The sequence below is a fragment of the Colius striatus genome, chromosome 11 (genome assembly GCF_028858725.1).
Source record: "Colius striatus isolate bColStr4 chromosome 11, bColStr4.1.hap1, whole genome shotgun sequence".
In the NCBI taxonomy this organism is placed as follows: domain Eukaryota; kingdom Metazoa; phylum Chordata; class Aves; order Coliiformes; family Coliidae; genus Colius; species Colius striatus.
Genome location: NC_084769.1, coordinates 24,240,906 through 24,366,210, shown reverse-complemented (window position 1 = coordinate 24,366,210; position 125,305 = coordinate 24,240,906). Strand labels below are relative to the sequence as shown.

General features: G+C 41.3%; 1 protein-coding gene across 4 annotated transcripts; it reads left to right on the top strand.

The window, feature by feature from the left end:
• The first annotated feature begins 10,132 nt into the window (after positions 1–10,132).
• Positions 10,133–116,481, top strand: CHN1 (chimerin 1). 4 transcript variants are annotated; one of them, XM_062004602.1, is made up of 14 exons: positions 10,133–10,183; positions 10,421–10,536; positions 30,644–30,682; positions 35,000–35,055; positions 42,416–42,447; positions 43,287–43,400; positions 59,143–59,431; positions 83,681–83,758; positions 98,122–98,206; positions 109,569–109,742; positions 110,456–110,533; positions 111,683–111,820; positions 112,877–112,982; positions 115,601–116,481. In XM_062004602.1, exons 2-14 carry the CDS (start codon positions 10,437–10,439, stop codon positions 115,770–115,772), a joined length of 1,461 nt encoding a protein of 486 aa, XP_061860586.1. In that variant the 5' UTR covers positions 10,133–10,183; positions 10,421–10,436; the 3' UTR covers positions 115,773–116,481. The 4 variants fall into 4 exon arrangements, with proteins under 4 accessions (XP_061860586.1, XP_061860590.1, XP_061860589.1 ...); XM_062004606.1 differs by lacking the exon at positions 10,133–10,183 and having other exon boundaries at positions 10,307–10,536; XM_062004605.1 differs by lacking the exons at positions 10,133–10,183; positions 10,421–10,536; positions 42,416–42,447 and having other exon boundaries at positions 30,660–30,682.
• The last annotated feature ends 8,824 nt before the right edge of the window (positions 116,482–125,305 follow it).

Here is a 125,305-nt window from a genome sequence, read left to right as displayed (position 1 = left end):
TCAACCTACTGAGCAAAGGGCTGAAGAGTCACAAGCTATGGTTAAATAAAGGGGATTTATAAACTTGCTCATAAAAGCATCTTGTGCTAGTCATGTCTTGCTTATACAAGACAAAGGATAATAAAATATTAACTGAATGAGGTAAGTAATTCCATTTCCTACTGTTTCCTGCTGTCTGTACAAGTAATTCGAAACCTGGGAGTCTAATTTCTCAGGAACAAAATGCCATCTAGTGGCAACTGCTCAATATTTTGAGCTAATGCTTTTTTTATGTTGACATAAAGTTTTCATATATTTTTTTTCCTGATGTTCTATATTAGGTTTTTGAAATAAGAAGTTAGAGAGGTTGGAGGAAGGCAGGGCTTCCCCCAGTCTGCATCTGCACTGGCTGGGAGGCAGTGCTGCCTGCTGCATGGCTGTTGGAGAACAACCCCTTTCCCTCAGCTGCCAGCTGGGCAGGTAATGGAGTTTTCACCTACTAAGGGCTGGATAAACTTTCACACATAGCTGGCAGGCTACACCTTACTGTTCCTTGATGATTAAATACAACAATGTTAATTTGGCCAGTGCTGCACAAAAGGAGCTGAAAACCACCTCTGCTTCACTGACTCTGCTCATCAGTCTCTCTTCTGGTAGGAGGCTTTTCCCTCTAGTTTATCATTCTCCAGGGAGCAAGGGGGAAGCCATTCCCTCTGCTCTTCTGATAAACTACCAGGGAATGGTACAAGCTTCTTCATAGCACAATTTGCCTACTCAACTCCTTAGGGAAGAATACAGAATCATAGAATTGTTTCTCTTGGATCTTTTAAGATCATCATCCAAGCACTAACCTCACACTGCCAAGCCCATCACTAAACTAAACCATATCACTCAGACCTCATCTATGTATCTTGTAAATATCTCCAGGGATGGTGAATCCACCACTTCCCTGGGCAGCCTGTTCCAGTGCCTGACAACTCTCTCAATGAAAAAGCTCTTCCTAATGTCCCATCTAAATCTCCCCTGGTGTAACTAGAGGCCATTTGCTCTTGTCTTATCATTTGTTACTTGGGAGAAGAGACCGACCCCCACCTCCCTAAAACCTCCTTTCAGTTAGTTGGATAGAGTGGCAAGGTCTCCCCTCAGCCTCTTCTCCAGACTAAACCACCTCTGCTCCTCATAAGATTTATGCTCCAGACCCTTCACCAGCTTCACTGCCTTTCTTTGGACACACTCTAGAACCTCAGTGTCTCTTGTAGCGAGAGCCCAAAATATTCAAGGTGTAGCGTCACCAATGTGGAGTACAGAGGCATAATCACTTCCCTGGTTCTGCTAGTCAAAACAAAAATTTGGCCTCTAAAATAGGCTCCTGAAAAAGTAACTGCCATAAACTGGCTTCTGGAGTCAAATAACAGACTTTGCTGGAACAAATAACAAGAACAAACAGCAACCCCTCTGTAACTATATTTACATGTATTCATTGATCTAAACTTGGCATAGGAGACAGCAGACATACCCTGCATATAATCTGCACATAACCAATTTGAGATTGTTTGAGATTCTCCACAGGCAGAAGGAGAGTGTCAGTTGTATGCACAGGAAAGAAAAATCTTGAGAGCAAATGGCCATGCGATCAAACCTTGAATGCCTACACAATGTTTTTAATTTCTTCAAAGAGCTGGACAGAGCACAGGCAATGTTACTTTTAAAGGTTTTTTTGTCTTTATATAAGTAATGATTATATGTTATAAAAAGGAAATTCATGTTAATGCTGCATAACATGATCATCTGGATTAATGCTTTGGATTTTGACACTGTCAGAGAGTAAACTAATTGGATTTCTTTGTCCCATGTTCCCTTTAAAACAGTTTAAGATACATTCTTCTTGAAAATATGTCCATGTGGGAGCAGAAAGGAGAGCAGTTTCCACTTGGTAGGCCAGAAGCTGGTCTGTAAGAACAAGCAGTGAATAGGCAGTTGAAAATTGGCTGCAACCCACATTGAATGATGAGAGCCTCGGTCCCCGTGCCCATGCAGAACTGTACAGTGTGTGCCTAAGAGCTTTGCTTGGTTGCATCTTTTTTAAGTATTTCCTTAACTTATTGGGGCTTAAGGGAAAAAAAAAAGCGCTCTTTGGAAACTGCTCCCCTTATCAGTGACTTGTTGTTGCAGATAAACTGAATTCTGAAGTCACGGTATTTGCACAGACTGAAAGCATTGGTATCACATCTCTGCTCCATGTAGAACACCACTAAGAATGGAATAAATAAGGAACTAATTTCCTGTATATCTGTTTGATTGGGGATCAAGTGAGTTTGCAACTGAATACGTGAGGTTGAATTCGAGATCCAAGGTTGGTGCGGTAATGTGTAAGTCAGATTGCAAGATCAGTTGTGTGATCTCAGATTTTGTTTAAAATAAAACTGTGCATGCACAGCTGAAAAGTCACCAAGTCTTAGTAATTGTCTCTGGCATTACCAATTTAGGCCCTGGATATCTGCTAATTTAGTTTTGTTTTGTTGAGGGGCTTTCCATGTGTCTTGGTTAACAATAAGCAAAATGTGCACAAGCAGGGGATGTAATTATTTTATTATTTAAGAAAGGAGAAATAACAGTTTTTCCCCCTTCCCCCTCCCTTCCTCCCTCATAAAAAAACACAGCAATGTCAGGCACAACAAAGATAAATTTCTCTCCGTGAGGACCAGATAAAAGGGCACAGAAGGGATCAGATAATTTTGTCCTTTCGTAAAGAACATTGTTGTAAATTTACAACAATTTACTAAATTTACTAAAACTACTGGGAGAATGGAAGATCAAATAATGAAGAGCGAAAATCTCAAATCCTAATTAAATCCCACTATTACTTCCAGGATTGGTTTCTCTCCTCTCCAAGAATACTTGATTTAAACAGCTTGTTTGACAGGAAAAGCTATTGATCTTTTCAATAACACTTTAGAGTCATTAGGAAGAACTTTCATCTCCTTCAGCTCTTTGAAGGTGCTTTGGTTAATGTCATCTCTCTCTGATCCTGAAGACCTAATGCTGGTCTTGAAAGATATTTCTAACATTATTCTCTGCTGGTTTTTTGCTTCCTGCTGCCATGACCTGCCTGCTTGCAGTTAGCTGGGGAAAGTGCAGTCAAGCAGACAGGTACCACTAGTGCATGTTCTTGCTTGCTCTGTTTGGAAGGTTTTATATTCTCCTTCAAAAGCCTTTCCTGGTGGAAGAAAACACCTCTTCTAGAGATTTGCTGAACTGCAAATTAATTATTCAGTGCTACTGCTGTCTCTGAACACTGTGAGATTTGGACTTAAGACATCTTCAGGCCATTAAAGTCCATTCTACAGAGGCACTCAATAAAGACACTGCACATGTCTATACTGCAGGAAATGCTCAGAACATTACCAAAGTTCAGTCTATATTCATGTAGTCCATTTACTAAACCACCACATAAAATTTTTTGCCTTACCAGGACCTACATACCCTTGTTCACATGAAGCACATTATTGAGCTTTAAAATACCCTTTTCATTTGCTCTAAAACGTTTACATTCTTTCAGAGAACCCTAAGTATCCTGGAAGATGCAACTCTGTCTGAGAAGTTGCCTGACGTAACTAATACCCTCATTAAAAATATTCTTTTTTTAAAATTCTTGAATGGTTTCCGTGATATGTACGTTGGCTTCTCTAAGAATGTAGAAATCAGTTTGGGTGCTCTGGTATTAGAAAAACAAATAATTGCACTAAACACATGCAACTTAAGAATGTTGTCTTAAAGCAGTTACAGACTAAACAGAACCTTTCATCTTTAATTAGGAATAAAACCTGCACATTCAAGAAAAGCTAGTACAAAAGAAATATCTCTTGTTGAGGTTCTACATAGCACTTTGGAATTGCAGGTTTGGGTTCCTCAAGAGAAGGTTTAACTTCTGTAGCACTTTTTCAAAGCCATCAAGTGTATCTAGAAGTCCCAACTGACTACATGAAGAACCACAGCCAATTCTGCGGATTGGCTTATGCCTTTAAGCAAGGGATTGTCTGCTCAGGGTTAAAGACATTTTCAAAGTCAGGACCAGAAGTATCTTGCTGATTTGGTTTGTGGTCTTGGGGTTTTTTTTTTGGATGGCTAGTGTTTAAAGATGAAATCATACGCATAACAATTTATTCCTCAGACTATTTTGCCAATGGCTTGCCTTCTGTTTTTTAACTTGCAATTACTGATTTTTTTTCAAGTATATACAAGCACTACTTCAACTAATGCCTTAATATGTATTTCTAAGCATGGTGTAAAAAGGAAATATTATGAAAGTTAAATAGAAGCTATAAGCTGCATTTTACAGCCAGTATAAACACACTTGGGTGTTTTATAGCCATCAGTATTATCTCCTCTGACACCTGAGGCTTGTCCCTAGGAGACAGAAAGCAGAAACTTCCTGGAATTTCTTTAATTAGCCTGTTCATTTCACTTAATAAAACAAGCAACAAAAACCATATTATGTTTCATACCTAGGACGCTTAAAAATGTAACTTAAGAGTATGTAGCTCTTTCATCTGAGAAAAAGTGTGAGAAATTTTGAAATTTCCTAGTAGTTTAATAATGTATTAATCACTGATCTTGCATTAGAAGCGTATGCTGATGAGATATACTTACTAGAAAACAAGCAATAAGCAAGCTCATAAAGAGACCAGCTCAAATTAAAACACCCTTTCGCAGTTATAAATAGTTTAGTCACTCACCTATTTTGATGTTTCGCTGAACATCACCTGGAACCTGTTGCGAGATGAAAGCTTGCTGTAGAGATGAAAGCTTGCTGTATAGCATCAGCGTTAACCGCAGTACGCTGAGTGAACACAACCCACAGTAAGTGTGAGAGTGAGCAGCACCTTGTTTGTGTGCCTGCACCTCAGGAAGCTCACACTCTTAATGGAAGGTAAGGCTCAGTTTTGGTTAAATCTAGCAATCTACGTGACAGTGACTATAAGAGAAATTGGGTCTCTCTGGATTTTCACTTTCCATACAGCACACTTCATTTTCTAACCCTTTTGCAGCCTCTGTCCCTACAGATACAGAAAACAGGAAGACCTGCCTTTCCTCAGCACATTTGTAGTGCTGAAAATACCTGTAAATTTGTATTTGAAAGTATTGGAAGAGTTTCTCAATGTTTATTAAATAAATAATAAGGTAAAGGTGAAAGCTTGGAAGAAATAGGAATGAGATAGTTCTGGACATGAAAGACGGGGTAGGATACCTGTCAGAGAACCCTAAGGTAGCTGCCTAATTCAGAGGAAAAGAAGGTGTACTTCAGAAGTACCTAGACCAGATTTTCTGTTCTCCATCCTCCAAGTTGGTGAATTGCAATTCAGCAGTGTTACAGCAAAGATGTTACTGATGTGCACAAAGATGGATGTTCTTGGAAAGTGCTGCTGGTTTTATCTGTGGCATGAGAAAAGCTGGTTATGAAGGTTTTTCTTTTTAATGGAACCTGCATGAATACATGATTAAGATCATGTGATTTTGCCAAGATAGATACGACAGCATCTGCTATATCCTCTCCAAAGTGCCCGTTTATGATGTAATTCCCATCACATTGATGCATGTCTTAGAAACCCGATTAAATGAGAGCCATAATATAAAAGTCTTTAAGAATTATTTTAGAAAGGACTTTGCTCAGGAAACATAAGCAAGTGGGAGCTTTTTTCCTTTGATGCAGTTCCATTCAGAAATGGCACAGTGTCTCATAACATCAATCTAAACACAGCGAAATGTTTCGACATTAAGAAAACAGATTCAGTTTAGTTTATAATTAAGATTGTGCTCTTCAGCTTCCCTTTAGATCTTGTGGCATTCACTTCTAGGGTAACCAGAAAACAATCTAGCTCTAAAGGTTGTTGTTGGCACCTACGTTAAATGTTTTTTCATGACCCAAAGAGCCAAAAGCAGGCATGTTAAGCCCATTTTTTATTTCATTGATGTACATCACCTACTGTGTATTAAACTGCTTTAAGCTGTTATGGGATACAGTGCAATTTCTATTGATCACGACAGGGTGCCAAACGTGCATTTCTAATGTGATATGTGTGACTTAAAACAGAAGGTGTGATGGATATGTTACACACATTGCACTCTCTTTGGCAATGATCATAAAATTTAGCATGCAAATTCTTCCTAGTAACTGTTACTTTGCCAGTCTATGCTCTGTAAATAAAGGGGAAAAAAAATCACTACTGAAATCTACAGCCCATCATAGATCCCAGTAAAACACTGATTACATCTGGTTTGCAAAGGCTGCTCATAGCTGTTGTACTTTATGTAGGGATTCTGTCTCCCTTTGTGTCTGTACAGCGTTGGGTAATATTGTGTTCAAATGACTTTTCCATTAATAATGAACAAGAACGGCGTCCAAAAGATAGGCTCAAATGCCAGTTCTCTCATTGAAGGGAGAAAGGTTATCCAAAATGCTGCTAATATGCAATGACAATTAGCTATCACGTATACAAACATTAATTTTAACTAGCATGCTTGGTAGCCAGTCTTCAAACCTTTTATTGATGACTTCTAAATTAGATAGAACAACTGAATTTATCTTACTGAATGAGTGGTAGAAATCTGCCTTCCCATTTTCCAAGGGGTAAATGGGTAAATGTTCCATCGCAATTAGCATGAACTCTGAATCTACTCAGTGAGGCAGACCTTGGCCACCCCCCTGCCTGCCCCACAACCTCCCAGCAGCTATGCATAAGAAGCTAAATTAAATTCTGCACAGGGCAAGGCTTCTATGGTCCTGTTTTCCCACTATCCAGGAGGTCTGTTGCAGAAGGACACTAACTGTGATAAGATACTACACCTATTCATCAGGTAATGTCTCACCATGTCTTCACTTTTACAGCTACCTGTTAAGACAGGACAGAGATAATTTATGGGGTTGTTTTTCTTCACAAAACATTATATTTACTAGCTGAGAACCTTTCTTTACAGTTCCGTATAAATATTTGAAAATGTCAGTGATTAATTTTAAAATCACATCTATCACGATATGATTAGTGAATTAGTTAAGGTTTGAAGAATAAATGTCTGGTAATTAAAGGCAATTTTGTACTGGACCCTCAGCCAAAGTGATGGATCAAAGAAAGGCTGCTGTGGAAATGAGCTGTTGCTCCCACACTGCTCAGCACCAAAAGCGAGGGAGCAAAAGGAGAAAGGACAAAGTAAAAAAGCCTAAACACTGGAGACCAACCCCAATAATGAAATTCTGCGTGAAAAATGCAGCAGTAGTAACTGACTGCAGTATTTAAAGAGCCTTGAGGCTTGGGAAACGCAGCAAGAAACCTACCGAAGGACAAGCAGCAAGCCAGAAAACAGCATGTTATGCACGTATTTTTCTTCTAGAGACTTTATTCTTGAGATGCACTTTGTAGATACACCTCCAAATATTCCTACCAGGTGGCAAAATACAACAGTGCTCTTTCTACAGAATGCAAACTGACAAGTTTTGAAAAGAAAGGCTTTTCAAGGGCTAAAGATCGAGGTGAATGAGACACCAATCTGCCATTTAAATCAAGGTCATGCCAAATGAGGTCCTCTTTTGTGCTCCCCTCTGCAAAAAAAACCCAAACCCAAACCAAAACAGCAAACCTGTGAAGGAACAGCCCCTTTGTGAAACAGGGCCAGGCTTGGGGCTTTCTGCTACTCGGGAGCAGCCCTGTGTGAGGCAATGGAGGGTTAGTGCTCAGAAAGCTCCAGATCTCTTCTAAAGAAATTCCCAGAGTTGCAGTTAAATCATTGTTATTGCCAGTGCACTAAGATGTGCTGGCCTGATAAGGCACTCTCCAATTTTAAGACAATGTTGTTGTTAAATGGAAATTGTCATGTGGATTTCAGGTCCATTCAAAAAGGAGGGTGTGGGGGAAGGGACCTTCACCTACTGAACTTAGGGCTTTTTTTTTTTTCTGATTTTTCTTTTTCTTTTTTTTTTTTTTGTACCAGCCTTTGTCAAAGCCAAAGTCGCCATTGGGTGAGGTGGTACAGACCGTGTACGGACACTCTCCTTGCTGCCCCCAGCACCTCTTGTGCAGGGACCTGCAAGGGCCGGTCAAGAACTCTGGCTATGCCCCTGCCTGTGAAGTCTGCCCCAAAGCTGCTGCTGTTCTCTGCAGGCTGCTGGAGCCCAGGCCAAAACATCCTCCCAAACCAAGCAAATAATCTGATCGGAAATGATGATAGAGCTCAATTTGTTTTGAAAACTCAGTACAACATGACTCTAGTAGCGAATTGTGACATGAACAACCCACTTCCCTTTAACCATAACTGCATAGCAAAGGCATCATTAGACAATTGAAACGACTAATCTAATTACTCAGACCAGGTCTTAACAACTCGAGTAGTGATAGTGCCTATTAGGGAAAACAGCGTTACTCTCTCCAGACAGGAAAACATTTCTAACAACCGTGGAATTCAGTAGATAGCAATAAATATCGCTGGAAGAGTAAGAGCTGGCTATTTAATTAAAGGAAATTGAAGTAAAAGCTTGGTATTTAAATCCAGGAAATGTGAGAGAAAAAAAAATCTTTATGGAGGAAGATGCAACTTATTTCCAAAACACAAAGCAAAACACTCCGTGGGCACGTAGGCAGAACAGATAAGATTTTTTGGTGTTGCTTTTTTCCAAACATTTTTTCATCTGTTTCTAACCTTCTTTTAGCCCTGCATTTCAAATATTAATTTTCAGTAGTCCAGCTGCTCAATAAACTTTTGCATGCAAGATGTTTTGTGAAATCTCTGCTAGGATTCAATTGGGGAGGAATAACAGGGAGGAAATTATTACTCTGGGATAAAATGGTTTTGTTTTTTTGGTTTTTTTTAAACTTTGCACAGTAAGCAAAATGTATCAACCTATGTTTTGAACTATCTGGCAGGCATAAGAAAGCCCTGTGTTTTTCTAGTTATATTAAACAATAGGTAAAGAAAACATCTCCATACAATCTTTGCCTTTTGTTTTCTACAAAATGATTGAGTAGATTTCAGAGTATGAAAACCAGAGTGCACCCATTTTTCAGATGGACCTTTACGTTTTAGCTGCCTTGTTGAAAGAAAATGTATTTTATGTACTTGCTGACCCTGAGTTGTGTTCACACAACTAGAACCATTAATTGCATCGGCTGTAGATGCAGCCTATAACATGCTCTTCCTCCTTCATCCTGTCCTAGGGCAAAAACCTTGTTTGGAACACATGCCTTCCCCCTGCACACCCACTGGGCTAGCCACCATAGTACCTCAAGCAAAGGTGGGACTGGCTGTGAGATGCTCATAAAAACACCTGCACAATCTGCTTGCCGTGGCTGATGTCTCCAAAGCCTCCTCTGAAGGCTCTGGGTTTGCACAGCTGTGATGGATTAAATTTGAGTAAACAGTGTTGATGGTCCTCTGGCTGGATTTGAATTCTTAGCACACACAACTTGCCTCTGAGAGGTGAAGTAATACTCAAAAGTGAGAAACTACTATATCACTAAACAAGGCAGGTCTGGTTGTCCTACGTACACTGGGGAACACCTGCTGAGTACTAACTAACCTCAGTTCCGAAGATCTGTTTTCAGGTTGAAAGTGCAAACTATATAAACGAGCTAGACCGGACCCTATGCTGTCTTTTTAATTAAATGCTTTTAGCTTCGAAATTTACAGCCCTGGACAGCAAAAAATGACAGCAGAAGGGCTGGATGAAATTTCTTGCACCAAAACATTTGGAGGGCAATTGTTCACAGTTTCGCTCTCTTCCTGCCTGCTGGCGCTCAAGGGAAAATTTTCATCTCGCTTTGGAAAAAGTCACGCTTCTCCCAAGGCCGTGGGTTCTCTTCTCTCGGTACCAGGCAGATGCAGCTCTGCTGAGGCACAGGCCGACCCCGCCGGCCACTCTCTAGGGGGCAGCCCGGTACCCCGAGGCCGTTTTCCACCGAGCATCTCCTCAGCGGTGAGGAGTCGTGCGGGACAGCCCTGGCAGGTTCCCGAGGGATGAGCCGGCGGTAGCTGGTCTCCCCTCCCCGCTCGGGGCAGCCCGTCCAGCCGCCGCCCCTGAGGGGCCGCCGCTTCCCTTTGTGCCCCGGCGGGCGGCGGGCCGGCCGCGTTGCCATGGGAACCGTCCCGCCGGCTGCGGCGGGAGGAAGGCGGGTCGTGTGGCGGCGCAAGATGGCTCCCCGAGGCGGCGGGCCGCAGCGTGAGCGCGGGCGGGGGGGAGCGGGGAGCATCCCGCCGCTGCCGCGCGGCCCCGGCCGTCGCCCTCCTTCCTCCCCCCGCCCTGTCTTCTTCTTTCCTCTCCTCCCCTCCTCTCCTTTCCCTTCCCTCCGCCGCGGGCTGCGGCCGCCCCGCTCCGCCCCGCCCCGCGGCAGCAAGTGGCAGCGGCCGCCGGTGCCGCGGGGCTCCTTGACAGCCCCGCGCCCAACTTGTGTTGCAGGCGCGCCCCGCCGCTGATGCGAGAGCCGCCGCGCCAATGCCAGCCTCGCGCCGCCCGGACAGCCCCCGCCGCCCCCCGGGCCCGCCCCGCCGCCGCGATGGCTCTGACCTTGTTCGGTGAGTACCCGCCGCCTCAGCCCGGCGGGCGCGGGGCTGCCGGCCCCCATTGTCTGCCGCACAGCAGCGCCTGGGCGTGGGCGCCGGCCCAGAGGGGCAGCCGCAGGCCCGGAGGGGCCGCCGGAGGCCGGGGGCCGCCGCGCCTCCTCGCACCCGGCAGTGGCCGCGGAGGGGGACGCGCCCGGGGCAGCTCCTGGCGCCGGCTCGTGGGCTCTGTCTGCGGGCCGGCTGCGGGGCGCGATCGGCAAATAAAAGTTACGGTGCTTCAGCAAGCCCCGCGCTCGCCAGAGCAGTCGCGCGGCGAAGCCGCGGGCTGTCTGACGAGGGACTCTGCTCTCCTGGGAGCGTTGGGGCACGGGGTGCAATTGCCCCTAATTGCGTTCTCGTAATTGCGTTTAGTAACACGGATCCGTGGAAGGACGGTTTCGGGAGCCGTGGCCGTTGCTGTGTTTGGCTTCTCACGGTCTGAGCCCGCGTAGTAGGAACCAGCATATGAAAACTGTAGTTGTAACTGTTGAACATGTGGGTTCCCCTAAGTAGGGTTATTAAACATGCTTATGCTTAATTTTACAGTAGGGAAGAAGGAGGAAAAAAGCTAAAGACTTCTTCTAGCAACATTAGGCAAATGCAACAATGCAGAGGAAAGCACAAATTAAGTGACTGTATGTCGGTAGAGAATTAGCAGGATAATTAGGATACTCTTATAAGAAGCTCCTGCACCAGAAGTGGTTTCTAGTGAATGGGTTTAGGTGATGATATGAAGTCTCCTTGTAGTGTTTAGACTGTGAATTTTACTTCCTGTGTAAACAAATGACTCACTTTCATTCATGTTGCGATTCATGGGCTGGTACAGTTTCTTGAAAGAATAACAATGGTTTCATGGGTTTTATTAAGATTTGACACTTGTTATGTTATTGGGGCATATTAAGCCCTGTGTAAAAACAAGGTTAGCACGTGTTGCAAGACAGTTCTCTATAGATAAAACCTATGTAGTATTTGATTTAGCTATAGTGCTGTCACTCACGTTTATATTTCCTGCCCGAGTTTTACAGGATGCAAAAAGTGGTAAATCATAGTCCCCAGTGGAGTAAACAGACCCTGTCATTATAGGTCTGATGTTGTTATTGACTTCCCATGAGCCTCTGGGTCCGTGGAGGAGTGGGTGCAGGCGTAGGGGCCCTGCATGTTGCCAGATGCAGGGTGAGCATCAAGCCCTTGAACTTGGAAGTGCAAGTGAACAGTGCGTGAATAGCAGGCTGCTTTTGTCAGATGGTGTGCGTATCACACCATATCATTGCAACAACTTCAGCTTGTTGAGAAAAGGTGTAGGTTGTTACACAGGCACTTAATGTGAGTGTTGTAGTTGTCCCTAACCAAACCCCAAATGTTTAGGCTATTGAAAAAACCCAGCTTTTCTGTGATGAGAACTTAATGTGTCATTACAATCCTTGGTTGCAGAAATTAAGAATATTTTTAATTGCAGTATTATTCCTCCTAAGGTACCTTTTTTTTTCTTTAGGCTTACATGACTCTTAATTCACAAGTATTTTATGTACCTAATGAAAATTTATATTAACGGGAAAATATCATTACAAAGTAAATTGAATTAGCTGTTTTTTGTGTGCTTTCCTGTGTGCTGTTAGAGTAAATGACATTGATACATGTGAAAGATAATGAGCAAAGAGAAGATGGAGTGGAGTATCCTGCTGTGTGCAGGCTTTAGGCAATATCTTGCTAAGGGTTAAACCTCAAGGTTTAGCCCTTTTATTAAAATACAAAGGCATAATAAAACAATGCTACAAATAAGGCTAATGTGTGGCAACAAATGCATGTGGTGCCTTTTGTAAATATAAAAGCTTTAGAGTATGTTTTAAGGTATGAATGTGAGAGTGCAGGTGGGAGTTGCATAAATGCAAAAAATGTGCAATATGTTTGCAGATGAGGTTGTGATTAACTTACAGTTGAGTTAGCATGGATTAGTGTGTTGTTGTGTGTCCTCTGAGCTAAGGTAGCTTGTCACACTTTGTCTCTTAGCATACAACAAAGAAGGACCACTACATGCTTGCTTTAAACTTCGACAACAGCATTCAGCCTTTATCTTGAATTTGGGCTGCCTGTGGATAGTTGCATTTTCAGTTACTGCAGCACAGCCGACCCACAGCAACTCATTAAAAAGTATAACTCACCAAAAAATGGTTTTTAATTTGTTTCAATGTAAGCCCTTACCAAAGCCACATCAGCAAACTTGAGGAAAGACAGAATAAATCCGTGTATCTGTCTGGAGGGATTAAATAGCTATAATTGTACTAGTTTAAATTCACACCTATCTTTTACCAGTAAACTGCACTGAGCAAAACAGTTCCTCAGGGCAATGTTTGCTTTGGTTCTGCTTATTCACAGAAACTCTAGGCTCAATTCTGTGCCTTTGTTTTTCTTTTTTCTTCTTTTTTCCTCTTTTGGGCTGTTTCTAATAGGATGTGCTACAAAGTGTGTAAAACTTGAGCTAAATTGCCATGTCAAGTTGGAGATGAAATCCATCAAGTTTGTTAGGTCCTCTTCAATTAATGTGTGGATGGGTGAGCACAGCAAAAATGCCAGAGCTTCCTCCACGTTCTTGATACTATTTTGTGGCTCTTTCTGTGCATAGTCCAAAGACTGTACTAAAAGGGGACAGGACTGGAGAGCAGGATGACATTGTTGTGGGTTATGGATTAAAACGGACACGCGGTTATCGGGTAGTTGAAAGGTCAGGTATGCTGTATTTTTTTTTCTACTTGGCAGAGTGGTTGGGAGTTTCCTGTTTCTGTTGGGAGGCTGCCCTTTACTGCTCTCCTCACAGCAGCAGCTTGTAGCCCCTGGAGCACTAGCTGCAGTTTGTACCTTTGAGGTGACACTTTGAGACTCTTTGGAAAGTTGGTTGGAGAAAAAAGCTTCTGGTATATCAGGAGCATTTTTCTGGTAAAGAAAAAGGCTGTAACCCTTGTGCTCTATGTGTCTCGTGTCTTCTTATTTCTTTTTAGTTACATCTTATTATCAAGATTATGATGCATCATTAAAGCACAAAGGAAGAAAATGTTAAGACTCCTCATTTTCTCAAGTGTAGTTATTTTAAGATTCTTTTCTTCATCTTGTCATATTCTCCTAGCGTTGCCCTTTAAAGGTACACTGTGCTGATTGTTGGCTGTGTGGAAAGTGGCAGGGACCAGCCTATACTGTCACAACGTAGTGGTGCAGCTGTGGAGTCCATGTATGGTGTGGGCAATGAGCGAGAGGAGGTCAGCTGCTCCACAGAGATGGAGAGAAAGAACAGCCCCTGTTGGAAGCAGGGATTGGACAGCAGGGAAGTTGTTGGCTGAAAATATACCTCTGTTACCTATCAGACACATTGGCTAGTTCAGGCAAAGCTGTCATTCCAACAGGGTTCAGAGTTACACAAGGTCACAGTGGCAGAAATGGCCCGTTGTGGCTGTAGATGGTCACCCCCGTGTGACATGGCATTTCGGGATACCAGTAGATGTAGAGTTTCATAGATACATTGAGTTTGTGTTCTAGTGGACAAGCACTTAGAGTGCAGATTAGATCTAACAGAGGAAACCAGGTCCAGTACCAGGACCACATCAGCAGAGCACTAACACAATATATCTGAGAAGTGGGGGGAAAAAAGGAAAAAGCTGCCTGATCCTGTTATTTGTCACAACTAATAGGTATGATGTATTTGATATCCATAGTCAGGAGTTGCGTACCGTGAGCTCACAGGGATTTTTAAAACGTCATTGTTTACAAACCAGTGTAGACTGGATGTCTGGAACCTGAGTAGATTTCTAATCCTGGTGCTGTTTTTCATCCTACAGCAGAGTCACATTTTTTTACAAGAGATTGTAGCGATTGCAGATGGAACCTCTTTTTTTTTTTCTATCCATTTCTGCTGCTGGAGTGGCATATAAGCTGGTGTCCTTCTCTGCAGTTTCAGCACAAAGTCCAGTGATTTCCTGCCCAGCCTTCATGGGCCGGGGCTGAAGACGGTTGCTTGGATTTGCAGGGAAGCAGTTAGAAGTTACCCACCAGTTCTCTGATGAATCCCTGTAAGGGATTCAGAGACAGGAAGAGCAAGAGCAATCAGTTGTGTTGTTGTGGCAAGCCCATCTGTAAATACCCTAAGCTAAGAGATCTCGTGGTGATATGGCTGAGGTGTGTGCTGTGATTCCACTTGGATGACTCAAGTATGGAAGCGATAACAAACAATGTAGAGGAAAAAGGATGGGAAGCATTAAATTATCCCGTTGCTACTGCTGTTTGCCTGTGTCTTTGAATGCCCTGAGATGTGTTTAAAGAAAGTCAGCACTCTGCTTTATCTTTCAAAAATAGCTTTATGTTTTAGTGCTTATGAATTGTCTTTATGTTTTATGAATTCCCTTTCTGTTCATTTGTTCGCTCAAGTCTCTTGTGTGAGCAAAAGAAGACGTTTCAAAATGGCCAGGAGAGATCTTCATGGACATATTAGTCATTAGTTATTCATGCTCTTTCCTTCTGGCTCAGAGCCTGCCAATGGATGAAAACTCACCCTCCTGAGTACTGGTGGTTAAGAAATGAGAAGTGAAGCGATTCTCTCTTAATCTTTGGAGTGCTTACACTCTGAGCGGCTACAGACGAATGGAATTAGAGACAGAGCTGTAGTCAGCATGAGAGATAAGGTTATTTAAGGAGATGACAAACAAGGACAGTTTTTAGAGAAATTTACAGGGAAAATATCAGATAGAAAGAAACAAGCAATACACTGCCAGAGGCAGAAAAGGTAGGGACAAAGAAGCCAATTAAACCTCTATTTCAGGTGTCCATATGTTGTTGAAAGAGTACACAAACATTAATTTGCCTAGTTAACAGAATTCTTTTCCACAGCTGTGAGCTCTGGTGTTGTACTGCACAAAAGTAATTTTCTATGAATCTATTTACTGCTATGGGTATGAAGCAGACCTTTTGAATTAAGTTCTTCCATACTTGAAATGCTAATTAACAAATGACTGCTTTAAGTTCTGTGAATCTGTGATTACTGTTCTTGTGGCAGCCACAAAGGTAGGGTATGCTTATGTTGGCACAAGTACTTATTTTCTAATGTGACAGTCTTGAAGAGAGAAATGAAATCAATTCATTGTTCTCTTTTAAATAAATGTTTTGCCTGCTTAGGGGAGGCTTTTACATTTTAGAGTGCTTGATTAGCTTAGTCACAGCTACAGAGCAAATAAACACTCCTCTAAAAAGAAGTCTCACAACAGGTAATGCCTGTGGATTCCCAGTAGGATAGGAAAGACTCAAAAACTAATCTGCTTATTTCTTGTCTTATGTGCAGAGCCTTCTAAAAACAGGAGGTAAACAGATCACCTACAATTCAAGTTGTTCTCCTTTCTATTTTTATAAGTGGTCCTGAACTATGCTTGAAGCTTGCGGCTAGCTGTGATGATTTGCTGGCAGAGCCCCTTAGCTGGAGTCAGTTTGTGCCAGAAAAGTGTTCTCTGAATCTACCTCTTAACTAAAACAGATAATGGAAGTTTGTTCATGGAACTGGGGCATTTATAGTAGGTCTTTGTCAGTACAAGGAACATCAATGTGGAGTACTTACAGGAATGGTACCCATCACTGATACTTCTAGGCCAAAAAAAAAAAAGCATAAAGAATTTAATTGTTCATCTTATGCTCTTGAAGCAGTTTTAAAAGTGAATATGTACCCCACATTCCACTCTCTATGCTAGTTCTTTTTTACCAGTCATTCAAGGAATTCAAAGTGATCTTTTAAACCTGGTGTCATGGTTTAGCAAGGAGCAGCTTTTGCTTGGTAACAGGGGGAGCGGTATACAGTGAAGACCTGGTAAAGAGTTTTTGGACTCTCCCCCAGCTCCTGGTTTCAGACCCACCTCTGGCCTCGCTGGGCCAATCTGGCACCTCTGCGATCACTATTTCAGGATGGGAATTTGAAGTGCTGGTACAAGGTGGGGGCGGCCACACGGACTCCACAGTCAGAGAAGGAGGAGCAGCAGACCAGAGACCCCTCTGCAAGTCGTGGTCACAACGCAGGCTGTACCACCGCAACCCATGCAGGGCAATGGCAGGACTGAGAGCCACCAGCAGCTCTGTGTGAGTGCACTTGGACTGTGTGAGGAGGTGGCCATGGCACAGGCCGTGCTGGAGAGCCTGCACACCGCAGAGCAGACCCACACAAGAGGCAGAGAGGAGCTGCAGCCTTTGGGCTTTTGGGATAAATGCAGGTCAGAGCAGCCCGTGCAGGGCTGCCTTGTGTGTGAGGTACCCCACGGAGCAGCAGGGAGGACTGGTGCGGAGCCTATCTGCCCTGAGGAGAGACAAAGGGCAGAAGCTATCAGGAATAGACTGACTGAAACCCCGACTCCCTGCCCCTCCCGGGCCGTTCAGGGTGGGGAGGAGGTTAAATCACCTGGATCAGGACTCTTGAGCCCGGGAAGAGGGAAGGAGTGTGGAGAAGGTGGTCTTTAAGGGCTGGTCGGACTCTTCATCATTATACCACTCTGTGTTGTTTTATTTTGGTTATGTTTTGGGGTTTTATGGTTATGCTTTAGTTGGTATTGCATTAAATTATTTTCTATTTTCTTCCCCAAGCCGAGTAGCCTGGTCTGTTTTGGTCTGGACCATAAGCGGCAATTAAGCTCTCCCTGCCCTTTGGCAATCCTCAGGTCTTTGGTACTTGAGGCTAATCGTGGTCTTTTGTTCCCTGATGGGCCTAAACACCTGGTTACTGCAGATGCTGTTGAAGCATTTACTTCTTGCTTAAAATATTTAGACTTCATTCAGTACTGACTGACACAGGCTAATTTATAAAGGAAATCTAAGCAATTCAACATCTAGTCACAATAGGAACTTCAGATAGTCTAATTAGACAAAAGACATTAGTACAATGTGTGGGGGAGGTGGGTAACAAGATTTAAAAATGAGGGTGATTTGTTAAAAGTGGAAACCATATTAGAGAGAAACTAGATCTTCTGACTCCCATTTGTGTGCCTGGGAGGGAAAGTTTCTGAGTGCTGAGAATCGTAAGATTATTTTCTTCCAGGTACTATGATAAACTTAGCTAATTTATAAAACCTAATGAACCAAATAAGGAGAGCAACCTTGAAAAGGTTTTGCTGGCAGTGCAATCTCAAGAAAAGATTGAAAGGAAAACCTGTATAGAAACTGGGAAAAGAAGATGCATCTATTAACTAGTAAATTGGTATCAATTGATCAAAGTATCAGAGAAGTGGCACTAACACCTATAAAGGAGGATGAAAAAATTTCAGTCATAGCTTCTCAGTTTAATGCTTAGAAGTGTGTTTCATGCAGACTGGTATAATATGTTTTCTAATAATTGTGAATATTGTATAAGAGTCTTAAGAAATCAGAGGTTTGAGAATTGTTGCTGAAGCTGGAAAGGGCAGATCCAGTTTTGTGCACAAATAATGAATTAAGATGAAGTTTAGGAATTTTTTCAAAAGACATCATCCTGTGATATCATCAGCTCAGGCACACCATTGGGCAAAGTTTGCACCCCATTCCTCCTTTAGCATCAGTGACCCCTTGGGAAGCAGAGACACTCTGCATAGCACAGAATCTCATCCAGTGGTGCTCAAGTGAAATACACTCTGGCTTCAACGATCCAGGAAAAGTTTCTGAGCTTTGCTAATGCATGCTTCATGCCAGACAAGCACTGCATTGTAAATCTGGGTTTTCATCTGTTTCTTTTAGACTGCTGATCCTTTCTACCTTGTCTGCTTTGAGGACTTTATTCTCTTACTAACTCTTTCCAAGAGTTCTTAACTGGATTGTTTTGGTTTTTTTAGGATATACTGAAAGTTTTCCATATAATAGAAAGCATGTTTCAGAATCAAGAAAAGAATGTGTTTACATACAGTAACGTTACTATAGTTATTACTTAAATGCTGCTGCAGTCAGTAAACTCAAAGCATAGACCTAATACAAGCCTCTGGGCAGACTATGTTATTTTTTGCCAAATAAAAGCACATTAATCAGGATTCTCCAAGAGTGCAAGGATAGGTAATTGCTCTGTGCAGTCCAACAGTCAACTGTGCATTGCTGAGGAGTCTTTTTACCTTTTCTGTGCTCTGGGCCGGGCATCTGCATCTCAGGCTATTGAGCTGCTCCACCTTCTGGGCAGAGGCCGAACAGTTCTGCAGGAACATGTCTTCAGACAAAAAGAGACGAAAATGGAATGGACCAAAGACCTGGCCCAAGGGTCCTTTTGTAGTTGTTAACAGAACAGGAGATGCTTCCTGATCCCTTGTAAGATAACAAATTGGCTTGGTTGTCATTTCAGTGGCATGAATTCAGCCTGCCTCATATATCTTCATAAATGATGGCAGAAAGTGAAAACCCCTCTAGATTTGCTTTATTTGACTCACTAGACAAGAAGCAGTGTGATTTCAAGTCACTGAAATATTTGGTCTTCTTAGGCATTTAACTATACAGCCAAGACTTTGTAATTGTATGGCATTTGGGCCACAAGCACAGCCTCAAGCTAAACCTCGCTGGTTTAGCTGTATGGTGCAGTGGTGGGTCTGGTTGGGAGGTTGAACACACCCAGGTGGGAAGCCAGGAGTATTCACTATGTGTGTAACAGCCTCTGCTAATGTGAAAGAGTTGACTGACATCTGACACACCCTGCACTTGGAATTTTTGTTCAATCTCAGTCTAAATGAAAAAGGTGATGTTTCTGAAGTGATTTCTTAGCTACTGGAAAATGTGCTTGTCAAATCCTACTTATTCATCTGGGAGTCTGATTGCTATGATATATTTTGATGTGTTTGTCCCCAGATTTATTTTTGTGACCTTATTAACAGTACCATGATAAGAGTCATGGAGAGACTGTCAGGGCTGGCTAGCTTTTGGTTAATGTTTTGCCTGATACCAATAGGATGTGATTCTGTGTTTTTTCACATGATCAAATCTTAGTCCCCTGGGAGAATGCATAATGAAAATTTCATCCTCTGTTTGTGGACCCCTGTTGAAGTTGCAAGTTAGATCTTGCTGCTCACAGCAAGCAGGTAACTGTGCTTTTGGTCTCAGTCATCCCTGTGGGGAAGCCCACCATGACATCCGTCTTTGATGCAGGTAACAGGATCTGGCTCTGCTGACTGCATCACGCAGTTGGGGATGGATATTCCTGGTGCTGATGGGAGGTGGTGATTACCTCTCTGCTGCACTCATCCTCCCCACCTCCATCTCCTTCCTGCGTCCACGGTTGTGAGAGCAGCTGCTTTTAGGTAGCCTTGCCATTTAAGAAGCTGAAATAAAAACTGCAGGTCCTAAGTCAGCTTGACTGTGGGAAATCTGTACTCCAAAAGTAAAGGTAAAATGCTGATACCTAAATACTGGAACTCTGGTGTTGTCCACTGCATGATGATGTGCTACCATGGCTAACAGAGCCATGGCTGCAGCTGTTTAAGTTATAGAGCAAGTACAATAGAGCATCTCAGAGCAAAGTCTTTGAATATTGCTGCAGCACTGAAGAAGAGGGTACAGAATCACTCCTTGTGCAATGTAAATGAGGGGCTGTGAAAAACAAACCCAGTGCTCTACTGCAGTACCGAAACATTCCTTGCTCTCACACTGGCAGAGTACAAGTCAGTCTCCTCAGTGTTGAATTACTATCTGATACATATACGATCCAGAGCAGACTATAAAAGTTACTGATAATTATTTGGTAGAGCCAGTCTTCCATACTTTTTCAACCTGCACTTTGTCTTCCATGTGAATCTAGACACAGTGTTTCAGTGCAATCTTGAATCACTTTTCATTTAAAAAAGATCAACTGAAAAGAAACCCCACAAAACCAAACAGCACGTAGTTATTCCTCACCACTGGCTGAACACATGGGTGTATAGTTCCAATAAAGGAAGCGTGGTTTTGGCAGAGCAATTAATTTTACTGATTTCCTTTTCAGATTTTTCATATAGTATATTTATAAATGAGACTTGGAAAAAGCCACTGGTTTACTAGAAGCAGAGAAATATTTAAAAATAAAATATTTATTTTTCATGGTGAGAAAACATTCAGATACTCTGTGTAGCATATTTCAGTGTCAGAATTCCCATGGTAAAGGAGAGGAAACATTACCGCATTTCAGTTTCCAAACATTTCCAGTGTATGTATAGCAGTGCTTTTGCTTTATTGTGTTTTTGAGGGGACTGCTGGCTTATCTGCCCACTTCCACAGGGTGCCTGAGCAAGATGCAGTCACAGCCCTCTCCCAGCCCTCTTGCCTGCTCCTCCTTGCTGGCAGAGGAGCAAGTTCATCGGCAACTCAGTAGAGTAGCTCTTGTTCCTTAGCTTTTACTGAAACTGTGCTAAGAAGATACCTTCCACCGCTTTTGTCCTAATTTTGTCCTAACTTGCTCTACCGCAGGTTTATAATTTGCCAGAGGTGAAACTGCCCCATAGGATGGGCAACGAGCCCAGGGGCAGGACGGAACATGCTGCTCTCCTGAGACCCTGACTCGGGGGTGCCTGCCAGCAGCCTCTGAGATGAGGTAGTTCCAGACTGCTCTATGAGGGAGAGCTCACAGTGGGTTGCTCAGCTGCTAAGCTGGTTGGTGGTTTTTGTCCACTTAATAGAAGGGTCTGTGAGAAGCAGGAAGAGGTTGTTAAATGCTTTGTGGATAGGGTAGCCCTGCTGTTATTCATGACTCTTCGCAGTAAAAGCTGCCTTTTTTGGAAGGCATCTTTCTTCTCCCATTGCTGTGTGAGAGCAAACATGGGAAGACACAAGTAGGGCTTGTCATGTCTCAGAACTGGATTAGTATCATCCCTTATTTCTCTATGGAAAGCCTGTGTATTACAGTCTGTGACATTTGCTCGCATCATTCTGCTTTCTGGCAGTTCCCATCTAACCATGCAGGCAGGCCAGAATGATTTTTGAGCTATAAACTGAATTTTTGATCTGTCAAATCCTACATCTCTCCCTCTCCCTCTCCCTCTCTCCCCTGTGGTGCCAATTTCCACAACAGTGTTCTTTTAAAAGTCAAAGTGGTGCTAAAGACACCAAAAGAGCCATTAGCCAAAGAGGCAGTGCTGACTGGGAGATTATTGGGTTGTCAAGACTTGGGAATTGAGATACTGACCTTTGATCTGTAGGACAATCTCATCTATGTGGGCCTCTGCTTCTCTCACCAGCAATGGTTCCTGTTTTCTGTTTAGTTCTGTTTAGATCTCTCATTCTGTAGGACCAAATCCACAATAAAGTGAGAAGTAATAAACCCAAGTTTCTAGCGTTTGAAGACCATTTTGTCTGTCTTGTCTTCTAATTAGTGGAAAAAAAGGAGAAAGAACTTCAAAACAGAGACCAGAAAACCATCTGAATTAATTTTCCAGAGGGAGCAAAATGCATCTGGAGATAACCTGGAAAAGAACTTTGAGGTTATCTCTGACCACAGTGAGCTTTCTGGCCAGCTCTCCCATTCCTGCTGGGCAGAACCTTTATGTTTAGCTCATCTTTCAGCAGCCAGCTCCCAAATCCTCTGCTCTGCTTTCATCCTCCCAAAGGTAGAGCAAGCTGAGGACAAACAGGAACCCTGTGCAGAAAACCTCTCAGTGCTTGCAGAGCTGCTAAACCACCTTCAAGATGATTATTTGACTGTTTCTCAAGTCCCAGAACATGCTGAGTAGTGCAGGAGTGGATCCAGAGCACAGCTGCTCCACAGACTAGACCTCACACCTGTTCTCTCTCCTTTCTCTAGTTCCTGCCTAGTGCAGCAGATGAACTTGATGAGGAAGAAGAGAGTTATGGAAAAGATGGATTTTAGTGATAGTAACAGGGAAAAGCTGGTGGGTCAATATCTTTTCCTGTAGTTCTTTGTCTGCAGATACAATAGTGAGCCATGGAATTGGCAAAAAGGAATGTGAAGTTTTCAGCTTTTCTACCTGGAGCATCCTAGTTTGTGCTGTTGGAGGCCTCTTGGATATATGAGATCAGGAAGAGGCAGGAATGATACTTGCAGCTTTCAGATTGGGGGGAAAAAGTTCACTGCAACTGGAGAATTACTTTTGGACAAAAAACTTAATTCCAGTTCTAGAAATGGCATCCCACCACATTGTGTCCATTTTCCTTTCTCTGACCCTGCCAACAATATTTTTTAGGAGTTTTCTTCATTACACTGTAAAAAATGATGATGCTTCCAGGCAAGTGTACTTTACTTGGTAGTCTGTCCTCCTCACTCCAGCCTTGCTTGTTGATACATTGCATCTGTTTTGGAAATAAGGAGGAAAATACAAGCCATGTTTTTGCATGAGCAATGGCATGTATTGTTAATGACTGTTGTAGAAAATGAAAAATCTGTTTGTAATAAGAGTCATAATAGGTTTGTTATAACTCTGATGGGTCAAGTTTGGGGAAGAGGAGGCAACAGCATCTATTAGATCATCTGACATAGTTAAAGACTGAGAGATGTGCTTGGGAACATGTGAGTCTATCTTGAGGCCAGTTATAAAAGCAGTCAGAAATCAGATCTGCTCTTAATTTTCTCCAGATGACTCAGATTTTTGCCTGGGCTGCTAATGCGTGGTTTGGTTTGGTTTTGTTTTTCCTGCAGGAGGCTAATGAATGCACAGCAGCTATCTTTGTCTAAAAAGCAAAGTTCTGAGGACAAGTTCTCCAGCAGTTTTTTACCAATGGATAGGGAGACGGAGCCAGTACTGTGCTCTTTTGTGGTTCAGCTTTTGGTAAAACCCCAGCACCTTCTTTAAAAGTGGATTTTAGAGTAGGAAAGTGAATGTATGAGTGACAAAAATCCAAAGCAGTGATAAAACATGCCTCCCCATTGAGAAAGAAGGTTCTCATGCAATGGATGGAAGTTTGAAAAGTGCCTGAAAGCTCGTCCTTTATTTAAGGTCTCCTCTGTTCAACCTTGACCAGACAGACTTTGTATTCAAAGGAAGGAATTAATTTATGGCTAGAAGACATTTTTATACCACACCATATTGTTCTTTTTCAATACTAGGTCAATTGCTCAGAATATTTGTATAATCAAGCTCCACTCAATATTCCCTTTGAATATGTTAGGGAAATCATGACAAAATTGTGTTTTTGTGAATGCCTTGAAGCTGTGGCTATAGAAGTTGCAACTGGCTAGACATTATGGTGGAACTGATGTCCTCTTGTTGGTACTATTAATGTTTGGAAGAAGGAAAAGTGACAGGCAATGAGCTTGATTGCCATGCAAGCAGACAATTTTACAACCAGAAACAAAGCAGGATTTGTGGAACAAAAGATAGGAAAGGAAATGTAGAAGGATAAATCTTTTCTTTATACATTGTATGTTCTTATATGTTATCCCTTGCTGTGGTTGGAATGATAGCAGTGTAAAAGTGATAGTCTCCACAAGTATTTTCCTGATTTCCAAGTAAACTTTCTGAATAATCAAAACAGTGTCTCCAGTGAAAACCAGCCTGGGTTTACACTGAGGAAGTTCAATTACAGTGTTCAGGCTTGTGTTACCTGAGGTTACTGAATTGCTGCAGTACTCTACTGTCCTGATATCGAAGATGTTTGGCAAGTTCTCTGTCAAATCCCAAATCTACGATTCATCCAATAAAGGCATCTTTCTGCCAGTTTTGAACTTGCTAAATGGGTTTGCAAAAGAGCTTTCAAATAACCCTTGGGGAAGATAAGAATCTGGGTAACTCATTGATACAGCACTTTGGGGCTGCAGCCAGTCACAGTGGGTTTTACTACAACTGGTTGCCAAAAAAAAAAGGAGTAATTGACTTTGAGACAGAATACATTAAAGAGGCATGTTTGATTTTGACAACATTTTCTGTTGGAAGTTGTTCAGTGTGTATACCAGACTTTTCAAGGTACCTATGGCTCTGCAGAGCTGTCATAAGTCATTCAGTGATGTAAATTGTGGGGTTACAAACAGCTGGCACCTGACTGTTGTACCTACAGCTGACCCGCAGAGCCACAGCAGGCCGCTGTTCCCATCGTTTCTGGCTTTATCTCAGGAAGTGAAGATGGTGTTCCCAGAAATGCTGGAAATTGGCCGCAGCCTGTTGTCTGGAGGCTGAGATGCCTCAGCAACGTTAAATTTTGTCGTGGTTAAATGCCCACAAGGTGGCACTTGTTATCTTTTTACCTCTGTGAGGTCTGATTTTTTTTACTTGTAGCAACACTAAGCAATAATTTTAGATGTTTTGAAACTTTTCTTAAACATGGAAAAAGTATTTCCCACTCTTCCACTAAACTACAGTCAGAGAGCGAGGACAACAGCTGTGTTTTGTTTGTTATCATTACACATGGGAAAATTCCAGCTTAAACTTAAAAACTTATTTTAATTTATTTTTATAATAAAGGATTTTTAACGTTTTTATTTGTCATCACTCTTGTAGTCATCTGTTACTATTTATCTGATAAAGAGGAGGGAACAATAAGTACTTGCTTCCCGGCAAATGGAAATGAAAAATCTATAAAGAGGTAATTTGCAACGTGGTCTGATTCCTTAGAAAATGAGTTCATTTAACAGCAGCAATGCCTGTGATAGGTAAAATATTAATCATTAAAATTTCCCCATCATTCATAAAGGGGCAGGAATGGTAGACACGATAATGAAAGGCATTGAACTCTACCTAGCTGGTTTTGGTGGACCTCTCATTCAACCCCATCAGAAGCATTGCCACAGAATTTATTGTTGTCAGACCAGACATTTGTAGAAGCCAGAATGGTAGTGTGACTTTTTTTCCCTCTCCCCCTCAAGACAGATGCAATTATTCTGAGCATGCACTTTTTGATGCCCCTTCACTTTTGCTGGGAGTGCTTTCTTGGATCCTGGTTGGTCACATCAGAGAAATGGCAGCAGCCTTTGTAGCTTTCTGGGGCATCATTGACACTTATCTTTCTCTTAGTCTTTTTTACTCTAGTAATAATTAGAAACGTACTCCAAACTTATTTGTTTAGAGTGGTATATGTAAAAACGTGAGCATGAAAGAGCAGAGAACAATGAGTTTTGGCCTTTCTCCACACCCTCATCCTGCTGGCCCGTTGCTGGGAGCAGCCCACCATCGCCCTCACCTCCTGCTGCTGCCTGAGGTTGTGTAGGGACTTCTGCAACAGGCTTCCAGCTCTGCTGGGTGCTGCCGCAGACAGCCATCAACTTCTCCTATTTACCCTGAAACCAGAGTATTGTAGCCCATCTGTTTTACTACCAGTGCCTAGGGCAGTGGCTCTATTCATCCTTTAATTACCTTAATGCTATTTGAGTTTTATTTTGGTTGCCATGCATAAAAGCCCTCACTGCTAGGGCTTGCTTAGCTGGTGCTTAAAACATTTTGTGATGCCTTGAGTTTAGTTTCTGAAATGCTGTTGGCACTTGTACTCTTAAAAACAGAGCTGAAATGGCGTTTTCTGTTCAACTGTGCTGATTTTGTGGCCTGAGAGTCTCACCAGCAAATAAATTATGGCTGTTTTCCTGTAAGTCAAGCAATTTAAAAAAATTAAAAATTGCGTGTGTGTGTGCATCCTTTGGGCATATAGAAGGTGCTAATGAGGAGGATTTTGAAGCTGAGGAGGAATTTTTCTAGAAGTTATTTTTCAGGCACAAAGAGAAGTCTGTTGTATGGGTCAGCAAATGGCCACATCCACTCATCTCTAGGAGCTAAATGTTGACACAGGCATCTGCCAAGCAAAGCAAGATTAGCATCTTAAAACATGTGCTAATGCTTACTGGTTAGTTCCTAGGCCTTAGCTTACAGAAGAGTGTTTTATACTTTCCTACATCTTTTCATGTTTATGACTTAGACCATTCATTGGTCCTAGAAACCAGATTTTCTTCTCCATCGTGTTGATGTTTGTTTGGTGTGGCTAAGAACTGGCGTCTTCCACAAGGTTCACCACCTTGAGGCCTCACCTATCTGAAACAGGGATATTGCCAAATAAAAGCAAAGTTTGAGGCAACAGCTGCTCTGTCAGCAAACAGCTGATGATTTTCTCCTGGAGAGCATTAAACTAATCTCAAACCTGATGTTACAGATCACCATGCTACAGGGATTGATATACAGTTAAAGAAAAATAAAACTGAATTCTCTACAGGAAATTGTTACAGTGGGTCCTAAATTTCTTTATGGGGTTACCATGCATAGTTAAGCTGCTGCTGCTCTCCCCTAGAGCTGGGTGATCTTCAGTGGGGAGAGAAAAAGAACCGTTTCAAGAAGAGGTAAACATTTTTATTCTTTCTATAAAAGGAATACACAGAGACAAGCAGTCTAAACAGTTGGAGGCGATAGTAACTGTTTTCATATCTGCAGTTAAAATGTACACTCAAAGTACTACAGTTGTCTAGATTTATATAAGGAATAAAATGGAAGTAAGAAAGAAGGAAAATAATGGAGATGCTATATTTTAATGTCACAATTATTCACATTTGTGTTTATGGAAAAATCTGAGATGCTATCCTGATGTTTGTGCCTGTACATGAACTTATCCTAAATGGCTGCATGATTGTCTACTGACAGAAGCCCTCTTCCATACAAGTTTGTATTTTTGACAATTTTTCTCTGCTTTTTACTTCCCAGATGCAGATCTTTTGGTGCCCATTTTGCAGTTTCCTTTTTCTTTCGTTAATTGATGTGCTTAAAGGATGGTTCTCTGGGCCCAGAAGGCAATGCTCCTGCCCCACTTTGACATTTCTGCCTGTAAAAGGGCTGTTGTCAGAGGCTAACTGTGCTGGTCTTCTCTGTAATTCTCTTTGTTCAGGTAAAATTCAAGGGAGTTTTGAGTAGAAATGAGATGTCTTGAGAATGAGATGCAGAGGAGAAGGTAGTGGGCTGGGTAGGTGGCTCCTAGCATGACACAGGTGGGGAAACACCAGTTGTTACGGGTCTGTGATGAGATACTTGCTTTGAAGATGAGTTTGGTTTTGCTATTTGTTCAAGAGTAAAACTCATTCAACAGGTTAAAGGCCTGTAAATGTATTTACATGTGTCCTGCAGCATTGTTTCCCCCCACCCCTTTACCTTACATATCACTTTGGGTCTCAATGAGCTTTAGTTTAAGATAGTATTTAAGATATTAAATAACTTTTATTGTTTGGGATGGTAGGATAGTCTAAAACATTTTCACTTTTAAAAGTGAGGAAGGCTGTTCAGCATCAGCATCTGTCAGTTTGAAACCAGTCTGAGTTTGCAACTGCAATTTATATACATAGATAACGTGCATTATACAAAATGTACTTACTGATGAGAATGCCCTCATGCTGGCAAAAGGCTCACCAACACTGGTAGGATTGGTTTGGCATTTATACTCTAGACCTCTGGAGAAGAGCAGCTTTAAGCATCTCACTTAAGGCAGAAAATACAGTTAAGAGAAAACATGATGCACAGCTTGTAGAAAACGATTTTATTTTATCATGGAAACATTTAGCAGCGCTGAGATACTGTGCTGATGGGAGCTATAGAAAATCTGAGAACTGACAGTGTAGAGTTTATTGCCTTAATTAGAGAGTAGTGCAGCTTTAGTGAGAAAATGTATTTTGGGTTCAGCATTTTTTGTGGGTTTTTTATGATGCCTTAAAGTGCTTTTGGGTACTTTGGATGCCTAATTGGAGATGCTGTATATGGAAGCCAGTGCTCTCTGAAAGTCAAGCCCTTTTCCTAATAATGCATTTAAAAATACTGATGATGCATTAAATGAGACCACATTGATTATTCTTCAAAAGTGGTTAGCTAACAGGCTGATCTGATCTTTATGCTCATTCTGTTTTATCTTTGTGTGGTAGAGTGGTTTTAACAACAGAAACATTCTTGCATGGAAACAAACTCTACAGACCCTCTGCTTCACCAGTGTTACTACGCTGTACTTGCTGATACAGTATTTTATATCAGATAACTTTATTTTATTAAAACACAATAGAAATGACCTTTTGTTTTTTTTCATTACCTGATGTGAGATGGCTGGAGGGTATTCTCACACTGTAAAGGCAATAAAGCTCACCGACAGATTTCTAACAAAATCCTTGTGCACAGCTGCATAACATAAATCATTCCTTCCAATTTCTGAATGTTAAATGTTTGTTGTATGAAAGTTACTGTTGTTCTTGCCTGACTTTAACAAGGTTTCGGTTTTTTTATTTGGCACAAATATTGTTCTTTTCAGTTTTATAATCGTGTTGCCCTTAGTTGTAACCCATTCTACAGCTCGAGTGCAAGCAAGTATAGGTTAGACTGCCAAGATATTTGTATTTTCATAACAGTCAGCTCATATTTTATAAACACAGTGTGTTGTCCTTAAATTATTTATTTGTAAATTTAACTGGTGCATATATTGCTGAAAACTAGACCTTAGCAAAAGAAAATGTAGCTAGTGGGGTAAGAGTTGTCCTCTGGGACTAAACCCATTATTTTTACTTAGAAGTTTTGCCCTTTTTCCATGTGACACTGCAGTGCTAAGGGATCGCATTACAATGCTTCTGGAATGAATCGACTTGCACTGCCTTAATTAAAGGTATCAAAGTAGGAGTGAATAACTGGCTGCATCTATTGCTGCTGATTTTCTTTCCCTGCCACAGTATAGTGTGGCTACTGAAGGTCTCTGTGCAGATTCAACGTGCTCTGGCTGATTCCCAGGATGTGGTAGTGCATCTGCAGGACCTTCCAAAGATAAAACACATCATTTTCTGGGGAATGGTAGTTTGACCAAATGCTACCTTAATAATAGAGTCATAGTGAGCTGTATTTATAAAACCCACTGCCACCGAAGTAGTCCATGCAAACTCTTCATGCATAGCATTAAAATTAAAATTAAGGGTAAAAAACCAAGCAAAATCATGGCTCAGGCAAGGCAGAGAATGTTTTGAGGGAGTCTGAGAAGTTTCTGGACAAGTCTGTGCCAGTTAAAGTGGAAAGTATCTTGTTCCACTGAGCTCCAATTTACAGATATTTTGACATGACTGCAGGTGAGAGAGATGGACTATACCAAGTCTATGAAGAAGGCAGATTACTTATCCTAAGGGCAGGCAAAGCAAAATCCTTTCCCAGCTTCAGGCTCAGTTTTGGAGGCCTGAAAGACTGAAGTGGAGACGCCACTCAGGCCAAAATTCAAGCAACAGGTTCCCATATTGCTCGATCTTTATGTAACCTCCTCATAAAACCCAGAAATTAGCAGTTTGTTGGATGCAGAAGGTAGTTTCGGTGAGCAGACAGTTGCAAACAGAACAGAAATGAATAGTGCAGTGAACAGAGGCTTCAAACAGCAAGGCTGGCTGCCTGGCTGTGTGGTTGTCTCAACTTGTGACCCTGTGGTGTAATGAGTACTAAGAAACCCCCACCAGCTCCAAGGCAGATGAGCACAGCATCTTGCAGAAAGCCTCAGTACCTTGTAGCATCAGAACTTAAGCTAGTCAGAGTGGTAAACCAGTGGATTGGAGATGAGTTCAGAACCCTGAACTCAAAATGTCAGATCAGTTGTCAGCAAGTCATAGGCTGACAGAAAACACGGGGGTTTTTAGGTTTTTAAATTTTTCAAAAATTTTATTTGAGAGTTAAAATTTGGGATTATAAATATGCTGATACAATTTAATACATATTAACTGCTTCCAAGTAAAACTTGTACTCGGTATGAAAAAGACCCTTTTTTCCCCCAACTATTTCATAGTACTTGATTTTGTAACTTGATTTTGATTTAAGAGTTTTTAATTGCTGTGCAGAAGAGGAAAAAGCTAATGATAGGAATAAATTGGATTAAAACTTATTCCTCAGAGTGTGAATTGAGATTAAAATGTCTTTCTGATGTAATTTAGAAGGACATTTGCAGATATACATAGTAAAATAATACACATTGCCATGGCCCCCTCCCTATATTTTGGTTTTTGATCTGCATATTTGCCATTTTGCAAATGCATTTCCATAGTTTTGATTCTAATTGTCTAAAGAAAACACCTTTTATCTTTTCAGTCCAACTTTTAACAAGTTGTTCTGTGCTAGTGATAGTAAAAAATAATTTTGGAAACTAGACACAATATTTATTTTAAAATCTACAAAAGCTTCTGCAGGGTTATTTCTATGTTAAAATGTTTCCAACACATTAAGATTTGTTGTTTTTCTTTCAGATACTGATGAGTACAGACCACCTGTTTGGAAATCTTACTGTAAGTATCTTGACAGATTTTTTTGTTTGTTTTTCCAAGTCAGAAGTGAAAAAGTTTCAGTTGGGTACTTTAAAAGATTATCTTTTCTTTTAATTAGAGTGGGAGTTTAAGAAGCATTAGGGCATTCATTACTATTTAAAGATAGGTGCAGTTCTTGTCAAGGACAAGTGGATGCAGATTATTTGGAAGAGCAGATCCTCTGTGTTTTACTAACATCAGTGGTCTTACTCCTGTGTGAGTCTGGCTTGTATGATCTTGGCTGCCTAGACTGCTGCTTACGTAAACTCCATTCGTGCTTTAAAGTTGGTATCCTTGCAAATTTCTAGTGCTCCTGTGCTCTAGTACCTTGCATCACTAGACCTGAGACTTGAGTTGGTTAGAAAATCTCAAATAGTTTTCCCTCAGAATTTGCTGATGTAGTAAAATGAGAGCATTTGTTTGGCCTGGTGTGACAAATCACAAGCAGGGTTTTTTAAGCCCTGACTGGAAGGGCCTGGTTTTCTGCCAGCTTACCACCCCCCCATGGCTCAGCAACTCTTTGATATGTGTCCCCTGGCTCAGAGGAAGCTGGCCTTGCAGGTCCCTTTTGTCAGGTGTCCTGAGATCAGAGTGCCATACCCTTGGGAACATTGTAATTTGATGCTGTTCATTCCTAATTAACACACACCCCCACCCCTAAACCAAAAACATGAAAAACAAACAAAAACTCCCTACATTTGTTAATACACACACAAAAAAATCCCTGTAAAGCAATGACCTCTTCTTTGGCAGTGCTGATGAAGATTCGGGAGGCTTTAGAGAGCACGAGACAAATGGCACTGTAAGCAAAGCATCAGAGCTTCCCACAGTGTCTCACCTCTGTATACTAGTTCTTTGTAGACAGAAAAGCTAAGGTGGGAGACATTTTGAAGGAACCACAGCAAGAAAGAAGAGTCTTCTGTTAAAGGCAGATTTTGAAAGCAGAATGTTTGTGTGTTTAGCACACTTAACAGTTCAGGGATGTCAGACTTACATTTGCATTTTCTTTTGTATGCATTCCCAAGGCTTGATGTCTTCAGGCTGACTAAAGGGATTTGCTCAGGCAACATTTCACATGATGAAAATGTTGCTCTCTAAAGGCTGGGGAGATTTAGTGCTTGAGAAAATGTAGTTATTTCAAAAAGGTTTCCATCCTGCAGTGGGAGAGTCCTTTCAGAGATTTTGGGTCAGTCTTAAAGGCTTGGTGAAAACCATGACTACAAAGAAGTGTAAGTCTAAGGGAGCAAATTAGAGCGTTTTTGTCAACTCAAATATGTATATTAGAATTAAATGATCATTAGAAAAACAACTTTTCTGTCAACTAGAGCAGTCTTTTGTTAATGGCTTACAGAGGTCAGTTGTTTCTATTCTGTCTCTGCCATGGCCAACCTTATGCATTCAAAAATCACAGACCTTGCACAAACTCGCAAATCAGTCTCTTGTTTGAATTTGGTTTACAATTTCGGGCTTATTAAAGTGATCATGAATTACATTGTCAACATCTCCTGTGCAATTTGAGCATTAGATGACTTCTGTAAATGAGAACACATCTCAAAAGAAATTTCAAAGACTATGAGTAAATAGTCAGATACAGTGAAATTTATAGTAAAAATTACAGGTGTTGGCAAAACTATGTACGCCTCAACAGTCTAGGAATGTCAGAGTCTCTGACAACACATTTGTGTTAAAGGAAATAGAAGGGCAATGTCTAAAAACAGGTTGTTAAAGGAAATAGAAGGGCAATGTCTAAAAACAGGTTGAAGACTTAATTTGTCCATCTTGAGTGTTTTCTTTAGCTAGATGACTTTGAATGATTTTTAATAATTGTCAACAGATACAATTGCTGTCATGTAATTGAGATGGCTGAGACCTTGGTCAGTTTGAATCTGGTGGCAAAGCCCATCTGTGTCTTGTGAAACATCGTTTATTATACTAGTAGTGTGTCATATGCCTTCAGGCACTTAAAGAATTTTCACACAGAATGATTGGAACAAGCTTTTTTCTTGCAGCAGAGGGCTAAAAGATAAAACTAAGACACTTGGCTCCTTGGTATTAAACATCATTAGTCATGATCGCAATACGTTTTTGTACTTGTTTCTGAGATCTGTGTATTTTGTTCCCAGTTGTAAGCACTAACTGTGAATCATGTCTCTATACCTTCTGTGAACTCTGAGAGCTCTGACTCTTTCTTAGGTTTATACAATGCTATAATCCATAACAGGAGTGTCCAGCCTCTCTGATACCTAATCTTTGATGGCATCTTGTCAGGTGCCGAATGCTTGGGTACAGGTGTACACCTGTTCTCCTACACCATCGTGGTTTGTCATGGTAAGCCCTCCCCAAGGTTCAGAGCAGTAGAATCATGAGCTTTGCTTATATTTCTGTCTCATGATGGATTAAGAGTGTCTTGTTTGACTTCACTGGCAATAATTACAGGAAGGAAACTGATACTAAACAGTTTGACTTTCATACATGAATTAGAGGAGGAGGAATAGGCGTCTTGTTTTGTAACTTAACTAGTCTGCCTGCTGTGCTTGTGACTGGAAGAGGAGAAAGATACTGCCTTTGGAGAAGAGGAATTTCCTGTCAGAAAATCTTTTCAGCCTAGCTTGAATTAAGGTGAGAAACAGTTCTCAGGTTTTAGCCAATTTCTGCAGAGCACACCGATTGTGAGTCTCCACTTCTGTGAAGTTTGGAGACATTCATATTTGCTTAGTGGTTTTGTAGTTGGGTTTTTTTTTGTTTTGTTTTGGTTTTTTTTTTCTTTTCTTTAAACATGACTCTACAGTTCTCAAAATTAAGTAGCAACAAGGTCCAGTGCCATTGAGTACAGTTTTTTGCAATAGAAGCTAGGGAAGCTATGTGCTGGCAAAAGAAATGATCGTGCTGTGCTTGAAATGAAAATTACTATTTTATAGACTTGTGTGCTGTTCTTGCAAAATCATTTTTGTAATACCAATATGGAATGGTAAAGCTTGATTTTTGGTAATGTCAGGAAAAGCCATTAGGTTTTCTGTTTGGAACAAACAGATTAATATTTTCTGGTTCATCTTACAGTTGCCTTATCATTGGGCATCTTGCCATTTTCACCATTCCCATGTAACTTAGTGCACAAATACAGCATTTGTAGGTGGAAAAGATGTATGATCAAATTATAAGTGTGATGAAGTCAAATCTTATTGGTGAAATCAATGTATGGCCTTATTACCTGAAGAAGGTGACAGCACATGTTAGTAGACTTTCATATTAGTGCTAATATTAGAAACATAATTTCATTTTAAAATATTGCAATTCCAAATGTCTGTTTTATCAGTTCTAGAGTAGTAGTCAAATGAGGCTGTCAACTTAGTGTTGACAGCCTCATTTTGAAGGTAACTTGCCAAACCAAACTCTTTTTGGGATAGAAGTTGAAAATCACTCCTTTTGTATTATATTACAAAGTCTACACTTTATTATCATTAAATTTACAACTGACTCCTAAGATTTTTTCATGGCTTGATGAGGCTTATTTAAAAAAAAAAAAAAGAGTGGGAGGGAAGATACTTGTAAGAGTGTCATAATTTGGGCCTTAATCGTTTTACTTTCTTGCTTAGCTCCTGATGTCTTTAGATCTGCAAATGCAAAGGCCATTTTCCTCTAAGGTCATCGCTGAGCAGTGGCAAAAGCAGAGGGTTTGATTCAGCAAAGTTCTGAATAATTCTTGTAAAGCGTTGACATATTTCAGGTGACTGTGTGCCCAGTGTAATAAGATGGGACTCCATCTACTCACTGAAGACAATCTGACAACAGTCTGATTTGACATATAGTAAAATTTGATTTGCATTTGTCGTGATTCCTTTTCTGATCTACTTGGTGGAAACTTGACTGGTTTCACAGAATCACAGAATCTTAAGGGTTGGAAGGGACCTCGAAAGATCATCTAGTCCAACTCCCCTGCCAGAGCAGGACCTCCTAGAGTAGGTCATACAGGAACTTATCCAGGTGGGTTTTGAGTGTCTCCAGAAAAGGAAAAAAGTCTCACCTAGTTACTCTGTAGCGCTTGGTCGGTTATTTGTAAAAATATTTGTAAATCAATGAAAGTTATTACATTAATGCAATAAATAATCAATAATCTCATTTTGTCCAGCAACATTCTTTTTTTCATGATCACTTGTAAGCAATATTTGGGACCCTGATGTACGTATCCTTGCATTAAATCTTGCAGAAAGTCTTCATTTAAACAACACTGTTCAATGTTAGGAAGCCTAACTTACACAGTGATTCCATATTAATCAAAATTTAACTTCTGTTTTCTCCCAGTGTATCAGTTGCAACAGGAAGCTCCCCATCCTAGAAGGATAACCTGCACTCGTGAGGTGAGTATTATAACACTCCTGTTTTATAGAGGCTGGCGATTCCAAGTCTGTGCTTAATAATGTCCAAGCCAAACAGCGGTTCCTTGATACACTTAATGCTGTGATGAGAGTAAGTAGCCTAGGGGGGTACCTGGAAATACATTCAATCTAAAAACCAAATTAAAAATAATTTTGAGTATGATATATATACTTGAGAATCATTTACTGGGTTTTGATTCCTAGCTACCGGGAAACATGCCTTTTATTTCCCTTTTTGGGTCAGAAATTCACAGAAGCAAGAGCAGAGCTGTACAGGGGAGCTATGCATCCATCTATGCATGTTGCTGCTAGATGTGTGCAGTAAATTAACAAAGCAAAGTTTAAAACCTCTCCTGCTGCTGTTATATGAGTTGTAGTACTTAAGACTCATTAATACTAGCAGCTAAACTACGCAGAGCCACAGATTTTAAGGATCCAAACAGTGAGAACAGGATCTCATTGATTATATAGTCATACAAAAGCACCTGTTCATGCAGTCAATGAGGCAGACCCCAGATTGTAGTGTGCCCTGAGCTGCAGTCCAGCAGTGCAGCACCTATCTGAAGCTCTGATGCTGGAGGGTTAACTGATACCAAACATCCCAGGCCAGCAAGATTTTACTTGTAACTGCATCTTTCTTGCAGCTTCAGTTAGGAACCTGAGAAACATTAATTTATATTTCAGAAATGCTGAAATGTTAGGCTTGACTTGCTGAGCAGTATTGCAAAACACAGCTGTTACTGAATAACCACTGAAAGTTATTACATTGATGCAATAAAACTTAAGCATTTTTATCATGTACCGAAAAAAAGGAAATGAGTCTTTGAAATATGTTAGTTACTTTGATGTAGTGTTAAATACAGAGGGCCATAGCACGGTCAAGAACATTAATAGTTTAGATGACAAGGAGGATTACTTTACAGAATTGGAGGGGCATTTCTACTGTGTTTTTTCAAATGACTGGTAGTGATTATACCAAGTCATCTGCCAATTTTTAAGACAAAAAGTAGGGTTTTAACAGAAAGATGCATTTTGTAGAAGCACTCTCGTATTCCTTTGTTAATTTGCTAGATTTTTGTGTTTATAAAAGTATAGCCAGAGCTGATAGCACTTAAGCAAGACATAGCCGTAGGAAGGAACAACACATGAATTGTAAAAGAAGCATTGTAGCAAAGAGTTTTGGTTTAACTGCTGTTTCCACTATTAATGAGGGTCCAAGCAAGGGTATTTTTGTTAAGGTTGTTGGGCAGATATCTTATTTCCATCAGATAAGGTGGGGGTGGAGATTTGAAGGAGAGAATTATAGAAGTTAAGGTAAGAGCTTTGAAAAAATGGAAGGTTTTCCAATGTTTTATTCCCATTGCAAAATTATTAGGAAGATTCTTTTCTATTTTATGTGCTCTCTATGATAGGGCTTTTCCTTACGTTAATATACAAAATATCTGAAGTAGGAACTTAATCTTGAAATATAGGTTTGTGATTGTACAGAAATTGTACAGAGTGGTCAACCTGGATAAGGTGAAGTGTTTTTACTCCCTACCTCCAGTAGATTGTGTTTATTGTTGTTAAGAGCTGTTGAATAGTTGCCTATTTCCTTTGTCTCTGCAAGTATTTCACCGGTGGAAGAAGTATGTGTTTAGGTGTGTGTAGTATGTATATGCATACTGTAAAATGTATGAGGGGTTTTTGGTAGTCTTCTGATGCTGTTCATTGAGGTCCAGACATAAAGCACCTCACTGCAGTCTTTCTCAGAGCCCTGCTATTGTTTACTGATATAGTGACAGACTCACAAAATTGCCTGACTCTTGTGGCAATGAGCAACAGTGCTTCAGTTTCTCCAATTAGATGCTTTGAGAGACTCAGCTGAGAATGTTTTAATTCTTACAGAATTAGAACCTTCATTTTTCTGTATACCTTTGGGCTTCTTGAAAGGAAAAAATCAATCAAAAAACACAGAAATGTAAGGAGTGGGAAAGTACCAGAACAGTTAAGGAAACCTTACAGCCAATAACATAATTGCAATTCTTTTGCATCTCAACCGCACAATGGATACATAGCCTGTAGTCAGGGATAAACTGTAAACTGATAAAGGGATCTGTCATATTTAATAAGATCTGTTGGCATTTTATTCCACACTACTTTGACTGCAGAGAAGTGCTTTGGGTTTTTTTTGCCCTAGGTAATAAGTAGTCACAAGTAAATTTTATACAAAGTTCTCATTCCTAGTATTTCTTGGAATATTGATAGCCTGTCCAGTCAAATAAGCAGAGATACGCATTTGTATTCAGTATCTGAAAATTAAAAATGTCTTCTGCCTCTGGAGTGCTGGAAATCCTTCAGCTGTTGATCAAATCTAGATTGTCTTCTTTTTAGGGTCAAACAAAAGACTTCCTCTTGCCAGTGAAATATAAAAGCATCTGTATAAAGCTTCTTCAAATACAAACCACAATGATCACTATAATTTTCTCATCCTCATTATCACTGAATTTTAATACTGTTAATTATTAAATTTTCTTAGCTATTGTACAGGTGGCAAATTGAAAAGTTGGACTGTTTCAGGGAGGAAGATTTGCTATGGATGGGTGATGTCCTGCGTAAACTAATTATGTAAGCTCTTCAGAGAGTGTCTGAGCTTACTGCATCCCTACACAGAGGTCCTCCTGGTACAATTCTATAAAGTAGTAGTCTGTTACAGAGTTAATAGGGGACTGGCAAAAATGCCACAAGCAATCAAAACACTTCTGCTAAGTCCTGTCATTGCTGAATAAATGCATGCAGCACTTTATTATCTATAATATCGTATTTCTGTGAATTTATTTCAAAAGAAGATTTTAACATATGATAAACTTTAAATAAGTGTAAAACGTTCTCTGTGTCACAGGGAATAAAAAAGGAGTGTGACATTCTGTATTTTAAATAGCTTCATCCCAGCCCTTGAACTGCAGATTAAACCTGTCTGCGCTATTAACATAGTTGTAGAAGCTTTGAGAAATAAAACCTGCAGGTTTTAGACACTAGTGAGGACTGAAGTAAATAAAATAGAGCTATGAAAGGATCTTTCAGTTGCAGGTATTTAGCTGCAGAACAGAACATATGAAATTACACATTTTCTCATTAAAGAATCCATTTACAAAAAAAAAAGCTCTTCGAAGATTATTTTTACCTAATAAAGGTAAAATTGAAATGCATAATCAGTGTACATTCTCTACCTCTGCATTAATTTGTTATAATGCAAGTGTTTTTCATTATATCTGTTGAACAATTTATGCAGCTGAGACAGATTTGCAGTGAAAATATATTCAGCAAGCAGTAACGTATTTAACCTTTCTCTCTGGTCTCAGCCTCTCCTGCTAGTGTTGAGCTTTGTGATCTGTTCTTTCTCAGCTGGATTTCTATTAGCAGCCATGCATGAGTCAATGGGGAGCAGGATCTTTTCCTAAGTGGTTGAATTATTCAGCTGTGTAAACAAATTCATAAATATTAGGAAGAGAATTTTGGTCCAGAGAACATCAAAGAGGTCAGGGGGAGGGAATACCATGTAATTTGGTAAGGTATTAGCACGTAAATGGCTCTTCTTGCCTTATTGTATTCCACTTGTTGACATAAGCAAGAGTGATGATTAGGGGAAAAAGCACTTATTAAAGAATAATTGGAAATCACACTGTAAAAATACCCAGCCTTTTATTTAAGATGCAAAGGCACATATTGTGCAAGTGCTGATACTGAGAGATGTATTCAACAGAATGACCTATTTAACATGAAATGCTTCTAAAATACAGAGAATTCAAGTTTCTGCTCTGTTACGCCAGCTTCATATCAGAGCAACATACAGATCAGTGGAGTTACAGAGGTAAAAAGAGCATTGCATTCATTTGGGATTTCTTACTGTGAAGGTGCAGCAGAGCCAAGGCTTTTAACACTGTATGATGTCCATTTGTAAAGCTGATGATTCTGTAACATTCTAAGGATGTTTGACTTCTGCATGAGGTTTACACCCAAATTGTAATGTTGTTCGTCCAATTAATATTGTATTACCTCCCTGGAATTTGTATTTGTTGTACATACAGTCTTTTATATACCTGTGTGACTATGCATACATGTGCAGGCAGATTTAGGGCATCACTCACTGCTGTATGAAGGCACTCCATGATAAATTTTAACTATTTGAGGAAAAGAAAAATCAAGCAGACAAATGATGGACAGCATTAAAATCACTGTCCTTTTCCATCCTATTACAAGACTTCATCCTAAATCAGTGCTAGTTGTTAACAAGCCTGTTAAACACCATCTCAATGTAGTTTTGTGAAAATGGCCTCAAGAAACTTGGGCATACACTGGACATATACAATGCACATCCTTGTTAGAAAAGTTTTCAAAAGATGGCTTTATCTGTATGGTATTCACCCAGAATGACTTTCTAACTTTCATCCTAACTAAGCTCTTTTCCAAAAGCTTGCCAGCTCTGCTCCAGTTAGCTGTTTGTAAACATGGTTTCTCTGGCTTCATCACCTCAGTTTGCAAAATCAAACAGTGGATATCTCACTGACCTTTGTGTTTCTTGCAGGTATCATAGTGAGACCTGCACCTTTCCTGTGGCCTCTGTGTCAGTGCTGTACAAATAAGCACGTTAAAACCGAATATCTTGATTTATTTTTTCTTAAAAGCCATTTTTTAAAACTGCGCCAAACACAGGCCAAACAGCAATAGTATTTTTTCCCCCATAAATAAAAAGTTCTGAGAAGTTAGAAGAATTAGCATTCAGCTGTTCTTCACTGCATATAGAGAAAATGAAGTAGCTAAGGCTATCTTTACTCATGCTCAACAACACTTTGGTCCAAAAATAGTGCCAGATCAGAAGGAAACTCTGCAGAGCACAATTACACTATTTTTGGCTAAAAACTTTAGTTAAAGTGACCAGTTTCTTGCTACTGCTTTGATTTTATTTTAAAATGTATTTGGCTTCTTAGGTGCATTGTACTTCCAGTCCAGATGGGTATTTTGGTTTTATCTCTGTAACTTGAGTCAGACTGAGTGTGAAAGATACGCTAATGAAGCTTCTTGAACTGAACTGCTTTGGCTTTCAGTGCTTATATGAAAGTGGAGTGCCTGCAATTGCAGTTTGTAGAAATGTAGTCTGTCATGAATTTTGTAAAGTCCAGACAGGCACAAAAGACAAGAAAGCTGCATGTCACTTCTCTCTGTTGCAGCTAAGGATACCCAAAGTTAAGAAAAAGTGTTGTGCTGCTTTTTGTGCCGAAGTTGGTATGAGTGAAGTTGGTGTACTGATACTTGTAAGAAGTGCTATAGAAAGCTAGAGAACAGTGTTTACTGTCTTACATAGTACATTTGGCTTACGGGAAATCTGGGTGTCTTAGTAAGTTCCCATGGACTCTGTGTATGTAGCCCAGCTAACCCCAAGTGAAGTAGAAGGACACAGCTGGGTTCTGATGGAGCTGCCTTAGAATCTAAATATGTGCATTGGATCTCAATGTCAAGAAATCCTAATACTATCATAAATTGTAAAAGTTACTAAAAGAACCAAACCACCAAAAAAACCCCAGGTGGTAAAACTCAGTGAACTGGGGTTCCAGTTGCACTGAGTCTTAACACAAGTAAACAGTGTTACACATTAACATTTATAATGAAGCTTTTGTGAGCTGCTAAAATTGATCAGTAGAGAGTCAGTGTTTAAAAGAAGTGGTTAATTTCCTCTTTAACTTACCATCTACCATGATGTACTGCAAACCCAGCTGCAATTGCCTGCAAATCCAGCAGAGCTTTTCCATGGTGCTTTGCTCTAGTCATTTGCCAGTTCACATTTTCAAGTGTTTGCACACAGAGTCTAATATATAATTTGTCTTAGGATTTGAAAGTACTCTGAAGATGCCTTGTCACATTACTAATCCATTTCTGAAATGGAATGCTTTTGCCTATATGAATTTTCCAGTAATGTCATATAAATTCACTGTGTTCACTGAGATAAATACAAAATCTCAATAGACTACAAAATCTTAGTCGTGACAAGATTCCTTTTTTAACAACTGCCTGAGACTAGAGTCTTGAAGGTTTTAGTTAGGAGTTGTTGCAGGTTTCTATAATAACAACAATAAAATGCTTTCACTTTTTCTCCTTTCATTTTACTATCTTCCTATCTTCTTGAACAAATAGCCTACATTTAACAAAAAATAAGTAAGACTCTTTTTTTTCTGTCTGGAAATGATTCAGTCTCTTCAGGTCCTCGGAAAACAGTTCTCACACTGGTATACATTTTTGCAGTGTGATGGAATTATTTTTTCAAAAGTGGTGAACCATGACAATAGCTTTTTATTTGCTGGGAATATGGAAGAGTTGTTATTAGACTGTACACCAGGATGTGGGGTTTTTTTGTTTTAGACACTTGAAATCTTTATGCTTCAGTGAGAAGTGCTAATTTTAATGAGCTTTTTTCTGAAAAGATGAAAAAAAGAAACTAAAGTGTCATTTTACTGCACTTTATTGTGTTTTGTTATAGATGGATCCTTTTATACCCTTGTAGTTTAGGTTGTATAATTATTCAATTTTACTCACCAAAGAATTTCCTCCTTTAAATTTATCAAGGAGAGATAATCCGTTAGGTTAGATTATTGAACTGATTTCTGGGAGGTCTGCAGTTCCTCATTTGTCTGTAAACTTCCTGGACAATTGCAGATAAGTCAGCAGGCAAATTGTGTTCTGACACCCTTGCGTGTTTTGTGCATTTACACCGTATGGTCTCTAGAGCGCAGACAGACTGATGTTAAACAGCATAACACATGCATACCTGTTATTGAGTTCTTTTAGATGATACAGCAGATCACACAGCATAGTGAAGTTAAGAAGTGCAAGACTTAAGCACTTGATCACTTAATCTATCACTTGCCCTCACTCTGAGGGGATACAGTAACAGTTTAATTTTTTGCAGCATTGACACTAACAGCTCTATGATGGAAGGTAACTTGTTAAGGTAACTTTTAAGAATTTTATGGATGCTTCTCTGTATTAGTGGACTCATGAAATGATTCTTTTGTTTCCCCTTCTTGACAGCTTGTACAAACAATACTTAATGGCATCAGTTTGTATTATCAGAGCCCTGAGGATGATATGATCCAAGCGATTCATTGTCTCCCACTCCATTTTAAGCCACTCAGAAGTGCAATGTTTCACAAAGGTCTGCCTTCGGTTTCCCTATATTCCACCCAGAGGGAAAATCCTGAGATTGTTTATATTTTCACATATCCATATCATACCATATCATGGATAATATGCTTAGTGTTGTATGGGTTCACTTTTTATGAAACTTCACAATTTCTGTTGTTTCTTCTAGGTAGAGAACAGACCCAAGTACTATGGAAGAGAGTAAGTAACATACAGGTCAAAGTGGTTTATCGGGAAACATTGGCTGATAAAAGTCACAGAAAAGGTTGCCAGTGTTTTCCCTGGGCCCTCTGTATCTTCTTTGTCTTTTACAGCAGTATGTCTTGGTCATCATCAGATTATTATTGTAGCACCATCACCTAAAATTAAAGATGTGTTTTCTGGTGGATATGGATATCATTGAGTGCTACCTTAAGTGAGAAAACAGGTTTCTGTGCTTTCAGGGTGTTGTCTTTGTCTACCTCTGCTTCCAGTTGGCTTTTTCAAAATATGCTTGTGTGCAGGAAAAAAAATATTTGAATCACAAATGCAATATAAGTGTGCAGTATATATGTGTCTTCTATTTGAGATCACCAAGGCAAAGATAGTTAGATTTAGTGTGGGGAGACAAAGCAGATCTTGTGTGTATTTTGCTAAAAGATGTGTAGTGTTGCTAGGTTATTACATCAGTAATTACTGAGATTATATGCAGTCCCCAAGGTTTTAGCAAGTTGCCATGATATCTCTGAATGCTGCAAAATGTTGGATTGCATGCCACTGAACAAAACATGTGATACCAAAAGGAGAAAATGGATTTATTTTTACATATTAAACCGATACGTTAAAAAACAATGTACTTTTTTCTTACACAGAGGCCTTTCTAAACCATTTAAAGTGACTTAAATGCAGGCAGAAAGGGAGATTAATTTAAACTGTAGATTCCTGCAAATTGGTCTCTTTTATTTCTGTTTTGATTACCGTGGTTGGTGGGTTTTGAAGGAAGTGGAAAAGGTGATTTAAAAGTTAAAAGGCATGTGTTTCAAGAAGTCTTTGTCCCTTAGATTCCATGGGATGATCTCAAGGGAGGAAGCTGACCAATTGCTAAGTGTTGCAGAGGGAAGCTATCTCATTCGTGAAAGCCAACGGCAACCTGGAACCTACACTTTAGCATTAAGGTTAGTAATTAATATTTCATTTTAAAATTTATAGAATATTCAAAAGATTATACTGTGTTGTGGATCACAGTGCTTAAACTTCCTTGTGATTGCTTTAATTTTTATTTAAAATCATGGTGCTTTTTTACCCTAGTTACAGATTGGCTATCCTTAACTATCCATAACCCTTTCTGATGTGCTAGCATTCCTTATTGTTTGCACCATCAGGATAATGGTAATTGTGTCTTTGCCGGTGGTGCTTCATTTTACCCTTCTCCCACTATGTTACAGATATGACACCCTGTAGACATTGGGAGACCAGGTGGTCAAGAAATAAAAGGCATCTTATGAGTTCACCTGACTAGGCTACTGTGTGGTTTACTAACTAGCTAGATGTTGCTGAAGAGCAATTAGTTCTCTCTAGTCCCTATGTGGCATGGCAAATAAATCAGGTGTTTTTTATCTGAACACCTGTTAACAACAATGTTTGCAGAAATGTTTCCTCACTCTGCAGAATTCTGGCAAGTGGATCAGTTATAAGTAAAAAACTGAAAAAAAAACCTTAGAGTTGTAAGTTTTAAGTAGTTTAATTATGTTTAAGGTAGTAGAGGTTATTTTGGCGTGGGCTGTACACCTAAGTACTCAGATGGGATTACTGGCAGTGTTTTAAATCTAAACGTGACAAAAAAACATTGAAGAAGAAGATGCAGTTACTGGAAGTTTTTTATGGATAAAATAAGATTATAATTAAAAAAAGAATATTTTACAATAATAGGTTGTGATTAATTAGTTTTTCAGGGGAAAAAAAAGATGTATTTTACTGTGATATTTCTTTCTATAGTAGTAAGATTCCAAGTAGAAACATTGACATTTATATGGGTTTGGATTAACTGAGTAAATAAATCAGTGTTGCTTATTAGGGTCTAATACTCCATTTCATTGATCTCTGTTCTTGCAATTTAAAAAAAAACAGTTGTAACAAGACTTGGCTTAAAGACAAAACTCCTGCCCCTTGCTTCTGATGGTGCAGACATCACAGGACCTATAGACTGTGAAAGATAAAGCTGCTGAGTATCCTGCACAATGTATTGCTATAACTTGCTTTTAAAATGCTCCTCCAGTCCAGTAGGCCAAAAGATGGGTTTTTTTCTAGATTTGATGGTATCTCCTTCAAACTGGAAAAAACTCTGAAAGCAGTAAAACCTATTTTTATACTCAGTATAAAAGAGAACAGATAGCTGTTGGTGATCAGTTTGGGGAACAGTTTCAAATGATAGCAAAGCTGTTATCATTGATTTATTTTAAGGAAATTCAGCATTTGGCTAAACACCTCTGGATCCGAAACTGCAGCGTGTGGCAGCCATTTCGTTATGTTGTAGTGCTAGCTGAGTGACTTGTACTTTAAGGGCTGTAGTCCAGGTGGCTACTTTCCATCCCACAGCAAGTAATGTTGGCCTTTAAAGTACACAAATAAGGGTCTCTGCTTTCATACCTTAGGTGAAAGTGTTCTGTGAACTGCCGCACAGTGTCTTCCACACATGGGAATTCTGCCACCAGGATTTCTTTTTCTCTGTAATAGGAAGGGTAGCAGGAGTCTGCATTTCCATTGACTAGAGGCAGAGTTTTGCTCAGTTTGGATTATTCTCCTCCCTGGAATTATAGATGCGGAATATACCCATGATTGTGTTGCTGACATTGTAGCATCTCTTAAAGGCTAGGGAATTTCCGTAGCCTGTCCATTCTAACTGTGGGAAGTTTGCTGTGATTACTGTGATAACGTTATGTAATTGTACCTGTAATTTTTGAAACCATTATTTATGTTTGTGTCACCACACTGCCAGACAGCAAAGGTAGCTCTGTCGGCATCTTAGATAATCCCAGCAAGAACTTCAGAATGTTGACTCCATGGCCAGAAATGGAGCTTGTCAGTAGGATGGTATGTACGTGCAAAATATTTCCCAGTTCAGTGGAAGACTTTGATTGACTTCAGGGTCTCTGATTTCACCCTTTCTTTTCTAGCTGTGTGAGTCAATGTCATCTTTTCACATTTGGCCTAAATGCCACTCTGTTTTTCAGTAGTCGTGTTAATTTTAGGATAACTTCTGTATGACTTTTGTGAAAGAAGGCTTGGTCAGTTTTATATAAAGATGCAAGCACAGAACAAGTATTACAGCATTTTATGAAATATCATATCATATCCCTGGTGAAGAGATACTCTCATCCTGCAATAAATAACATAGTCACAAAATATAAAACAGAATATCTGTGTTTTCTGATAGTTTTTCACATGTGCTTTGGAAAATGCATAGAAAATGTTGAGTAAAATTTATGTGTTTGAAGGTAACCATCGACTCTTGGCAGAAATACTTGGTTCCATCTATATTTCTGTGTATCTGCTCAACATATTTCTCGCCATATATGTTTGTTGCCCAACTTGTCTGATTTTGACAATCTGTCAGTTCTGATTAGGACAAATTGGAAACTACCTATGAAGTGTGATTGCATCACAAAATCCTAGTTCATCAGGACTTAAAATTCTTGTGGAAATATTGGGTGTGATCAGCTGCTGTTGCCACTGAGACAGGGTTCACATTTCTTGTAGTTTGCGTTTCTTCTGCTGGGGGGCAGGCAGTTCAGTAATAGAGACTGCTCAGCATGCCCAGCTCTGGCAGATGTCTTCTTTCCTGCATTTGTGTCAGCGTGCCTGGGAATCCTGAAACACCCAGTGCATCCAGTCGTGAAGAGCAGTTTAGTGAAACAGGATCATAACCCTTTGTGTGGCAAGGTGTGATGTCTCTGTAACAAAATATTTCCAGTCTTCGTTTCTGCAATGGAAAAAAACCAGCTTTCCATGTTTTGTCCTGAGAACACAAACCAGCCAAACCCCTCAAGTCATTATGGAACGGTTTGAATGTTACATTTGATTCCATCAGCTGTTGTAGCTGATGTCTAAAATCTCAATAGTATGCTCATACAAGCCATTGGTGTTACTTTGAATTTAGTTCCAACTGTAGTTCTGTTTTGTGCAATATTTTGGTTTGGCATTACTAAATTAAGTGAAGGTACCACACCCTCTGCCCTTGGAATTAAAAAAGGGAGATATCCTAATGGTTTTTGTTGATTTATTTTATATCACAGTTTACTTAATTAACTTCAGCATCAAGTATCTGCTGTGTTGGTAAAGTTTCTAAGTGAAATTGAAAGAAAAAATGCTAAAAACGAGCATCTTTGGTTACAGAGCAGGCTAGGTGAGACACTAGGGTAGAACTCAGTATCCTTATTGTGACTGCCCAAACATTGTATTTGTGAATACATCATCATCTATGCCACAAATCTGATAGAGATTAATGAACCCTAGCTCAGCTCTGTAAAGTGAGTATTTATCTCCTTCTGGAATCATTACAGAAGATCACCTCACAGAGGGCTATATTACAGGGAAAAAGCTTTGACATTCTCTCTTCTTCTGTCTCTACCCTCATTGTTCATTCCCTTCTAGACTGTACTAATAGTGAGCATCTCTGGAAAATTGTCTTCACGCTGAAGATTTCCACTTGTTAAACAAACTTCCTAAAAGATAAAGAATAAACTGTTCACAAATAATAACTGCTTTGTAGGCAGACAGAATTCACAGTTACAAAAAACACTTTTTCTGTGAGATGTGAAACAGACAATCACAATAAGCTACAGCCTTCAGTTACAGCCAAAATGCACAGAATGCAAAAGCAGTTGGTGCATGAGGATTCTTTTATGGACCATTACAAACAGCTCTTCTGCATCTCACTTCTTACTAAGTTACTCTAAGGGATGCCTGAAGTCATCATAAAATAGGCAGATCTGGAGAGAGAGAATTATTTGTGAAGAATTTCTTCACAATCACGTGTTTCTGTTACTGTGTTAGGAAATTCTCCGTCTATGAACACACTGGGTCAGATCAAAGAACTAGTTCACAGTCCAGTCCAGTGTCCACTCTTTGATAGCTCCTAATAGCAGATATTGAAAGAAAAGTCTAAGAACAAGATGAACATGTAGTAGTATTTTTCTGATGTGCTTGCCCAGCCTCTGAAAATTTACTGCTCAGGTACTTCTGAGCAGGATTGTTGTCTTTGCTATTTTTTCGGGCTGCTGATAATACAATTTCTGCTTTTCATCTAGTGGCTTTCCGAGCACATTTTTTCACTCTCATAGACTGCTGTCTGCAACTGTAGCATGAGTTCCATGCCTTAACTATGCTTTATGGGAAGCCACATCTGTTTTTTGAAGATTCCATCTCACAATTTTATTGGATGCTCACAGGTTTTGTATTATGAGAAACGATGAACAATTGATCTCCATTTACCTTTTTCCATGTCACTCACATCCCCGTTATTGTTCTTTTTACAGGTTTATAAGTCCTAAGCTATGCATTTGGGTTTTTTAGTGAAGGCGTTCCATATACCTCATCATCCCATTGTCTTTCTCTTATTCTGTGATGATCTTTTGGAGATGAGTGGACCAGCACTGAACATCCTGTTCAAGATTAAGTGGGCCATAGAGTTTTCTTCCTTTATTCTTTAAACCTTTCTAAATGAATTTTTGACCACTGTGGAGCATTAGGCTCTGATGCTTTTGTAGAACTAGCTTTAGTAGATCTAAAGATCTTATTCCTAAGCTGCAATAGCTACGGACACGGGCTAGCACTGATTAAATGACCAAGTATAGGCCACGACAAATAATAGCTTTCACAGGCTTAACTGACGTAGTCAAGTACTGTTGGTGCAATGCTGTGGAATAGTTAGCTGAGTTCAAAGTGAAGATTTTGAATATTTCTTCTTCTTTAATAAGGTAGAAAAAGTAATTCTTACCCAAAAAAGGTTTTCAGTTATAAGGGTTGACAGTGAGTTACTGTAAAATCTGCTTTCCCATGATATAAGAAGCTGCATTTTGATCATCTTTTGATGAGCTATTTTTGTCTAGTTTTGTCCATTATTGTGCAACTAATTTGCATCATGACTTTCTTTTCAAGCCAGACTACCTTTTAAATCTAAATTTGAAAGAAAAGAGCTTTTGTTTTCAGAACACAAACTTATTAGAATTTGTAATAGAGGTAGAAGTATGTCCTTAGGGAAAAAGCAAATGATAACTTAAATGTTGTTTTAAGAGTGTGAGTTTGGCTAAGTATTAAGAACTGTCTTTCAAATAAAATTGATGCTCAGAGCCTAAGACGGCCTGTGAAATTATGTCAGTTCAGACACTAGATAGAATGAGGCATAAACACAAATGAGAGCAGCAAATCAGTACCCTACTATATTTAATACTTGTAGTTAATCCTGGACATGCTTTCACATAGCTTTTTTTTTAAAAAAAAAAAAAAAGAGGTCAGCAGAATTCAGCAATGTTTACTAATTCATTAGTCAAAGAATACCACTGAAAATTTTTTGCAGCCCCAGAGCTTAAAAAAAAATTACTAACAAGAGAAAATTGCTGTAGGTATATGTATATATACGTGTCCATACATATCAGCAAGTCTTTGTCACAATAAAGATACATAAAATACATTGTAATGTTAATTAGATGTTCCAAATGGATGAAAAGAACTGAAAATTCCTAATTAGCTCCTGAAGGTATTAGATCTGCTTTTAAATTTGGCACAAGAGTATCACAGTGCTTAATGCTAGGACCTATAGCAAATGACAGTAACAATAAGACATGGTTTGTAGTGTAGCCTTTTGTGACTGAGAGCTTGTTTAATAATTAGGATGAGGATAAAGAGGAAATGGGTAGAGATTGTACTAGTGGTAGGCGTTGAAGTGTGATGGTACTGCATGTTCTTTTGAGCAGATATCTGCTGTAGCACATTTAGTTGGTTACCATGGTTTCCCTTCTTGCAAATCCTATTGTTGTGATACTGAGAATGAATTGAAATAAGATTCTGCTGCATGTTTTAAAAAAAATGGTAATGATGTTAGCTGTGATTATGAGTCATGTTTTATGGTTGGGGATTAGGGCACATGCAAGATTATGTGTCATCAGGAGAGAATTCTTGAGGCAAAGTAAATGTCAAAAACTACTAGTCCTTAGTTGACCAATTATATGGATCATGCAAGAAACTGACACACATGTTCTTTCTCCCTAAATTATGAAATTATATTAAGAAACTAGCCACTGGTATTTTAAAAGGAGGCATAATTGGTAGAACATAACACTGCAAATGAACCTTTCTAATTTCAGAGGACAATTACGTTGGAAGCAGAACACTGTTCATTTTCAGTGGGCTCTTTTGGGACACACGTGTAGTGCTCTTCCGGAACATGCATTGATTGCCATGGGATTACTTATGTGTGTAAAATTCAACATCTGCAAAAAGCTTCTTGAATGTGGAGGACAAAACTGTACAGCTGCATTCTGCTGGAAAGCCTCATTGTACAGGCTGGAACATGGGAGAGGAATTAGGGAAAGAAGAAGTGTTTGAAACAACTTCCTGTGTGATTATAGCTGAATTAAGTTTTAAAATTATGAACAGATAAAAATGTGGTCATAGTTTCTCCTGAATGCACAGCTTATTCAGTTGTCAGAAAGAGCCCAGAAAAACAGTAGCTGACTGCATCCCTTCGTTTTACTGTGGTAACAGTATTCTGACATCATGCTCGTTGGTAGGAAAAAATGCTAAAGACAGTTTTAAAGACTAGACTTTGCATATCTTTATAGCTGTTTATTTTTTTACCTAATTTGCAAATGCAGTGATTAGCAGTAGCAAGAGCTCAACTCAGTTTCTGGAAACCTTTCTAAAATATTCACCCAATATTCCTGGAAAACTATATATACATATGTGTATACAGACACAGGCACATACACCGACTTTAAAGCTTTGCTGGGTTAAACAGACTTGCTCCAAAATGTGATCAAACCTACCTGTGGGAGAAGTATTTTTCAGCCTGACCCACTTGGTTCAGTTTTCTTTATTCTTCATGGAGTGGCAAAAGTGCTCCTCCACTGTGGCTGACTGAAGCTCTCGGGGAGGGACTCTTCCTTCTCCCCCAGGCTTAGCCTGTCACACTTCCATAGGTGCAGATTCAGGCAAGTTTCAAAAATTGGCCACTGAGGTGTCTGTGGCTTCTTCTAGATGAAAGAAACAGTTCATGCTTAAAGCTATTTTAATAGGCTAAGACAACAGGTATGCCAGCTAATACGCTGGGCACTTTTTTGAGGGGCTTTTATTTTTTCTTACGAAGAGCCAAATATTTCTTTTATAAAGGCTTAAATTCTGCTGAAACTAAAGCTGTCATTCTCTTGGCTGGGTACATCACACGAGCAAGTGCTAGCCCCAGGGGAAAGCATGCTGATAAATTTTGGAGCTTGCTTTTCTGCTTTAAAGCAAAACAGTTGGACCTCTATTTAAATGATTTTTCCATGTAAAAGAAGCTTATTTTCCTGTGTAAAAATTCATATTAAATGATATACTCTGTTACTTTGTCACTAACATGGAAGGTTCAGCTACCAGTAAACAGCACAGGTGTCCTGTTTGTCATCTGCCTTACGTATGTGCACCTGGGCAATGCCAAGGTGGCTTCACTAAAGTATTTAGAATAATAATAAATAGCTACTAACCTTAATGAGTAATTAACTGGCTACCTAGGCCCTCCCACAGACTGGAATGCTTTTTTTCCTTATGGTTCATGTCTTCTTGCTGTGTTCCTGTACTCCTTCCCTCCTCTTCCCATCTGTTGTTGTTGTCAGCTCAGTTTTCTTTTGGCTGGAGTGTCTAATTTATCTTTGGCAATTCAGTTTGCTGCAGTCTTTCTCCTGCTCATGTTAAGTTCAGCATTTCTCAGAGGAATAGTCTCTGCTTTGATGGTGTTGTGAACATTTTTGGTAACTTGTCCAAGAACTGTCTGTGCTCAGTGCATGTAGCTTATGTTCATTTTATGCTGTGTCCTTCACCTCTGACTGTAGTTCCTGCTGTGTCACAAGGATCTACTGTAATCTTTTGCACAGTAGAGGCTTTGGGCTTGTGGTGAGGCACTGTGGTGGAGCTCAGAAGATCTGAGCTCACTTCATGGCTTCACATATGCCTTGACATCAGGCTCTGAAGTTTTCCATCCCTCATTTCTCCATTAGAGGAGGTATTTTCTATCCCATGTTGTCTCACATGCCTTTTCAGTACAAAAGCCTAAGATCTCTTAAAAACAGCCTGGACGAACTCAAAGTTGTACCCCATCTCTCAAACTACTCCAGCCACAGGTCCTGGGCAGGAATCTGTGCTGTAGTATGTCGTTTTTGTGGTGTATAATGTCTACCTGGTTTGAAGCTTCTAACCACTGTTGGAGTTGAAGTAGTAAGGAGTCAAGTTATTATTCAATCAGTTGCTAATGAAGTTGTGTATTTGTGTACATGGCATACAATGTATTCTTCTCTTCTCCCCTGTTTCCTCCCCTGTCAAAAGGATACATACCTTTGTCTGTCTTCTGCAGGTTCTACTGGAATGCCTTTTTGCTCAATTGCTTTTAGAAAATACTAGTTAGAAATGTATCTTCAAGTTAGTCCTTTTGATTTTGCCTTTTCTTTTGTGTGCTTTTGAAATCACGTTTATAATTTTTGTATTTGGAGAAACAACTTTTTTCCTTTGCTTCATCAATAAGCTAAAAAGTTCTTCAGCTGTATATGCTGTGGATCCTTTATAAATATGTCTTCAAAATAACACATGGTAGCCTCACATTGTTGTTTAATCTCATAATTGTTTTCATCAGAACACTTATGAATTATTCAAACATTAAAACAACTGACAGCAATAAATATTATCTGGCCCAGTTTTACTCTATCTTCTCCCTCTTTTATACTTCACGTAGCTGGAATGAGTTAGGTATAGTTCCTCCTGACAGCTACTAGGAAGAGAATCAAACTTTTTTTTTTCTTTTATAACTTGAGATGGGTACATGACTCTGAAAGTTTCAGTAATAAATTAAGATTTGCTCCACCTAGTGCTGCGCTTGAATGAAGGACAAAACTCTATTCAAGAAAAACAGAATATAATGATAAAAAACTATCATTCTTTATTGATGAGCTGATAGTTACACCAAAAATTCCAATAATGTGTACTGTATTTGCATGAACTGTTTCATTTTGCATTATTATGCTTGTTTATTGTTAAGGTATGCAGCTTTGAGAGGAAAAAAATCTAGAGAGCAGGATGAGTATATTGGTGAATCTCACTATTTATGAGAAAGTGGTGAGTGATTACAAGAAGATCAGAGGTAGAATACATTGAGAAAACAACTTAAGTAAGTAACAAATTGTGTAATAGCTTTAAGTAAGTTAAGTAAACCTGCATTGTAAGGTTAGGATTAACGGTGGCTTCAGGCAAATCAGATTTGACAAATTCTCTCTGGAACAGAAATCCTACTGTAGTTATTTTTAATCTAAGGGAGATTTTTTTTTTTTAATATAAACTTTGAGACCTTGAACAACAACCTGTAGAGTGTACATTAAAAAACAAATCCAAAGCAAGAACAACAAAACCAATGTTTTTCGACCCTGCTCTGCAAAACCCCTTTTTTGCACTTGAAAAGCTCTTTTATGATAAGGACTTTTCACTTGATGTCTTCCACTCAGATTTCCTTGATATACTAAATCAAAATATGCATATTGTCCTAGTAAGATAAATCTAAGAGAAAGTTGCTCTTAGTGTGGGAAAACGTGTAGAAGAAATGAAATGTGACAATCATGAGTACTTTTAAACTAAAAGAGGATGGATTCAGACTACATAAAAGGAAGACATTTTTTTATGATTAAACCAATGGAACAAGTTGCCCAGAGGGGTTTTAGATGCCTCATCACTGGATATATTCAAGGTCAAGTTGGACAGAGCTCTGAGCAACCTGATCTAGTTGAAAATGCTCACTGTGGGGGGGTGGACTAGATGACCCTTAAAGATCCCTTCCAACCCAAACTATTCTAAGATTCTATGAATTGTAAGAAAAGCTGCTCTAAGTGAAAGAAAAATGAAGATGTTTGAGCATTATGCCATGGCAGTTCTATCTCCATGGTATGTGTGATTGCAGTGGAGTTTCTGTTACTGATCTGATGATGTTTTTTTCTAGTAAATCTCGAAGTAGAACAATGTCACATATGACCTAAAAAAACCCCTGCAGTTCTGCTTTAAAATAACATGAAAGCTCTTAGTAGCATGAAGTTATACAAATTAACTCTTAGAGGACATTCTTCAAAATTTTTTGTAAAGAAACATATTTTCTTCATATAAAACTGTGAAACTTCCTAGCTTTCCTTCTAGTAATATTTCCAGAAGGTGTTTATTCCAAGCACGTTAGTATGGGTTTCCAAACACTGCGTTAGTTTAAAGAGAAGATTTTTTCAGGTCTTTGCTACCTTCCCATGTGTATATAAACTTCAGATACATCTTAATCATTAACTATAGTTCGTCTTTTCCCAGGAAGCATGGAGGTTTCAACAAGTAGAAAAAGCAGTAAAACATTGCCCAAAACGTTGGTATTGATTCTGATTCAATCATCAAATCAATTCCAGGGACTTACATGAATTTTAAATGGAATAGGGCATGCAAGCACAGTACTAAGAGGTAACATGTCTATACAAGAGCTTCTTTTCAGAACCAAACAGGTTTTTTTTCAGATGACCTATCACAGATCAAGAATGTTAAGAGTGATCTTACTTCATATTTGGTTTTTGATAGGCTGACATTTGTTCAGAGTTTGAGATGGTGAAAATCAGTCATTAAAAGCAAAAGAAGACATTGAGAAAAAATAAGACTTTTCTTATTTTGTTAGATTTAATTGTGGAACACCATCACAGGTATTGAACTGCCCTGGAGCAGTTGTGTCTCTCACTTTCATTGTCCCTGACAGTGCTCATGATCCACAGGACAGTGCCATTGCTTTGGTCCTCACTGCCCGCTGTTTGCAGCATGCTATTTGCACAATATTGTTTCCCTTTTGGGCAAAGAAGTCTGGGGAGTGATGCAGGTAAACAGTCTTCAGTCTCAACTGAGAGAGACTGCTGGGAAGCTGTTGTCAATAACACACCACCTGAGTTTCTTTACTTGATAGAAGTTAGACAAAGTGAGTTGAAGGTTGTGTCTGTGTTGGCCTGGGGTAGACAGTTGTAGTTCCAACTCTAGGATTTGTTTCCTGTTCTGAATGATGTCATGCTTTTTTCAATGTTAAACCAATCAGACAGTGCATGGGTCTGATCAGGATATCGGTATAACTTTATACCTAATTAACATCCATCAAGCAATAGTCAGATAGCCAATGCTGCCCTTCCAGACAACACAGGACAACAATCTGTAGTAACTGTACACTGCCACCTTTCCCACCCATATCAAACAATGAGGATTTTTTGTCTCCATTTATGTAATTAATAACCTTCACTTTCAATCCCTAATGCATTTGATTTCATTTATGCATATTGTGTTCTTGTGAACTACTGCTAAGGTTTTCGAGATGATCTTATTTATCGGGCAGGTCAGGAAGATGGCAAGTTCCACAATTCTGTGGCTATCCTCAGAGTTAAATAATTTTAGCAAATCAAAAATTAATGTCTCTCAGGAGGTTGAGACCTTCAGGGATAACAGTGTGGGAGAGGTTTGGGCTGCATGTAAGACTTGCTTTTCTTTGACAAGGAAATGGGCCAAAAGAGAATCTGCAGAATAATTTGCTTCCATTCACATGAAAGAATTATCATGTTATGATTAAAACATGACTGGGGAGACATTCTCGATTGCAAGATTGCCTAAGTGTTGGTTAAGAGTTTTCAGAAGTTAGAGCTGGAATTCTGGTGCCTAATTTTAAGTGAGACTTCTGTCTTCTAGCTACAAAGCATGTTAAGATGCTTTTTCTCCATGAGAAGATTAAGTCCAAGGTGACCTTCAGGCATATGTACAGAATTTAAGATTTCCCAGCTCTCAGTGTATGAAGTTGCTTGAAACTAATGAGGACACAAGTAGCCTCGAGGGGCATTAACTTTAAGGTCTGGTTGCAGCTAGGCGTTTTAAGTAATGCCTTTGTCTAGATACCTTCTCATCATAAAATAGCCTGTGAATGAGGTGAATAGCTACTGTACAATTCTGTATGTGGACTGTAAAATCCATCTTCTTAGATGGTAAGAAAGTGTGGATGGACTCTCAGCCCTTCACTTCTTCCTTTTGTTTCATCAGTGGATGCTGCATACAGAGTAGGTGGCTGAGTCTGAAGCCTGTCTTTCTCATGCTATGATACCTAATTCATCTGCTCACTCCTTTATTACTAGTCACATTTGCTCTACCATTTAATACGTTTTCCCACGTTGTTATCCACTCTGCCCCACTGGCAACCAAAGGGACTAGACAGAGTGATTGCTTTTCAGACAACTTGGAATAAAAAAAGTCTTTTATCTTTAGCCCTGCTGCTTGCAAACAAATGCACAGTGGACACAATGAGACTATTTGACATATCAGAGTTCTATTTCTTTTTCTTGGAAAACATCTAACGTTCCCCTGTTTAAACCAAAAGGGAACATACATTATCTGTGACCTGCTTTCTATTTCTTAAACAAAAACCAGCTGGTAGTGATGCTTGCCTTTAGGAAAGAGACTTATCAGGAAGTTGAAATATCAAATCTTGGCTCTACTTAGTTGCCACGGTGATGTATAATTAACCAGGCTGCATCAACGTTATAGAAAGCAAACATAAGGAAATATTCTTGCTTATGGAAAAAATTAAGCCATAGTTTTAAGTAAGGCTGAAGAATACATTTTAATTGATGATTTGCAATTGGACATGTATGTTTGCATTCATACTGTAATTCAATTAACAGTATCGTGTGGTCAGAAAGAAATTTAGATGAGTTTGAAAGAAGTAAACAATCTTGAGACACAATGGTAAAGTCTTTGAAAAAGATTGACATTTCATTTATTTGGGGGGGATTTGGGATTTGTTTTTTTCTCCTTGTTGCTAATAGGATTCCATTTGAAAAACAATATGTTTCTCCACAATGTAGCCAGTAGGAAATCAATAGAAAGAAAAAAAAATATTTGGAACAAATGGAAAATTGGATAAAAGCAAACCATTGAATATTCACTTCTTGCAGCTGGTATGCAAGCACCTTTTCTGAGTGGTTATGACACTTGATGCAGAGTAATTTTTTTTGTCTAAATACCTTTCTTTAAGTGGTAGTAGTTACATTAGGATAATGTATTTTAAATGAAGAAAGTTGGAGTTACCTTTGGAACGTTACATATGCCAAAACAAATTAATATGTAGTTCCTGAGATTCATCCAGGAGGAAGTTTCAGTCTGTTTGTGAGGTTTACAAGATAAAAGAGCTTGGACATGGGATGCTATAAAAGAATTAAAACTGTGGAACAGTGTCTATGAGATATTTGTGTGCAGAAATGTGAGTCAGGAGCAGTGGGATAAAGATTATGTACTTTTGGAAATCCAGTTCCTTGTAGTATCTCTCAAAGACTTGCTTTATGTGCAGTGTGGACAGATGTACAACGTAGGGACTGCTCAGTAAAATATAGCTGGGCTAGAACCATATACCTACTGACCCTGATGGGAAGAGGATTAATCCTTTAAGAACTTTTGGTTTTGGCCATCTTGTCTTTCAGGACTTTGGTTTAGACTCTGAAGGATGTAACTTAAATCAAGACACCATGTTTACTTAGTAATAGGCCCTAAGAAGCTTCTCTGTGCCTTATCTTCTCTTGATAAGATTAGTGTAATACTTTCTCTTCTGGAAAGCTTAGAGTAATAAGTGACCTTCAACTTGTTTAGAACCCTGCTATAAGTACTATCAGGGCATATGTTACTGATTAGAGCCACACTTCACCTGCTGCATCTGTTAATAAAAACAATACTAGTGCATACTGTCATTTAAGGTCCATTATTCTTCACCTTCAAACTTACTCAGTTCTCCTTTCAAACTTTAACATCATAGTGCTTGTATGTGCTCCGTGTGCGTTCTTCCCACAGACTTGAGCAGAAGGCAGTGAAGGTTGCTCACTTCTCTGCAAAGTGCTGAGCACTCTTGGCTTGTGTTGACTTCTCTGACAGCAGAGGGTATGCAAGGAGCACATCTCATGGTCAAAGCTTGTTTGCCACATACTATGTTGGGCAGAAAGAACAAGCCAGAAAATGTTCCTCCCCCTTCTGCTGTAACTTAGGACATTATGTTTCTACTTTCTGAATGATTTATAGTAGCTCAGAATTGCATCTTGTGATGAAATTAGCATTGAGTAGAAGTGTATTTCCTTCTGTCATTTTGTAATTTTCTGCTTTTCAGTTTGATTCAGTAAACTTCTAGTGTGTTTGTCATAAATACGTGCACAGAAGTACCAATTACTTTCCAGTAAAATGCCCAGGTAGTTCCTACACATCATAGTCTCTTACTGAGCAGAACACAGATTTCTGAGGGCCCCATCACATGTGAGTGTTATGTAAAAATAGCAGCTTATGAAGTTAGTTGCTGTCAAGAGTATTGGTAGGGGGATGGGAAGGTTTAGTAGTCAGAACACAGGAGAAAAACAACAAAACATCACAGAACACTGGTTTTGGCTGTATTTGCAAGAAGAGTGCAATGTTTCATCTGAGAGACAAGGTCTAAAATCATGCTTTCCCCTGTTTGGCAAGGCCCCATTGAAAAGGAGCCACTTCGGCAAAGCACCAATGTTTACTTTGTTACTTAAGATCTCCTCTGGAGCATTTGATTGTAAAATGAAAGCAATCCATCCTTTCAAAATGTAGTTTTTTATATTTATTTGGCAGATCTAACCTTACAAGGGGGCCTAGTACCCTGAGCAGCTACCCTTGCTGCTCTCTGACCAAGGAATAACACTGGAGTGAGTTGTGAAAGCAGCTTCTTGCCTCCTGTCTTCTCCACAGGAAATGCATTGGTTGTTGCCAAGTGCAAACACTGGTGTGTTTTCACACATTTAGATTGCTTTGGGACAGAAAATCGATGCAGATTCTGAGTACAGTTTTCAAAAATATGCTAATATTCAGGTAAAGTTGGCATTCTTGTGGCTGCTAAGAGCCTGCATTGAAATCTTATTCTACCCGGACTGCAGAATGGCAAGCATCAGATAGCTTTGCCTTATATATTCTGTGTATTACAAAGATTTGCTTGAAGCTCAGGACTTAACAAGCATAACACAGAAGGACTTTTGTACAAAGCTTGAAGAGTTAGTCCTTGGCCTTTGGCCAGGAATAAAGAATGCTTGCCCTTGTGCCATTTTGTCCTGTGCTACTCTGGTTCTGGCAGCAGTTCTGCTTCAGTGTAATTGTTGGCACCAAAGCTCAGCTGAACCCTGAATGGCCTCTTCCTGCAAGCAAGCAGGGGCACAGAGGTCTGAGACAGCATCAAAACTCTGTATTGATCAACTGTAATAGAGGACTCTATTATGAGAACTCTTCATATCAGAGCCAAGCAAATTAACTACAGTGATGCAGTAGTAAACTACTAAAAAAAGTCATAGTGTGAAGTAATTTTCAGTTTTTCCATGGGATAACGAAGGAACTAAAAGAATAAGAGAACAAACAGCTCCTTCTGGGACAGTCACTGTTTTGGCTATCTATCTACAGTTGTTGTTTATCTCTCCTTCCTATCTGTGCTAAACAGTAGTTGAGTTTTTCATTCTCATCTGGACTGACCATACACAGAGCATAGTCACAGCTTTAAGTGATAAAGTGTTTTTTATTGTTTACAAAGGCTTGCTTACTCTTCTTTATTCTGCTTACCGTTCTTTAAAAAAAAACTTTCCCATTTCATTGAGGCAGATTTGGAAGTCAAACCAGAAACTTCAGACTCTACTACGATGGAAAGCACTTTGTTGGGGAGAAACGTTTTGAGTCCATCCATGACCTGGTGACAGATGGATTGATTACTCTTTATATTGAAACGAAGGCAGCTGAATACATTGCCAAGATGACAATAAATCCAATTTATGAACACATAGGATATACAACTTTAAACAGAGAGCCAGCACACAAAAAACGTATGCCAACCCTGAGAGATGAACACGATGGCAAAGAGTCTACAGGAGAGGATGAGGTAGCGGAAAAGAGGGTAAGCAATTGTTAACCCGCACTCCTTTTTCTGTTAGACTTTTTATTTTGTACTTTTAACCCTCTCCCTCTACTATAAAGTGCTAAAGGTATCTGTAGATATCTAGTCTACATACTCTTTTCTAGTAGTGTTGCATTAATAGTTATATTTAAAGTGATTGTAGGATTTTTTTAATGGTAATTTTTGCATCTTGCAAATTTCTATGATTTGGACATTAGTTACTTAACATTGTGAAGTTCTTTTCTTCCGGTATTTTCACAGTTATAGACGTTACTGTTAAGCCACTCCTTTATTTTAAACAGGCAGAAAATATTTCATCTTAAAATTGTTTATGGTGTATAAGACAACTGCCCTTTGGTCAAAAACTGTACTACTTAATATATTCAGCATTCTCAAACAAATGCATTTCGTAATCTATTCAATAGTCTGTGTGCAATAACAGTAAATTGTCCACATTATAAACAAGCCTGTTCATTAAGTTGGTAAAATGTTGAAACATTTCACTTGGCTAAGTTCAGCCTGTCAGAAACTGACAGAGCTATTTTTGGCTTCAGACAGACTTATGAAGAAGGATTGCTCTCTTCAGAGTTGCAGTATCAGCTCAGAGCTAACCATATCCTGGATTAGAAAAGAAAAATGATCAATAAAAAGAAATCTTAGAACTGATGAAAATAGAAATATTAAAGTAGGTTGGGCAGACAAAGCAACTGCCTGAAATGTCATTTGTGTGAGAGACTAAACTTACAAAAAAACCCATAATGTAAATTCTATCATGTCAAACTAAATACGTTTTTTATTGAAAAAGTGACATATGAAAGACTTTATAAAGTGTCTTTTTACATATATGTAGATGTTGACACATATCTGATACGCTCCCCTATTTCACAAACTTCGGTGAAGTTAGGAGTATCTAACAGGCTTATGGTGCTGATAAGAAACATCAGCCATAGTTGGGATTATCTGTTTGTCTTTCCAATCAGAGATATGTCTGCAATTCCAGTTTTTCTTGAGGTAGAGGAAAAGTTTCACTGACAATTTCCAATATACATGAGTATTACAGTGAAACTAAGCTCCATACAGAGTCTACAAAGAGAGGAGGCTCATAGCTGTGGTCCTGCAAATCCTTCTCCTGCAGAGCCTGTCATCCTGCACCAAATTTCCTGAGAGATGAAGCACCCAACTTAGCTTAAAGTACGAATCTTCACTGTTATCAGATCATTTTAACAAAAGAAATACTGGTGAGGATATGGAAGATAGCTGACCACATTAAATACCCGATTTCTTGCCTGTTAGGTACCAGTAATAGAGGAGTGAGTTATTAGTTCCAGTTCCTGACAGCTATTGACTTGCTGCAGTGTGCTGTTTCAGAGGGATTTTTTTGCATGTTATCATAGAGAATTCATTATAATGCAAAGCCTGGGTATAAAATCTTCTTTAAGAGTTCTGGAAGTCAGTGCTTTGGTTTTCTTTGGTAAAATTAACTCTTTCTGCATTTAGCAACTTTCAAGTGACGAACTCTGCTTTGTCACAACATTTTTTAGACTGACGAAAAAGTTTTCATAGTAAAGAGATTTTCTTATTGAAGAGTGCTGGGTTTTCCATAGGTTACATGATGTTACATATCAGACTCACCAACAAGGTGTATATATTGTTTTGAAGCATTTTTCATGAAATAGCTCAAGAACTATTAAATATTTCTCATGGATTGAAATTTTAAGTGAAAAACTTTTGAGAATTTAGTCATATAATCACAGCATCCCACCCTGTTTGTCTGGAAGTTATAAGCAACTTAAGTAGCTTCATGTGCAACGTACTAAACAGTAGCGGTATACTGGCTTGAATCCCGGGTTTTGAGACTTTTCTCTGTATTTATCTTGGAACCACGCTGATGTGAACACAAGGTGCACAGACATCACCATACAGTTAAATGTGGAGATTTCAGTTTAATTTTCAAGTCATTATCGATTCAGGATTTCAACCCGTGGCTATGTGGGGAAGGCACAATGTGATCTTTTACTGTGGAATGGTGCAGAGCTGACATCATCGCTGCCTTTACACCTCTCAAAGTTTTTGCTGAAAGATAACAGAGTCCCTAGTGTCTCCACCCAGAAAATCTCCAAGAAGAGTAAGGCATTTAATCCCATGACCAAAACACAGTCGCAGTAGCAACCTCAGAATTTGGAACAAGATCCAGCTTAGTCCAGCTAATGCATGCGAGCATGGGAAGGGACATAGAGATGTTGATGGCCTTGCTGAATATCTAATGGAGGGTGGTGGCTATGTTGCAATGTAGGAGTGGTGGCGAGAGGAGACCTCGGAGGGCTTTGCCTCTGATCACTGACTGGGGGACTTGGCTACTTGCACACTCAGTAAAGCTGTCACTTTGTCAGCCTGGGAGAGCTGTTTCAGGTTAAATGAGGTGAACATAACTGACTGTCTGGAAGACTGTATAGGCAAGTGACTGAATCACATCTGGTGGTTAATTTTATTAAAAGAAATTGAAATAGTGAAAGATATACTTGTTTGACAAATAATCTGCATTTAAAGCGTGAGTACTGGATGACAGGAAATATTTCTCTGGCTTTTTCTGAAGCCTGCCTACTATAAAAAGTTAATATATTAGCAGCAAGGAGGACAGAAGACTTGATCTCTCTGCTAGTTTATAAGCTTTCTTTGGTAAAAGAATAATAAGGAAATAAGAAAAATATACATATCTTCAGCTAAATTGTTCAGAAGGTAATTTTACCCTTTTTCTGCAGGTTCCTGCTTCTTATTGATATTTACTTGAAATCTTCAATTAATAATAACATAGCATTTACCTTATTATGAATCCTTTAACCTTGATATAAGGAAGCTTTCTTATAGGACATTTATAAATAGGTCAATTAGTTTTCTTTCTCTTTGCTGGGAGGGATGTCAGGATGATTCCCTTTGTCCAATAAAACCAGAATATCACTGAATTGATACTAACAAAGAATGAAAAGGAAATTGTTCAAAATCCAACAAGAAAAAACATTGTCTTATGATCCAAACAGCAAAATCTGCATGCTACAACGTAAGGCCATTAGCCTGGTGGTGAAGATGAATGTTCCTGCAGGGTACAATATTCCTGAATTAATACATCTTTATCAGTTTTATACTGTAGCCACACAGCTTCTCCCTACACTGTGTGCTTCCTTCTCCATAAAGAGAAGTAGTAGTCTAGGTCTTGAACATTGATCATCCTGAGTCAAAACATGTTTCCAGATTTGCAGACACTGAGGCTGTTCAGATCTAAATTTTGTGTCTGTGACTGTTACAGAATCATAGTTGGAGTCCAACCACTAACCTCACACTGCCAAGCCCATCACTAAACTAAACCATATCCCTCAGCACCTCATCTATGCATCTCTTGAATATCTCTAGGGATAGTGACTCTACCACCTCCCTGGGCAGCCTATTTCAATGCTTAATAACCTTCTCAGTGAAAAAAGTCTTCCTAATGTCTAATCTAAATCTTCTTTGGCACAACTTGAGCCCATTTTCTTGTGTCCTATCATTATTATATTATCATTACTATAGAGAAGAAATGGACTCTCATCTCACTACAACTCCCCTTCAGGTAGCTGTAGAGAGTGATCATGTCTTCTCTCAGCCTTCTCTTCTCCAGGCTAAACATCCCCAGCTCCTCATGAGACCTGTTCTCCAGACCCTTCACTAGCTTCTGGACACGATCCAGCACCTCCATGTCCTTCTTGTAGTGAGGGGCCCAAAACTGAACCCAGCACTCCAGATGCAGCCTCACCAGCACCAAATACAGGAGGACAATAACCTCCATGGTCCTGCTGGCCACACTGTTTCTGATACAGGCCAGGGTGCCATTGGCCTTCTTGGCCACCTGAGCATGCTGCTAACTAATGTTCAGCCACCGTCGATTAACACACCCAGATCCTTCTCTGCAAGACAGCTCTCAAGCCACTCTGTCTCAAGCCTGCAGTGTTGCCTGGGGTTATTGTGGCCCAAGCACAGGACCTAGCACTTGGCCTTGTTAAACTTCATGCAATTGGCCGCTGCCCATCTATCCAGACTGTCCAGGTTCCTCTGAAGAGCCTTTCTGTAAACCTGCCCAGCTTGGTGTCATCTGCAAATTTACTGAGGGTATACTCAGTTCCCTCATACAGATCAGCACTGAGCCCTGGGGTACACCACTGGTGACCAGCCACCAACTTGATTTAACACCATTCACTATGACTCTCTGGGCCCAGCCATCCAGCTGGTTTTCCACCCATCACAGAGTAGGTCCATCCAAGCCATGGACAGCCAGTTTCTCTGGGAGGATGCTGTGGGAGACTGTGTCAAAGGCCTTACTGAAGTCCAGGAAGACCACATCCACATCCTTTCCCTCTGACACTAAGTGAGTCATCTTGTCATAGAAGGAAGTCAAATTGGTCAAACAGGACCTGCTCTTCATGAAGCCATGTTGACTGGGCCTGAACCCTTGATTATCCTGTATGTGCCTCAGGATGGCACTCGGGATAATCTCTTTCATAACTTTTCCCAGGCACCGAGGTCAGGCTGACAGACCTGTAGTTCCCAGGATCCTCTTTCTGGCCCTTCATATTTGCCATCCTCCAATCGTCTGCAACTTCTCTGGTGAGCCAGGGCTGCTGATAGATGATAAAGAGTGGCTCAGTGAGCACTCTGCCAGCTCCCTCAGCACCCTCAGGTGGATCCCATCCAGCCCCATTGACTTGTGTGCGTCAAGGTGGAACAGTAGGTCATGCCTATTGGACTAAGGGAGCTTCAGCCTGTCCCTTGTCTCATTCTTCCGACTCAGGTGGATGGGTGCCCAGAGAAGAGCTGATTTTACTGTTGAAGACTGAGGCAAAGAAGGCATTAAGTACCTCCACCTTTTCCTCAACCTTGTTCACTAAGTTTTCCCCTTCATCCATTAAAAGGTGAAGATTCCCTCTAGCTGTCCTTTTGATGCTAATATATTTGTTGAAACTTTTCTTACTGTCTTTTACAGTAATAGCTAGCTAGTTCAAGTTGAGCCTTGACCCTTCTAATTTTCTCTCTACATGATCTCGCAGCAACCTTGTAGTTCTCCTGGGCTGCCTGACCCTTCTTCCAAAAATTCTCTTTTTTCTCCTGAGCTCCAGCATAAGTTCCCTGTTCAGCCAGGATGGTCTTCTGCCCCACTGGCTCATCTTCTTGCACATGGGAACAGCTCGATCCTGCACCTTTAAAATTTCCTTCTTGAAGAATATCTAGTCTTCCTGGACACCTTTGTTCTTCATGACTATCTCCCAAGGGATGCTGGCAACATCCTGAACAATTGAAAGTGCCATCCAGAAATCTAAGGTGGCATTTCTGCTGACTTCCCTCCTTGTTTCTCTGAAGATTGAGAACTTGATCATTTTGTGATTACTATGCCCTAGGCAACCTCCAGCTATCACATCTCCCATGGAACCTTCTTTGTTTGAGAACACTAGGTCCAGCAAGGCATCTTCCCTTGTTGGCTCTCTCATCAGCTGCTTCCACACACTCCAGGAACCTCCTGGACTGTCTCCTTTCCACTGTGTTGTAGTCCTATCAGACATCTGGTATGTTGAAGTCCCACATGAGAATGAGGGCCAACAATCCTGTGAGATTTCCCAGTTGTCTAAATAATATCTACCTCCTCATCCTGGCTGGGTGTCCTATAACAGACTCCTACCATGAGATTCCCCTTGTTGGCCTTCACCCTGATTCTCACCCATAAACATTCAACCCTATCCTCACCATCATTACCCTCAAAACAGTCAAGGTACTCCCTAACACAGAGGGCTACCCCTCAGCCTCTCCTGCTCAGCATGTCCCTTCTGAAGAGTCTGTAGCCATCCAGTGCAGCACTCCAGTGTGTGACTCATCCCAGCACGCTTCCGCAAGAGTGAAAGTGTCACGCTGCCCTTGCTGCACAGTGGCTTCCAACTCTTCCTGTCTGTTGGCCATGCTGGATGCATGGGTATAGATGCACTTCGGATGGGTTACCAGTCCTGCCTTTTGGGAGGAAGATGTCATGTCTTCCATACGACAATTTGCAGATGCTTCTGTGGCCTCTAACACATTATCTCTTGTTTCCTTGCTGCCACAACAATCTCCATCTCCAGCTTCCACCAGACACAGGAACATCAGCAGGTTGATCATCCCTCAGATGCCTGCATGCTGTCCCACAGGCTTATTTCTGTCAAACCTGTTTTTATCCCTTGCCCCCTTTGAATCTAGTTTAAAGCCCTCACAGTGAGCCCTGCTAACTCTTGTCCCTGTTGCCTTTTCCCTCTTTGTGACAGATGTATTGTGTTGTCCCTTTGAAGTAGCCCCAGTGCCCTGTAAACTACCTTGTGCTCAAAAAACTCCAAAATTTGTCAGTTACACCAGGCTTGGAGCCAGATGTTAATCTATTTGGCCTTCCAGGTGTTGCCCAATCCTGTGTGGGTGTGGTGTGTAAACGTCAAACTCTTCAGAAGAAAGGAGAGACACAGAATCTCTGACTGGGGAACAGCTGGTGGGAATGTAGTTTTGCTTTTTGCCGTAAAATTGAGTGCAGGTCATAGGGCAGCCAGAGCACAAACCTCATACTTGAGAATGAAAATCACCTAGCCTTGACTTTGGTGTGGGGCAGTAGCAGTGAACACCACAGATTTACGTTAGATGCCTCCCAGCATGCACTAATAATACTATGTTCCCCACTCTTTTCAGCAGTTAGTTTATAGTAGAAGAATGCAGCGTGTTGGGTAACTTGTCGCATGCGACACATTAAAAATTAGCCTTAGTAAAGGGAAAAGATTTAAACACTGTAGAAGATGAAAATACAAAAATTACACAATCATTAAATGAAGACTGTAGGACAGAAATCACAATAGTCCTAAGTACTGAGTCCTGCAAGAGACCATATTGTGGTGTGATTTAACATGCAAATTTGAATAGGAAAAGCATAAGAGTATAATCCACTGCACAGTATGTGCTTTGCTGATTATGAGAAGGAATTTGACTGCTTACCATCTACAAGTATATTTTAAAAAATAGCATGAAAATTCCTGGTTAGTGATTTATTATTTTCATAATTGATGAAAGAATTAATAAATGGTTAGAGATAACCAGAGGATTGGAGACTGAAAACAGGAGAGTGCTTGTTGTGCTCAGATGCCTGGAATAGGTCTTTTAGCTGTTGTGCTAAAAAGGTAATGCTGGTTCCTCAAACAGTCTGCAGATTGTTCAGAACTCAATTGTGCAGCCATCGTGGTCTGTGTGTTAAGAGAGGGCTAAGATTCATTTGAAAGGGAGCTTCCCATGTGGATTCAGTCTGTATGGTCTAGTGTGGAAGTGGAAATAATACGAAGTATCACAAGATTTACTGTTCCTCACATGGCTTGAATACTGATGGCTCTCTGAACATTCTCCATTCTCAGAGGTAATTACGGCCTTGGAGCAGATGACTTGATTCATTTAAATACTTTATTAAAATGGTAGCTCTCCAAAATCAATAAATACCTATATATATATATAAAAGTCTCTCTTGGAAGCCCTGAAAGCCATGAGGTTTTTTTGTTTTTCATTTTGACATGCTTTTGAGAGATTCATTTAAGAAGTTGTATGAGTGATTTATTCAAGATTTAATGTTTTTTATGAGAAAAATATAATCAGGTATCATAGCATCATAGAGGTATGAGTTATTCAGAATGAAATGCAGAGGTTACTATTAGGGTAGCTTCTGGATCATATTTATTCACATTTACTTTGGTGATAAGTGCTATTTCTTCAAGAAACTTCAGTGTCTGCAAATCAATTAAAGATCCATTTGTAGACTCTACTACGTTCAGTTCAAATCCTACAGACAGAATTGAGAGAAGGTTTGTGGCAGCAGTCACCCAACAAAAGCACTATTTTGTTCTATTTTTAATGACCTTAGTGATGATACTATTTTTTTTCCTCCACAGTGATGAAGGCTGATTGTCTGCCTGCCTGTGCAAGGAGACTTGGGAATATAAATTGTGTCATTTTAGTAGGAAACGTGCTTTTAAGCCTACCTCCAAAGATAAGCTGGATCACAGTTAATTGCAATATCTGGATACTTTCCTAACGGCTTCATAACAGCCTCCATGTACAAAATCAAGGGTCATACTTAGAGATATTTGCAGAGGGACCAGTTTTACTTTCCAATATTGAGCTGACACTGGCATTTTCATGAATAGCGCTACTACTTTTCTACATTTGCTCTCAGTCAAATCTGTTAGTGAGATCAGTTTTAAACCTTCCTTCATTAGAGCTTATTTTCTCTTCAGTGAAAGTATATCAGAAAATGTAGCTGAGGAAGTTACAGTAGGCTGTCATAGAAGCATAAGCCCCTTTAGCAAGTTCTGTGATGGAAGAAGATATGCTTGAACAACAGTTTGATGCCCAGTAATGCCAATGCTGTAACTGACAGGAACTGTGGTCTTAGTAATCAGGGAGGAAAGTGTGCTTTGGAGTGAAGCAATCTTGATGTTGCAAGTTAATTTGAAATATTTGCTTTTACTTGAATTAATTTTATGGGAAAAGATGGGTGTGTAATGTACAAAACTCTGGGTAAGCTGTAGCTATAACAAAGGCAGCGAGGAAGCAATAATGTTTTTGAAAGGATGGTTTACCTTAAAGTACCTTTAAAGACACAGGAAACTGAGCACTGAAGAACCCTATGGGTTAACTTGAGGAGATTGTCAACTCTTTTCTCACAAATGTTCCTTTCCAGTCCTTGTGCGGGTGTCCATGACAATCACTCTAAGTTTAATGTAATTTATAAATAAAACATAACTCTGTGGAAGGCAAAAACTTCTATTTATTTCTTCTGGGTTTAGCCCATTTTTCAGGAGAGACTTCAAAGCACAATTTTGTCAATATAGAGAAAGTTCCTCACAGCATGAAAGATGAGCCTGTATTTTAGGTAGCTGTTTCAGCATATCAACAACATCATACTCTGCAGAGATAGCCCCAGCCTCAGTCCTCCTCATCTTTCCTTTCTATGCATTTATGGCAGTAGGGATCTAGTGCCATATATATTATCATATATGGCATATACAGTTCAAACTAAGACTGCAAATGGTTATGATGCCTTTTTATAAGCATATATGTTTTTTACTGAACTATATGTTTATTAAGATCTGGCAATGGAGACATCAGCACAAAGAAAATTCTTTCCTACTAACTGCAGGGTGCTTTTTCTTCTCATAATCAACGAGAGTAACCTAAGTCCTTATTTATGTTCAGTGTGGCAGCAGAATTGATACACTAAAAAGATTATATAAACTGATCTTGTTTTAAGATTCAGAGCTTCCAAATGAAGCATAAACTTGCTAATTTAATCCCCAGGTCACAGAATATCTAGTTTTTCCTCGTCAGTATCTTGTGCTTATAAAGGATAAATTACCAAGCCAGGCTTGCTTTTTAAGGAGCTCTAACTGGACCTGCAGCTCAGCTCCAGTGCTAAACACAGCCCCATAGCTCTCCTGTTTTAGCCAGGCCAAATTCTTTCTTTTTTCCTCCTTGCCAGCTCTAGTTGGTGCTCAGCTGTGCTCTATTAGTTCCTGCAGCTTACAAATGGCATCCCAGCTGATTGTAGTTAGCCTCGTAGGACCTTGCCTGCCTCTATATGCATGTCTGTGCTTCCAAGGCACATTAATGTGATGCTTGCACAATAATGTGGGGGATTAATGTGAAGTGAAGGTCACATGCTTGTGCTGGTAGTCTGATTGCGTGTTGCTAGTCTAGTATTATAAGGGTCAAAACAAATAAGGCTCCACAAACTGCAGACAATGAGGTGTGGCTTAGGTCAGGCTGCATTTCAAATGCACGGTGTCTCCTGTCTCGACATTACTCCTGTAGAGAATTTCTTGTTTTGCAGATAAGCATAGTTGAGGATCAGCGACCTCCATGAGCCTTTTGTCATGGGTACAAGTCACTTGACTTCTTACTCAGATGACTTTTCATGTTATTTTCTGCTTTTTCATGGAGGTGTAGCTTTTTTTATGATCTGGTGTGTGTGAGATGTGTACACAGAGATCTAGTCTTAAGAAAGTCCAGTGTCTAATTATACTGAGACAAGCAGTTGCTATGTGAAATCGGGGCGGGGAGTGGATCTGGTACCACAGACTCACAGACCAGACCCTCGGCAAAAGTGTGGGGAGTAATTACCCTCAGTGTGTGCCCTATGTCTGATCAAGCCTTTGTAAAGTGAACAGTGTACATAACTGTTAAAAGACTGTAAAGCAGTATGGTTGCTGTGCAAGTAAAGCTGAAGAATACTACTGTCTTAGGCCCATCAGGGAACAAAGACCACGATTAGCCTCGAGTACCAAAGAGGCTGAGAATTGCTCAAGGGCAGGGAGAGCTTAATTGCCGCTTAAGGTTCAGGACAAAACAGACCAGGCCACTCGGTTTGGGGAAGAAAACAGAGAAACAATTTAATGCAACATCAACTAAAACAAACCCCAAAAAACCCAAAACATAACCAAAATGAAACAACACAGAGTAATACATCAATGAAGAGTCCAACCAGCCTTTTTAAGAACACCTTCTTGCCACACCTCCCCTCTTCCCGGGCTCAGAGCCCTGATCCCGGAGTTTTTACCCTGTCCCCCCCGAACGATTTGGGGGGCAGGCAGTGGGGGTTTCAGTTAGTCTGTTCCTGATAGCTTCTGCCGTTTGTCCCTCCTCAGGACGGGTGAACTCCACACCAGTCCTCCCTGCAAGTCCGTGGGGTAACTCACACGCATGGCAGCCCTGCACGGGCTGCTCCGACGCGCACTTATTCCAAAGGCTGCAGCTCCTCTCTGCCTCTCGTGTGGGGCTGCTCTGCGACATGCAGGCTCTCCAGCACGGCCTGGGCCATGGCCGTCTCCCCACACAGTCCCTCGCCTGTCCGGGCTCACTCACATGGAGCTGCTGGTAACTCTCAGTTCTGCCATGGATCTCCATAGGTTGCAGGGGCACAGCTTGCATTCTCGCCACGGCTTGCAGAGGAGTCTGTGGTCTATTGCTTCTCCTTCCTTCCTCCTTCTCTAACTGAAGGGTCCGCGTGGTCGCCTCCATCTTGTATCACTCTTACACCTCCCGCCTCGCATTATGAATTCCCGTCCCCTAAATAGTGATGGCAGAGGCGCCAGATTGGCCCAGCCGGGCCGGAGGTGGGTCTGAACCCAGGAGCGGGGGGAGAGTCCGCAAACTCTTTACCGGGTCTTCACTGCAACCCGCTCCCCCTGTTACTAAGCCAAAAGCTGCTCCTTGATAAACCAGAACAACTACTTGGGTTGTTACTGATAAAATGAAGCCATTAGCAATGGATAAGCTATTATTCTTTTACTCTGTTTCTCAGTATTGTGAGGTAAGTCAGTGTGAAGCCCTCACCAGCAGTTCTTTCCAGGGTTTCTAATACTTTGTGGTTTTAATCTGGTTATATTTTTAATGCCCTTCAAAAAGTACTGTTTAGCCTTAGCTTCTTTTACATGTACTGGCAGAAGTTTCCTTCGTTTGAACTGAGGTAGGCTAACACAAGAAAGATCACAGGGAGGGAGGAAAGAATCTCTCTTAGCTCTTGAAGAGCCAAAGAGGATATATTTCTTTGGATACTCTTCAGGGGGAGAGAGATTTTTCTTGTCCTGCTGGACCTTAGTAGATGGGACAGAGAAATACAGAGGTCCAGCTCAATTCCTGGTGAGCAGGAGAGAGCTGTCATGGCTGTAGGAGCCTGCTGCTTACCTTCCCAGTAGGCATTATGCTTGAGATTTCAAAAAAAGTCTGTCCAGATATACAGTGGCGAAGCCTTATAGCCATGTGTAAGAAAAGTATAGTTTTTTAAAAAAAGTTTCTTCTTATGACTTTTTATACCTTCTCACAACTGAATAATCCATGAGATGGCCACAGAAAGGAGAAGGTGGGTCTCTCGAGCAGATGTGTAGTTGTCATTTATTGCTTATGTAAATCCCTTCCTGGACAGTGAGGGACTACAGTGGGTTGCTAGCTGGCAGCACCCTCGTTTGTTGTTCTCTTTCCTTAGCTGTGTGAGTTTTGAGTCTTTTTTTAAACTCCTCCTTCCATCTGGCATCTCCTAATTATTTTCTATTACTAATCACTTCTACAGGAAACAGACTGGACTGTTGAATTAAGAGCCCTGTAAAAGGATCGTTTTGTTATTTACAAGTTTCTTACCTCACTTAGACTTTATAACATGATACTGTATAGCTGGTGATAATCACCATGGGCTACAATTGTGTCTGATCTCATAAATTAGGCAGAGTCAAGTCTGGTCACTACTTGAATATGAGAGCCCCATGGAAAAGCTGGGACTGCAAGAAGTAGGGTTGGTCACACCTTTGGCTGTAAACTAATATCTGACATGTCTTGTGCAACTCTGTACCCTGCAAAATCTGCCTGCAGAATTTGTGCTAAGAGTCTTTTGACTACCAAGGATTTTCTCCTCTTACCTCTGTTGTTATTCAGATAAACACCTTTTTCTCCTTACTATTTGCAGTGGGGTGGGTGTTTTTTATTTTAGTTGGGAGAGTGGGAAAGCGTTTTACCTTGGTCACTGTTCATATGCCCACAAGTAGAAATGCAAGTCATTTGGCTTCTGAACAAGGTTTGAAAGGATGTGGAGCTGTGTTGGTCTGGTGTGTCACCCACATTTCAGTAAGAGAATCGCCTGACACACAGGTACATCTGCTCCACTAATAATTGCACATTCATAAGTGGCTACCAAACCCTCAAGACCCATGTTTGTTTTGAAAGTGGTACCAGAAAGAGAAGCAGCTAGAGATGCCTAAAAGAAGTGTTGGACTGTGAAAGGAAAAAAAAAGAACCACTATTTATTCTATGGTTAATGCCATAGAACCTGGGGGGTTGGACTAGATGATCTCTAAAGGCCCCTTCCAACCCCCACCATTCTATGATTCTGTGAAGCAGATCTGTCCTCGTCCTTGTTTCTTTCCTTTTCTTTCTTCTTTCACAAGAAAAAATATGTTTTCAGATTAAACTTAGTTTTAGTCTCTAGCTGAATGTTTTTCTTTTCTGAAATGGAACAAAGTAAGGAGAGGAGTTTTGTTACCAAGCTCAATAAACTACTTGCTCTTATTACTTCAAACCTGTCAGACTTGTCATCAGTGAAGACAGCAACTCTTGACAGTTTTGCAAAGTCTTCCTTTGATCATTAACTTTTAGAACATTAAACTTTCCATATTTAACCTTTTTTTCTGCATGGCATCAGCAGTTAGAAACAGTGCTGCTTCTGGCATTCACTGTTCCTATAGCCCTAATGTTTAAGCAAGGTAAGAATCATGACACTGAAAGATCTGATTCTCAGCTGATGAACAGTTATTGCTCTAATCCTCATCATCTTGGTACTGATATTCCTCATGTCCATAAAACTTCCAAGGTAACTACAGGATGATGTGTTTCGAATAATAAAGTTCATATTATAACGCTTAGACCATAGCCTATAGTCTAGACTGTATTGCTTTTTAGTGGGGACTTTTACTGCATTTCATTAGAGCTAAAGCAGTTTGAAACAGTTTGCCAAAGAAACATTAGCACTAGTGTCACAAAGTTCTTTATTAAACCTTAGTCATCTGGGTATGTGATTTAGGAAGTTTTTTGTTAACATTTACAATTTGTGACTTGGGTTAGTAGCACTTAGAGGCATGCAGCTTTTCCCCTTCCTGAGAGAAGAGTGGAGGAATAATACAAGACTATAGTCCAAATTTCCATTTTACATGTCATGGTGAAATATTTTTAAAGTAATGTGATTTACATCATGTATCAAATAATTTATTGGTTGAAGATTTCTGATGATTTCATACTTGAAGCATTTCCCAAAGTTAATTCAATAGTGAATTACATTTGCATTCAGGCTGATGATTAGAGTAGTGACGCGTTTAATACAAATGCACAAAAAATGCAAAAAGTATTGTGTGTTGTTATCTTCCACAGAACTTGAAGTGCTCAGTCTCTTAAGCGACAGCTTCTCAGCCACTCCAGCCTCCAAATCCTTGCTAGCATTTGTCACAGCACTGCAGCCTGGTGCCTAGAAGCTGCCAATCACCCTTGTCACACACTAAAGTTCACAAGGCAGGCTGACTGCTCAGCAACTTGATAATGCTGAGAGCTTAGTGGGCATTTTTTTTTAATGGTCCTTATGGGTTGATTCTCTTGGGCTATTTTAATTGCTGAGAATTCAAACAACCATGAGCAGTGTCACTTAAAATGCTAGTTGATGGTGGCAGTACAAAAAAATTGCTCTGTAAGATGAGATAAAGAACATGACTAAGAAAGAAGGCAGTTATAGTAGATAAACATTTTGTTCATTGCCAAAAATTTAGTTCATTGACAATGAATTTAAGAAATGGAACTATATCCCAAACTTAGTCTTTTGGCTTTGGTGTGCCCTGTATTCAAGACAAGCACTTTTCTTCAAAAAGCCTCTGAAATCCCAAATGTCAGATCTTTGAGCTACTGATTGGGACCTAGGACTAGTGTATTTCAACTGGAAACAGACATCAACTAAACAACACCGTGTAACAAACCACAGACTGGCTGGAGGGGAACCCAAAACAAAATCAGAACTCTTAAAAGCCCCTCTGGGCCAGTGCCTGCTTCTCCCCTAAAAGGTATATCAACTGTGTAGCCCAAATTTCTAATGGGGAGTTGCATTGCCAGCCCATTTTGAATAATTCAAAATAATTCAGTTTTTGAATCAAGCCATTGCTTAAATGTGCTTCAGAGATGCTGGGTTTGACCAGCTGAGACAATGGTTTCTTGAATGTCTGTTTCAAGTGAGAATTTTTAACAGTTACAGATTCCTCTAGGGAAAGAGGATGCTCCCTGCCCATATATGAAAATTTTCATGACATAGCCATTAAAAAGTGTTAATTAGGAAACTAAGAGTGAATAAATATAAAGATGAACCATATGTGGACAAGGAGAAATGAGAAAATTGGAACGTCGGTCAACAGCATGTGAAAGCAGCCTTTTCTAAGAATGTGATGAGGAATTACGAGCTTTTATGGGTGGCAGTAAACTGGTAATTTGTAGATTTGGGAGCAGAGTATAATTCCACTCTCAGTTCCACTCTGGCTTCATTCATTGCAGGTTTCAAATCAGTTCTGATTTAATGAGAGATTTATGCAAGGAAAGTGGGAGCCCACGTGAGAGACTCATTGGAAGGATGATCAGCCTACCTCATTTTCTGAGTCTGCTTAATTACATTGCATAAATATAGACCTTGACCCACAGCACGGGTGCAGCTGTGCCCCTGGACACACATGCACATAGAGAGCCTGGTACTCAGGGTCTGCAAGGAGTGCTGATGGGGCTACACCATTTTGTAATTTCTTCATTGAGGTGGTTTGTAAACAGGTTTTCACCATTATAAATTTTGCAAGAGTGTGGTGTGCCCATGACACAGCTCTGGTGTTTGTTCAGGTTAAACATTCTTTACACCCTGATCCATGCAGTTGAATCAAGGGATAAGAAAGGATTAGGAGACTTTGCACTCTTAGTCTTCTTTATGCTAAGTAAGTATGATTATGGACTGAAAGTATGTTGAAGAAAGAAACTGTGACAGCATATGTATCATAGCAACATAGCTTATTCAGGAAGAAGTGGATGGATTCAAAGTAGAAGATGTGCCAAAGAAGAAGCAAGTGTAGTCTGAAATACAAAGAGTGTTTATAAATCAATGAGCTGCAGTTTTCAGTTATAACATACATTGAATTACTCTGAGTTGAATTACAGCATAGAACAAAAAAGGCTGGTATTGGACACATCAGACTGCTAGACAAGCCTAATGTGAAATTAATGTTATACACCAGGTAAGAAAATATCAGTGAGATACAAAAAGAAGATTCCATACTGCTTGCCTATATTATACAAGTAGCCAAAACCCCTATTCTATGAGGATTAAATGGAAAAAAAAAATAAACCTAATAAATATAATAATAAAAAGACCCTGTGGATTACATGGTTGTCATTATCCCTGCATGTATACATTTTCAGTTGCAAAAAGATATAGAGGTTTATTGTACAAACTGCTTCTATCAACATGATTCTTGAATGGATCTCAAAGGAAGTGATGTAAATTTTATTTCATAAAGTTTGGCCACTGTTCATGTTTTCTTGCTAGGAGACAGGTAAGATTCCTCATCAAAAGGTGAGATTAAGCTTTTTTATATGCCTTGTCTCTTTTTTTCTTCCCCTCCCCTTTTATTTGAGGAAGTCCTTACAACAGTGTGTGGGGTGAGATGAGAAATACACTGTCACCTGTCCCTTGTGGTTTCAGAAGATTATTCTAACAGCCTGTTTTCTCTTACAATACTGAAATGTATATTACTAACAAAGAGCATTTGCCAGAAGAGTACCATTCATGCAGCTGCCAATGTGCATTACATTTCGACTGTTATCACTCCTATAGAGCAGATTGTCTTATGGCATTTGTGAATGACTTTTAAGGTCTTTGTGGAATACAGTCTGCCTTGGCGTGGCACAAGTCAATAGGTTTTTGCCAGAGTGACCCCTCGCAGCTATGAACGTCGATCATGCCTTGGTCACAGCAGCACAGCTCCCTGCAGGCCGGCAAGGAGACACACCACAGCAAAGGGAAGGGCGGAAAAGGCAAGGCTGTTACCTGAAATAGCAAATGCTGACTAGATGGGGAGAGAGATGGAGAAGCTGCTGATGAGCAGCCTCTGTGTGTTGCTGGGTAGTGTGAGGATTGCTCCCTTAGCAGACCTTGCTCTTCAGTAAGTCTCATAGCTGCAAGACAGACCTTTTCAGCTTTGATTTAGCATGTATTGGTTGACTCAAACTATGTGAATAGTCCTCCCAGTCTCTCTGCTCCTGCCTTTCCCAGGGAGAGGAGTACCTGGCACAGGCAGCTGCTTTAACTCACTGTTTAGCGGATCACCTCCATGGCCCAGGCTACTGGCAAGTGGTAAGGAAGATGCTGTGAGGGATGGAAGAGTGGATGGGAAGGACTGAAAGCAAAGCTGTAAAGGACAGGCTTCATCTGAAGGATTTACTGGGGCCAAATGTTGGTGTTTCATGATGCTTCTCTCCTTGCTTGTGAATTGTCTTGTGCACTCTGCCGGGAGAACAGGCAGTGATGCTGCCAGTGCCAAGTCAAAGAGGTGATATCTTTTGTGCTTTACCAGCTCCTGGTCCCCTACTGTACTTACCAACTTTGGTTGGGATTGGCCCCCTTTTAAGGTAGTTTGTTTTCCCAAGGAAAGAAAGGGGTTGTGGTAACGAGCTGCTGCAAACCAAGGAAAGAATTGCTGAGCAGGCTGATAACTCAGATTGAACTTATGGTCACAGGGAATTGCTTTCCTCAGTGCAGTCACAGTTAGGAGTGAAAAGAACTCATTTCTTGGTTTTCTGGGTAGCTTTTATTATGCTGTTTGATTGGCATATCCTGCCTCAGCATCACACAGCTCGGTAGCAGCTCTGCTTTTATTGTACAGTCATATCTTTCCCCTTGCAAGCAGGCTGGTAGTCTCTGATTTTAAGTGAAGAGCTGGAGCATGTGATTGTTTTAACAGAGGCAGCCAAGGCCGTGGGGACATCCAACATCGGTGTCCATAGGGATGTGCCCTGTGGCTTCAGCCAGCTCAGGACTGAACCAGGACAAGGCAGCAGCCCTGAGAGTTGACACAGGACTGTGTTGTCTTGCTCAGAAAATGACCCTGTGAGGAAGCATATTATTATTATTATTATTATTATTATTATTATTATTATTGCATCACAAATGAAGTTATAGCAATTGCTACCCAACTTAGCAACATTATTGACTGCAATATCTATGTCCTTGTCTGTGTGCATTCTCATACAGAAATATGGGCTATGCCACTGGAGAGGGCTTTGCTTTTGTTAATTGCTTTTGTCTTGTCCGTTGTTGAAGGAGAGGGATACTGGGTGCTGCTTTTTGCCATTGTGTGGTTTCAACTTGTCATTTCCAAAGCCCATACTGGTAACTGCCAGGAGAAAATCTGCAACCTGTCATACCACTAGGACTAAAATCACCCGTCTAACCGAGATCTGAATCAGCTGCAGTGACCGGTTACTTATAGGACTAAAGATATGGGAAAACAGCTTTTCTATTGGTTTCCCCTAAGATCTTTCTGCTTTTTTAGTATTATACTCCCTTGTTATGAAAACAAGGGAACTTCAGGGTGTTTCTGGTAAGCACATCAGTGTGAACATAAAGTCTTCCCAAATAATGCTAATACACTCTGCACAGTGCAGTACCGAGTGAACTCACTTTTAATGCAGTAATTTCTAGCAGAAATGCTGGGCAACATTTTTTCCATAATTTAAACTTTAATTTAGATTTTTTTTTTTTAATGGTTGTACTTTAAAGCAAGCCAACACTTTGGCTGAATTTGTTTAATTAAGGTTTTCATTAAACCATTTTTTAAAAAATTCTACAAATGTACATCACCTGCTGTGGAAATGATGGACACTTTTATTTAAAAAATAATCTAAAATATAAATAACCATTTCCTTAGATTTTGCAGTAAGTATTTCAATGGGGGGAGGTGAATTACTTAGGAGCCTGTCCATTTGTAAAATTTTGTTGTAAAAATAAAACTTTTCTCAGAATTTTCATCATTCAACCATGCTTTAACCCCAGCCCTGCTGCGGGCAGCTGCAGACTCAAAGCAGGGTTGTGTGTCGCCTGAGGATCCCAGTATGCTTTGAACATTGTGTGAGCCCCATGCTGTCCACAAGCCAGGTAAATGTGGCTACACTGGAATGTAGCAAGAGAAGCCTGACCCTGGTGGCAGGGACTGCATGATGGTGCTTCCCATCCTGAAAAGTCAGCTTTTGGGCTGAACTTTTAATAGCATTCCTTCCCTCCGCTCATGCTGTCTATGGGCAGAGGCTATGCCTGGCATCAGCAGATCTGCAAGTAGAGAAAATGAAATTGAAACTGCTTATTGCCAATTTTAAATAAAAAGTAAAATTTTTAAATAAAAGAAAAAGAGATAAATTTTAAAAAGTAAAATCCCCTCCTTCTCCCTATGGAACAATTCTGTGGGAAATTATATTTAGCATGGAACAAGCCTTCACTGAGAACTGCATTGAGGAAACTGGGCTCAGTTTCACAATCTGACTGATTAGCTTTTGAAAGTCATGTACTGAGCCTATAAAATATGCTCATAAAGTGTTCAGGCAAGGAAGGATTTACTGAGCATTTACATTTGGCTAAGTTAGCTATATAGTAAAAGAGAACAAAAATACACAGTGGCTAACTGCATAGCAATCCAAATACCTTGTTTCTTGGGATATGTACAACAAGGCATCATCTTTGATTTACCAAAAGAAGTGTGCAGTACAACTGCTGGTTATCATTAAAATACATTCCTTGGAGGGAAGGGATCCTATTATGTATAATGTCTGAAACAATAAAGGCCTATTTAGTCACAATAATGTGAAAATACTGTATGAGAATGAAAAGCTTGCAGTGCATTCCCGAGACTGAGGAAAACACAATACAGTGTTTGAGAGAGGAGCCAAGTGGTCATTAAACTAAACACTACCTTATATTGGATATGCATGTGGGCTTCAGAAAGATCAAGTCTAATTGGAGCTATTGAGGACTTGTGAGTTTAACCTTACTCTTGAGTTTTCTGTTTCGTTGTTTTGTTTGGGGTTTTTTTAACTGATTTTTGTTCATTACTCAACAAATGGAAAATGCATCGATTTGCCTTTTTAGAAAGATAATTTGTCCAATGGTGACTGAATTGAGTGACTGGTTTTAAACTTACAAAATCTATCTTTTGGAGAGTGACTAATTGGAATTTACTGTAAGCTACTTTAAAATCAGTTTTGTGGCGTCTTCATAATAAGACTTACTGATTGTGAGATTAGGATCAGAAAATATGCATACATTATCTGGCTAACACTGAGAGCCCATAGTGCTCAAGAAAACAGCTGTTTCTCCAGTACCCGGAAGGACTGCTCCAGGGGAATTAAGGAAAGTGGAGTCCAGTAGGACCTAGGCTGAGCTACTCTTATACTTGAGGTTTTAGAACAAATGAGAACATTTGAAATAGCAGGTTACAGTCATCATCTGGTTTGGTGGTTTTTTTTAGTCCTCTAAACAGATCTCTTAGTTTAAAGGCTGTCATGTATCTGGGTTTTGTTGTTTAGTGCTTGTTGAAGTCACTAAAGTGTACAGGACCAAGAGGCTGCTCTGGTTGCGTATTCTGCTGGGAGATTGCTTGGCTGTTACTTTCAATTTTTCCATTTTCAATTCACTTCAAACCTGTGAAATCACATCTTTAAGTTACATTTTTAAAAAAGACAGCCCTGCAGTTTCCTTCCTCCTGGAGTCTGCATAGGATATTGCTCCCTACACATGCAATGATTGCAGATGCCTGTCATAATCAATTAAAAAAAATACTTAGAAGGGAGAAGACTTTCCTCCCTAGGTTTCTACTCTTTCTTATCCAGTATGTAGCAGTATCTAATAATTGTCCTGTTAAGGCAAGTTTCAGACTGAGCAAGTTATAAAGATTACTGTTGGAAAATGATAGGTCTATGGAGAGGAGACTTTGCTGGCAAGTGAGAGTGCAGGAGTCACTGATGGAGAGCAGGCACGGAATCAAGAGCTAGTCATGGGTGTAAGATGAGCAGGACTGACCTGCAGACTCGGAGTCTAGGAACAGAGCAGGAGTGCACATTGGGACTCAAATCGTGCAGGATCTGAGTTGAACCCTCAGGTCTGTGACTTCATTTTTTTGCTCTCACGGTTGGTAACTTATCTCTGCAATGACTAGAGCTACCTGAGGAGCAGTGGCTTGCTCTCTCTTACTTTATTATCTCACATAGGTAAGCTAAAGATCTGGACTTGCCCAGTGTCCCGAACTGTGGTCAGTAAGGTGTGTACAACAGAAATGTCACTCTTCGTTTTGGTTTTCAAAAGAAAGAAAGAGGGCTGTGTTGAGAGGAGCAGTAGCATTCAATGCCAGACTCCTAGAGTTAGGCAGTGGCAGAAGAATGAGCTTATGCATTATAGGATTATGCCATCAAAAAGCAGTTGTATGCATTTTAATTACAGTACTACTTTATGCTGGAGAAATACATGTAAGAAATAGATAACAAATATACTTTATGGCTTTAACTTTCAATCTGGGTTTCCGATGTGCACAACTATAATACATACAGCACATGTGAAGGGCTGTAAGCATGAGCTCATTATTCCTGTGTTTGTAAACTGCAGAAAACGCTTTGCACTGAACAGTGGGAAGATGATTTATGTAAAACCAATAACCGGTCTAAGCTAGATTACTGTGACACAATGTTAGAATTAAAATTCATAATCTTATAACTGCTTTCCAGATTATAACACGTTTTCATAATTGGCAGCCATGAGACAGGACCTTTCCCTGTTGGGTAGTTCTGCTTCCCTCTTTATTGGCATTCTGGAGATTTAATTTTGCAGGATCCAGAGATCAGTTTCTACTAATGTGACTCTAAAGTGCAATTGAAAATAAATCAATTCTGCAGAATTAGGAAAAAAGGAAGCTGACAATTAAGCAATAAGTATGTCAAAAAACAAATACACGCTCTACCAGCAATTGAAAGGAAAACTCAGAATGCTTCATCTTGCAGCTTCAGTGGAATTACACAAAATAATAAGAGTTGATTCTGACAGTAAATGTACTCTAGAAAATTGCTGGGTTATTCATTTCTAACATATCCAGTTTTCGAAGGGTCTCTTTCTGAATACAAGGGTTTGGTGATTTATTTTTTCCCTTTAAAAAAATAAGGGGAATTTTGGGTTCTGAGGAGTCATGTAATGAAACTACGTTTCTAGAACTCCACAGTTAGCTTCCTGAGCCAGTTGTCACTCAAAGCTGTTTGAAGGATGACTCCCTGGGACAGGTTTAGGTCCACCTTGTTCCATGAAAACTTCTACCTGATACAGTTTTTGGCAATGAAATGGGGAAGTCACTTTAACTAAGAATAGAGAATGAGCTCAAAAGTCTGTCTGCTTCCTCCTCCTCTGAGTCCATCCTAGTCTCACATTTCACATAGATGCGGTGGTCAGCTTTTGCCATCTCTTACCTCATTTTTCGTCTTCACCTATTGCCATGGAGTGTTACACTTTCAAGGATATGCAGGAAAAGGCAAGAGGAGCATTTATTCACCTGCAGCAGAAGTGAGCTGTTAAAGGTGAGACAGGCGGATTGAGGTAGTCGTTGGAAAAGTATTTCTCTTTAGGATGGATCAACCAGCCTCCTATTTGTATTGAAACTGGGAATTAAGCCTAAGGCCACTAATGCCCGACAGCTTCATCCTGTACCATCTACAGCTAGTGTTTTGATTATTAGCTATTAGCTTGCATTACAGATTAGTGGTTGAGCAAGCACATCTGTTGATCCTTAATCTCTGCAACCTGACCCTATGATGAAACCTGGCATATTTTTAAAACCTGTAGAGAAGATACTGGTGGCCACACAAGGGGCAAGAAGGACTTTGGTGGGCATTACCCTCAGCTGTATTGTCAGGATTGAACTAAATGGTAATACTGTGATCCAGCTGCAAAACACATACCAATTCCGCTCAGAAGCCTGCGACAAACTGTGCTTGTCTTTGGTTGTTACTGAGTCATGAGAGATAAAAATACCTTTGCTGCAGAAGGGAGAGCGACAGTGGTGCTGCAGCCTGTGGTGAGGGAAGGGAGGGCTGTGCTCTGGCTGCATGGGTAGGCTGTGCAAGGGGAAGGGCCCTCCTGCGCCCAGAATGTGGGCATAGTGGTCAGCCCCGCGCTGTGCATTACTGCCATAGTCACATCAAAGGTCCCATTTTGCAGTCTCTGGCAAAGACTGCTCAAAAATGTCTGGAGAGCACTAGAAGAAAGAGGGCAGGAGTTGAGGGGTGTCCCTTGTCAAGGAGGCTGTTGTGGTGTCCCTGCCCAGCGTTCAGCATGCAGATGAAGAGAGCCTGAGTGAGGCTGCCCTGGTGAGCAGCTCTGGGTGGGTATGGCAGGGCCTGTCGTGGTCCTGCATGAGCCTGTCACTTGTCACACTGACTACAGCAACCTGCCAGGCACACTTTAATGATGCTGGTGTGAAATACTGTTTCTTTTGGCTTGTGTGAGAAGTGCCAAGGACCAGATTGTCCTTCGTGTGTTTCATTGTCACTCGCATCTGTCCAAACTTCAGGTTTCGGTCTGATTTGAGACTATGTGTCCTTAACTTTCTGTTAATGTTCAGAAATCCTTAAGGAGAGCATTATTACAGTAACATGAGGTTTAGGTCTTTGGTGGAAGGGGTGGTGTGAGAAACTTTGGATGGCATTTCTGTTAACGTCCCCACTAGGGTATGAGTTTGACGAGCCTCTTTTTCATATAAAAACCACTGAAAAATGCAATGGTAGGGGAGGGGTGATGAACATCGAGGGTCGCGTGGACTGCTCCCAGCCATGAGGGGCGGGGGGAGAGTCGCTTTCTGCCACCTCCCGTGACTGCCCCCGCACCCGCAAAGGGCGAAGAGGTGGCGTTTTCCAGCGGTGCGTGACTGACCCGCCGCCGCCAGCCTTTCCGTCGGAGCTTCTCCCGGAGCTAGGAGGGTGGGGGCAACGCAGCTCGCCGCGCCCGGGCTCCATTGGCTGCGGCGGCCGGGGCCCCGCGCGGCCGCCCCCTCCTCGTGTGGTGTTCCCCCCTCCCCCCGCGCCGTGGGCGGTGCCGCCCGGTACCGCCTCGCCGGGTGCGGAGCCGCCTCGCTCCCCGCAGCGGCAGGGCCGGGCCGGGCAAGAGGGCGCGGATGGAGCGAGAGGCCGCGGGCTGCGCCCCCCGCTGCCCGCCGCGCGTCCCCGGGCCGCCCCCCGCCGGGCCGCCCCCGCCCTGGGCTGCAGCCCCCGCGCCCGCCCCGCAGAGTTAGCCGCGCCGACAGCAAGTGCCCCGCCAGGGCCGCGCCGCCCTGCCCGGCGGTTTAGGTGCCCGGCGCGGTCCTCGCTGGGTTTTTCAAACCGATTCTGATCTCGAAAGGAGGGGTGCCGCTCCTCCTTCCCGTCAGCTACACCATGCCAGCCAAAGAGTCCTGGTCAGGGCACAAAGCGAAGAGGTCTGCGGTCCGCAACTCGAAGCGGGAGAGCCGTCAGCAAGATTTATTGATAGCAGCCTTGGGGATGAAACTGGGTACTCAGAAGTCGTCCGTGACAATCTGGCAACCTCTTAAACTCTTTGCTTATTCACAGTTGACATCACTTGTCAGAAGAGCAACTCTGAAAGAAAATGAGCATATTCCGAAATACGAGAAGATTCATAACTTCAAGGTAAGAAATTGTGCTACTTATTTCTCTTTTTTTAGGGTGCAGGGGCTACAGTTTGTATTTTAAAATGGGTCCAATGTTGCAAGGAAATTATACCTATACTGACTGTGACTTTCCGGGAATGCAAATGCCTCAAGTAAATTTCATTTGCCAGCCAAATCAGTGAGATGTGTTTAGAACATGTCAGCAGAAGAGCAAGGATTTTGTTGTTGTCCACTTGTGTGCATGCATTTCTTTCAATATTTGCCATATCTAGGTTATCTCTTCGATTTAGAATTGGTGTATACCACAGAAGACGCTAAAGGTGAGAAAAACTGGCAAAGTTTTCTTGCCATTCAGATGAATGGAGTTCAGTTTTAGTTAGGATGATAAGATGCTGAAAAATCTTTTAGATCTGTGGTTAGAGGATTAAACTGATCTTATCTCAGTTTGTCTCTGGTAAATAGCTTTGGAGGTAAGACGTGTGTTCTGCTGCATCTGGATTGAGCAGATGGTCTGCATTTCCCCTAGTTTCTGGCTTTTCTCCTGCGTTAATGAATCGAGCGTGTCGATAGCAATGTGGTTTATACTGAGGAGCTGATGGAGATGCTGGCATCAGCAACTACTTTGTATTTTGATAACATTCATGTAGTCTTCTATATAGCTTCTAGTTATTAATTATTTTAAATAAACAGTGCTCTTTGGTGAGACACGTGTCAATACAACGTATGCATGTTTTGTGTCTGTAATAAGTGTCCAGTGAGGATTTAGTAACTTAAACCTTTTAGCGGCCAAATGCATTGCACTGTAGACAGTCTTTATTTGTAAGACTAAGTGAATAGATGTTGTGCTGAAATCCTGCAGATGATTTACAAACTTCATATGTAAGTATCTGAAGCCCAGATTCAGTTTTTAATGTGCCTTCTTTTCCTCCAGTGTAGGTTTTGCTTTTATTTATTTTAGAGGAAGGTGAAATCGTTAATATAACACAGGCATCTGATGATACAGGCATCTGTTAATTGTCCCTTATTTTCAGCTCAGATTTCCATCACACGCATGTGCATGCGCAGATGTACACATGCATGCAGCTATCGCCTGACTGGTTTTATTTAAACCACCTCTAGCTTTTGATCATCACCAAAATTGGGGATTTTGTACGATCAGGATGTTTTGTTTGACCTGAGTTTTTCAATAAAGCACTAATTTAAAATTCATGTACAAAATAATATGTTTTTTAAAAGTGTTTAATATGAATGCTTAGAAGAAAATAATCCTGCTGGCTGACAGTTAAATGTGGAGCATTTTTTCACAGGTTGCTGATGTGTCCTAGAGATCTGAACTGCCTTGCAACTTTCGTTTGTTCCTTAAAGTTTGAAGATAATTCCCACAGATGCCAGCAGATAACAATTTTCTGTGTGCTACAGTGTATGTAGGATAACACAGATTTATTTTTGCGCACATCTGCGTTCCTTAGTTGCTCTCCTTTAACAGCTTAAGTCAAGTGTGTTTTGAAAATAATCCAATAACCTGATTTGCATTTGTTTAGGATTGTTTATTAGTTTTTCTTAAAGACTCTGTTTGTGGAAAGTTGAGAAGCTGTGCATTTTCCAGTGTTTTTTTCAACAACAAACTATGTATCTGATCCAAGGTCATAGCTACAGCACAAACTTTCCCCACTGATTGTTTTCTTTATCACAGTCACACCATAGTTCCTTCATACATACAGCTGCCAGAAAAATACACGTTGAGCGGTCAGAGAAATGGAGTCATCCTACACAGATAACTTTTGCTCTAAAACAGCAGAAGGGAAACAAAACCCTTAGCCCTTAAAGGATGTGCAGCAAGCAACCTACCTGCTGAAGGAATGCTGCTGACATTCACAAGCTCCAGGTGTAGCCACTGTCCCATTAAAAAAAACAAAACTGTCAGTCCTTTGTAATTATAGTGTTATGGATCTGAAGTGAGTGGCCATCATTAGCTCATGTGCTTCCCTCCTTTTTGATTCCTTGCATGTGTCAAATTTTTCTTCTCACATGTAGAGGCATCCTTGTTTAAAATGTCTGCGGAAGTCTCCTAGGTTGCCTGCCAAGCAGCAATTGTGCCACCCATGTGGGAAGGAAGGAAATACCAGGCCTGGAGTCTTGAACTAGGCTTTTGAAACAAAACAAGAAAAAATGACCCAGAAATGAAATAAATGTCTGTAATTCAGCTAACCAACAGTGACTGCTGTCCACAGAGGCTTCACCAGCAAAAAGGAGGATGCATGCGTTATACCTCTGCAGCTAATCTTCTTTTCATTATACAGGCACGAGGCAACAGATAGGGACTTCTCACCCTTTTCCAGCTCCTTTGATAGGTCACATCGCTAGTCACAGAAACGAACAGGTCTCAGAAATCCTTTTATATTGGAAACGCTGTAACATCCCAGCAGAGGGAAGGGAAGTAGAGAATCACCAATATACAGTAACTGTTGCTGTTGACTTGGAGAAGGGAAGAAGATAGCATCAGCTGCTGCTCCAGGGGTGGGCTGGGCTTAGCAAATACTTAAGAGCCTTGGCCACAGGTGAGGATACCTCCATTCTCCCTCCACCCCTGCACATCCTGTCCCTAAGGGGTAGGTGGGTGGGGACGCAGGTGGCATTTGAACCCTCAGCCTTGGTTGCCTCCAGCAAAGCTCAGGTAGAGGAACGCGGTGTCAAAGAAGGAGTATAGTGATGGTCCTCTCAGGAGTGCAGATACCTAGGGCAGGGACAAGCATGAAAGCTGCTTCTAACTCTTAAATCTTCAAAAGGTCCTCTGTATAAATCTGTTAATCTGTGTTTTGCTTCGAGGGTTGTTTTAAAGAAGAATGTAAAGACAGTTCTGCTAGGAGTGCTGACATGACTGAGTTTTTGAAAGCTTTTAGTCTTATTTCATTCTGCTGTTGTGTGAGTTGTCTCCTGCCCAAGATGGGCAGGCTGTTGAGCCGGGGTGACAGGGAGCTCTGTGGGCAGAGCAGGCTGGTAATGATCTCCAGCTCCGTAATATTGTCTGGACTAGGGAGGTCTGGTCTCTGATAAGCACATCTCAAATGCAAATACAGAGTGGCTGAATTCTCTTAAATGAATTTCCATAAGTAAAGAAAGGGATGATTTATAAATGCCAGATCTGTCTGAGTTTTTAATGTCTGTTCCTCAGGATGAGAGCTAGGTATTAAAAATACTTTATTTTTTGAAGCACATTTGGGCTTTTTCTGATTTATAAAAACTTTTAATTTAGCATTTCTGTGTTCTCTGTAAGTCTACTACAAAAGATTCATTTTCTGTTAATTCAAATATATCAGATAAGAAAGTTCTCCATTGTTTGACACCGCGTTTTATTTAGCTCTAATTGAATAATGGGATTTGAAGGTGAGCTAGGACTGTGAGTGTGACTTGATTGAGACTATTTGCCCATTTGATTTCTTTTGTTTTCCCTCCATCTACTCTGCTTTTCTGAAATCCGGCACACCAAATCAGATTTCTTGTAAAATGAATCATCAGACCAAATCAGGACCAGCCACTTCACCATCCTCAAAATTTCAATCCCACTCTCTTTTACTGAAAGGCTTTTCCTGCTCTTCTGTTTCTCACCCTTTATGGGGAATAAATCTCCCCACACTCTCTGGTACACACACATCTATATGGACACATATGTGTGATGAGTGTCAGATTTGCCTTCCACTCAATGTAGATAAACATTGTCTTCCATTTTGAAGCTCAGAGAGATCTGTGGTGAGCTCTCTGAAGTGCTGACAAGGAGGATAGCTGAAGCCAGTGGTGTTATTTTCTTACAAAAAGAAGCCTTATCATAGGTAAAAATTCTGTGACATTTCATAGAAGTGGACAGAGTAGTTTTCTACCTAATCGTTCCCATAAATTTATTCTACAACTGGACCCTACAAATAAGAATGTTTTTTTTCTGTCCCTCATAAATCTCATATTTGCTTATCTTGTCTCCAAATGTAGCAACTGTGAAAGCTTGCAAATTAAAATACAATTTCTTTTCTGGTACCTGATCCATTCAGTAATTTTAAGGGGAGGAAGCAGTTGGTTACCTTCTGGGCAGACAGGCAAGCAAAGGAGGAACTTCAAGCAACAGCAAGAACCTGAAATTTGAGGGGAAAAGGGGCCTGTGGAAAAGTGGTATATGGATTAAAACATTCCAAGTTGGTCATTGAGAGGAGTCAATGACTCAGTCATCTGGGCTTTCCCTGTTTGCATCTCTTCATCTCTCTGTCTCCCCACTACACCCCAAAGATTTTCCTGTTTAAAATAAAGATAGGTCTCATGGGGTACCTTCTGACCTGAAACCTGCCTGACATGGACTATCTTCTACATGTCCTCCCTACCTGATACCATGCTTTGGACTTGGACACTGACCTTGTTTCTTTGCCTGCCGTTTGTGTGGGGTTGGTGAAAACAAACTATGCTTGAAATATGTTAATGGCAAGGAGGGCAGTCACAGAAGAGGAGCATTAGAATCACAGAATGGGAGGGGTTAGAAGGGACTTCTAAAGATCATCTAGTCCAACACCCCTGCTCAAGCAGGTCCACCTAGATAGGTCACACAGGAATGTGTCCAGAAGGGTTTGGAAAGCCTCCAGAGATGGAGAGTCCACAACGTCCCTGGGCAGCCTGTGCCAGGGCTCACTCTTCTTCACAGGAAACATTTTCTTTATGTTGAAGTGAAACTTTTTATGTTCCAACTTTTGTTCCTTACCCTGTCAGTGGAGACAGCAGAAAAAAAGTGTTGCCTCATCCCTCTGATATCCAGTCTTTAAGTACTTGTGTTAATGAGGTCATCCCTTAGCCTTTTTTAGGCTAAACAGCCCCAGGTCCTGCAGCTGTTCTTCATAAGAAAGGTGTTGCAGCTGCCTGATCATTAGCTGGGTGTAATGGGATGATAGCTTGAAAGGAAGAGGAATGGAAAAATTAACAGCAAGAAACCTCCTGCTTTGTGAAACTTGTTAGTCAGTGCAATAACCTTGCTATCACTTTGCAAATTTAGAAGAAGCCTGGACAAAACACCTTAAGGTTTTCACTCCCCTGTACATTTTGTGACTCAAGGGCTCTGGGGAATTTTTAGCTCCTTTGTCTGGTTCTAGATATTCCTTCAGACACCTCTGTCTCCCAAGGACTTGAGGTGGCAGAACACACTGCAAGTGTTCTGTAACTGCTGGTAGTCCAAGGTGTCAAACCACTCTTCTGCCTAGATAAGTGCTGTGGTGCTTCTCTGGAGCAAGAAGGTATCAGTGCCCATCAGAGCTGGGCTGAAATCTCTGTTTCCATGCATCATTTTCACTAGTATATTATCTCATTTCTCTCTTCACAAAATATGTATGTCTCCAGAAGGCTATTTTTTTTGCCATCTTTGCATGCAGTATTTGGTACTGTCATGCTGTTTCTTAGTCACTATCTTAATAATGCCCGAGGCAGCACAGACAATTAATTGTAGTAAATAACAGTTGCAAGGCTGCTTGGTGAATCGCTGATCATTCCCTTTCAGGCCAACACTTCTTCCAGCGAGATGTTTTTTCATGATTGTTCATCAGAGATGCTGATGAGTCTTGTTTGTTGAGATTCCTCGTCTTCCTCCTCTGCTGAAACATCACCCTGGCTTTCTCTTCGAGGGTGACCCTCTTGAAAGGCCAAAGGGAGCTCCAGGGCAGAGATAACGCACTTTCCCAGAACTAGGGAGAGAATATACCCTTAAATGTGCACAGAAAGTGAAGGTTCAGGTGAGGACCAGTTTCTACTGGAGAAGCTTTACCAGTACAGATGGACTTCAGTATCACTTTAATGGTGAGATTGCCAGTTCTAACAAGAGTTATTCTGACAGTGAAATTGGTACCACTTCTTTGAAACAAATATACTCACCAGGCCCTGGCCCAGAGTTTACTGGTGTAATTGCAACTGTGGTAGGTGCTTTGCTAGTGTAAAAAGTCATTGCTTCCATGCCAAATCTTACTGTTCTGACAAAAGCTGCTCAGCAAAGCCAGGCCTAAACTCTGGGAAATGGGGAGATGGAAAGTGCAGAAGAAATGCTGTGAAAAGACCAGAAGCTATAACAAACTCTTACTATATTAAGCAGAACTAGTTTTCTGTGACATCTAACATGAACTCATTTCTATTTCTGATCTTCTGGAAACTGGGGCAGATGCTGATTTGGGGTAAATTGGTCTAGCTCTGCTGAAAAGGGGATGCCAATTTTTTTATTAGGTCTGGAACTGGCACTGAACACATTTTCAAAACATCTTTAAGTGAGTCACTGCACCAAAATGAATATTCAGAAAGAGCTGGGTGCCTCTAGCACAGTCTCAGGGGAGAGTCTCTTCACATTCTCACAGATAAGAAAAACCTCAGGAAATTTTATGTTTCTTTTAGACTCCTAGTACTTGCGGGGAAAAAATGTTCAAAGGCAGAGAGAATATCTGGAGAACAAAACTGCAGGAAAACTTCCACAGAACTTCTGAGAAGACTTCATCAGCTCTTATGTTGTTGCTTCTGAAACTCGTAGTGTATTATAAGTTGGTTCAAGCCAGAAAAGCTTTTAGGCATTGATGGATTTTAGTCTCCTAAGATTTATTTAATGTTACTTTTACTTTTTTTGGAAAACCCAAGGCTTTTCTGGTTTCTTAGTGCTAGTCTCTGAATTCAAGCTGTGCCTCTGTTAAAGAAAAAAAAAAGCCTTCTTTCTAAATCTTTAATTTATTTAAGCTGTAATTCCTTCCCACCACACCAGTAGTTTTATTAGTCACCAGATGTGGATCCTGTGAGCCTTGCATGTGCACAGCCCCAAGAACAGACCAGCTCATTTCTGTGGTGAGGCCACAGGCTAGGAGCTTTGCCTCAAGTAGCACATAGCGAATATTGTGCTCTGTCATCATCAACACCTTTACCTCCAAATTCACCTTAGTGCCATTGCAAAAGCATTCCTTTAGGAATCTCTTACAGTTTTATATTCTATTTGCAGCATTACATATATTATATTTACATCACTGCATATAGCATGTATGGTATGTATATGTATACAATTCTTATTTTAAGGATTTTACTCAGTTTTCACCTCTTGCTTCAAAATCTTTTGCATGGACATAGGTATCAAGTAACTTGGGCCTGGAATAAAATGGACAGTGTTCCAGTTTCCAGATGTCCCTTCCAACCCCTACCATTCTATGCTTCTGTGATTCTATGGTTCTATGTCAACTTAAAGAAAAATCTGCTATTCTATCCTGAAATAAAGACAGCCCTTTTATTGAATTTACGAGCAAAAAAGTTGACAACCTGCTGTGCTCCAGTCTTTTGCTCTACAACCGAACCATGATTTCCTGTTGTTACCATCTCTGCTGACTAGATCAGTGCAAACCAGAAAGTAAACAAGACATGACAGCACTTCTGGCTGCAGGTGGGTGAGGACCTGCAGGAGGGTTTGCCTGCTCCACATCCACGCCAGTGTCTCCACTGGCAACACAATGCTATTTTTACCCCACTGCTGCAGTGTGCAGGTAGCATCTCTCCTCTCAAGAGCTGCAGGACAAAGTCATTGGGGCAGTGCCAGGCCAGCTCCCCAGGGTTAACACCCCAGCTCAGCTGGGCAAAGTCAGCTCCTGTTTTGGAGAGCATGTGTTCCAGTGGTCTCAGTTACTTTCACTTCTGTTACACCTTTGTGTGAAAGCAATTATCTCGCAGATATGGCTCTGCCGTGTGGGTTGTCATGGCAGTCTTTTCACTTCTCAGCTTACTCAGCAACAGCAACATTTGCCTCACAGGATGTGCTGGAATATTGGGAGTGCTTCAGACCCTTGTTTTAGAGGCACTGTAATCAATGTAGTATATGCAAGAATCAAATTGAAGTATTGTCCAAACTGGTAGTTGAGTCAATTGACTTTCTCACTGGTAATCTCTTCTGTACCCTTCACATCCTGGCGATTGCTGCCTGGAGCAGCGGTAGATGGAAACAACATGCCTATTGGGTGCCAGCATGACTACATTCAGCGCCTGATAAAATCAACTGTGACAGGGAAGACAGACCTTAATAATACAGGCTGAGTTTATTGTTTTAATTGAGACTTACAATGTCTCTCATACCCAATTAAAAGCTTGGTGAAGTCTCAACAGGGAGAATTCAGTTGGTAGAATTGCAAATCAGCTAGGACCACTGAGCTGACAGCCTCCATCAGCAGTGTCCTATCATCCTGGGGAATTTGTCTGAAAGAGAGCAGAACTGTACCTTTGGAGCAACATGAGTACCAGTGCTGTTTATTCAGTCCCCAATCGACTTGATCTCTCTGAGCACCAACAAGGCTTCTACCCAGAGTGCAGGACTATGGTAGCCTGAGAGGGTAGGTCAGCAGTGGGTTTTTTCCGTCCCTTTTCTAGTTGATGTGTTTCATCCCAACACAGATGAGAATGCTCCAAAACCTGTTACTCTCACCAGGAGTTCAGTATATAGGGCCATGGAAAAGGTGCTCTGTACTGAGCAGGGTCTTGATGGAGCAAGCATTCAGGGAGACCACGGCAGCAGCCTCTCAACAAAGGAAGGCTCTTTTTTGTGTATACTATCACAAAGACTTTTGTTTTCTGTGTTGAGTGTTGATTTTTCATAACCATGGTTTGTCAGATCCAGCCCTGCTTTCTTCCCAGCAGTGACTTTGCTAAAGCTCTGCCAATCACGTTTGCACAGCACTTTGCTGATATTTCCTCATTCTCTTCCTCCCTCCCTTGACAAGCGATATAATGTAATTCTCCTAGTTATGAATACTAATTTTCTGCAGGCTCATTCTCAGTTTTCAGATAGCAATCACAGCTGAAAAAACCAAAAGTGTAAGAGATAGGTGGAGTTACGAGATACAATGGTAACTGACTGCATCAGTGACCTTTATAGGGCCTTAGAAATCATGGTGAGACGTCTACTTGAGGAGTTCACAGCTTGTGGTATCATCTGTTGTCAGAGCCACTGAATCGTTTATTATTTGGTTCTCCTAAAACTTGGTTTCTTTTTCTAAGAAATAGTTTAATCAAATGCAAAACTAAAATAAATGAAATTCTATAATGCTTACAGTTATTAATCCTGGGAGTTGAGCTATTTTTCCCTATGTATAAGAAAGTGTCTTTCTAGCTTAAGAAACAAATTGTCCTCCTACACAAAATCACAGTAGTTAAATGTTTATTATACCTTGCTGATGTTGCAGGAGAGTTCAAAATAGTAATGCCTAGGTGTGAGCCCAATGTGAGGTTTTCCTCATGCCTCAGACTTGCAGGACAGCCTAATAATAAGATTTTATTACAATTATTAGTTTTTGAAGCGGGGATTTTTTTAAAATGATCTAGATTTTGCTTCTGAATTGAATATTTCCCTTGGAGTGTTACAAATGAAAATTAAAACCAGTTTATCTTGTTCTCCCACTCACCCATTTTCCACATTCTTAAAAAAATCGCTCACAGTTGAAGCCTTACAGAAAAGAGAGAAAAAGGTTTTTGAGACAGGAGTGAGAGTGGAAGGGCCGGGAGTTATAAAACCACAGTTGGCAATCTTGCTCTCTCACATTTTATAAGACAGTAAAGTCTGCATATGGCAGATGCTCTTTTTATAAGGGGAAAGAAACCCCTCGTAATTTAAGTCAGGATCTCTGGGACTCTGCTGGGTGTGTTTTCTGGAAAGCATGTTTTAGTTTTGAAAACAAAAAAGCCATTTGGCAGGTTTTTAGAGTGAGGAATTAAATATAAAAGTCATGATGCTATATTAAACAGTGTCATGTAATAAATGTAGTATTGTTTGCAGGTGCTGGCTCTTGACTTAGCAAGGGGATGCAAACGTGTTTCTTTTCAACATGCTGCCAGGCTCCATTCTGCAGGTTGAAACAATATTAGAGGTTGTTCTGACCTCAGAAGACCATTTTTTTGCTATTTTCTGGCATCACTTACTGTGTCTGATTTCATTTCCAGAGATGGTGTGTATTCAGACCAGCACATGGTCAGACATCCAGTTCTGCTCTGTGGTAGTGGGAAGATTAACACTCTGGCACTGCTGAGCTCTGGGAAAAGATAGCACCTCTTAGAAACCCCAAAAGAGGCTTCAGAGCCAATCCTGTAGGGTTGTGTACACCAAAGACAGCAGGACACCATGGCCTTTGGGCCTCCTAAGTAGTGTTGAGGACCTTCCTATTGTATGTCAGATAAAGGATAAAGTAAGGCAGAGGATTATGGAACATAGGAGAACCTATCCTCACCTTTTAATTTGTTTTGAATTTGCAATCAAATAATGGATAAGAAAGAGTCATTTGGCTGGGGCAGTATAAAAGCTGAGCAGGCTCTGAATAAATCTTCTAACAGAGAAGTGAATTTCTTAACCGATGATACGGAAAGGCATTTCAGTATTTGGATGAAAGCTACATGCATGGGATGAGGAAACAGTGCTAATGATGCTGAAAGGATGATCCTGAAGGGGAAAGTCAAACTTGCTCTTGTGAAGGGTGGCCAGTACACGCAGTGTTGGTAGGGAAGATGAAAGTCTGTTTTGTCCTTGTCATTTTTAAGTTGATGATGAGTCGTATAAATATCTCTGAGGGGTGAGCTGAGAGCCAGGATAATGCCAGGGGAACTGGGTATAGTAGGAATCACAGAATCATAGAGTGGTAGGGGGTTGGAAGGGACCTCTAAAGATCATCTGGTCCAACCCCCCTGCTCAAGCAGGTTCACCTGGGTCAGGTCACACAGGAACATATTAAGGCAGGTTTTGAAAACCTCCAGAGGAGGAGACTCCACACCCTCCCAGGGCAGCCTGTGCCAGGACTCCCTCACCCTCACAGTAAAGAAGTTTTTCCTTAAGTTTAAGTGGAACTTTTTGTGTTCCAGCTTTTGTACATTACTCCTAATCCTATCACTGGACACTGCAGAAAAAAGTATCGCCTCATCTTCTTGACATACACCTTTTAAATCCTTGCAAGTGTTAATGAGGTCCCTTCCTCTTATCCAGGCTGAACAGCCCCAGTTCCTGTAGCCTTTCCTGGGCACTCTCTGGAAGTTCTCTGTCTCTCTTGAGCTGGGGAGCTCAAAACTGAACACAGCACTTCAGAGGCCTCACCAGGGCAGAGTAGAGGGGGAGAAGAACCTCCCTCGACCTGCTGAGCACACTCTTCTTGGCCATGAGGGCACATTGCTGGCTCATGTTTAGTTTATTGTCAATCAGGACTCCCAGGTCTCTCTCTGCAGAGCTGCTCTCCAGCAGGTCAGTCCCCAGCCTGTACTGGTGCATAGGGTTGTTCCTCCCCAGGTGCAGGACTCTGCACTTGTCCTTGTTGAACCTCATGAGGTTCCTCTCTGCCCAACTCTCAAACCGGTTGAGATCTCATTGAATGGCAGCACAGCCTTCTGGGGAATCAGCCAGTCCTCCCAGTTTGGTGCCATCAGAGAACTTGCTGAGGGTACACTCTGTCCCCTCATCCAGGTTGTTGATGAAGATGTTGAACAAGACTGGCCCCAGAACCGATCCCTGTGGAATTCCACTGGCCACAGGCCTCCAATTCGATTCTGTGCCATTGATCACCACCCTCTGGGCTCTGTCATTCAGCCAGCTCTCGATCCACCTCACTGTCCACTCATCCAAGCCACACTGCTTGAGCTTTCTGATGAGGATGTTATGGGAGACATTGTCAAAAACCTTGTTGAAGTCAAGGTAGATGATATCTGCAGCTCTCCCCTCATCTAGCCAGCTGGTTATACTCTCATAGAAGGCTATCAGGTTGGTTAAGCAGGATTTCCCCTTGGTGAATCCGTTTTGAGTTCCCCTGATAACCATCTTTTCCTTCATGTGTTTTGAGATGGCATCCAGAATAAACTCTTCCATCACTGAAGGTCATTTTTGTTTTGTATGTAGGTGGAAAGTAGTTATTAGAAATGTAAGAAAAACTGGGTTCATAACCAAATTTTCATATTAAAATAAGAAAAATGAAGGGAGACAAAAGGTTAGAGTGGCAGATTTGGGATGTGGTAGACCCTGCAGGACAGCTCTTCGGGAGAGAGTCAAGGGGAGGTGGAAACGTGCAGACTATGGTAGGGAGAAAGATGCCAAGAAGGAAGAATGTTCACTGCTAAAACAGCAGCCAGTTAGAAATTGGGTGCTTGAGGTTTGGTGAGTATCAGTGCTGGAGACAGCCCTGGAGAGGCCACGATCAAACCCCAGCATTAGAAATGCTTCAGCAAATGGCACGTTTGGTGTATTTGATTAATTGAAATCATCAAGTAGAGAGGCAAAGCATAGTATAATTTTTTTTTTTTTGTTCAGCAAGAAAAATCCATGTGTCAGAATTTGTTCATTCTGCCTAAAGAAAGAAGTTAAAATGTTAGCATTTCAAAGAGCAAGACAAAATTTCCCTCTTCTAAAATCAGAAATACAAACCCCACTTTTTAAAAAATATTCTCTTGTAAAACTGCAAAGAATTCTAAAAAGAGATTGGGTTTTACTCAACCTTTTGAACTGTAATTTTTGTTTCAATTTTCCTCAACAGGAATTTTGATAAATGTTTTAAATATGTGGCTACGGGGGGAAATGTTCTTTTGACAAAAAAAAAAAAAGATGGTGATTGAACGGAAGCGCTTTTTTTTCCCCTGAAAAAGTTCCATTAGTCCTACAGGCATTAACACACAGCATTTTGCTTGAGGATATTAGAATGTGCTTGTTCTGGGAAGGGAATACTGCCAAAGACCTGGAGAAAAGCCACAAGGATGAGGAAGAAAGCCAAGAGGATGTGGGTAGTGCAGGTGGGTAATGGAGAAGTTGGTGTGAAAAATCTCTTTGTGGTGAGAGGAAGAAAGAAAATGGAGATTACAGCTGCCGACAGTCCTGTCATCGTGTGCGTTGTAGAAGCCGGAGCTGCAGGGGGAAGGAGTCTTGTGAAGCACATGGCACCTTTGAAGGGCAAGTGGAAGCAAGTGCAGGGGCCAGCACTGGTAGAGAAGATGACACTTCACCCCATTACACTTCCTCCAGAGATGCTCAGCAGCGCAGGGCTAGAGGTGATTATAAGCCTGGCTTAGCACCATCCTGCATGTGAGTGACTTGGTGAATTCAGGAGTTACTTTCCAGACTTAACACAGCAATCTACCTCACTGCTGCTTCCTTGGCAGAAAAGGCCCAGGAGGCTGCAGGCCTTCCTGTGGCCAAAACTGAAAGGCAGTCTGAATTGCTGTGTGCTGCTCAGGGTTGTCACAGAGCTAAGTGTTGCCTGGGATCCAGCCGTTACTTCAGGCAGTGGTGCAGGGAAAGCTCGGCACCTCAGTCCAGCCTCTCTGGGCTTTGCTGTTTCTAACCAGATCTCTATGTGGATGGCAAGCGGGTACCTTTCCACCAGCTCCTGCTCTTTTCTGCTCCTGCCGGGCAGCGTGTGCGCACGAGGCTCTCATACCTGCTTTGTAACTGTGAAGAATTCAGCGACTTCAGCCTAAAGCATTTTTACTACATTTAACTGCAAATTTCATTTCTTTAGGATCACGAGCTACTGATATTTTTTGTCAGACTGTCTATTCTAACTAGAAGCTCAAAGCCTTTTGTGCTGGCTAAGGAAGTAATGATTTTCTCTGTAAAGAATCCTGTGGTTTCCTACAGCAGGAACTTTATCAGAATAAAATTAGAAGCAGCTAATGGTGGCTGCAGGATTTGTAACAAGCATGTGAGCCGGGTCTGAAGCAGCATTGGGTTTTTTTCTTCTTTAGCTTTGAATTTTTTCCTAGTTCAGTGGATTCTTTTTTCCATTTACTAGATTCATTTGGATTTGCAATATGTAGCATTACTCTGAAGAGAATTAATTTCCTTTTAGACTTACTCTAAACTGGAAAGTCCCTAAGTGTGTTTGCACTATTTCTGTGTAACACTGGAATTTTTGCCAGGCAAGACTTCCTCTTCCCGAGCTGAAATGTTGCAGCCCCCTACACCTCTGACACACACAGTACCTTTTGGACAGGAGGGCAGAGAGAAGACATTTTAAATAGAGCTAAACTGCACAGTCTCTGCAAAAGCTTTGCCTTGTGGCTAAAATCCTGTCCAGAGGGAGGGATGCCAAGAGGCAGAAGGGCTTTGACCTACCATTGCTTCTCTGTCCCATGCGATCTCGGAGCAGACCACCACAGACCCTGTTCTACTGCTCTGGATGGCTCAGGATGAAGAGCTGCCGTTTCCCATACATCTGCAAGAGCTTTGCAAGTAAAATCCTTCTTACGTTTCTTTCTTCCTTTTCTGTGGTGATAAAGGGAAGCTTCAAGTGACTGCATGTGGTGCCTTTGAGGAAGAGGAGTTCTGCCTTGTTTAGACACATGGATATTAATGTCTGTGACATATTTTCTGTAATTTTCTTTTCTGTTGCTCTCTTCCAGGTGCACACGTTCAGGGGCCCACACTGGTGTGAATACTGTGCTAACTTTATGTGGGGCCTCATTGCTCAGGGAGTGAAATGTGCAGGTAACCATCATTCAGTCTTGTTTTCCTAAGACAGTTCTAATGTTGTGACTGTTTAATGTGCTGCCTGCTGCAGCGTCGTGCTGCATGACAAGGGTCCGATCTGGCCCCTGTTAAAATCAAAAGAAGGAACTGTATGCACTCTGCTGGTTTCAGGTACCTGTTTTGGTAACATCACTGCAGTGATGCAGAGAGAGCACTTGTCAGGCTCTCACAGAAGGGAAACGACAGTCAGCATTAAGGAATTTAGTTTTTCTGCCCATTTTAGAATGGAGGAGAAAATAGGTACATGTGTTGTTAGCTTTATTTCTTTTATACCACTTTATACTACAATGGTGGTAGGTGTGAGGAACACAGATCTCACGTTGTTGTTGTGAAACAGACATTCGGGTTAATTTTATGTATGAAGCATAAGACTCTTTGCCTGCCATAGATTCGAAGTTATGTCTTCTGCTTGCAAACTGAAAAGAAAGTAAGGAAAGGGGTGATGAATAAGGGATGCGTACTGAAATGTTACATAAACATTCAGGTGCTGGTAGAAACGTATTACACACATGGGTGTCACTGCAGGCATTTCTAGGATAAAGCCTCTCCAAAGTAAAACAATTTGACAGTTTTATTGATATGATTCCTCTGAAAAAAAGGGACAGTCAGCTTTTTTCAAAGGCAGAAAAAAAAATCAAAGTGATCAAAATAGTTTACTGTATTTAAAAAGTATTTTATGACATTCGAGCAAGCAACTACATTTATAAAAATGATGCAAAGGGATGTTGATGTATGAAGACCTGCGTATGTTGCCCTGGAAACTGAATTTTCAAGCTAATTTAAGAAAATCTGCTCTGTCTAAAGCTTTCTGAAGTCTTGTGTCAAGCAAGTAAGAGGGCTTTTTATGACAGAACTACAAAATAATACAAAACTTAAAAGATTTTATAGCCGAATAGGATTGAAATATTTTAAACTCCTTCCCCCGTAATTATTTTGATGCAGTATTCTGTTGATAGACTCTGCCCTGTCCAGAGTATTAGAGAGTGTAGCTATGGTTTAAGAAGTTATTGTATAAAATTGGCATTTCCTTTCTCTGTATTTTCCCCCAAACTAAATATTTAGGATTGCAGACACATCTTCCAGTTGTGAATAAAGATTGTTGTTACTTTTTACTGGTATTGATTTTGCATAGGGAGTACAATGCTAGAAGAGAAAGAGGAAGCCTGATTTTGTTCTTGAATTGTTTTCTGATAAAAGTAGTCATTTTTTGATGACACATGAGCCAGTAAGTGTGCCATCTTTCTTCTTCACCTGGAGTAGGTTCCTAAATTTTTGCAGTTAGTAGAAATAGCAAGTATGTTTCAGATATGTGTTAAATAACTTTGATCCATAAAATCGATAAAAACAAACAGTATAAAGGCTTGCAATGCTGCATGAATGAACAAAAAAGTATGAATAAATAAATACTTTTAGAATTAAAGTGCTGAGGTTTTTACTGCTTTCTTTTTTTAAAAAAAAAAAAAAACAAACAAAACAAACTAAAGTAGAGCTGATCTTCTGGTTTTATACAGATTTTTCTAAATCATGAATTTGCCAAAGCTTCCAAAGTCTGATTTTCTTTCAGAATGATAATAAGTACTGTATGTTTCCTGAGCCCTCCCTGCAGTGTAGAGGAACATATGTGTATTAGATGATTTCATAGGCTCAGAAACTATAATTAGGCCTTTCTGTCTTATGTGAGGTTTCATTTTGCTGTTGGTAGCTTCCAGTAATTTCTGTGATCTTATTTATATTTTAAATTCCCCTGTTGTACAACTATACTTATTTGCTGAGATGTTGGGGCACAGGGAGGGTGAGAGTTTTTGAGCCATGTTGGAGGTCACTGGGCATAACCAGGTGAACTGCTGACATGCATGATTGTGGGCCAGGATGTGAAGAGGAGCAGACGAGGAGCTCTGGCATGGCAAGGCTGACAAACAGCACTTCCTCAGCCTGGCAGCTCTGGTTGCTGTGTGTCATGCGTAACGTGCTTGGGGTTGAGGAGCAAGAGAGTTGGGCTTTCCCAAGGGCGTGAGCTGCCGCTGACCCACCTTGCTCATCCTCCCCTCACCACAGGGCTAGCTGTCTGGCTTTTAGCCACTGTCCAACCTCAGCAAGAGCTGATGGAGAACTAAGGGCTTCCCAGATGATTTTTTCTCACAAATTTCATAAAATTCAGCAGCTGGATAGAGCAGAGGGACTTCATGCAGAGCCCTGTGGAGCTGGAGATAGCAGGACAGGCTCTGCAGTTCCCCAGCGTGCCTTGTCTGTTCCACACCCTCTGCAGTGTCTGCCTGCTCCTGTGAGCTGTATGAGCCATCAGGGCCAGAAGATCTGCAGACCTGGGCGTCTGGGAGGAAAGTTGGAGATGCACAGACATGTATTGAGGACCTGTGTAACCAGTGTTAACATACTAACAGTGTGGAAGAACTGAGGCGTGAGCACTGTGAGTTTGGCTGAGTTTACATGGGTCCTAGAGTGTGAGTGGGTGGTTCTTTTTTTTTAAAAGAAGTAATTTTGCTTCTGAACTGAGCCATTTTATATGGAAACAATGAGGCACAGTAAACAAGGAGCCACAGGAGGCCATTGCTTTTCAGAGTTAGTTCACACTCCAAAAAATTACAGCTTTTACCAGGAAGCAGCCCACTTGCATTCAAGTGGGGTTCAGTGCCACTCCGGGGAAATCCACAAAATCTGTTTGGTGGTCTGTGGAATCATTTTATTGAAAATACCTATGAGCAAAACTCTGCTCATCATTTGTAATTTTACGCTTTTAAAAGCATTTGATTTTTATAGCAAACAGTTGCACATCTCAAGAGGCCTCTGCTGGACCTCCATTGGAGTGATAAGTTTAACAAATACAAATGGATTACTGAATGGGCTACTCTCAACCGCCTTAAATCCTTCACAGAAGCACAACAACGTGCAAGGAGATAAGTGTGGGACAGTCCAAGACTGGGCGACAAAGATAGATGTCACCCATTTTGGAAAGGAGGAGGAGCTGGAGGGAAAAATGGAGCTTATTTCTAATGACTGTTAGATTTGTTTGTGATTCAAACTATGCCAATCCTTTCAAAAATAATAAACCAGAACTAAACATTCATAACAGTACACAGTCCATAGCAACCAGCAAGGATACCTTAGCAACTTGAACTAACTGCCTTGACTCATGCTTTGCTGCAGCCCAGCACGACTGAATCTCTCCTTCTCTGCCAAAATACAGCCTTGAGTGTATTCAGTATCTTGTCAGGTTACAGTCCTGTATGATTACCCCCGGAAGATTAATTCTCCCTAGCTTGTCCTTGTTGGGGTTTTGTGGCAGACAAAGATGGAGGAGTACATCTTCTCCTTCCATAAAGACAAGAGGTAAATTTAGGCACCATGTTTACCACCTGAAGGGTGGTTACTGGTTGAAGTAAGATGTTGGCTGTCAACCACAAAGGTTTTGGGATTAAAACATGGGAACTACCTTCCCGTGCCTTAAGACTCGGGATAATGTCCATTATTTGAATCTTGTAGGAAATTAGCTGGACTGAGTCTGACTTATATACCTCCAGCAGAACAGGAATAATTTCTTTTTCCGTAAATGTTATTATCTCAAATTTGATCTTTGTTTCATCAACGTCTTTAAAAACAGATTTGTTTCCGTAGAGTGAATCTTCAAAATAGGCGTCCGCCGTACTGCCTTAGAAGGTTGTGCTTCTGATTTTTGTATCCTAGCCATAGGCCCTTAAGTTTTCAGTGAGATGAAGACTCATCTGTATGCGAGGAATCTGCTATTTCTGATGGCATGTTCCATCTCCAGTGTGCTTTCCTGTAGGCTTTTGCCATAAGCAGAAATCAGTGAAGAAGCGTTTGAAATTATAATGCCACCAACTTGTGTAAATATTGATGCTCAGCAGAAGCTAATGAAGACATAAGAGCTTACCCCAGCTCAAAATGCAATGCGTGAACTTAAAATGTATTCTTAATTACATTCCTCCTATATAAAGCTCCTCTGTGCTCACAGGGTTCATCCCATTGCCCAGAGTGTGTTCAGGAGAGAAACCATAACAATATCCAAAGAAAAATTGAAGATATACACCAGGGAGTTCATTTTATGAATGATACAAACATGTAACACCCCGTAGTATTAATGGAGAATAGTGTGTGTTCTCAGAGACTACAGCATGGCATTAATGATACTGTACCTGAGTAGACTTGTAGACAAGCAGACTAGTAGATTTGACAAACTGCTGCCCATGTCCTGTCCCCTTCTCCAGCCTGTCAGGGTTGGGTTGAGGTACTGGATAATCTCCTCCTTTGTCTGTACCCTTTTGCTTGTTATTGTTTGTAAGTAAGTGATTTCATCACAGAATTTGTTAGAACAGGCTGGTTTAAGACCATTAATTAACTTATCTTAAAGGAAAGATTATGTTTTTGACTCTGTTTCACTGGATACTTTTGATGGTGTTTTGAGCTGCTCCTTTTAACACCAGGCAGCACCACCCTCTGAGGCTGTAAGTGAAGCATCATTTCTAATGCCTTGGCTTAGCTTGCCGCCCATGTAGCAGTTGCCTGTCTTTTGTTTCCTTGGAGTAGGTAATTTTGTTCTGAAGAACTGATAGAAATAAACTCGCAACTGAACTACCAGTGTGTGGGCAACAAGCTGCTGCTCCAGCCCTGACCCAGTAAGCCCCAGGAGTTCATTTTCAGAAGAGTTACAGTCTCCAAGCAAGATTGTTTTGTGAATTACTGCATGTTATCATTTCCCCATTTCATCCGTTCCCTTCTCCAGCAATTGAAAAACATGCAACTGCCCCATTTCCTTTGCTGTTTTGTTTTGCCTTGCTATTAAGTCCTTTGTGTTGGACAACCCTGTGTTGCTCCACTGGTGTGTAAGGATAAAGGAGATGACAAAGGAGCCTGCCCATCCTCAGGCATTAGTTGTGCTGGCATAATGCTCCCACTTTCAGTGCCTGGAGGAATGGCTGATGCTGTCCTGTCAGTAACTCAGCAAAGGGGAAGGCAAAATGTGGTCATCGTGTTGCCCATTCTCAACATATTTTGTGTGCAATGGTCATGATAAGCCTACCCTTGTACCTTAAAAACACATCCAAGCTTCTTTTGAGATGCATGCTCGGATTCTGCTGATTTCCCTGACCATGTAAGGCACGGACAGTCAGCCCAAAAACAGAACAAGAGCAAAGCAATGCCACAGAGATCCGGGCTGTGGGAAGGGAACTGTTTGGAGTACAGTCCCTGCCCACCTCAGGCAGGTGGTGATGCTGTCGGAGGGGATGCATGCTGCCTGACAGGCTCAGGATCTGGTGGTGTTTTTGCGAGGAACGAGCTCCAAAATTTTGAAATGCTAATTGGGCAGCAGAGCCTTACTTCAGAGCCGTTCCCATGGGGAAGCTATTCTGGAGCTACATGTTCTCAAAACTGTAAGTCCTAAAAGTGGCTTTATCTCCAAGCCCACACAGAGCTGGAAAGCTCAAGCAAGCCGGCGGCCCATCGGGGAGCTGCCGGGGAGGTAGGCAGGTGTCGTGGCAGGGAGGCAGGGAAGCTTTTGAAGAAACCTATTGTGGTGTTTTGAGACGTCCATAAAATCAAACCACCCCCACCAGCTTTTGGAGGCACAGACAATCTTTTGATTTGGGATAAGGGGGGATTGGCTTGTTTGATGGGCTTTTTTTCTTTTTATTTCATAAGCCCTGAGTTTTCTGAAGTACTAGGTGATTTTGTTGCCAAGTAACTAGCTGCCCTCTAGAAATAACTTCCTGAAGATTAATGTACACTGTTGCACACGATATAGTAGTGTGGATAATAGAAGGTTTGGGGGAGCATACACACCTTTGGGAGCAGTTTTTGCCATGGTGCTGCTTAGTGAAGTGGTTTGGGACTGTGATGGGACCAACATTGCTTACAGATACACGCTGCACATTAACAAGTGGCGCATAGGTAAGGCAGTGTGGCAGCTCCATGTAACCAACTGGGCTGGAACAGGAGAAGGAAGACAGCAGACCTCCATAGCACCCCACTGCCTTCTGCCTGGAAGCACCGAGTGCAGCACACAGGGCCAGCGGGGCCTGTGTTTGCAGCCAAGGGAGCAGTAAAGAGCATCTATTATTAAAGGAAAGCTACTAGCTCATCACAGATTTATGAGAGCAAATTCTTTTCCAACCTTTTCACCCTTGCAAAAGTAATGTTGCCAATCCTTTGTGCCTGTGTGGAAGGCGTTGTCTGTGCAGGTGGCTTAGCAGAGGTGTTACGTGCTCCATGGTCCCGCAGGGGCCTTGCCCAGGGCAGTGCATGGTGCCAACGTCCCAGCTCCACGCAATCACACCCTCCCATAAACCCCTCAACAGACTTTCAGAACATTTTTGCAAATAATGTAAATACCTTTTTTTGCTCTTAAAGCTGCTCCTCAGAGCGACAAAGTGCATATATTTTATTTGGAATAATTTGAAAATAGAATGATGTATGTAGCATATGGTGTGGTTCCAACAGAGCAGGATCAGGAGCCGGCTTGGCCAGTGAATCATAAAGCAAAGGCAGTCTAAAACTGACTAAAGTCACATCAGCACTATAACAAAAAACAGCAGCTAAGTGTATTTTGATCTCTGCAAATATTTATCATGTATGCTCATGGGTTGGTATTAATGTACGGGCATCTTTCGGCTCTGCTCATGCATTAATGTGAACATGTTATTTGTTCTTTCAGCCCAGTGGACTAGCAGCAGTATTAACTGTTTCTAAAACATTACCAAACCTTTCTCTAGGCATCACAGGAAAGTATTGTCAGGCTGGTTTTAAATTTAATACCTCTCATAGAAATAATATCACATCTCACCTGAACTCCTAGATCAATATGCTATTAAAGTCAGGGCAGCTTATCACGGACTTTTAAACCTGTCATCTAAAATTACTCTCTTTTTTTAAATTTTTTTTTTTTTTTACATTTCCAAACTTCCTATAAACTCTTGAATTTATGACTGCACTTTTTTTGGTCACGTTTGGTGTGTTTGAAAGGTGGACACAGTTTGATAGCACTATAGAAAGAAGTAGTAAGCCAGATTTACAATTCTAGTCCTGAGAAATCATCCCTGTATAAGGTGAAATTCTGATTAACTGAAGTCAGCAGAAGTTTTCCTATTGACTTGCAAGGGTTCATGACTGCATCTTTCAAATCTGTCTGACATTATTATAGGATTTAACAGCAGATACAATGCTTTAGGAGGATTTTACCTTCAGCTCCTCACCAGTTTGTATAGCCAGCCAGCAATATGCTCTGATGAACTTCTGTAAGAAATGGATAAGGCCCCTGGTTACTTTAGATCCAGAGTAAAGCTGCTAACACCAGCTTAGCTATTCCGGATTTATTGAGATATAACCAAAAGCAGGTAGACCCTACATTTGATATCAGATGAAACCTCTTGGTCTTAATGAACCCAGCCAAATCACAAAACTCACATACGAACAAAGCAAGATTTCACCACACAGCAGCACAACGATAGATTCAGGATTTGGCTTTCTTCTTCCTTCCTAGTTGATCCTGAATTAATGGGTTTTGAAGCTTTTGTGAAACATCTGCAAGGAGAACCAAGGATATTTTTATTTAATAATATGCAATTGCAGTGTAATTCCAGCCTTTTAGTACTAACAAGTAAGCTGAGTGTAGTTAAAGGCTGGCACATTCCCAGTGCTCTGCAGAGAGGAGAACTAACCTGCTGCCATTGTGCTTTTTAACTTGCTGGACTTTGCAAGATATCACACTTCATCCTAAATTATCAACTGAACCAGAGACTAGGAACTAAGACATGGCTGTTCTGCCTTTCATCAAGTATTGTTAGCTGAAGAGAGGGGTCTACCCAGTAAGAAGCACGGTGTTGGTGAGTTTCAGCCTCTCTATTGGAAGAAACACAATTTTTCTGTTGGAAATTCACTGAAACCACCTAGCAGAATTTATTGATGCAGAATTGCTAAAGTAAGATGATGTCCTACATTTCCGTGGGAGGCAAAGAGCCTTGATTACTTGAAGGATACTGCAGAACCCAATAATATTGAACATAGTGCTCACGCATTTTGGAAGCGTTAATCTGAAATATATCTAGGTTTTAGATGATTCTCAGGGGTGTTTTAAGCCCTTAAGCAGTGGACTAGTACATAAAATCTAATCAAATGCAAAGGAGGAACAAAGGAGAAAAGTTGACTTTTACATTTGTAATTATTATTCTGCTATTAATGAGGTCAGATCCGAAGCCCATTTGAATCTATGGGATTAGCAAATACGCAATTATTTTCAGAAGCAAGGTTTTCACATTGAGAACATCTCTGTAAGTTAGATAATTTAATGAAATGCAACTTCCTTGTACATAAATATAATTAGGATGATCTCAGTGAACACAGTAATTGTTTTAAGCCAAGATACTTGGAAGCATGGTTTGAGCATTTTTTTTATTTTAGTCTTAATTATCCATGGATTCCCAGAAACATAACTCTGAGCTATATTGCTGTCTGTGTGAAGCAGATAATTTGCACTGACAAAATCACTTGAGAGTCCTCAGGAGTGAGATGCTGCCATTCCAGTCTCTGAGACATCATTTTTGACAAGACAAGCATTTCACACGTGTTGGAATAGTTGCTGCTTGCAGCAATTTTAGGAGTTCTACGCATAATAATTGTATTTGGACTTGGAAGTGCTATCATTGCAAAGTTCAAAATAAAGGAAATCAAGAACTAAGGTTTCCTATGTGGTCTTAATTTGCTTCCCTTCTGTGTGTGCATTAAGAAGTTGCCTTTAATTATTTGCCTACTGATTACTTTTACTGCACAACTTCACCATTATTGTGAAAGCAGGATGGATGGTACTTGCTTAATACTTGCTATTCAGTTATTTTGTCATCTTCTTAAAAGTGCTGGTCTTAACTAACAGCACAGTATTCAAACCTTATGCCAAAGATGAGTATTTTTTCCTCTGCATTTCCACTAACCTTTAATGAATTTGTTTCTGCAAGACCTGGAGGAGGCAGGAGCAGCTTCTCCTTCCCATGTTACAATCTAAGCACTGTAGGGTTCAGGTCATGTGTTACCAAGGATTTTGGGTTCCCTATGTAAAGCACAGAGGGACCTGGTTTTTCAAGTTCAAGCAAAATGTAGCACTGGTCATAGATGGAGCTCCCCTTGCCTGCAATGTCTGGCATGCTTAGAGTTTCTTCATTCCACACCCCAGAACCATAGGTAGGGTAGGTGTTGTGCATGGAGAGGTTGTGTGGTCATGCCCCTTCCCATTTGGGGTCTTAGAATGGTTGATTTAATGTGGGATTTAAATACACAGTCAGGTGAGAGCAGGTGCTTTAGCTGTTACTATTTCCTCTCCATCATTGATGAAATGACAGAGCAAACACTGAAGGAACCTGAGTGACCAAACTGAACTTCTCCATGCCCGGAGGGTCAGCAGTTGAGCCTGCCACAGCCGGGGGTCCAGGACAGGCAGCTGTGAGGTGCAGCTTCTGAGGTGAGCCCGGAAGAGGGCTGTGGGTCAAAGCAAGCCCCTGAAGCTGGCCAGTGTGGGCCCTCTGGTACCCTGGGTGGTACTGCCTGTTTGCAGGGAGCTTTTCCCCAGGTAAGATTTGCAGCACAAAAGTGCCAACCAGGTGGGAAATTCAGCTCCCTGTCTTGTGCCTTAACCAGTCCTTGCAAGGAAGGGAGTCACTCCTGCAGAGACAACAGATGAGAATTTTAATCAGCCATTTCATCTGAATTGGAGTCTGTGTGAGTTTTGACTGATTGAAGGTGACATCCCCAAGTTTAATTGCAACCAGAGATTGGATGTGTTACAGAGGATCCGAAGTGACAACGCTGGTTGCTTTAGGGGCCTGTTAAGTAAACAAAGTGCTTTTAGCAGCAGGCTGCAGCTGACTTAGTGGAAATTAAACTTAGCGATTAATTCTGTGGTTTACTGTTTTGGAAAGAACAAAGTCAAATCATCTATGGAGCATTAGTAAAAATACACATGGGTAAAATCAAGAATGAAATGTGAAGAGAATCTACATAGACAGGTGCTCAGTACTGTGATGGGAGAGGAACATACAGATTTTCATCAAGGCGTAGATCCTTCAAGCTCCTGCGTCCCTTAAATCTGCAGAAATCCAGAGGAGTCCCAACAGTGGTGTAGGGAGGTGCAGAAATGTTTGCAGAACTGCTGTCCTGGTGGCTACCAAGTGCATGTCAGAGCATGGCAAATACCCTGACTGGAAAGTGCCACCTTTCTTCCTGGTTGCCATTTCCTCACAAGCACCTTCAAGTCTGTGGAAACGCTAGTGGAATTGGGAGGGCAGTGCTTCCTACACAGTGCTACCTGATAGTGTTGATGCCAGTGTGTGCTTAGCCTAATGGGGACCATATTGTTTTTCCCATCTTCATTGTATAATTGGTGATGTGTTCTGAGATTCGTCCTTTGCAGACCCAGAGCAGACCACCATATTTAGTAGTTTTGGGGCAGAACCGTAACCTGATTTAGATTAATTTTCACTTAAGCTAATTCTCATTCTCAGTATGTTTACAGTAAAGCTGTGGAGTTGTTTGTTTATGGTTCTTTTTTTAATGAAATTTTTTTTCCTAAGTTATTTTTACAGTAATTGTTTTGGTGTCTGCCAACACTTTGTTTCAGAAGCACCCTGTGAAAGAGCAACAGAATTGCAACTGCTGTGTCTTAGCAAAGTCCTTTGTGAACTGCTCGGTAGTGAGAAACCACTGACCAGCATGGTGACTCTATGTCTGTTGTTCAGCTCAACCCCCAGCTGGGGAATGGCCCCTGTGACTAGCAATGCTAAGCATGGACTGCCATCCTGGCAGGAACATAGGGCTCCCTGAAGGGCTTCAGGTCTCGGGGCAGCCTTGCCAACAAGTGCTGGAAAGGGGTTATAGCCTTCTGAGGCCCAGTCTGTACCTTCATTTCTCCCCAGTGGTGTCTGAAGTGCCATGGTCTAGGGCTGCATTAAAGCTATGTCAGGAAATCTATGACAACTTGGGAAGAAAGTTTTAAGTCACAACAGCAATGTATGTCATAGTGGTGGGGACCACAACTGGGTCTTAGATCCTGATTGAAAAACCTCGCGGAAATTCTGTCACTTTGTGTTAGGTCTTCTAGGGATAGAAGAAATGTCTTGGGTAAAAAGCCTGCCTTAATTCAGGTCTGTCCCTGCCTCACACATTCGATGATTAAGGGGTCTCAACAGAAGTAGTAGTTGCGAGATCAGGACATATCCTGCAAGAGCCATACATACTTCATGATGCTGACCCCAGGATAATGTGTTCATCAAACACCAGGCTAATCATCTTTGCTTTTTCCTCGCAGATTGTGGTTTAAATGTGCACAAGCAGTGTTCCAAGATGGTCCCAAATGACTGCAAGCCAGACCTGAAGCATGTCAAAAAAGTGTACAGCTGTGACCTTACGACGCTAGTAAAAGCACACTTCACTAAGAGACCAATGGTCGTAGATATGTGCATTAGAGAAATTGAATCTAGAGGTAAGGCATAGTTAATGGACTTTGGTTGCTTTACTGATAATCCGTTTAGATTGATCTGGGTCATCTGGGTGTCTGCCGAATGTATGATTGCTCAAAACAGATTGGGACAAGACAATTTTATGACTACCAATTACTTCACACAGCTAATATTATACTTTGCATTATTTGATGGTCTGTACCCATTTATAATTTTTATAGATTCTGCTAGAAACTGCTTAATGGACAATTACTACTTTACAGTTATATATTGACACCTATTTTTCCAGTAATATTTTTATTTTTCAAATTAAATGAATGTGCTAAAACAAAGGCAGTTAACGTTGATTTGTTCCCTCTCACTAGTCCCCCTCGCCTACACTGAGTATCCTTTTCTAGAATTAGGAGTGTATTGTTTTCATTCTCACTCAAATAGTGACTAAACATCAAGTATGCTAATCTCATTTTTAAATCAGTTGTAATTGGATTAATATGTTTCTTCAGCTTTGAAACCATTTGCGTAAATGTAATTTAGTGCTGATATAATGAGGCAGCTAATGCAAGGGTCGGGGTCAAAAGGCCAGGATAAGATTTCATTCCGAAAGAAAAGCCTGATAAGGCTTTTAAAACATGTCCGCTCTTGCTGCCTTAGATGAAGAACCTGGCAAAGGAAGAACTGGGTGAGAGGAAACCATAAAATTAGACTAATTTTAATCTTGCTAAAATGTTCATTGCAGGTCTTAATTCTGAAGGACTATACAGAGTCTCAGGATTTAGTGATCTTATTGAAGATGTCAAAATGGCATTTGACAGAGGTACAGTCTTTCCTGCATGATGGAACTTTGTGCTGGTGTACTAAATATACACCGTTTTTCTGCACAGCCTCTGTCTGTCTCACGCTTCACTGCATCAGTGGTCTGAACAGGTCTGGCAGCTGTGCTAGCAGAAAGGGAGTCTCCCCATCAGAAAAAGCATCTCAGCTTCACTTTGGCCTTTATTACCAAAATCCACTTTTCTCCTTCCATCAGTATCTGTGCTTCAGTAATGATGTGCATAGGAAAGGACAAAGCTTTCTGAACTACTGCCCTAGTTTGCAAGTATGCTCAGGGGGGTGGGGGAGGGATAGAGGGTAAGTGGTGAAGTGCCTGAAGAGGGCTGTGCAACTTAAATCCATCTTTCTGGATGAAAGCTCCAAAATAATAAGATGAATACAATACTACAAACAAAGTTTGAATAATTGCAGTCTAAAAGAAGGTCGATGAGAACAAACTCTTCTCTCTGAGAAAAGGCAGTGGGAAATGAAAGGCTTTCCAGCTGCAGCCCTCCCTATCCCAGTAGAAATCAAGGCCAAAATCCATAATGGAGACTCTCTCTCTCGTTTAGGACTGGACTTGTTCAGACAACATCTGCCTCCTCTGCAGTGTTAACAGAGCGGGATTGTGCTGCATAAGCCAAGTTCTAGATCCGTGTCCAGTGCAGTCAGGAGTCGGTAGTTTGCTGGAGCTAAATGGCAAACACATGTTTTTCCTGTAAAATGAGGAGGCTGTGGACTAAGATAGTTTTCTTCCTTTTACTTTTTTCCCCAGGATCCCTTGATTTCTTATTCAGTGCTGACAAGTGTGTGTTTGGCATCAGAATGTGTTCAGAAATAGCTAAATTTCCACACATGAATACAAGTTAGATGCCTCTAGGTCAGGCAAGCAGGGGTTTTTAGGGAAAAAAACCTGCATTTTTTCCTGCACTATAATCATTTGAAATGAAGAAAGGCTAGGTTTATTTCTAAAATGCAGGATTTCACCCTGAAACAATAAACTTCACAGCCCAATAACTCTCTGATTTGCTTATAAAAGCCAAAATCTGTAGTGATGTCCTTTTTAATAAAGTTTGCTTAAGGACGTTATTGAATGCTGGTTTACATCTGTTTACATTTCCAAGGCTTTAATGTCAGTGCCTTCTCCCCACAGATGGGGAAAAAGCTGATATTTCTGTGAATATGTATGAAGATATCAATATTATCACTGGTGCACTTAAACTGTACTTCAGGGATTTGCCAATTCCACTCATCACGTATGATGCCTACCCAAAGTTTATAGAGTCTGCAAGTAAGTATAATGCATTGTCTTCCTCGTCTTCATTCTCAGCCTTTTCTTCTCCTTTTTGTGCAGTACTTGCATATTCATATTTCAGAGCTGCCCCATCGGCTCTTAACCTGAATACCCTATTTAGTAAGGGTTGCAGGAGTAAATATGCACTGCACATTACGACATGGCCACATAGCCCTACCTGGTTGTGGTCACATTGGTCACATTTTTCACAGAATCACAGAATCTTAGGGTTGGGTTTTTTTTTGCCTTTGTCACTAGGAATGCTTCTTTTTGATCACACATTATGGGTTACATGGCTTTGTATGTCTTTCAAGGATGCTTGGTACTTGACAGTGACATTTAAAGTCTGTTTGTTTTATGTAGCCAGAAAGAAGATGATTTATGAAAATGCTTAGAAACAAGAAGTCATTTGTTTCTAGAGGCATCCATGTTGAGTGTTTTCATAAGCTGACAGGCACTCATCCCAAGGCCGCCTTCAAGGCTAACCTTACAGACAGTGAGTCTGCAGGCACGGCAGTGAACCCAGCTGGAACATCTCTCCCCAGTGTCCTGGCTGCCTGAATCATCTCTGCAATGCAGCAGTCACAGCAGCCACACTTGGAAAGGTGTGAGGTATCCGTGGGTAGAAGAAAGGTTGGATGCTGGCCTTACTGCTCCTCTGGAGAAGGCTCTTTCCAACTAGTACGAACACAGCCAAAGATGCTGATGGCAAAGTTCCCAGTACCTTCAGCTGTCCCAGGGTTGCACGTGTAGGTTATTGTGCAAAAGTAGTCCAGTCAGCAACCATGGCCAGGGGATTTTTTTTTAATAGGCAGAAGGGAATCTTTTCAGTGGAGTGCAGTTTTCTTTGTCCAAAATCAGTCACGTCCTTACAATGCTCTGAGCACTTCTTTGGACGGGGAAATCTTCCACTATGACTTTTGGAGAGGTTCTAGAAATCAGCACTCCAGGCAGAGCTCTGAGACCCTATGTTCTCTGCAGGCCACCGTAGTTGTCTTTATGTGTGTGAATTCTGCCTGTACGTGTGGTGACAGTTGAACATCTGTGTTTCAGAAACCACTGATCCGGATGAACAGCTGGAAATTCTCCATGAGGCACTGAAACTGCTGCCGCCTGCACACTGTGAAACATTACGGTATCTCATGGCGCATCTGAAGAGGTAGGTGGACTAGCTGGAAAGAACTCTAAGCTAAACTCATTTTTAGAAAACTCCCATGTTAGTAACTCCAGAAAAGGCAAGGCTCCCCAAATCCTGGAGACGAGCTGTGGTGGGGAACGATAGTCTGCACAACAACGAATACCCAAATACTGGGGTTTACTTGCAAAGCTCTTAAATAAGTAATCCCCTGCCCCAGTTTTGAAGCACAGAAGTCATCTGCCTAACAAGTTTGCTCTGTATTTGAGGTTATAGTTAACATTTATGGTAAAAAAGCCATTTGTACTAACACAGCTCAGTGATTATAGAGCGATGTCTTTCTTTGCCTGGTCTCGTCTACCCTGGCCATCCCTGACACCCTGAAAAAGATGGCACACATTAGGCTAGAGCTGATGCCCGTTAGGCACGGTGTTAATTGGCCCATCAGCCATACATCTGGTGAGGTCTGCCAGACATTCCTCATCAGCCTGGAGGCCCTTGTTCCACCTGCCGCCTTCTCAAAACGGTAGGAGCATAAATTCTGTCTGAGGTTTCTCCTGCTGCCCAAGACATGATTGAAGCTGGTCAGTAAGCTGAAAAATTGTTAGAGAGAGCCTGACAGATGATTATCAAGCACAACAGCACAGATTCTATTTCTTTCAGGAAAGCAGGGGAAAAAAATCAGTGGCATGTTAGAGTATCCATTTTAGCTTCTCGAGTAACATGAACTTACTGTCAATAGATAACAATCATTCCTATTCCTTAGAAAAATACTTTATTTTAGGCTCTGTCCTGCTTTCCTCCCTTTATAGTTCTTCTCCAAGCAGGAATATGTTGACTCTGCTGAATGCCTCTGGCAAAATTCAGCTACAGGGTTTCTGCCTGATTTGTCTGTTTATTTCAATGACATTTCTAATGGATGTTTTAGAACAGACACAGGGATGAGAGATGCAGGAACAAAAAAACCCATGCATTACAGCCTGTGAAGTGTGAAGTTCACTTCTCCTTACCCTGTTCAAGAGTAGCTGTTGCTGGTCTAGTTTGCAGGTTGATTTTGCACATGATATTTCTGGTATAGGGGAATGATGAGGTAGAAGGGTGCCAGAGTTCACTCGTTTTTAAGCTTCCTTTTAACATGTTTGCTAAGAAGAGCTCAACAGCTGTTGTTTTGCTGCTGAATTCAGGTAATCAGACACAGTCCGTTATCTGGAATGATTACAGACCGAAGACTCAGCAGCTTGGAACCATCAGTCTGACTTGGTTTAAAATAAAAATTAAAATTAAGGCAGAAGGGGGGAAAAAATGAAGAAAAATCTTGGGGTTTTGGGTTTTTTGTATGCCAAAGGAATTGTTCATGCAATGCAGGATGCCACAGTGGTGAAACAGTTGCTGTCCCTGGATTCTTAGTTTCTTCTGAGAATCCTTATGGATTCCTTAAAACTACACTGTGTATTGAAACATTCACATAATCTAAATTCACCAGGACAAACCAAGGCAGAAGCTCAGGCTGCAAAGCACGTGTCAGTTACCCAGGAAAGCAGGCCAACTGGCCTCCTCCCGGGCCCCTGCGCAGGATCAGACTGTCTCCACACTGAGGCAGGAGGGCACAAGCTGCCTCTGAGCCCACATTAAGAAATACCAACCCCTGACCCCGGAGACCATCGTGGCTGGGCAGCAGTGACCCCTCTGGTATGTGCCAAGCAAACATGTTTCTGCAGCAGCCCTGGCAGAGGATGCCTCTCCCTTAGGGATAATTCGTGGGCACGTGACATTTCTGGAGGTGGCCTGCAAACCCATCCCCCAGCAAGGCCTCAGCCCACAGCTTTGAATGGCTCGGATTCCTGCAGAGCAGTAAGACCTGACCTCCCCACTTCCTCCTCTGTGGCAGAGGCTTCCCTAAGCCAGGGCCTTGACTGTTTGGCACCTGCCAAGGACCCCAGCAGAGGGAAGAATGGAGGAGAGCCTGTCAGAGCACAGGTTCAGTGACCGGCTCAGACTGCTGTGCAAATGAGGTTACAGTGAGACTGATGGTTTCAAAGACACCCCAAAGTGATGATTCCCTTTTTTTTTTTATACACGCCACGGGACAGAATTTGTCTTGAAGAGGAACCAGGCGTCCATTTTAGCATGATTGTCCTGTAGTGCCTAAAGGCAGGGAATTCACGTGTTGTGCTTCACCTCTATTGCTGTTGTGTGCATGAGAGAGGAGCAGCGTGGCTGCCTGGAGCCATGCCAGCCCAAGGACAGGGGCAGAATCCCACCCAGGCTGCAAAGCAGCACATCTATAGTGACCATAAAACTGTTAACATAATAACAAACACAGTCTGCTCCCCATAGAAACGGCCTCCAAACAGTGCTGCTGTAAAGAGTGAAAGCAAAATTGGCTTGATTTGTCTGAATCCACCTCTCAGCCCCCTCCCTCGCCATGGATTACCAGTCCCTCCTGCAAGTAAACACAGTCTGTGCGTGTGGCAGGAGGACGGAGACATCTTGACTCACCAAAAGCACACACAGCGTTTCCACAGCCTCTCCTAGGCACTGGGGAAAGGCAAACACTTCTGTCCAGTTTCCCTGGTTTTTGAACATACGCAGGCATAGTTTGGCCCAGAAGAGATGTGAAAAACGCTGTCCTTTTTTTACAGAGTAACGCTCCATGAAAAGGAAAACCTGATGAGTGCGGAGAATCTGGGCATAGTTTTTGGACCAACTCTTATGAGAGCTCCAGAACTGGATGCGATGGCTGCACTGAATGACATCCGTTATCAGAGACTTGTGGTGGAAATGCTTATAAAAAATGAAGACATTTTATTTTGAATATTTTGGGGGTTTTGTAATAAAAAAGGAAGCAACAGTGTTCTATGGATGAAGGAATATTTTAAAGTAATTTAATGGCTCTTGTCGCTGAATTCCGTATTTGCTAGAGCTTTTGATGTATTCAGGATAAAAATGAAGGAACTCTCTGTCGTTTCTGTAGTGCCATTCAGCTGATGTTGAAAAAGGTTAACACATACTTTCCAGTACTAGTAATCCTGGGTGTTTATCATGTTAAAATAAGACAAAAAGCCTAAAGCTATTGCATGATTTGCTCCCTGTTCTCCCTGTTCTGGTGAGACTCATTCCATGAAGAAAACAACTGAACTGGTGCAGCATCTTTGTTCTGGATAGTTTGTGATTGTAATTCAGCATGTTTCTCCGTGTAAACCTGTTGTGAATTTGCTTTTATGTTCTATGTAATTGGTTTCTGATACTAAAAAGAAGGCCAGCTTATGTGAAATGGAGCCTCTGGCAGTTTATTGACATTTCATATCATTCTCTGCCGCTTTTGAGGCTGATTTCTTCTTGGGTTTCTTTCATTTTTATTTCATCATATAGTAATTTGTTTTTAACAGAAACAAAATGTGTACTTTAAATGTTACTTTGAGTAATTCTCCATGATGTTTATGGTGGTTGCAGTGAAATCTGCAATGCTGAACAGTGTTCCTTTATTATTATTGCTATTTCAATTGTAATTTTGTATTTTTATCTGGCATGCATATATTAATTTATTAAATTTTGCTTTTAGAACTCTAACGTTAAGGTACTTATTTTTACTTAACAAACATTTCAAAAATACTGTTGATTTCGGTTTTGACATTGGCACTTTAAAGTCAGAGGTTGATCAGTGTTAAAGAAGTAAGTCAGAGTTTTGCTGGTCTGGACAAGACCATTCTGATCTAAATGCTTTGGAACCCGACACTCGACTCAAGATTCCCACAAGTTCCTCTCTATTTTGAAAATTTCTTTCTTCATTGGCCAGGATGCCTCTCAAGAATGTTTCAGAACTCATAAACCAAAAAAGTATTGTTGAGCCATCTACTGCTTCATATTGTACATGTATATAGTTATAATAACCTATGTAAGAACTGGAATTGCAGTTTACCATTACGTAGTTGTAGCTGCCCAGAGCAGATGGATACACCACTGAATTCCAAATGAAAATACATCACAGAACATTTGCTTTGCACTTGCAGTGCTCGGCGCTGGTGCAAGCGCTTTGCCCTGCAAACACCATCTGGAAGAGGAGGAGGAAGAACAATCCCCTGACAATTGCAACCAGCAGTTCTCCCTTCCTGTCAGCAGTAAGATGCCACCCTCTATCCTGACCCTTTCCTTACATGCCTGGCTGGAAGAAGAGAAAGCAGGGAGAGGAGGCAGCTGTCTCCTACAGCTCCCCTGGAAATGGGGAATGAAGGATCCCAGGAAGGAAAGGGTGAAGCTGGAGTGCACACAGGTAAGCTCTGGGCCGGGGGGCTGCTGGAAGGTAGAGTAAGAGGATGAGGGGGTGGAGAGAATCTGAAGCTTTTTGTGTTTTTTTTCTTAAAATCTTCTATAGTGATAAAAGTGACTTGCTGCTGTAACTCCTGTATGAATTACTAATATTAATTAGTGCACATTATTGCTTTATTTCTGACAGTAAACTGACACAGCTGGAAAACTGCCACAGCCTTGCCCACCTCCCCAGGAAAAGAGCAATGACCCATGTGCTCCCCAGTCACATCTGCCTCACACTCTCCAGCAGCCATGTGTTCAATGTTACCTTGTTCCAAGGCAGCTCCTAAACACACTGTGTTTCCCCCTGCTGCCCCCACAGCATGGGATGTCTTTCCTCCCTCCCAGGTTCCGATGGCCCTGAGTATCCCGGTCCTCAACCCATCTATTGCTTCTGCCTTCCTTGCCAGAGTACCTTGTGGTGCCTCTGCCTGGCCCTTTGCAATGTCCTACTCTTGCCATCAGCTCCCAGCTCTCTGGTGTGGCTGCACTCCTGTGTCATCAGGTCTGTGATCAGGAGACTGGAATTTTTTTCCTGGCATAACAGTTTTTCTTTCCATAATAATGCTGGCAGCACGTTGGACTCCCTTGTTGCACAGCAGTATTTGCATTCCTTGTTCCGTGCTTATCCTTGACACCCAATGCCGTCAGAGCCAGCTGTGGCAAACACATTCTTTCCTCCCAGAGCCCAGCAGTAGCCAAAGTGGGGCATGGCCAGAGAGGGGCACAGCTTTACCTCCACAGCCTTGCCTGTGGTCATGGCCCCCCTGTATCCTTGGACAGCCCCATGAGCCAGTGAAGCCCTTGGCTTTACCTGAAGCACCTATTCTTCCCCACTGCAGGGAGAGCAAAACTGAATTAGGGAGTTAAAGTCCCACTTCTAAAACGTATAGCAAGAAGCATGTAGTAAATAGGAGCAATTAGGATAATTACATTTTCTTCTAGAGTGAAGGATCCAGCTCTTCTGTTTCTGTGCCGCAGCAGATGAGTGCTGCTGACGCTCATGTCGACTCCCCTTGCTTTACAGCTGCTTTCAGCTGCATTCAGAAGTAGTGATGGCCACTGAGAGATGTGAAGCTGGATCAGTCAGAGGAAAAATACACCCAAAATAGCAAACCTAGATTTGCTCTGGGGACAGTCAATGTCTCCAGTGCACGCAGGACAAACAAGATGGTAGCAGCTAAACAAGTGGCAGTCTCCTGATGGAGAGCTCTTTTCCAGCACAGTTTAACGAGTTGTTTAATCATTGAAGTTCCTGCAGGAAAGGAGAAAACCTAAGTGGAGACCTGCTGCTGAGAAAACAGCAGTTAGCTTGCTAACCAACATTCAAAAAAAGGACAAAAACAAGCAAACAAACAAAAAAACCCCAAACAACTCCCTAAAAAAGGTCTCAAGGGCAAAACTTTTCCTTAATGCCTGTGCACGCCCCACCCCTGAGAGCTCCCTGATGAGCAGTTACAGCAGCTAGTAGGTGCAGGAGCTTAGAGGTCAGGCAACCGAGTCTCTGCCATGATAAGCCCATATTATTCCCTCCCAAGTCTCACGTTCCAAGGAGATACAAAGGAAACTGCATGCTAAGTGATGGTAAAACTTCTGAATATGTTTAGCACCAAATAATCACAATATTCAGATAATTAAGGCTGACAGTGTCTCATAATCACTCTGCTCACCTGACATGGGACAAAACTGTCCCCCTGCAGAGCATGCATCTCTCTGTATGTGGTAACTGGATTTTTTAACATTAATTAAATTGTGACTTTTCCGTGAAGCATGTAGGCAGAGCCTGCATTTTGATCTTGTTTTCATTACCATGCTAATGAAATTCTGATCTTTCCTGAGTGGTAACGGGTAAAACAGGTAATGCAGAAATAAATGTTGTCTTTGCAGTGAGTTGGACTCTTGCTTACCAGGAAGATACTTTACATGGGCATATAAGCAATGACATGATTTAAGTTTATTCATATTTTAGTTAAACACAGAAAACTGGTATTTTTAGCATGTATATTAGTTACATGACAACACATTAAATAACCTAGGTCTATAAGAAGTAAAGATTGTCAGTAAGCTGATTTGTTCTGTGGAGGAATTTATTTCCCTGATGACTACATGTTATCTCTAGTCCAGGAGTTGACTTTAACTGCCTTCAGTGCCATGGGGTGTATGTCTGCAGCACAACTTGCAACTGGGCAGAGACACTGGAGACACCTCACTGGCAGTATCTGAGAAGGCAGTTGACCACAGTTAAAAAAGATGAGAAAGAAGAGCTTAAACTGAGAAAAGCTTTCTCAGCCTTCCAAGGAAGAAATGAGGGGGGCCGGCAAGAAGTATGACGTGGTAGCTGTCAAGGAGCTTGCACAGAGCATGAGAGGAAGCAAGTCTTCAACAAAGAGAAAGAAAGGCAAAACTAGTAAGAATCATGGAGGCACTGAATAACTTAAAAAATATATGTCTAGCAAAAATTAAATATCAAAACTATTGGGGGAAAAAATGATATAGGAGAGTTCTTGGGGGCATAATTAGGAGCTTTAGGATGAAAAGGGAAAAAACTTTGTGGCAATTTTGGGAAAACATCTGAGCAGTGAGTTAGCCCAGTGGTTCAGCACAGCTTCACTGCAAAAGGTGTCCCAGGTGGAGGCAGGCTGGGCACAGAGCCCTTGGCCCAGGTCTCCTTCCTGGCAGCCTCCAGGCGACACAAAGCACAGCCATGTATGTTTCCCGCCCTTAACCCTCCAATGCCAAAAGAAGTGGTAAAGGCTTCTAAAAGGCATGTATGATATGTTTGCTCTGATCCTGACCTAATTTGTGCATGCTGATGAATGTTCTGCAATGTTTTTGTTATAACTATAATTACATTGCAATAAGGGGGAAAAAACCCATTTAGTGAACCTAGCAGTCATGGATTTCTTTTTTAGTCATGCAAAATTACTGCTTAGCAACTGCACATCAGCCCTAGAAAGCTTATGTAGTGCAAGAGAAGGAGGCTTAGGAGACATGTTGTGGATTAAAGCAGTTACTGAGCCACCTCTAAGACAAGAGTGCCTTCTGCTTCACTCACATGCTAGCAGGAGTGTAAGTCAGGCTCTCAGTGCCTGAGAGCAGGACATAAGAAGCTGAGTGCAGGGCTCATTCTTGTACCTCAAGCAAACTCCCCCAGTGTCCCCTCTCTGCAGCACTGGGCTGGTTAGTGTGGTGGGCTCTGCCTCCAACAGGATCCAAGAATCCCATGCTAGTATGTCAGAAGAGGGGGAAGCCTCAAATACTTATGGAGTCAGCTCTTCTGTTCTTCAGCACATCTTGTCTCTTTGTCTGGTCATAGGCATTTCAGATTAGGCTACTCTCCAGAGCCCTTGCTGATCTGCTTGGCTTTCTGCATCATTTGGCTCATGCCACGATGCTCTTCTTGATGCCACCTTCTATATCTCAATCTGGGCAGCACGATTCATAATCTTCTGTTCTGTCTGTTGCTGGTTTCCTGGTCAGAGTACCATTTTTTCCTTATTTGATCTCTCCCAAGAGTGGTATAAATAAGCTGCTCAAAGAACTTGTTTAAGAGCTTTTGGTTCAGTATCTTTTCATATTTCTCATGTACGTATTTTGTCTCAAGGACATATGTAGCTCCTTGTATTACCCAGGTCTTCATCCCTACTCTGCCTTGGAGGACTGGAGCAAATGTTTTTTAGGCCACTGGGAGCCTGTGATTAATGTATTTCCTGAGGCAATTAGACATTGTTTTGAAAAATACATTTGGCAGCCAACCAGGATTCATTTTCAAGCACTGTGTTGCCTGTAATTTTTTTTCTTGCTATCAAGCCTAGAGTTGGAATGCTGAGCTTTTCCTCTTTTTTTCATGTGTTATTACTAATGGTGTCAGTACTGCAAACAGGATTGTCCAAACTATTAAAATTACTTATTTTGAAGATTAATATTCATAAGGTGATGTATCCTAAAGATTACTTGAAGGATCACTCACTAAACCCAGAAGAATGTAGCACAGCACAAAGCTCACTGATCATTTCCAGGAGCTACTCTCTTCTCAAAAAGGAGAAGAGGAGACATTGCTTTAATTGCTGCTTGTTTCTTTATCCCCTTTCATGTTCTCCAGCATCATGATGCTGGGCATATGTTGTTTATACCATGCAATAACTCTCACATGACAACATCCAGTAAACTACTAGAATTAGGGTACACTCAGATTGACACAAGTTTGGTTTTACACCACTAATGCAATGCAGTACAAGATACCGCACAAAACACAGGTTCAAACCCCAGAGTCATTAAAACTAGGCAGAGGACAATTACATACACGTGGAGAAGTAGTTAACATAGAATCACAGAATGGTAGGGGTTGGAAGGGACCTTTAGAGATCATCTAGTCCAACTCCTCAGCAGAAGCAGGTTCACCTAGATCAGGTCGCATAGGAACATGTCCAGCCGGGTCTTGAAGACCTCCAAGGAAAGAGACTCCACACCCTCCCTGGGCAGCCTGTGCTACTGCTCCCTCACCCTCACAGTGAAATAGTTTTTTCTTATGTTTAAATGGAACTTTTTGTGTTCCAGCTTCATCCCATTACCCCTTGTCCTATTGCTAGCTACTATAGAAAAAAGGGATGCCCCAACCTCCTGACACCCACCATTTAGATATTTGTAAATATTAATGAGATCCCACCTCAGTCTCCTCCAGATTAAACAGCCTGTCACAAGCTGTTTCCTTGCAAATCCCTTCCTCATAGAAAACTCTGGGCTTCTCCTGGAAGTGGTTCCTCAATCCATTCATAATCCCATCTTCCAAAAAATAAAGGCATACTTTGCAAACATGTTGCAATACAGTGGGTACATTGGTTTTCAGTCTTGTTAAAAAAGACATCCAGTAGTCCATGTGTGGCAATCCAGATACTCACCTGTCTTATTTCAGATATGGTGCAAAGCTGAGTCTCAACAGCTCTTTCATGCCGCTACATTGGAGGAAGAGATGTGGTCTGCCCATGGCTTGCTTGGGAGGTCTCTGTAATGTAAATCAAGATCTGGCCCGAGGTTACAGCAAAGACCTACTTTGCATTGCCTGGTGGGGAGATTGATGATGGAGGAGACTAAAGGAGTTGGGAGTACTGCCATGGAAAGCATAGGTTGGCTTGTTTCATGGTCTGTGTCCATTCTTGGGTTGGAAATCTCTCCCAGCAGTAGGAGGCATCTGATATTCTCCTCTTGTGCTGGTGGGAGGAGAACTCCCTCTACTAATGTTCTCTTTTCCATCTGCAGTTCTGATAGCACATTTAGCCTCACTCCTAGGCCATCATGTCAGTTTGCTGATACTGTTAAGAACAGAAAATGAATCTGCCTGTGCACCTACACCCAAGTCTCCTGTTATGAGTCACTTCAACAGTGAGCTTTGACCTAGCTAAACCCCCTCTCCTATGGCTTCTTTGCACTCCAGTCAAAGGCTCAGTATCACAAATGAAGAGGCAAATATGCTTTGGAAGATGAAGGTAACAAACTGAATGCTTTGCTTCACCCAGCAGAGAGGCCTGAGAGCTTCCCAAGTAGCTGTGTGGTTGCTGGTGGGTATGGATGAGCAGCAGTGTGAGTACCGGCACTGCAGTTTGCTGCTGTCTCTCAGTGCTCTGGAAGAGGCCAGCACAGTTTCAGGGGAGCATCCCACCTGTCCTGCACACTGCTTGTGCTCATGTTTATTTAGTAAGGGGATGGAAGGCAGATAATCCACCTGTGGACAGATGTTGCAATGTACATGGGAATTGTATCCTCTACATCATAAAAAGATCTAAATGGCCCACGTCCCCAACCCCCCCTTCATTTCTTTGGGTTTTTTTAGTCTGCTTATGTTTACTGAGAGGTGCTGAGAAGAACCGAGGAGCGCAAATGTTGTCTTCTCTCAGCTGATCTCTGCTGGATGCCACCGATGGTGCCTGTACCAGAAAGTGACATGTTGATCTTTTAACATATTTTTTTTTTACTTTTCCCTCGTTATACTGACACATGAGTTCATTGGAAGCAGTCAGAGAAATGAGGCTCTTTCTGCTGTCATAACCTTCCTGGAGAGCCAGCAATCAGCGTAGCATCCCTCCCCGTACCCATCCCAGTACATGACCAGTGACCTGCAAGTGCAAGGGGCTACAGGAAAGGAAAGACATCATAAAGTTTTCAGAACTGATCATCTAAAGTAACCAGAAAAACTGACCGAGGAAAATGGTCACATGGAGTACTCTCTTGTTTCTTTGTGAAGGCAGTATGGTTTAGCTGGATGCTGCACAGAATGACCTGTATCTGGACACGAAAGACTGCTGGCACCACAAGGCCACTTGCCATGCCATACCTCAGTGCCCTGTAAGTATTTATGTGTGAACACAGACTGTTTCCTCAAAAACTGCTCCTGCAGTGCTTGTGTTACACTCCCATTGCTCCCCTTGCTGTGTTGTGCTGTTACCAAGATATTCCCCCAGCTGTCTTGAGTGTGGTGTTTTCAGCTCCTGTCAAATCCCTAATATTGGTGAGGAGGGAAATCTGGAATTTGTCTTCATGAGCAAACTTGAGGACAAAGTTAGCATGGCTTGGCAGTGGAGCGGGAACCACCTCCTAGTTTCTGCCCAGCATCCAGTCCCACCCAGCCATGCCTCACCACTGCCCCTGCCCCTCCTATGGCAACCCAGAGACACCACACACTGCAAAATACGCTCCCAAAGTGGAGGTTTTAATACTTCAGTTATCACTTTGAAGGTGTTTCTTGAGCTCAGGGTAGGATTTTGGTTTTCTGTTCTGTCAGTTATGAGCACAAGTTTTTAAGTTCCCTGTTGTCCAGCACAAGAGGAATGTGGCAAAGATCTTGCAGCCTGCCCAGGAGGCAAAAAACCTGTGTGACAGGTGAGAGCTACACACCAGGAACCACAGAAGTCAGTATTTTCCACTACTTTCCTACAAAATACTGTGCATGTGCTGGCAAATATGCCAACATAAGCAATAAAACTGCATATTTTGGCATGAGGTCAGTCCCAGGTAAAGCATACATCAAAAAACTCAAACATGTCCTATGCAGGATCAGAAATCCATTCCTGGGAGCTAATGGATAACACAAAACCAGCATAGAGTTTCCTGCCTGTTCTGGTTTAGCAAGGAGCAGCTTTTGGCTTAGTAACAGGGGGAGCGGGTTGCAGTGAAGACCCGGTAAAGAGTTTGCGGACCCTCCCCCGGCTCCTGGGCTCACACCCACCTCCGGCCCGGCTGGGCCAATCTGGCGCCTCTGCCAGCACTATTTAGGGGACGGGAATTTGAAATGCGAGGCAGGAGGTGTATGGGTGATACAAGATGGAGGTGACCATGCGGGCCCTTCAGCCAGAGAAGGAGGAAGGAAGGAGAAGCAATAGACCGGAGACCCTTCTGCAAGCCGTGGCGAGAATGCAGCTGTGCCCCCTGCAACCTATGGAGATCCATGGCAGGACTGAGAGCCACCAGCAGCTCCATGTGAGTGAGCCCGGACGGGCGAGGGACTGTGTGGGGAGACGGCCATGGCCCAGGCCGTGCTGGAGAGCCTGCACACCGCAGAGCAGCCCCACACGAGAGGCAGAGAGGAGCTGCAGCCTTTGGAATAAGTGCGCGTCGGAGCAGCCCGTGCAGGGCTGCCATGCGTGTGAGTTACCCCACGGACTTGCAGGGAGGACTGGTGTGGAGTTCACCCGTCCTGAGGAGGGACAAACGGCAGAAGCTATCGGGAACAGACTGACTGAGACCCCCACTGCCTGCCCCTCCGAACCGTTCAGGGGGGGACAAGGTAAAAACCCCGGGATCAGGGCTCTGAGCCCGGGAAGAGGGGAGGTGTGGCGGGAAGGTGTTCTTAAAAAGGCTGGTTGGACTCTTCATTGACGTATTCCTCTGTGTTGTTTCGTTTTGGTTATGTTTTGGGTTTTTGTGGGTGTGTTTTAGTTGATGTTGCATTAAATTATTTTCTGTTTTTTTTTTTTTTCTTCCCCAAACCGAGTGGCCTGGTCTGTTTTGTCCTGAACCTTAAGCGGCAATTAAGCTCTCCCTGCCCT

Coding starts and splice junctions, on each gene's coding strand:
- CHN1 (XM_062004602.1), top strand. CDS start 10,437: ATGCGAGAGCCGCCGCGCCAATGCCAGCCTCGCGCCGCCCGGACAGCC. Junction 43,401..59,142: donor ACCTACACTTTAGCATTAAG/GTTAGTAATTAA, acceptor TCATTGAGGCAG/ATTTGGAAGTCAAACCAGAA. Junction 109,743..110,455: donor TAGAGAAATTGAATCTAGAG/GTAAGGCATAGT, acceptor TGTTCATTGCAG/GTCTTAATTCTGAAGGACTA.